The sequence below is a fragment of the Carcharhinus amblyrhynchos genome, chromosome 1 (assembly GCF_965287045.1).
Source record: "Carcharhinus amblyrhynchos chromosome 1, sCarAmb.v2.hapA, whole genome shotgun sequence".
In the NCBI taxonomy this organism is placed as follows: Eukaryota; Metazoa; Chordata; class Chondrichthyes; order Carcharhiniformes; family Carcharhinidae; genus Carcharhinus; species Carcharhinus amblyrhynchos.
Window position 1 is genome coordinate 107542353 of NC_137324.1, and position 119964 is coordinate 107662316.

The 119964-nt window shown below is 41.6% G+C and overlaps 1 protein-coding gene across 9 annotated transcripts; it reads right to left on the bottom strand.

Moving 5' to 3' along the window:
- Positions 1-2879: 2879 nt before the first annotated feature.
- sec31a (SEC31 homolog A, COPII coat complex component) lies at positions 2880-109652 on the bottom strand. 9 transcript variants are annotated; one of them, XM_080190381.1, is made up of 29 exons: positions 109534-109652; positions 96536-96619; positions 84111-84234; positions 83387-83585; positions 80003-80098; positions 70056-70196; positions 68231-68373; positions 66742-66841; positions 64698-64859; positions 61328-61480; positions 60287-60517; positions 56159-56233; positions 55887-55940; positions 50022-50096; positions 49131-49236; positions 46378-46556; positions 46174-46300; positions 45113-45258; positions 42000-42173; positions 40090-40263; positions 28233-28319; positions 25216-25348; positions 23065-23403; positions 16415-16453; positions 13781-13842; positions 11366-11632; positions 10238-10357; positions 9518-9589; positions 2880-3631 (listed from the first exon to the last, which is right to left on the bottom strand). In XM_080190381.1, exons 2-29 carry the CDS (start codon positions 96612-96614, stop codon positions 3452-3454), a joined length of 3837 nt encoding a protein of 1278 aa, XP_080046507.1. In that variant the 5' UTR covers positions 96615-96619; positions 109534-109652; the 3' UTR covers positions 2880-3451. The 9 variants fall into 9 exon arrangements, with proteins under 9 accessions (XP_080046507.1, XP_080046517.1, XP_080046534.1 ...); XM_080190391.1 differs by lacking the exon at positions 109534-109652 and adding an exon at positions 108122-108140 and having other exon boundaries at positions 64707-64859; XM_080190408.1 differs by lacking the exon at positions 109534-109652 and adding an exon at positions 108122-108140 and having other exon boundaries at positions 23110-23403.
- Between the last annotated feature and the right edge of the window lie 10312 nt (positions 109653-119964).

The window sequence follows — 119964 nt, forward strand, 5'->3', positions numbered from 1 at the left end:
TCAAATTTGATGTAACCCTGCTCAGCCTCTGATGTTGCCTCTTTTTCCTTTCTAGAATATATTTGACTGGTACTATTTTTATCCCCTATTGAAATATTTCTGATTCATGTTTTTATTTGTCAATCTTTCCTTCTAATTAATTTGGACAAATTCTTTACTTAAAAAAAACCTCATTGCTGTTTCCAGTCAGATGCCCCGTTCTATCATTTCTATTCTTAAACCAAACTCTAATAATTACATTAATTAATATAACTTAAAATGAGGATACTCATGATGCTGCCTAAGTATAACAAATAGAAACAAATAACTTCTTTGTGTCTCTTTCATTGGAATTATGTAGGTCATGTTGCAATATGATGTGATTGAAGAGTTTAAAATTGCATAAGGGACAAGATAGGTAGAAGCAAATGGCTTCCAATAATTATGAGAGGACATAATATAATCTTCTATCTAAGACTTAGTACCTAACGGGCAGGAAGAATCACAAAATTGCTGAAGTCAGTCCCAGTGTTAGTGGCTGAGGCAGAAACTATTTTAACATTCAGTGTTCTAGCTAGATGGATGAAAGAAAAGGAAATAAAGAGATATAGGAACAGAATGGATAAATGTGATTACAACTGCTTTCTCAAATGGAAGGTAAATGCTGGCATGAATTAGTTAGACTGAATAATCCTTTTTGTATCATATTCCACGTTTTTCTACCACTTCATGAAGATGATGGATTCTTCATTTGCATGTAACGTGTGAAAAAGTATTTATTAATGTTTGGAAATTACATGCTGTTTAACTCAAGTCTTTGCGGGCTATGAGATTCCAATGTGAAATTAATTTGGGCAATCTCAATCCAGTTCTTAACAAATCACTCCAACTTGTTACAAAGCTGGCAATGATCTTTGTTGTAGAGAAGCAACATTTAATATTGCTAAGGAATAATTGGCTTTCTAAAGCAGGATTTCAGGTCATCATGTATCATACATTATTTGTAAAAGTTTTTTATAAATTTACTGCAAGTAACAAAGTAACCTTCAGCAATGATTGGAACAGAGTGGGAAGGAAGTACAAAAACTGAAATTGCTGGAAATATTCAGTGGGTTGGCAACATCTGTGGAGGGAACCTTTCAGTTCAAGGATCTTTCATTAGAACTGAAAAATTAGATGTTTGGTTATGATGCAGTTCAACATCAGCATTTATTTATTAGTCACAAGTAGGCTTACATTAACACTGCAATGAAGTTACTGTGAAAATCCCCTAGTCACCACACTCCGGTGCCTGTTCGGGTACACTGAGGGAGAATTTAACATGGCTAATGTACCTAACCAGCATGTTTTTCAAACTGTGGGAGGAAACTGGAACACCCGGAGGAAACCCATGCAGACATGGGGAGAACGCGCAAACTCTGCACAGACCAAGCTGGGAATTGAACCCGGTTTCTGGCACTGTGAGGTAGCAGTGCCAACCACTGTGCTACCATGCCAACCTGGTGGCAGGGTTCAATTTCAAATTTATGGAATCTTTCATTTTGATCAGAAAATGACTAAATAATATACATGATTACATCTTGAACAAACTGAAGCCTTACATACTCAAACGTGAAATGTAAAGGCACTGTCTTTGGTTTTGTTTCTCTCGAACATAAGCAAACTAGTTTGTACTCTTTAAAGTCTCCAGTTTACCCTGAAAGAACTGACTTGGTGAAGTAGTTGCCTTCATTAGCCATAGATTCAGAATTCTGTAAATTTTGGACAGCCAGTGATTATCCTCATTGGAGGATGAGGAGATGAGAGAGGTGGAAAACACAGCTTCTTACAGGAATTTTGATTTGTTCTCTACTTAAGAGAGGAAAATTAGATTAGTTTCTCTGATGCTTCAGGATGATTGGAATAAGATAGCTTCCCATTGATTTTGTTAGTATATGGTAAGTGGATTGTATTACATGGGAAACAATCAAGTATTCCAGTAAGACAGGAGTATGAGTGGAAGTACATCTGTCTTCCATCTTTCAGCAAGACATTTGTTTTTCACTTTAACTACTCAACAGAAAGATCAAGAAAGAACACAAAACAGAATTATCCCCAGTTGTAGTAGACTCCTGAATCCACCGTTAACATTGATAATTTCACAGGAGCAGATTTAGCCCATTTGATTGTGGCCGATGTGCTCCTCATCCCCATTTTCCTGCCTTCTCCCATAACCTTTCAACCCATTACCAATTAAAAATCTAACTTCTCCTTAAATTTGCTCACGGTTCTAGTATCTACCACACTTTGGGGTAGCGAATTCCAGATTTGCACACCTTTGGGAGAGGTAGTTTCTCCTCACCTCTATTTTTAATTTGCTACCCCTTATCCTAAGACGATGACCTCTTGTGTTAGAGTGCCCCACCGGTAGAAGCATCCACTTTATTCATTCCTTTTATCATCTTCAGGTGGCATGGTGGCACAGTGGTTAGCACTGCTGCCTCACAGCTCCAGTTTGGGTCACTGTCTGTGTGGACTCTGCACACTCTCCTTGTGTCTGAGTGGGTTTCTTCCCACGTTCCAAAGAACCGGCCATGGTAAATTGTCCATTAGCGTCCCAGGATGTGTACGTTACAAGGATTAGCGGGGTAAATGTGTAGGATTGTGGGGATAGGGCCTAGGGTGGGATTGTTGTCGGTGCAGACTCGATGGGCGAACAGCCTCCTCCTGCACTGTAGAGTTTCTATGATGTTGAATACCTCAATTTGATCTCCCCTCATTCTTCTAAATTCCAGAGAGTATAGGCTTAAACTGTTCAATCCTGTTCAACGTTGTATGAAACTAGTTGTCCAATGTAAATCCTAACATTCAGCTGTCTTGACTACTATGACCAATTCAACAGAAAAGAAAAGGCAAATGAATGTAAATAAATTAACGTTTATTTAAAAGATGAATTGTAGGTGTGCTTCTGAATCATAAAATTGAAGATCGGAAAAGACGAGCTGCTGTTTCAACAGTTTACTGGAGACTCAGCCATAAGTCAAGTATCGTTTTCCAGTCAAAGCCCTATACTTCTTTTTATTAAAGTATACAGTGCCACTAAATAAATCAGTGGCGCATAAACCTGTATTTCAGTTTGATCAGTAATGCATGCATCTAGATTATTACAATACTGTACGGATTCCATTTGTCCTATGTAGGTCACATAATTTAATGGCTTTCTTTTAAAAAACAGGCAATATTGAGCGATTTAAAAGATCAGGGTGCATTACCACTGGATTCATATACATCTGATTATATATTGGAATGTTTTATATGAAGGTGCTGTGGTTAGACACCCAACAAATGCAATATGGAATGAAACTTACGTCCATTAATCATGGGTATCGAAATTGTCTTTGCTCAGATTTTCATTTCAATCTAAACCAACATAGGTTTGGCCAAATTGCTTTTTAAAGTATGTAGCTTACTTTTCTCAGATAAGGCTTTTATATCAAACACCTAGTTTATTCGCCTGGGTGAGAACCACTTTCAGGACTGGCATGAATGCAGAGATTTCACTGAAGTTACTGGTGCTCACTATGTGCGTGTGGATGCTTAATCCCTCACTGTAGTTCCGAGTTTCAATGCTTCTTGCTATGTTGTGTAAACCGCCAACTATGGCTGGTGAGAGCTGCAAGAAATGAAGAAAAGTGTTAATATCAAGAACATAATTCCTCGACTGCAGCATTAATCTTGTCACTAACACACTAGTAATGGGGAATTTTGGTAGCATTCACACTATTGTTAATGGTACTGAGGGATTTCTAGAGGAATTATTTTCAAGAGATCACCTCAAAAAGTTGTCAACTATGGAAACTACTGAGAGATTTACGATCAGAAAATTGAAAATAATCAGACACAGTTCAACAAATGAAGGTATGTTTATTGTTAAGGGTCATGAATGCTGAACTTTATAAGATGGTTATGATTTAAAATGTCCCCTTTAACTTGAGATAAGACAAAACATGCTGAAAGGGGGGATTGCTGTGGAAAGGGAGAGGCTGGTTTTTTAAATTTAAAATTCTATTTTGGAGCTCAAATGTGACAGTTTCAAACAACGTGGAATTAAATTGCACCCCCTGCCAAAAGAAGTTTTTTTATAACGAGATTCCTAATTAATCCTGCCTTATTACATAAAACTAGATCAAAAATAACTGTGTAGCTATGTGGTTCCACATAATTCCACAATGTATTCAGGAAACATATGAAAACATTGTAATACCCAACTTCCAATCTATCTTTATCAATTTGATTTGTCCAGTCAATATAAATATTGAAGTCCCCCAAAATTATTACATTGCTTTTGTTTCAAGTTCCAATGATTTATTTCTTAATATTTTGTCCAGCAGTGTAACTAATGTTAGGGAGCTATTAATTACTTCCACAAGCATGTTCTTGTTATTTCTAATCTGCACCCATACTTATACAATCTCCTGATCCTCTTGAGCCACAATCCTTCCTTACTATTGTTCTTGTAGGGAGGTCTTGCTGCAGCTGTATAGGGCATTGGTGAGGCCGCAGCTGGAGTACTGTGTGCAGTTTTGGGCGCCGCACCTGCGCAAAGATATTTTGGCCTTGGAGGGAGTGCAGAGGAGGTTTACTAGGCTGATACCGGAGTTGAGGGGGTTGAGCTATGAGGAGAGGCTGAATAAACTAGGCTTGTACTCGTTAGAGTTTAGAAGAATGAGGGGAGATCTCATTGAGACGTATAAGATGATGAATGGGATGGATAGGATAGAGGTGGAGAGACTCTTCCCGCTCAAAAAAGACAGTAGGACTAGGGGGCACAGCCTCAAGATAAAGGGGGGGCGGTTTAGAACGGAGTTGAGGAGGAACTTCTTCACTCAAAGGGTGGTGAATCTCTGGAATTCTCTGCCCGTTGAAGTGGTGGAGGCTGCCTCGCTAAATATTTTTAAGACGCGGGTTGATGGGTTTTTGATAAGAGAGGGGATTAAGGGTTATGGGGAGAGGGCGGGAAAGTGGAACTGAGCCACGACAGATCAGCCATGATCTTACTGAATGGCGGGGCAGGCTCGAAGGGCTAGATGGCCTACTCCTGCTCCTATTTCTTATGTTCTTATGTTCTTTATTACCAATTCTACTCCTTTTTCATTCTGTCTATTTTTTGAAATATTAAGTTCACCGAAGCATTTATTTCCCAAACTCGGTCATTTGCAACCATGTCTCTATAATGACAGTTAGATCAAACTCATTTACAGGTCAAATATTCTTTATCTGAAACTACTGGGGCCTACTGTATTTTGGATTTCAGATTATTTTGGTTTCCTGGAACTGCATGTTGTTGTTCGTCCATCGTCATCGATGAGGACCTCGACACCATTGGTCACTTTGAAGCTGGTTGCGGTGTGTCCGAAGACGACTGATAAGGCCAATTCGGGCACTGAATGATGATGACGGTGTCAAAACTATCGCTTGATTTGGATTAAAGTGAGTTAAAGTGGATTAAAATGGTACTGCATATAAACCTGCATAATAGCCTAAGCTAGCTACAGTCTAAAGCAGGCTTATGCAACCTTTATGCTCTGGGGGCTACATTTGCATATTTTTCTTATTAAAGGGCTGCTGGAAGATAAGAAAATTTCAGAAAGTTAAGGTTTGACAAAATAAAAAACTGAATTCACAATGTAAAGCAATGTTGTAGCACTAAAAAAGAGTAAGTAATACAAGTTATCAGAACGTTGGAGGGTCATTGTACATGGGTGGGAGTGTGCATGCGTATGCATTGGTGTGTGACACAGAGTGAGTGAGAAAATTGAGATTAGGAGTAAGACCAACCCACTGGCAAACTGCTCACCCACCAAGCCCTCCCATCCACCCATTTGAGTACCATATCCTCACTGGGCCTGCAACAAAACAGTTCTCCCCGACCTTACTGCAAAAAGGACTTTGTTGGGACAGTCACAAAAAGTCTTTCCCGGGGCTATAACAATTGGATCCTTCCCCTCAACTTCAACTTCTTCTGCAGCAGCAAGGAGATGTCTTTAATCTTGGCCGTGAGCAGACAACACAACCTTTACAACTCCCAGTCACAGCTACATAGAACACTATCTATCCCCATGATTCTACTGTCCTTTATCACTAACACATTCCTTTTTGCTCCCCCCACATAAGTGGCTTTCTTCCATCTGCAGTCCTTGTGATTAGCACTGCCACATCACAGTGCTAAGGACCCAGGTTCGATTCTCAGCTTGAATCACTGTCTGTGTGCAATTTGCATGTTCTCCCCGTGTCTGCATGGGTTTCCTCCAGGTGCTCCAGTTTCTACCACAGTCCAAAGACATGTGGGTTAGGTGGATTAGCGATGCTAAATTGTCCCTTGGTGCCAGGGGGATTTGCTAGAGTAAATGCATGAGATTATGGGGATTGGGCCTGGGTTGGACTGTGGTCTGTGCAGACTCGATGGGCCAAATGGCCTCCTTCTGCACTGTAGATTCTATGATTCTAAGTACCTTGTACCTGTTGATCAAAGTCAAGAGCCAAGGATCCTAGATCAAAATGCCAAGGAGTGTAACTGCCTGCTGGAACAAACTGTTGAAGTAATTTTGCCCAACAATGTCTGCAGCTTGAACTCCAGCTCACTAATTTGAGCCAAATATGGTTATCTAGGCTTACAGTATTCTGCACAAAGGGCAGCACAATGGCACAGTGGTTAGCGTAGCTGCCTCACAACTCTGGGGACCTGGGTTCAATTCCCAGCTTGGGTCACTTCATAGAGGTTTACAACATGGAAATAGGCCCTTCAGCCCAACTTGTCCATGCCACTCTTCTTTTTTAAAAAAACCCTAAACTAATCCCAATTGCTTGCATTTGGCCCATATTCCCCTATACTCATCATACCCATGTAACTATCAAAATGCTTTTTAAAAGACAAAATTGTACCCGCCTCTACCAGTACCTCTGGCAGTTTGTTCCAGACACTCACCACCCTCTGTGTAGAAAAACTGTCCTTCTGGACACTTTCGTATTTCTCCCCTCTCACCTTAAACCCATGCCCTCTAGTTTTAGACTCCCCTACCTTTGGGAAAAGATATTTGACTATTTAGCTGATCTGTGTCCATCATCATTTTATAGACTTCTATAAAATCACCCGTCAGCCTCCTACACTCCAGAGAAAAAAAGTCCCAGTCTTTCCAGCCTCTCCTTATAACTCAATCCATCAAGTCCCAGTAGCAACCTGGCAAATCTTTTCTGCACTCTTTCTAGTTTAATAATATGCTTTCTATAATAGGATGATCAGAACTGCACACAGTATTCCAAGTGTGGCCTTACCAGTGTCTTGTACAACTTCACCAAGACATCCTAACTCCTGTATTCAGTGTTCTGACCGATGAAGCCAAGCACGACAAATGCCTTCTTCATCACTCTGGCCACCTGTGACTCTACTTTCAGGGAGCTATGAACATGTACCCCTGGTTCTCTGTTCTGTAACTCTCCCCAATGCCCTAACATTAACTGAGTAAGTCCTGCCCTGGTTCAAATCTACCAAAATGCATCACCTTGCATTTGTCTAAATTAAACTGGACAAGTTGGCCTGAAGGGCCTGTTTCCATACTGTAAATCTCTATGACTCTATGACAGTGACCCAAGCCATTCGTCAGCCCACTGGTCCAACTGATCAAGATCCTGTTGCAAGTGGAGATAACTTTCTTCACTATCCACTATGCCGTCAATCTTGGTGTCATCTGCAAACTTGCTAACCATGCCCCCTATATATTCTCATCCAAATTATTAAATGACAAATAACAGTGGACCCAGCACTGATCCCTGAGGCACACCGCTGGTCATAGGCCTCCAGTTTGAAAAACAACTCTCAGCTACCACCTTCTGTCAAGAAGCCAATTTTGTATCCATTTAGATACCTCGCCCTGGATCCCGTGAGATTTAACTTTATGCAACAACCTACCATGCGGTACCTTGTCAAAGGCCTTACTAAAGTCCATGTAGACAACATCAACTGCACTGCCCTCATCTACCTTCTTGGTTACCCCTTCAAAAAACACAATCAAATTTGTGAGACATGATTTTCTACTCACAAAGCCATGCTGACTGTCCCTAATCAGTCCTTGCATCTCTAAATGCCTATTGATCCTGTCTCTCAAACTACCTTCCAACAATTTACCCACCACAGCTGTGAGGCTCACTGGTCTGTAGTTCCCAGGCTTTTCCTTGCAGCCCTTTTTAAACAAAGACACAACATTTGCCACTCTCCAATCTTCAGGCACTTTACCTGTGACTATCAATGATTTAAATATCTCAGCTAGGGGACCCACAATTTTCTCCCTAGCCTCCCACAATGTGCTGGGATACACTTCATCTCGGGGATTTATCTATCTTGATGCACTTTAAGGTTGCCAGCACCTCCTTCTCTGTAATATGTACACTCCTCAAGACATTACTATTTATTTCCCCAAGTTCCCTTACATCCATGCTTTTCTCAACAGTAAATACTGATGAGAAATATTCATTTAGGATCTCACCTATCTCTTGTGGATCCGCACATAGATGATCTTGTTGATCCTTAAGCGGCCCTATTCTCTCCCTTGTTACTCTTTTGCCTTTTATGTATTTGTAGAATGTCTGAGTGGAGTTTGCACATTGTCTGAGTGGCTTTCCTCTGGTGCTCCGGTTTCTTCCCACAGTCCAAAGATGTGTGGGTTAGGTGCATTGGCCATGATAAATTTCCCCATAGTGTTCCAGGATGCATAGCTTAGAGGAATTAGTGGGGTAAATATGCAGGTTTTCAGGGATAGGGCCTTGGTGGGACTGTTGATGGGCTGAATGGCCTTCTTCTGCATTGTAGGGATATTAAGTAGTAATTTCTAAGTAGCAAACCCCACAATATACATCACCTACGCTTCAACGTCTGCCTAATCTAATTTACTTATTTGCTACTGATTTGGTAACGTAAAAGAAAGGTCCAGTTCCTGGCTAAGTAACAGGTACAGGAGGTAAAACAAGCAGTATCTTCTTTCTCTCTCCACTAAATTCCCAAGTTTAGCATTCAGTTCTCAGATTAGTGTGCTCTATCTTTACTTCCTAGGTTTATAATAGATGCCTGAGGATCTGCTCCATTTGGCCAAGATTCTTGTCCATTGGCATCACGTATCAGCAATCCAGACGTGGACTGTGTACAATTTTGAGATCTTTTCTGTGGAAACGTGGACTTAGAAAATTATCTCAATGAGGAAATTAATTAGCAGAGATGGCTGTGACCCATGGAGCTGTATTCATACATGGCACTATTTGCAGAAGATGGGGGAATAAAGCTGGGAAGTGGATGGTGGAGAAGTACGATTGACATGGAAATCAGGAAATATATTCTTAACTCTTCAGATAACTTATTTGTTTCTGCTGGGTGACAGAGAAAAAAAGTTAAAAAACCTGTCTCTCTTCTGGGGTTATGCCAGCTGTGCGAGTCCCATGCTGCAGGAAATAAGAGGCTGAGTTTGTGGTAAATGCAATATAAAAGGCAAGTGGTTCATGTTATATTACTCACCACCTGGTCCCGTAGCTTATCATACAGAGATTCCAGTCGCTTGTTTGCATCATCCAGCTTTCTCTTGGTTTGCTGAAGAAAGAAAATTTTATGATTTAGTTAGCAATTGAACAACAATAGAAATATCTTAAAATAGTGTACAATAATGTTCCCTCAGCCACAATTGTACTTTTCTTGCTTACTAATTTCAAGTTTCCATCTGCTTACTCTGAAAGGGTTATGTTTAAGATTCGTAGCACCCTTTATGCACCTCTCTTAAGTTTCAATTTTAGTTAACCACGTTTGGCATTGTAACAAAGTCCAAGCTTAACATTTACATAGTCGCACTTTGCAATGGAGAGGCGATTACTGGAATCCCAGCCAGAGATAACAACTGAAGTATAAATATCACATTCAAGTTGAAATCAACAAACTCAACTCACAGCAGGAATCAAACCCCAAATTAAATCACAATGTATTTGACACCTTGGCTGCCAGAAGGTCACCTTCACGATGCAGTATAACATAAAGATTCATGTACTTTCAAAAAGGCTACAGCCTTGTACTGGAGTTGTTCTGCATGTTAGTGAACAACTCATAAGAAATGTCAATCAAGTAGTCTCAAAGGGCAATCAGCCTCGGAATAGGTGATACAGTTAAGTCATAGCACAAGATCAATAATGCAACCTATTATCTATCCACACAAATGTAAATTAAATCAACTGTATATATAACACGTACAGGATCAGTAGCTGCAGTCATGCATCGCTGAATCAATCCTTCAAATGTGATCTTCAGAATGGCATGTTCCTCTGGGATGGGTTTCTTGGCAATTTTCTCAGTGGTTACTGGTTGTACTGGCTGAGCAAATAAAGTAATAGAGTCAGAGTTATTATGGCACAGGAGGCTATTTGGCCTATTAACTCCATGCTGGCTCTCTTAGAGCAATCCAGTCAGTTGCATTCTCCCCGCACTATCCTCATGTCCTAGCACATTTATTTTATTTCAAGTGCCTATGCAGTTTAGTCCTGAAATCGTTCATCGTATCTGTTTCCAGCACCCTTGTAGGCATTGAGTGCCAGGTCGATACAACGTTAAAAAAGTTCTTCCCCTCATCCCAACTGTATCTCTTGTCCAAAGCCTTAAATCTATGTTCTTTAAGCTATGCATCATCAGTTAATGGGAAGAGCTGTCCTTTATCTACCCATTCATACTCTCATACAGCTCTGTCAGATCTCCTCTCAACCTGCTTTGTTCCAAGGGGAACAAGCCCAGCTTCTCCAAGCTAGCTAAAATTTTCTCATCTCTGGACCATTCTGGTAAGTCTCCTCTCCAGGGCCCTCATATCATTCCTGAAGTTACATGACCAAGAACAGGATGCAAGACTTCTGTTGTGACCTAACCAAACCTTTATAAAAAGGTTCAGCTTTAATTTCCTACTTTCATATCAATGTTATGAAGCCCCAGATCCCATGTTTTACAAACGATTCTCTTATTCAATATAGCTTATCACTTGCAAAAATCTATATACAAAAACCTGTGTCCCTCTGCCCACTATTTAGAAATCTGCCATTAAGTATATATTCCTCCCCTTATCCCTTCTACTAAAATGCTCATTGAATACATGCACCACCAACTGTGGTTTTACCAATATACATCTCAAAAGTTACATTTAGAGGAGTAACCCTTGTGGATCAAAAATCTATTTCCACCTCAGCCTTAGATAAATTGAATGAACAAGCCTCTGCTGCTTTCTAGGGAAGAGAATTCCACAGACTAACGAACTACTTGAGATTAAAAAAACCTCATCTCAATCTTTTCCTTGTATGTGATACATAAACAGTTTAAAACGCAAAGAAAATCTTGTACCTGCATTATGTCACCAGTCGGAGCACCGGGAGCTTCCTCTGTGCTATGTTTTGGCATCATTGTTTGTAGTGTGGGCTGCATTCCAGGTTGCAATATGCCCTGATAGGGACTTTGAACTCCTGGCTGACTTGAAAGTTGCTGAGGAGTCTGGAATGAACTCTGTAGTGGAGGGGGAGATTGCTGATGCTGCATTGGAGCCTGAGGATCTGCAATTGGGTTCATGATTGGAGCTGTGATGGGTGCAGGAGGAGTAAAGTTGCCTGGAACCTAAAAAAATGTGGTAAATTAAAACAGCAAATGGATAGTTATTAAACCAAAAATTAACAGCTTAGATTGTTTGATAAGTCAAAAAACTGCTAAGGCCTTGTAGCAACTATTGGAAATTCACAACTTTTAGAGGTGCTAATTTAACACTGCCGCAAAAGTTCTAAGGAATCTAAAAATTACATTCACCTATAAATAATCAGCATTAAGTGATGAATTCATAAAGCCTTATAAATTAAAATAGAAAGTAGCAGGAATACACAGCAAGCTCATCACCATTCGAACATGGAAAATATTTATCTCGAAGATAGCACCTCCATTCCTTCCCACCTCTTTGAAAACATTTGGTCTGCCCACACCAATTGTATCAAGCAACATGTTATAGTTTAATTGGTTTGTTAAACAAGTTCAATTGACTCTTATTTATTTACAAATGGTGGTCTGCCTGCCAATTTCAGTAGCTGTTCACTCACCATGTTGTGGGGCTGGGAAGGAGGTGGGGCTCTATTTAATGCGCTTCCCTGCCAAAAGCATGCCTAACTGGGGCATGTAAAATTGGGCCCTTTGGAGTACAGAAAAAGCACTACTGAAGTGTGGGATTGGTTCATTTTCTGCATTACTTAGTCTTTGAGCCAAAGGCAGCCTATGGTTGTAACTTCTGGAGTGGCAAGTGATGCACCATTGGAAACACAGGCACATGTCCCTATTATTTAGATTTCCGTGTGTCAGGATTTGGTACACGGTTGTGGTTGGATCGAAAGAGTGAATAGAATTTTCATTCCTACCCAATGGAATTTCCACTCTGTTGTCTATTTCTAGTGTTCAGATTTTTTTCTATATCTTTAAATAGTAATTTATTTTAAACCCATCGTTAAATATAAAGAATCTTACGACATTGTATATTTCCTGACAACTATGTTGGTTGTAATTTCCTATGTTCCCATTTTAATGCAATTTGTCAACAAATTTATCGATAAAAGGTAAAATATTGTGGATGCTGGAATCTGAAAGAAAAACAAAACACTGGAGAAACTCAGGAGGTCTGACAATAACTGTGGAGAGAGGGTGATCCAGACTCGAAACGCTGGCTTTATTCTCTCTCCACAGATGCTGTCAGACTTGCTGAGTTTCTCCAGAATTTTCTGTTTTTGTTTAAGTATCTTATCAACTGTAGCTTCAGTCTAATTACCTCCCACTAACTCTGCTCAATCTGAAGACTATATACTTAATCATCGTGCTATGTGCAATGGCAGAATTTTTAAATTATTATTTAGTCATTCAGCATTAATTAACCATCACTAATTGATCTTGAGAAAGTGTTGGTGAGTTGCCTTCATGAACTGCTGCAGTCCATATGTTGTAGATACATACACCAGTGGTGCTGTTAGGAAGGCAGTTCCAGAATTTTGACCCAGCGATAGTGAAGCAACAGTGATACAATTCCAAGTCAGGATAGTGTGATGTTTGGAGGGGGAGCCTGCGGGTGGTGATGTTCCCTTGCAACTGCTGCCCTTGTCTTCTAGATGGTATTGTGGGTTTGGAAGGTGTTGTCAAGGAACCTTGCTGAGTTGCTGCAGTGCATCTTGTACGTGGTACAAACCGCTGCCACTGTTTGTTGATGATGGAATTGTAAATATTGAAGGTGGCGGATGGGGTGCCAATTAAATGGGTTGCTTTTTTTCTGGATGATTTTGAGCTTCTTGAGGGTTGTTGGAGCTGTACTTACTCAGGGAAGTGGAAAGTATTTCATCGCACTCCTGACTTATGCCTTGTAGATAGTGGACAGGCTTTGGGGAATCAGGAGGAAAGTTACTCACTGCAGGATTTCCAACCTTTAATCTGCTGTTGTAGTCACAGTATTTATATGGCTAACCCAGTTCAGTTTCAGGTCAATGGTAACCTCCAGCATGTTGATAGTGGGGAATTCAGTGATGGTAGTGCCATTAAATGTCATGTGGAGATGATTGGATTCTCTTTTGTTGGGAGATGGGCATTACCTGGCACTTGTGATTCGTGAATATTATTTGTCACTTACCAGCCCAAGCCTGAACCTTGATCACATGTTGCTGCAGGTGGACACGGACTCCTTCAGTATCTGAATATTGGTTCAGAATTACTAGTTTTTTTAAAAAGCTAAACATTTTTAATTACCATAGTCTTTTTCTTTGGCATCCTACTGAGAGCTGGTGGGTCATTCCAACCATTTTGAGGTCCTGTGAAAAACAGATTTATTTTTTACTGATCTACTTCAGCACTGTAATGCCCAATTACATTAATTCTTTCACCTTTGAAAACAACAAGCATCAGCTTTACCGTCTAAGATCTGTAAGCAACCTTTTATCTAGTTTAAATAATTATTAAGGGCTGGAAGAAAATAACTAAACAATAACACTGAGGAGACTGAGCTGTTAACTTGAGGGCCTTTAGCTGTTTCTTCCTCAGGTACAATGGTGGTGATAGTCTGACTTCTAATAATTTTTCAGTATTCCACAAAAGGCTGGCAACAATTTTTCCACCAACAGCTTAAACATTAAGGCAAAAGAAGCAAACCTAGATACAACGTGATCATCCACCTGAATCAGCACATGTTGACAAGAATATCACAGTTCTACCTTAGAGTGGAAAACATCTGCTATTTAATAGCATTGCAAGTTATGCAAAAACAAACCAGGCACTGTAACTGCTAAATACATTGAACTGACTTCTGATAAAGATCTGAGGAATTTACCACGTAATTGGAATTCTTACATGATGCAATGATAATGTGCACTGAAATCCTTGTTGAGCTGGATTTTCACAAATTGATAAAGTAAAAGCTTTTCACTTCTAAATTTTGTTTTCATAGAGTCACAGAGTAAATTCCAACACAGAAGGAGGCTTTTCCTAAGCATCAAATGTATCATCCTAAACACACAATGTTCTTTTCACATCCTCACGGTGTAAAAGATTAAAACTCAGTCTTCTGTTCAACTCTTATCTAAGGATCTCAAAGCTATGGAACTCATCTTCTCTCAATTTTTCTCTCGTCTCAAACTTTGAAAAGCCGAGCTTGCAATCACTAACTATTTCTCCATCTTCGTGTTACTTCTCTTTCGTTAATTGGGCTACAGATTTTGGCCCTGCCCATGACAGAAATTGTAAATGTCACTTCTGGACAAAATGCAGAGATGCCCATTTGTCCAACTCTTACACTCTTGACATGAGCTTATCTGTAGATTTCCTGCCCTACAATTTGCCAGGCAAAGATTTTAACTGAGGCAACTACTCAAATTTTAAAAGCTATAGAATTGAACAACTAGCTTTGGAATACTGAATATTAAAGTAACTTCAGCTCCATATGTACATGTTAACCTGACCAAATGATAATGATAAATTTCAATTAAAACCTTCTCTCCCTCCCCAGTGGACTCAACAAATAAAATTCATGTTGACCGAATTTTAGCTTGCTGAACATTTCTGCCTGTAAACATTGCAATTAACTCACTAGAAACTGCTCGCAAAGATAAAAATATTACCATAGTTACAGGTCATGTGCCTGTGTCAATACAAAGGGCAAGAGTAGCAATCCAGAATGTTGTTCCTGAACCTCACTGGATCAAAACCTTTATATTGGTGTGAAATACTTCTCCTCCAAAGGAGGAAAGTCGTTACTTCACAAAACTAACTGGTGAAAGTATCTATCTTAATATTTTGTAATAAGAAATTATTTTGTTATACAGAGATCAAACCATACGGTTAACAAGTATTACAGGATTCTTTTACTTGGATTTAATTTTTTCTCAGGGGCTCCAGAAAGCACATCTTCACAATCATCAACGGAGTTCTCGTAATTAAATACTTATGAGCATTTCATTTGAGAAAATTTTAAATTGTAATGATATTTCATTAGCTCCCAATAACCCCTGATTAGACACAATTCTTCCAATAATTCAAAAATCCCATAGCTAGGAAGCATCAATTCAAGAGAGGGAATAATCTTGTATTCATTTTAATACAAGTGCAGATGCCTGCGGAAAGCTTAAGCTAATCACACAGCATGAGTTAAAATTTAATTTGGAGTGAGGCAGGGAAGAGATAATGACTTGGAAGCAAGTACCAGGATTTTGATACCTGGTAACTGTTTTTTTTTATATACTGTGAAATTATATGTTTCTTCCTGCCAAACAGTATATTATTATTTTTGTCACAAGTAGGTTTACAGTGACACTGCAATGAAGTTACTGTGAAAATCTCCTAATCGCCACACTCCAGTGCCTGTTCAGGTACACTAAGAGGCAATTTAACATGGCCAATGCACCTAACCAGTGGATCTTCTGGAGCACCTGGAGGAGACCCACGCAAACATGGAGAGAATGTGTAAACTCCACACAGACAGTGACCAAGCTGAGAATTGAACCCAGGTCCTAGGCACTGTGCCATCCTTTAATTATGTTCGTTCATTAGTGATTTTTGGTAACTATTAGTCAGAGCCAGAAGCTAGAAAAACAGAGTGGAGGTCCACAGCATTTGTAGGCTGAATTGGCTCTCAGTATCTTTACAATAATGGAAAAAAAACACAATGGAAACATTTCATATGTGAAAAGCATTCTTTGGTGTCCTTCTATAACTTACAATCAAACCCGCTGAGGAGCATTAGGCATCAGAGTATTAATTGAGTATTATAAATAATCTGCTTCATTGATTTAATTAAAATTCAGTATAATTAGAATTCCATTAGAATTTTTAAAAAATTATTCCCAAATCAACCAAGGTTTTCAGAGTAATATTTCAGTCTCTCTAGTTCACCTTCTAAGCAAGTAGTTTGGTCCTGAGAATATGTGTCTCCTGTAGACAGAAGCAAAGCAAATTCAGAAAAAGAGATGCATGACGTAGGTAAGTTCTAAATTGTTTTTGTAATTTGGTATATGCTAATGTTTAGGGATAAACAGATAGGAGGATGACTCAGTAACTTGCATTAATAAAGTAATCAAATCCTTGCGAGATCAAAAGCACATCTCCCTTTTCAGTATTTCTTCTCGGGTTGTCTTCTTAAACCTTTTATAAGAACTAGTAGGAGACTCCAGTTAACAGTTTAACAAATTTCTATGTTAATTCTATATCCTTTACATTGGCAATTCTTCTGTCACATGAAGTACATTCGTATCCATGTTGAGAGCATGCAGCATATGGCTTCCGATAACTCACCGGTTTGTATTTTGGTGCTGTTTACATACTAAATTCAGGCTGCAAGGTGACTGTGGCAGTGTTTACACTGAAAAAGCAATTGCCTGGTCAGTTGGAGCTCCAGCCTAACCTCTCCGGTTCTTACTTGGGCCCATTAAGATTATTTATGAAGTAGAGATACAGCTAAAATTTAACAGTCTGAATCTCAAACCTTAATAGAGTTTATTAAAAATCATGAACAACTCAGAATAAAAACTAAAATCAAGGCAAAATGCTGCGCATACTGGAATCTGAAACAAAAGCAGAAAATGCAGGAAAAACTCAGCAGGCCTGACAACATCTGTGAGGAGATGAACAAAGCCAATGTTTCAAGTCAGGATGACCCTTCATCAGTGCTGTAAACAAAGAAAATCAGACAAAATTTATACTATGAGGGGTGATACTATGAGGGGTCATCACCATTTGCATTCCCTTTGTCCATGCCACTCCCATCAATTACAGCACCCCCCCCCCCATAGTAGAGATCTTGTCCAATTTTCTTTGTCTTCAACTCTAACGAAGTGTCATCAGATTCAAAACATTGGCTCTATTCACTCTTCACACATGCTTCAAACCCGTTGAGTTTTCCAGCATTTTCTGTTTCTATAAAACTGCTTGTGGTAAGTAAACCCTCTCAATTTTATCCAATAAGAAGTCTGACAACACCAGGTTTATGTCCAATCGATTTATTTGATAGTAAACTCACAAGCTTTCGAGGTTACCCTCTTCGTCAGGTGAATGGAGAGTTCTGGCCTCAGACAGTACATATAACAGCACAGACAGTTTACAGATTACTGATTAGAATGCGAATCTTTACACCTAACCTGCTGTTCAAGTCTTAAAGTGGCCAACAATGTGAGTGGAAGGAGCACTGAGCACAGGTTAAAGAGATGTGTATCGTCTCCACGGGCATTCAGCCTCCGATCTTCAGGTAAGCATTCTCCAAGGTGGCCTTGACGGCACATGACAGTGCAGAGTCGCTGAGCAGAAACTGATAGCCAAGTTCCGCACACGAGGACAATCTCAACAGGGATCTTGGGTTCATGTCACACTATCTGTAACCCCCATGACTTGCCTGTGTTTGCAAAACCTCACTTACTGTACTGTCTGGAGACAATACAATGAGCTGCACTCATCCAGGCAAGTGAACAGTATTTCATAGCACTCTTGACTTGTGGCTTGTAGATGGTGGACAAGCTTTGGGGAATCAGGCAGTGAATTACTTACTGCAGAATTTCCAGCCTCTAACCAGCACTTGTGATCGCAGTACTTATTTGGCTAGACCAGTTCAGTTTCTGATCAACGGCAAGACCCAACACTTTGGTAAGGGGGGATTCAACGATGGTAATGGCAATGAATGTCAGTGGCAGATGGTTAGATTTCTCTCCTTTGAGGATGGTTATTGCCTAGCACTTGTATGGAATAAATGTTACTTACCACCAATCATCTCAAGCCTGAATATTGTCCAGGTCTTGCTACATTTGGTCATGGACCACTTCTGTATCTGAAGAGTCACAAATGCCACTGAACATTGTGCAATCATCAGTGAACATCCACACTTCTGACCTTATGATGGAAGGTAGGTCATTGATGAAGCAGTTGATGAGTGTTGGGCCCAGGAAATTACCTTGAAGAACTACTGCTGTGATGTCCTGGAGCTGAGATTGACTTCCAACCACCATAGCCATCTTCTTTTGTACCAGGTGTGACTCCAAATAGGGGAGATTTTTCTCCTTGATTCCCATCGACTCCAGTTTTGCCAGGGCTCCTTGATGCCATATTCAGTCTAATGCTGACTTGATGTCAAGGGCAGTCACTCTCACCTCACCTCTGAAGTTCAGTCAGCTCTTTTGTCCACATCTGAACTAAGGCTGTAATGAGCTCAGGAACTGAGTGTCCTTGGCAGAACCCAAACTGAGCATTCGTGAGCAGATTATTGCTGAGAAAGTGCTGCTTGATTGTGCTATTGATGACCTCTTGCATCATTTTACTGATGATCGAGAATAGATTGATGGGGCGGTGATTGGTCAGAGTGGATTTGTCCTGTTGCTTGTGTACAGGAAGTACATGGGCAATTTTCCACATTGCCAGGTAGATGTCAGTGTTGTAGCTGTACTGGAACAGCTGGCTAGGGGTGTGGCAAGTTCTGGAGCACAAGTTTTCAGGACTATTACCGGAATATTGTCAGGGCCAATAGCCTTGCAATATCTTGATTCCATGTGAACTGAGTCGAATTGGCTAAAGACTGACATCCACGATGCTGGGGACCTCCAGAGGAGGTGAGATGCATCATCCAGTTGGCAATAGAAAGAAGGATATTCAAATTTCCAAGTGACATTAAGCAAGGAGATAGATTTTATAAATTTGTACTCCCATATTTAAGAGGCCAATATTCTTTGTATCTGATTTCACCAACAACTTTAACATAATAAAACAATGCAAGATGTTTTACTGGAACACGATAAAACAAGCTACAACACCTAACCATGTAAGAAGATATTAAGCAAAATACTGTAGATGCTGGAATCTGAAACAAGAACTGAGGACGCTGGAAAAACAGCAGGTCTGGAAGCATCTATAGCAAGAGAAAACAGGGTTAACGTTTCAAGTCTGTTTGATTCTTCATCAGGAGTAAAGAAAGGGAGAAATGTATTAGACATTAAACTGTAGCCGTGGGACACTGTAACAAGATGTAATAATCTTAAGAACATGAGACAGGTGGTTTGGTGCCAAGGACATGTGATGGTGTTCAAATTCAGGCAACAAATGCATGGGACCCTAAAATAAGGGTTCAAGATGAAGGAGGCAGACCCAATTTCAAGTCCCGAGGGCTGCAAAGCACCTAATCGGAAGATGAGATGCCATTCCTCCAGCCTCCACTGGAGTCCCAGTGCACTGCAGCAAGCCAAGGATGGATATGCGGATATGAGAGCAAGGCACCAAGTCAAAACGACAAGCAACGGAAGGCCTGGGCAATGTCCGCACGCTGAGCGAAGGTGCTCTGCAAAGCGGTCATGCACTCTATGTCCTGTCTCCCCAATGCAGAAGAAACCACACCAACAGCAGTGAACACAAGAGACAAAACACAAAATACTACCCACCCAAACAGTGTGCCCAGAACCCCAGATGGTGAAAAGGGAGGAGACAAAGGGAAAGGCACTGCACGCTCCTCAACTGGAAGGAAAGGTGCCATGGAAAGAGGGCAGGGAGCAGAGTGTGACGGATGAATAGGCCAGGGTCAATGGGGGTTGGAGGACGATGCACGCCATGGCAGCACCACACTGGAAATGAGGGGTGGAAAGCGAGAACAAGGGGACGCAACCATGGGCTTCGGAGGGAAGGCAAGGAATGAGGGCAGGTCAGAAGATCCACCTTCTAAGACAGCATCACTAGAATAGATGCAACAAGAGGCGGAGAAACCAGGAGAATGGAACAGAGCTCCCACAGGAAGCAGGGTGCAAAGGAACTGTAGTTGAGGTAGCTGTGGGAGTCAGTGGGCCTGCAATGAACCGTCCACTGAAATGAAGACAGAGAAGCCGAGGAAGGGAAGTGTCAGAGATGAACCATGCAAAAGTAAGAGACAGGTGGAAACTGGATGCAAAAATCGACAAATCCCTTCAGGTCCAGACGAGAGCATGAAGCGGCACCAACATAATCACCAATGCAATGGAAAGAGAGCAGTGGGGGTGGGCCTAAGCAGGACAGGAACAAGCAGCACTGCACACAACCCACAAAACCACTGGCACAATTGTGGCCCATGTTGGGAGCCAGAGCCACACCCTTTATTTGCAGAAAGTGAGACAAGTTAAAAGGAGAAACTACCAAGTGACAGAACAAATTCAGCCAGGCAGAGTGGGGGCATTCGGTCCTCCAGTCACAGAAAAAGTAGAGAGACCCTCCCCGGTGGGTGATGGAGGCACAGAGGGACTGGACATCAACAGGGAAGAGGAGGCATCCAAAATGTTAATTCTGTTTTTCCGCTCTACAGATACTGCCTGACCTGCTGAGTTTTTCCAGCATTCTCCGTTCTTGAAGGAGGTATTCATATCAAAAGCAAGAAATAGGGTTTATAAATGTCTTAAAGGAGGAAAGCAAGCTAGAGAGGCAGAAAGATTTATGGAGGGAATTCCCGCAGTTAGAGCTCAGATAGGTGAAGGTACGGCTAACAACAGTGCAGCGCTTGAAAACCGGGATGCTAAGTGGTCAGAATTAGAGGAGCGCATGAATTTATAATGCATCCCAAACACTGTGCAAATTTATAAAACAAACTTAGAAAACGACATAAATTGAATAAACCAGCAGTGGACTGTTATAATCTCTATCTGAGATGGTATATTCCTAAATATAAGATTGACATAAAGCAGTGCACTGTAGGAAAGCACTATAGATGAACCAAATAATTAAGTGTTCGAGCTACATAAGGAATTAAAATTTAGCTCACACTTGCAAAATGTGACCAAATAGGGTAATGGGGTTCCTGACTTCTTCACAAGAGGTTAAGAATATACCTCTTAGAATAACTCTAGAGAACCGGTCTGATCTAATTTGGAAAAGTGCCTTCTGAAAGTTTTGGGCTCGAGGAAAGTTCAACAATGATAACTGACCTGAAAATATTCAGTTATGATGAGAGATTGAGGAAACACGGAAACATTGAAAATAGGAGCAGGAGTAGCTATTTGGCCTGTTTCGAGCCTGTTTCTCCCTTCATTATGATCATGGCTGATCTTCCAATTCATCAGTCCAATCCTGCCTTCCTCTCCATATACTTTGATTCCCCTCACCCCAAGAGCTATATCTAACTCCTTGAAAACATACAAATTTACATAGAATGTAGAATACAACGTTTTGGCCTCAACAGGATTAAAAGATTCAAGAAAACAACTTGCATTTTTTTTTGGAACCTTTCACAATCTCACGTTGTCGGAAAAACTCTTTACAGCCAATTAGGCACTTGAGTTCCTGTTGTAATTCAGCAGAAATGCTGAAGCTAATTTGCATATCATCAGGTTGCATAAACAGCAGTCAGATACATGATCAGTAATCTGTTTGTGATGTTGCTTGAAAGATTAATATTGGCCAGAAGACAAGAATTTCCCTGCTCTTCAAATATTACCATGAGATCTTCTGCATCCACCCAAGAGGACAGATGGGGCCTAGGTTTGACAAAGCAGCTGAAAGCTCACATTTCCTGCAGTGTAACTCACCCTCAGTATGGCAATAGAGTGTCTACTTAGATTCAAGCTTCAGGATTGGGGCTTGAAAACATGACTTCCTGACTCAGAGAGCTACCACTAAGCCAAAGTGACCTGACGGTTTAAAATAATGAAGTAACAACACTCCTCTTCAGTAGGGTTACAATGAGGCACCTTGAGTTTTGAGCATAAACTGTTAAAATAAAATCCAGGAAAGCATTTTCACACAAAGGGTTGTGAAAGTGCAGAATGCACTGGCTAGAAGGCCATGGGTGGTACATCAATTGTAGCAGTTACAATGCAGGTGGATATGTACTTGGAAAGTAAAAGTCTTCAGAATATGGAAAAAAGTGCAGAATCAAGATTAAAAAAGTTGAACTATCATACTGTACAAAAGTGAACGGACAGATTTGAAGAGTCAAGTATTCTTCTCTTGTTCCAAATTGGTGAAGGTTTGATGAGGAAGTTTACGCTTATATTATTGAGGTGATATACTAATGCTCAGATGGATAGGGTTCAGTTGATGGTGTTATAACTTAAATCCCCCTTCTTGGGGCAGTGAGGAAAACTAGAAGAACTGGAAGTCTATATTAGTTAACTGAAGACAAAGTGCAGAAGAGACATGCAACATTTCAATGTTAACATTCGACACATAGCTCGCCTTCATGCACACTGCATGTGAACTTAGTTTACTATCTTCATGAAAACTCAGTCGTCTCCCTATGGAAGATTTTGACTAAAAAAAGCATGCATTATTTTTGTTAAGTACACATCATGCAAGGGTGCATTTTGATGTAATGCATTTCTGTTTGTGAATAAACATATTGGGTTAGCCAAATACTTTTCATGAAGGTGCAGCCTTTTAAAACATCTTTAAAGTCAAGGACAATGTGCAGAAAGATGCTTATGAAAGACATGCTTTCTCCTCCTGCACATTAACTAAGATGAGGCAGAAACCTAAACTGCCGCCAGTCATACAATGTTAAATGCAAAATGCATTCCACACAAGAAAATAAAAACATCATGCCAACAACAACAGACCTGTTCTTTGTGAGGCAGGCAGCTCATTACTTGCAGGTAGTGTACCTGTTGATCCAGTTGATGGTGGATAGCCCACAGAAGATGCTGGAGCTCCAGGTCCGCCATGCTGGTAGGATGCTCCAGAGAGAGGAAGAAAAGCAGAAGCAGGGCCAGATGATGGAGAGGATGTTTGTAGCTGTCCTGGATATGGAGGAGCCACAGAAGGAGGCAAAGCGTGAGAGGGAACAGAAGGCAAATATACAGACGGGTAGGAAGATGGTGGTGGGGGTGCAGTAGGTTGATGAGGTTGATAATAAGTTGGTCCTCCTGCTCCTTGGGGGAGCTGCTGTGGTTGGTAAGCTATGGAACAGAATTTCAATGTTAGTAAACAAGTAAGAATGATTAAAGAAACATTTATTATGGGTTATAACTCAGCAAAATATTGGGCAAAACACAAAAACTGTGATAAGTTCCTGCAACTTTCTCTTCTCTCAGAATAACGCATGTTTCTCTAAACTATTCATATTCTCATATACCATTTCTGCACATTTTCCTCCAGCCTTCCGAAAGTGCATTGTCCAAAATTGCACACAATATTTCAGTGGAGGCTGAATCAGTGTTTTATAAAAGTTTATCACAGCATCCTTGTTTTTGTATGCTATTTATAAAGCTCAGGATCCCATATGCCTTTATAACCCCTTTCTTAACCCAACCCATCACCTTCAACAACTTGTGCACAGAAATCCACATCTCTCTGCTCCTTCATTCTCTTTAGGATTGCACCCTTTATCTTTTGATGCCTTCCTTTGTTCTTCTGACCAAAATGCACCTCTTTACATTTCTCTGTATTAAATGTCACGTATCTGCCCATTCCACCAACTTGTACATCCTCTTGAAGTCTATCATTTTCCTCCTCACAGTTCATGAGTCATCTGAAAATTTTGAAATTGTGCTATGCACATCCAAATCTAGGTCATTAATATAAATCAAGAAAAGTAGCAGTCCTTGTCCCTACCCTACTGTATAATGTCCCCTATTCATTACAACTTTGTTGTCCACTGCCACTGTCACCTTTATTCCACGGACTTTAAAATTCATGCGCAAGCATATTATGTGACACTTTATCAAAGGCCTTGTGGAAGTCCAAGTGGACCACATCAACCACAATGTTCTCACCAACCTATTGCCTCATTAAAAAAATTCAAATCAAGTTAGTTAAACACGATTTACCTTTAAGAAATGTATACTGGCTTTCCTCAACTAATTCACACTTATTCAAGTGACTGTTAATTTTGTCCAGGATTATAATTTCTAAAAGTTTTTCCATCACCAAAGTTAAGATGACTGATCTGTTGTTGCTAAGTTTATCCATGCACACTCTTTTTGGACAAGGGTGTAACATTTGCAGTTCTTCAGTCCTCTGGCACTAGCACTGTATCCAAAGAGGACTGGAAGATTACAGCCTGTGCCTGTTCAATTCCCACCATTACTTCCCTCAGTATCCTTAGATACATTCTATCTGGCCTTGTGACTTAGATGCAGGCAGCCTTTCTAAATCCTCCTCTTCTATCAACTTTTAGCCCATCTGTGACACAACTACTTCTCTTTCACTAAGAACTGTGTAGCATCTTCTTCCAAGGTAAAGAGTGAGACAAAATAGTAATTTAGAACCTCAGCCATGTCCTCTATCTCCAGGCACAGGTCTCATATATGTCTTGAATTGTCCTAAACATTCCTTTCATTATCCTTTTCTTATTTATTTGCCTTAGAAGACTAGATGGGATTGTTGTCGGCGCAGGCTCAATGGGCTGAATGGCCTCCTTTTGCACTGTGGGGATTATATGAACATTAAATTGTTGTATAATGAGATGGAGTTCTCACTTCAGAACTTCAATTGTCCATATTTGTTGCCATTTGGTGACCACCAGAAATCTAAGCCAACAAGAAAAAGTAGAATTACTATCATCTCAACTATGTCTGGGATAGTTAGGACAGCTAAATGGACACATATCCTGCAGATTAAAAAAAGACAATTAATGCATCAAGCACTTGCTGGATATTTTCTGAAACTGCGGTCAGACAATAGTGACAGAACGAATGACATTGAACTTATAAATAATTTCCATGATAGTTGGAGTCAGAGCAAAGAGAGACATTATCAATTCCACTTACTTTGAGGAAATGTCTGACGGGACCCTACTTGGGAATACATGTTATAAACAGTTGTCGTTGAGGTTGGTGACTGAGCCTGTCCACTGGGATTTGGAATGCCCTGCAGTACGAAGCCTGGTGGTGGGGCTTCACCCTGGGGAAAGAGTAAACCAGAGCATGAAGCTGTAGAATTGTATTCAAAATGAGACTTCCAAAAGTAAAATATACCAGATATACTCAAGTATTAATCGATCTTGTGTACACGGCAGCCCCCATCTTCTGGCTCAAAAAAATTCCTAACTCTTTCTCCTTGCCACCCGATCATCACCTCTCCCACAGGTCAACTTTCTCTCATTCACCAAGTCTCTCAGTCACTGCTCTCCTGCATCTAAACTCTCTCCCCTCAACTTGCTCACCACTTCACCCATGGGCCAACTATCTCCCTCTCCTGACCTTTCTGTTCACTACTTCCTCTCCCGAACCCTTGCTGTGAGCGAGAGCTCAGGAGAGGGGCAGCAAAAGGAAGGAAATGACTGAAAAGCACTGCAAGTGGGAGAGAGTTTCAGGGAGTGGAATAGGCCAAAATGGCACTGACTCCATCACACATGGTCCATCAGTGCAACGAAACAATGGTAAAGTGAAAGCCCCGAAGTGTGTCCTCATACCCACAAGCTTACATGGATTTCAACCCTTGTGAAATATTACTCACGTGTGGGTCAACCCCATACCTTTTGCCTATAAATTTGGGTTCAAAAGTCGACTTTTACCGGAGAACATTTAGGGTCTGGCCAATGGGGGATTAAAAGACAATGTGAACATTTAGAAAACTGCAACACATTTGAATGGTTCCTATGGTATACTTGAATGATAAGGACTAACATTGGGAAGAATTTTTTCATTCAAAACCTTTAAGAATGCAATTTTTTTGGAAGACAGCACAAATTTTAAAATAACCCACATTTATACACGTGCAAACATGTCTCATTTTGCGAGGCATGGTCACCAGCACCAAGCAAAAAGAGGAGGACTTGGGGAAAGGGGAGGCGGTGAAAGGTAACTACAGAAATATGATTTTGTTTTAAAAACAAATCATTTGAAAGCATGATAGAAGGTAGCAAAGCAAGGGACTGTGGGGAAGTAAATTCCTGAACACAGGGTGGCACAGTGGTTAGCGCTGCTGCCTCACAGAGGCAGGGACCTGGGTTTGATTCCCGGCTTGGGTCTGTGTGGAGTCTGCACGTTCTCCCCGCATCTGCACGGATTTTCTCCTGGTTAGCTGCTGCTGGTTAGGTGCACTGGCCATGCTAAATTCTCCCTCAGTGTATCCCAACAGGTGCCGGAGTATGGTGACTAGGGGATTTTCACAGTAACTTCGTTGCAATGTTAATGGAAGCCTACTTGTGACTTCAGTAAACAAACTTTAAACTTATGAAGTTATATCATATTAAATTTATTTTAGAAGAGGATACATTCAAAACATTCTTGATGCTTTCTCCCATTTTGTTCACACTATCCTTTTAACTAGAGTTAGTTTTTCATATATAGCTCAACATTAAACGAAAGACAGAAATGGTCTCTTGATTTAAAGCATTATAGTTTTCAGGTAAGTTACAGAAGAAACTGCTTCTTGGACAGATATTTTTCATACTATAACAAGAGTTTATAGATGTTAATTCAGTTAAAAAGCTCAGATAGTAGCAGTCCATAATTTCTAATACTTCACTATCTCCAAGCTAATTGTAAAACAACTAAGACACAATGCAACTTGGTACATTAACATTTTAATGCATCAATTTTAAAATTTGTTTTGAAAACACAGCGAATTTCAATTATTCATTCAGTCTTGATATTCTAATGTCTAATATCACACTGAGAAGTCAAATGATTTCCTTCTTACTCGCCCTTGTTAAAGGTAGCAGCACACACTGCTGACTGAGTGCAGCAGGCATAGTTTTGCTTCACACCTTTGCATAGGATATTGCCTCCAAGAAAGAACGTTTTTTATCTACAAATTAGGGTTATCAAAAATCTGAGCGGAAACAATTATTTTTGGACAGTAGCCATCATCCAAAATTGGATGAAAAAGCAACAGTGGCTTTCACACAAAACATTAGAAATTGGATCTCTTCCCAATATAGTAGCTTGTGGTTCAGAATGTTTGATGGAGGGGATTAATGTAATTTTACATCATATCCCTGGCACTGAGCTCCCTTTTATTTTATCTTTGTATCCAACAAAAGAATGCAGGTGAACAGCCCTATCAACATAAATACTTCATCACTATCTTTTTTGGATGCTTAAACAAAATCGTCTGTAACGTGACCAGTCATATCTTCAACAACACTAAACCTTTCCAAGCAATCGAGTCTAACAATGCAGTGATAAAAGCTGTGAATGAGGCTTGCACAAAGCAACAGAAGCAGAATCTCTCAAGTGCTGCAACTAGTATGTACAAATCCCCATACTCCAGCATTCCTATAAGCATCCTGGAGTGAACACTGCTGCACTGTCACAATACATCATGTTTCATTTGGGACATGTGCATGTGCGCATGTTCTTCATCAAGGTTGTGCACATTAAATCTACCTTCACACCCCCAATCCCATTGCTAAAAGAAAATATATTCAATTATAGTGAACTTATAAATAAGAGTCACAAAAGTGGGGAAAATGACTGATGTTTGAAGTTTTTAATTTTTTCCCATCACGTTCAATATGCTCCATAAGGAGATTTCATGGATACCCAGTTGGAAGGAATCACTTTACAGATATGGATCCCTTTATTCAACATTTCTAAGCAACATTAAATAGGCAAGAGAATCAGTTAATGTTTGAACTGATATCTAAGTAAATTAAAAATCAGGACTCTGAATTCTTTCCAAAATTTAAACAAAAATATTCAGGAAGGACAGCAATAAACTATACACAGACAGCAAGTGAAGTGGATAGAGTGTTGCTCTCGATTGCCAGTGCAATTTTTTTAAAATGTGAAAATAGGCTGCTAATTTGGGAAAGAGTAATAGATTAACACTATTGTACCTGTGCTGATGCAGAAGCTGATGGGAAGCTGGGAAGGGCAGTGGAAGTTTGGTTACTCCATGATGTAACAGTAGGGGCAGGTCTAACCTGAATCAAACAGAGACAGACACCAATAATGGAAATAAAATAAGGAACCACAGAACACCCATCTATATTTTATACCAAAGAAAGTAAAAGGTGACATGATAGCTTTCCACAAAAACATGCACACAAACAATAACAAACGAAGACCAGTGCAATATAAAGACACTTGACATCAAAGACAAGGAAAGTAACCTTACTCCTCAAATTTTAGCAAGCACGTGTTCTATTGAGATTAACAGTGGTTATGTCATTAAGACATACAATCAATGAAGGCATTATGCACTATGCCATGTCACAAAGCAGAGGCCCAGGTCTGAGTCCAATTTCTGCAAGCACATAGAATGGATTTTTTGATAATTGTTGGTGTCACATATAGTCAATAGGAGAAATCAATGGAAGATGCCTGTTGGTAGATAGGCGGAAACAATAAACCCTTCCAGTGACGAAGAAATAGCCTTAGTGCTGAAGGGTGCGGGAAGAAACTTTTCTTGATGTAGACAACAAATGGTTCCCTTTTGTCAAGTCAGCCACAGAATCCAGCACAGAAGTGAGCCAAGTGGCAGCCAATATCACGTCCCATTGATTTAAAATTTTTAATTCAAATCCAGATTCCCAAAATATAGCAGGCAAAGAAAAGATAGTGAGGAAGACTCTATCCAGTTTTGTGTGCGTTTTACAAAATTTGCCATTCACAGGACATGGGCCAAGCATTATCAGCCACCCCGAGGTGGAGATGATGATCCACCTTCTGATATAGGTATACCAACAGTGCTGTTAGAAAGGGAGTTTCAGAATTTTGGCCCAATGATGGTTAAGGAACAGCAATATATTTCCAAGTCAGGCTAAGGTGGAACTTGCAGGGGAACTTGCAAGTAGTGATGCTCCCATCCATCTGCTGCCCTTGTCCTTCTAAATGGTAACGGTCACAGGTTTGGAAAATGCTGTTGAAGGAGGTTTGGCGAATGGCTGCAATGCAACTGCAGGAACTGGGAGCTGACTACTGTAGTTTTTGTCCATCTAGGAACAAAATGTAGGGAGAATATGGCTGGGGTGATGCATTAAAAAAAATTCCCTTAAAAATAAACAGATGAAAATTACCATGGGTGGCAAATTCCGTCAAACTATAGCAAAAGAATGTAAACCCAACAATTAGAAATACTTATCATTTTGCCTAACCCATATTGATGATTCTTCCTCCATCTATAAGCTTAAACAATCTGTGTGCACTAACCCTATTCCCTGGACCTTAAAGCTCGATTGGATCATTTATTTGGCACGTTGGCTTTCACTCTCAACATAAGTGGTATAGAACTGGTGCTGACATAAACAGCACGTAAATCATGGCTCCTGTTGGCCAAGCAGGAATTGGAATTGACAATGGTCACAGAATGGTGCACACCCCTAAGCACTCCAATTGCATCAGCTACATTACTATTCCAGCTATGGGATTTGAAAGGAGAGAGATTTGAGCTGGGAGAACCTGGCAGACAAAATAAATGGAAACACAGAAAATGCAGGAAACACAAAGGTGAGACACGCTGCAGAATAACTTTAGGCGAATGTAATAATACTGAATGGTAGGGGTTAATCAGGATAGCAACAAAGATCCTGTAAGCTGAGCTGATAGATTCAATCCTCAAAAGAATCTGATAGCTTAATACTGCTATTTGCTTTTTATTTGATATTGAATATATTGAAGCAATAAAAATTGTAACTTTTCAACTTAAAGTCTCAAGTCTCAATATTTTGAAATAGCTAACCAATAACCAGTTAGAAAATTAAACAAACAAGATATGCCAAAAATGCCCAGCTAAGTAAATATTGATGTTGGATGGGTAAAAGGACTCTGAAGATCGTTCAACCGCAGGATTTGCGGATTTCAGAAAGGGAAGGAGGGGTGTGGTCACGGTGGTCCCTTTGTCAGAGGCAACTGGTACCCGAATGCAGGTCATGCACCGGGAAGGTGGGGTGGGTGCTGAAAGCTAAAATTCTGCCCTCACTTCCAGCACCCCCTGGCCTACCTGCAAACCCTCATCCCACACACTGACCTGAGTCAGGGATCTGAAAACAATCCCTGCAGAAGACTCTGGAGAACTATCAGCAGCAGCCCAGTTCCTGACGGCTCAGTCAGCAATGGAGAATTACTGGCCTCTGATTAGCCAGCTGCCCTTGGGGTCAAACCTCCTGCCCCAGGGTCCTAACTCCCAGGGAAGGCCCAACACTGGCCTGACAGGCACTTCATTTGATAGGGTCTCCCCTTTGGAAGCGATGTGGGTTTCCCACTAGGGCCATATCAGTTCACTAAATTCCACCCCGGTCGCTGTTGTAATTAAGGGAATGCAGTCAATTTGCGCATAGTAAACTCCCACAGTCAGCAATGAAATAATGACCAGATTATCTGTTTTTGTGGTTGATTGAGGGATTAATGTTGGCCAGAACACCCAGGATCACTCTACATCATCTCTTCTCCAAAACAGTGTAATGGGATCTTTCACCCCCAGCCATGAGGACAGACAGGGCCTTGGCTTTAGTATCTCAACCAAAAGACAGCGGGCAGAACTTTCGGATCCCGTCTGCTACCCCTGCACAAAATCAGCAGTTTTGCTAGTCAGTCAAATTTTCATGCCATCCCATGATGATTTCTGCAGCAGACAGGACAGGAAAATTTAGGCCAATATCTCCAACATTGCAGCACCACCTCAGTACTGCATTGCAGTGTGTCAGCCTTGATTTTTGTGCTCAGGTTCTGGAGTGAGACCTGAATCCACAGCCTTCTGAGTCAAGAGACGAGAATGCAACTAACTGAGTCATGAAGGCCTCAAAAACCAGGGCTGGCATGGTTCCTAGAAAAATGACACTGAATTTGTCCTATTTGTTTCATTGTTTCATAGTGAAATGTACTCCTCTATTAAGAAATGCCAGTGCTTAGCTGAATGCTTGTCACAAATTATATTGATATAAAAAAACGTATTCTGTGGACATATCTGATTCAACAAGCCTAAACTTAAATGATCTCATTGCCAGTTAATATCTGTGGAGTGAATAGACTGCCCTTAGGAATGATAAATAGACTACATTTGAGATCTTAGTATTATTGATGCAGGTTATTTACACACAATTCTTGTATTGGTAACATACCAGGGTGGGGAAAGAAACAAAGCAGTTGTGATAATATATCTTAACAAAATGTCTCAGTGCTTATTTGGAGTGTAGCAATAGTTGTTTAGTTCAGAGGGGAAATCAAAGGTCTAAGGCCACAGGAGAACAAATGTTGAGTCCTTTCAAACTACTATAGATCCCATTTTATAATAGCCACTTCCAGCTAATGTGGTTTGAAAGTTAAAGTAATAAATGCACAAATTCAGTTGGACAACACTCATACTTTAAAACACTCATACTAGATTTGAAAAATTAAACTATTTTATGTAAGACATTACAAGGTCAAGATTATGCAAACAATTTCAAACTGTTAATGTTTTCCTTTAAATCGTATGGCACTCTGTTTAATGAGGTCAAATAAGTTGCAATTGAAACTAGGCCATGAAGTAAACAGAACGTACATGCTGTTATGAACATAATCAGAGTGGGCAACACAACACTATAATAGGGCATAAACATTTCTAACCAGTCTTTACACATACTTAGACATCTAGTGTATAGCAACCTGCAAAAACAATTGCATCCAACTACCAATTACCCAGCAAATTCCCAATAAAACCATCAAAAATAAAGAAAACATCTATTTTAATATAGAAGTGTATAAGCTTCAGTGACTCCCTCATGGCGTCAACAATGACACTAAAAAGGCAACAAAAGAAAAATCAAGCATATCAAAAATGGGGAAACAGGTAATAACTGACAGCAATTTTTCCCTTCAAAGGACTCCCTCATCACTTGCAGCATCCCTCTATTAAGAGCTGTCACCCTCAGGAAACCATAAAGACACCACCATCAGCCATAAGGAAAAGTTCCCAAGCAAGAGGATTGCTGTGGACAAAAGACCAACAGTACAGCTATCATACAAAGACCACTCTGAATTGGTCCTGGTTCAGAACTCCGTTTCCTACCCTTAGCAATCGTCAGAGGCTAAACCAGACTGTCCGCAGCCTTGATGTCACGTTTGACTCTGGAATGAGCTTCTGACCTCATATTCTACCTCATTATTAAGACCAGCTATTTCCATCTTCATAACATCATATGATTCCACCTCTTCCACAGTGCATCTGCTGAAACCCCCATCCATTTCTGTGTTACCTCTAGACTTGACTGTTCCAGCCCACTCCTGGCTCACAGCCCACATTTTGCTCTCTCGTAACTTGACAGCATCCAAAAGTCTAATGCTGGTGGGCTTACTCACACCATGTCCCGCTGATGTTTCAGCCTGGTGCCCGCTGAACTGGATCAATTCTTGGTTAAACAAGTCCTTGATTTTAAAATTTTAATTAATGTTTAAATTGCTCCATGACCTTCCACACAATCCAATTTTGGCCTCATGAGAATCCCCAATTTTAATCAACGTATTATTTGTGGCCATATCTTCAGCCATCAAGTCCCAGAGTTCTAGAATTCCCTCCTTAAACTTTTGGCTCAATTTTCACCTTTATGAACCTGCTTAAAGTAATTATGTTTCAAAAATGCATACGAGGAGCAGGAGTAAGTCAATCAGCCCCCCAAGTCTGCACCACCAGTTGATGGCTGATCTGATTTTAACCTCAACTCCACATTCCTGCCCATCTCCAATAACCTTTCAGCCCCTTGCTTATCAATAATCTATCTACTTCTTTCATCAAGGTATTCAAAGATTCTCCTCCCACTGCCTTTGAGGAAGAGTTACAAACACCCACAACCCTATATTTTCCCTCATCTCCATCCTAAATGCACAACTCATTTTTTAAGTGACCCCTCATTCATGACGCTCCCAAAACATTGACTTCACAAGGGGGGAGTGGACAGGGGGCAAAGCCTGCACAACCAATTCATGGCGGGAAAGTAGCCCAAGGGATATAACAACAGGACCCGGGAGGCAAAGTCACTTTGGGCCCAGTAAAGTTGAGGTTTTGTCATTTTGGTGGGACTGGGATGAAGGCGGTGTCTGAGAGGATATGTGTGTGAGAGTGACTGTGTAACAAAGTGGGTGAGGGCATAGGAGTGAGTGGCCGGCGAAATGGAGAGTGGGACTGAGTGACTGAGTGAAAGGTGGGCGTGAGTCTGTCTTATGCCTAGTCTCAGTTTTCTCACTCAGTCACACATGTACTCACATACACTGAACCTCCAATTTTACAGTAATTTCCTTTACTTATTCTTTTTTAACTCAACAAATTATCGCTGCAACATTGATGTACGTTTGTTCAGCACTTATTTATTTGCCTGAAAACTCAACGTTTCCTTAAATTCAATTTACTGTCTTGCCAAATCTTTCCTGAAATTTTCTCAATGATGCTATCATAAATACCAAGGACTGAATTTTAATGAAAGGAAATGGGTGGATTAGGATCAGGAGTGGGGTTGAAGTGTCAGAAATATGTTTGGCAAACTAAAGCTTCTCATTTTTGGCTTTAACTGAAGACAGAAGGTGGGCAGATGACTAACCTATCCACTCCAGTTCCCACAAAACCTCTGGCCTGTTTCCTCCAATTTTACCTGGTAGATAAGAGAATTTTTCAATTCATCACATGCTACGCAGCAGGCCACCAACTATTTGGAGACCTGCAAAGGCAGCTTTAAAAAATGTGACAGAAAAATGTTGACACATGGGGCTCTATTTTACCATTGCGTTGTGCCCATTTTCAGGCATGAAAACATGGTAAAGTTGGGTGTGAGGCCATTAACGTGATCTGCACCCGCGTCTGTGCAGATGGCTACTACCGAAACCCAGGAATGGCAGTGATTCAATTCACATCCAAAACGGGGGCAATGACGATTTAAATGCATTTGCACATATTTAAATTGAATTAATGAACTGCCCGCCCAACTTTATCAGCATTTTCCCCTTTACCACCGCATTCGCCAATCGGGAACCACGCCGTAATGAACAATAAACGTCTGAATCGGGTGCTCCAGCTGCTGAAGAGGTGAATTCAGAGCTTCTTATGGCTCTCTGACTCAGATCAGTGATGGGGAGGGGAAGGGGAGTGATGCCAGATCGTTGTCTGGTGGGGGGGAAGAAGAAGAAGGCGGGTCAGATGTATCTCTGGTAGTGGGGGAAGACTGATCGTTGTCTGGTGATAAGGGAGAGGGAGGCGGGTCAGATGTTTCTCGGTAGGGGGGGCGGAGGAGGCAAGATGTATCCCAGGCGGGATTCTCCGGCCCGGGGGGGGGGGGGGGGGGGGGGGGGGGGGTGCGGAATCTGACCCTGGCACGCTTTCTCAGATTTTGTTCTAACTGCGCACGCGTAGTTCAGAGCACTGATCGTTTTGGCCGCACTAAGCCCCACCCACAGCACAAATAGGACCAGAGATGTTTTTTTCAGGCTGAGTGGTATGGGGGCGCCTGAAAGCAGATTTCTAAATTGAATCTGCATTACGCTCAGATTTAGCACTTAGAACGAAAATTGTAAAATCGGGCCCAGGATTTTTCCATTGTAATGGCAACATAAAAAGCATAACTAAAAAATTATGGCAGAGGAAATAGTGTTAATTTAGGCAGAAAGTAAATGTTATATGCAAGGATTTTCTTCATTTATATACATAAAGTAGAATTGTGTCTGCCTTGTCTGTTCAGTCATGTAGGGGTCTTCTAATTAGTTCAGCACAAGTCAATGCCTGGTCCTTTTGACATTCCAACATTTTCCATTGTGTATCTATAATATCTATAGTGTCATTTGTGATTGGCTGAGTCACTCAAATCCATGATATTCCCTTCATCCAACCTGCTAGCAGGCTAGAACAGCATTTTCAACACCTAATTTTAGTACTGTTGAAAGAAATCTCATTTTTATGTTATATTCCCAGTTCAAATAACATGCTCTATACACTGTTGCACTTTGCTGTCTCATTCTATGGTTCAACCACAAGCCAGAGAAGCGGTCATTTAGTCCACAATGCATATGATAGCTCTTTGAAAGAGCTCTCTAATTGATACCACTCCACCAGTCAGACCCCACAGACCTGTAATGTTTTCCCCTTCAAGGTTTTAGAAACATAGAGGTGAATTCCACACATTCATCACTCTCTGGGTGAAGAAATTTCTCCTCAGCTCAGCCCTAAAAGGTTTACCCCTTATCCTCAAATGATGACCCATGGTTCAGGACTCCCCTACTATTGGGAACATTCTCTCTGAAGCCACCCTGTCTAATACTGTTAGAATTTTATAAGTTGCTATGAGATTCCCTCTCATTCTTATAAATTCCAATTAATATGATCCTAACTGATTTGTTTCTCCTATGACAGACCTGCCATCCTAGGAATCAGTCTACTAACTCTTTGCTGCATTCCCTCCAAAGCAAGGACATCCTTCCTCAGTTAAGGACACCAAAAGTGCACACAATACTCCAGGCGTGGCCTCATTCCCTTTTGAAAGCTATTATTGAATCTATTTCCATCATCTTTGATGGCTATATTGAGGCATTTCCAAAGAGTTAATGTAAAAGGCCCCACATTAAATTTATGTATGTGCTGCTGGACTTGAGTTGTAAAATCCAAAGTTGATGGTGAATAGCTATTAAGGTCCCAAGCTATTTATCAGCATTGGATACATTCAGTACCAATCAGAGCCTGGATGGCAAAATAAACAGAAGACAAATGGTCATATCAAGCAGTTAGGGTAATGATAAAGAATAGAGACAGACCCCAGCAATGGTGAGAAGCACAACTGAAAACACTGCAACTAGCAACCGTGCAAAATGAGAGAAAAAGAATCACCCAACCCTCAAAATAGGAATTTATAGAGGTGAGGTTAGAGCACACAACCCAAATCCCACCCCCCAACAATATACACCTATAATTTCACAATTCTCTTTGATAGCCAGTCTATTCAATTAGAGTTGGTTTAATTAACATGCACCAATTCCTCTATCACTTCAGTGAATAATACATTTTTGTAAGTGTGGAACTGCTAATGAACAAAGAACAACAAATCACCCTCAGAAACTATTAGATATCAGCTTTGGAAGGAGGACTTTGAGGAAAATGAGACAGTTTGGCACTCCAAGTGAAGGGAGTTGTATGGTGGGAATGCACATTGCAATTTTTGTATCTGGAGGTCAGTCCAATTTCAGGTCCACATTGATTTCCACCCATCTAAATCAATGAGTAGAAAAGATGAGCAGAAACAGGTTTCACAGCTGTCTGTGTCTGACACCTACTACACTTTCCCATCATCATTTCTCAGCTCGGGAACACAAATTATTTTCTTTGGAGAAATGAAAATCTTTGCATGAAACAAAAATGGAAAATGTTTGAAATGGTACACTGTAGGGCAGGCAGTTAACTAAAATCACCACTGAATGCATCCTTTCTAGGTGTATCACAGCCTCATATGGCTCCTGCTCTGACCAAGACCACAAGAAACTGCAAAGGGTTGTGAACGTAGCCCAGTCCATCATGCAAACCACCCTCTCATCCACTGACTCTGTCTACACTTCCCGCTGCCTTGAAAAAGCAGCCAGCATAATCAAGTACCCCACGCACTTCAGATATATTCTCTTCCGCCTTCTTCCATCGGGAAAATAACACATATGTCTGAAAACACATACCAACTGACTCAAAAAACAGCTTCTTCCCTGCTGCCACCAAACTTTTGAAGGGGTCTACCTTGTATTAAGTCGATCTTTCTCTACACCCTATCTGTAACTGCAACACTACATTCTGCACTCTATCCTCTTCATCTCCCCTATGCACTCTATGAATGGTGTGCTTTGTCTATATAGCATGCAAGAAACAATATTTTTCACTGTATACTAATGCATGTCACAATAATAAATCAAATCAAAAAGAACGGACAGGTTAATGTTCTAATTGGGCTCCTTCACCCAAAACATTCTGCAATCTTACTTAACTTTTTCATATTGACTAGCTCTGTATTGCAAGCATTGCTTTTCTGATTCCTTTATGGTTACTGAAGGGAATCAGATTCAGCAACCTCGGGTAGCACTCAACTGCCAGCTTCTGCAGACTTCCTTCCAGAAAACCGTACACTGCAATCTCATTTCATTCTGAGTCTATTCATCATTTGCTGCCAAAACTCACATTTTATGAGTTTTCACTGCAGCGGACAACATGCAAAAAATTAAAGAAATGGCAAATCCAGGTCGAATAAAATGGTAATATTCACCTTCTTCTTAATACCATCTGCCACTTAACACATTAAACTTTTACAATACAACAGCACATTTTTCCCCATCTAATTAAGAACCCTTCATAATCTTGTACAGCTCCATAGATTTTCTATTATACTTATTATAATATTTCACTAGATTATTTTGTCTGCCCTGCGACTGATGGTCAATGTTGGCTCCCTATACCCTAATACCTTACGTTATTAAGTTATTAATACACATCCTCATGTTTAAATCCTTTAATAGTTTTAGGTCGTGCTATCTCCCAGTACAGAGACTTGAGCATAAGATTCAGGCTGACACTTCAGTGCAGTGCTGAAGGAGTAGCGCAGTCTTTTGGATGAGATGTTAAATTGTGGTCCCATTTGCCCTCTTGGGTGGATGTAAAAAGTTCCCTCGTTCTATTTCAAAGAACAGCAAGGCAGTTCTGGCCAACATCTACCCTTCAGCCAACGTATTCAATGGATGCATAAAATGCTGGAAAATTACAGAGGGTCTGACAGCATTTGTGGAGACAGAATAGAGCTAACGTTTTGAGTCTGAATGAGGATCATCCAGACTCAAAATATTAACTCTATTCCCTTTCCACAGATACTGTCAGATCTGCTGAGAGTTTCCACATTTTCTGCTTTTGGTTCAGATTCCAGCATCCACAGTATTTTGCTTTTACCTTAAATAGATGATCTGGTCATTACCACATTGTTATTTGTAAGTTGGTTGCTGAGCTTCCTATAATTACAACAGTGACAATATTTCAAAATTGACTGTAAAGCAAATTAGGTTACCTTAAAGTCACTTCATAAATGAAAGCTTTTTCTTATTTCTAATCTGTCAATACCTTGAGATATTTTCTGTATTATATGTACCAGAGAATGCAAGTTGCGGTTGAACTGTGTTAGTAAAATTCTAAAACACACTCTCCATGTTCTTGGCATCATTTTCCAAGAAGGACGTCTAAAAGCGGCTGCAGTATTCAAATTGCAACTGCATGGATGATTCACAAAGGCCTAAGATTACCTCTGTATTGTATAAAATCCAGCATCCCAAATGCATTTCTTAAAATAAAATGATAACTCATGCTCCAATCTTTAATTATTTGTATATCTAACTCTTAATTCTTTCCACTTTTAAAATTTTACTGTTTACTCTTATTCTTCAATCCAATGTATCAACTTACTTTTCTCCATATTAAATTTCCTTTGTCTGTCCAATTTATTAACGTGTCAATATGCGCAATCTTCCACTTGGAGCTGGCAGTTAGCAGTGTCGATAATAACCAACACCACCATCTCCATATCAATTTACTAACTGCGGCATAATTTGATTGAGGCTTAGTGGCACCTTACAAAAATGCATATACATAGCAATTATTGCATTTGCATTATCAGTACAATTTCACATAACCACAGAATCCCTACAGTGCAAAAGGAGGCCGTTTGGCCCATCAAGTCTGCACCGACTCTCTGAGTATCTTACCCAGGCACACTACCTTGTCCTATCCCCATAATTCCATACATTTACCATAGCTAATCCACCTAACCCTAACATCTTGGCACACTAACAGGCAATTTAGCATTGCCGATTCACCTAACCTGCACATCTCTGGACTGTGGGAAGAAATTGGAGCACCCAGCAGAAACGCACGTAGATATGGGGAGAATGTGTGTTAACTCCACACAGACAGTCACCCAAGGCTGGAATTGAACATGGGTCCCTGGCGCTGAGTCAGCAATGCTAACCATTGTGACACCCTTGTTTATTCAAGAACTACCAAATCTGTTAAAAAACATGCTTTTTACAACCTTGTACTGTCTTTCATTAATTCATGTCTTTCCAAGCAAATATGAGTTTTACTATAAATTAAGACCCTCAGAAGCTGACTGCTCTTTGGTTACTTGGTTTATCTTTTTCAGTTTTTTGGAACAAAAGGTGTTACGTGAACAACCATCTAGCCTTCTGGTACCAATTGTAAATCCAATAATGTTTGAAAGATTACAACTGAAGTCTCTCTGTTCCTTCTGCATTCTAGGACACATGCCAGAAGTTACAGAAGTGACTTTCCACTTTGGAGTCACACCAGTTTTTCTTTTAAGTTCTATTTCACTATCTATAGCCATTGTAATTAAATGCATCCTTCTATCGTTATTACCATACCTTCTATGAAAACTGTGAAAATCAAGTCTATCTTCTTAAAGACTGGAACAGTGGATACAACGGCATAAACAAAAGACAAGACCTAACTTACATCAGAAGTTGTTACAAGCCTAGGTTATGTCATCATGCAGTTAAATACTGGGCAGTACAAGCACATCGCTTGGTCTATACTGCTAATGAGTTTATTGAATCAACTACCTGATCAGTATAGGAACTAAATTTAGTAAACTGAAATCTTACCTGAAAGCCAAGGCGTTATGAATTTACATTTCAAAAATATAATGCACAATATGAAAAATATATGCATGCCTAATCTTAGCTTAAAGTATGTAGAAGCAGCCTCACCTGTGCATAGTATTGCTGTGTAGGTGCTTGTTGCTGCAGCTGCTCTGGAGCATGTGAATGGCTGGCATTGACTCTACTTTTTGGAACTTGCTGTGGGAATGGAGCCAATTCCTGCCCACTTGCCTGTTCACCCTGGGCACGGAACAGTCTGTCTCGCAAATGCAGGATCGTCAACTGGTTGAAAGATGAAGGAATTAATTAAAATGAGGTGGGGGAGAGGATAGATTTACGAGTTTCCTCAAAGCTAGAGTGTTTCATTTTAAGGGGAGCTGTCATCAAAGCAACTGGCTTCACTTTACTTCCTTTGTGGAAGCTGATGTGATTATGTCACAGTGACAAACTCATCACGTTTTCCAATAATTTGTGTTTTTTAAAGTTGTGAAACTAAGCATGTTTATTCTGCATCATCAAGAATATTTTTCTCTGGTCATTTAATTTTGGTAAATGCAAGTAACATTGAATCTGACCTTTTGCTCACTATTACTGCAACTCTCTCAACAGCTTCCACCTTACTACAGTGGGCAAGAGGAAATAAGCACAAAAAACGCTTATTAATGGCATAAGCTGTGAAACATTGCACGAGGGAGTGGGAAAGCAAAATGAAAAGTGAGAACTGAAGTCAAAATCAGAGCAACAGTCATGTAGGAGGGGGTTCCAAATTGGGGCAGCACAGTGGCTGGCACTGATGCCTCACAGCGCCAGAGACCCGGGTTCAATTCCAGCCTTGGGTCACGGTCTGTGTGGAGTTTACACATTTGCCCTGTGTCTTCGTGGGTTTCGTCCGGGTGCTCTGGATTCCTCCCGCAATCCAAAGTTGCGCAGGTTAGGTTGATTGGCAATGATAAATTGTCCCTTAGTGGCAGGGAAATTAGTAGGGTAAATATGTGGGTTGCAGGGATAGGGCCTGGGTGGGATTGTTGTTGGTGCAAATTCAAAGGGTTAAATGATCTCCTTCCGCGCCGTAAGATTTCTATGATTCTAATAGATTGTGGTGATGTAATTTATATTAGATGAAATGTGATAAATTTTAATGCTATTTTATTGTTTACTTATTATATATTGGAGACCATTTTAATGCAAATTATAACTTCTAGTCCCACTTAATGTCACTTTTGGTAACCTTTAAGATCTACAGCTTTTATGGGGTCTGTATTTTAATAAATTTCAAGTCATTTCATACGATCAGAGTCAGTTCACAGTATTGAGCTACATGAAAGGTGTTAGCTGCAAGATAAAATAAACAAACAATGCACTAAAAATAATTAGGATAGATCAATTATTTCAGTTTTGGATTAATTTGAATTTTTCTACATGTAGAATTTTGAGAAGAAAATGGGACTTTGTTCTCCTTGATCAGCATATTCTTGTATTTTTGAGTAGTCCACATCAATATTACAGAAATTGTACCATTTATACATTCCATATGAGCCTCATTAACATCTCAGTAATTAGAACATTATTGCAGATGCATCACCATAGTAAGGTTTTCGTTGCCTGCTTGTAGTCTTGTTACAGCACAAAATTACCCGAAGGAAAACTCACTCAGCCATCATTTTGATTGGCAATTGATAAAAATCAACAACACTAATTAACTATATTTTACGAGAAAGGGAAAGAATTGCCTGTGATATTCACACTGAAGACAATTGTAAAAAAAACTACCCAAAACTTTATTTGCTTTAATATTTATAAAGCTGACAAAAATCTAGAAAACAACATGTCACATGTGGCAATTCTGTGTCTCCACAACCTGAATTGTAAGGGGTATTGTAAAAATATGAATCTTATCCTTGATTAAAAGCTGTCACTGATGTGACCCATGAAGACATCTATGCGCTCAAACTGCTTGTTTCTTCTAACATCAAGGATGATGTGGCTAGAAAGTTGAGACAAATCTAAAACACTGTTACCTGATTGGTATCAGTAGGAAGATAAGACAAAGCAGCAGCCAAACTTCCTTGGGCAGCTAACAGACCAGCATATTGACTCATCTTCTCTGCTAGAATAGCACCCACTCCATTATTGGTTGTCCCTTGGCTAAGTTCAATGGCCTTACGGAGAACCACTACTTTCTCGATCAGATCCTGAAAACAGAGGACACACAAATATAGAAGAAAATATTATCAATCTTATTGCTAGAGAAGTTTTCTCTTGAAATTAGGTCGCAACTGGAGTTAGCCACAGCAAAGCCTTGCAAACTTGGTGGTGGGAGTTACCAAGGGCAAAAAAAAGACTTGAATCATTTTAGATTTATACAGGGTCACTGGGTCCCAGTGCACAGGGTCATTCCACAATTCATGCAGCCAATGGCACAAGGTAATCATACTATAGTGATTTAAGGCTGACAGATAGGAAAACCTGGGGGAAGCTTCCCCATCAAGTGGGGAGTGGTACTAACCAGCTGCATGCAGGGGTTTTTGACCACATTTCAATGGTATGGCTACTGTGAAGCTGGGACGCTGCCCAGACAAACTGTTCAGCAGTTACTCAATAACTGTGGAAGCTGCAAATCTAAAGAGCTTAGTTCAGGTTTGCAAATGGAGTCGTGATGAAAGGGTTCTGCAAGATACTTTGAACATGCTACAGCTCCCTCTATGTAAGCAGCACAGAGCTGCACACTAAACTATTCGTAAGTTGGTGCAGGAATAAGGGGATCCTTCAATGACAACAACTTATATTTATACTGCGCCTTTAATGTAATTAAACATCCCAAGGCATCTTACAGGAGCATTATCAAACAACCCCAGCAAGGAGATATTAGAACAAATGATGACAGAGTTAGAAAGAAAGGTATTGAAAGCTTGGCTGATAAAATGGATTTTCAGCAAGTTTTTTAATAAGGTAGAAAGAAAAACGGAGAGGTTAAGAGATGGCGAACCAGACAGCAAAGCTAGATTTAAACTTTGCCACCAGTGGAACAAAAGGTAGATAGAGGGGGAAGGATGAAGAGGTGTTGGTGGATTTTTGCAAAAGCAATATCAAGAGATTATATAAGTGGAGTGAGACAAGGCCAAGTCAGCATTTCAAGGAGAGGGTTGGAGGAGGAGGAGGAGGAGAAGAAAGGAAGGCTGACAAAGATGAGGTTGGAGAATCAGATTTCTAAAGGCATGAATAGTCTGGAGGTGGAAGAAAGCCGTCTGATGATGCATAGGGGCTTGAAGCTCAGCTTGAGACTGAACAGGAAATTAATATTTCAAACTATCTGGTTTAGACATCTGCAATAGCCAGAGGTCACGGCTAATAGAATATGCAATTTATATTCATATCAACTCTTCCCTTCACAGCAGCAACCATCTGATCAAAATACATCTCACTGTTGTGCCAGTTACACCTTGTGTTTCTGCCTTTTTTTTCTACCATTGCTGTACTATTACCAGTTTTCAATACAACTGGATTATTGTTATTCAATGAAGCTGAATCTTGTTTCACAACTTCATACACTGAACCTATAACACAGGCACCCAATTAACACAGTGTCTGTGGGGGAATAGGAAATACTCAAACTGATACCTTCTTGATATTCAAACCCAATTCCTGGGCCCATTACATAGTCTAGGTTGACATTCAGCCCAACTCACTTCTGACAAAGAGCCAAATGCCCTTGAAACATTGACTCTGCTTTCTCTGCTTGCAGATGCTGCCAGACCCACAGAGATTTTCCAGCATCCTCTGTTCTCATATCAAAGCGTTCAAGATGTTATTGCATTGTTCAAAACTGGAATTACCTCAGTATTGTGATACTCATTACCGTATCACAGATCACAGGTGTAGGTTGAGAGGCAGTAGATTTAAAACGGAGATGAGGAGGAACTACTATTTGCAGAGGGTGAATTTGTGGAACTCACTGTCCACAGCGCAGTGGAGTCTGAATTGTTGACTGGTTTCAAGAGGGAGAGAGACATACTTCTAATAAAAAAGGGAAAGAAGGATATGGGAAATAGGTGGGGAGTTGGATTTGAGACCAGAGAGGGATCAGCCATGATCTGATTGAATGGCAGAGCACACTCAAAGGGCTGAACTTGCCTACTTCTGCTCCTATTTGCTATGTTCCTACCAATCATTCAACACCATCAAAACCAACTAATTGGCCATTCACTGCAATGCTGTTAGTGGACCTCGTTGTGTACAAAATTGCAGCTATGTTTGTTCACAAAACAGGAACAAACACAATTTTATTGACTGCATATGAAGAAATTGGGGTTGTTATAATTAGACAGTCTACTAACACAGGTTCTGCCCTTTAGCAAGATAGAAGTCACTTACAGTGCCATGGATTGGATGGACACGTCACCACATTCTCAACTCTAAATGTACAGCTAGGGTAAAGCATTGAAAAGCCAGGCAACGCTTATAGGTCTGGTGGAAATACTTGAAGGTGTTGACAAGTGGGGCCTGAATGTCTCAAGTGGTTACAGCTTTCCAGCCAATTTAATATAATTGAAATAAAACAGAAAATGCAGGAAAAACTCAACAGTCTGACTGTATCTGTGGAGAATAGAGCCAACACTGAGTCAGAATCATCCTGACTTGAAGCATTGGCTCTGTACTTTCTCCACAGATGTTGTCAGACTGCTGACCTTTTCCAGCATTTTCTGTTGTTGGTTCAGATTCAAGCATCTGCAGTATTTTGCCTTTATCTTAATATAGATGAAAATGTTTTCCAATCTATCTCAAGAGTAGACACCTAGGATAAAGAAAACATGTTACCAGCAAAGTCAGAGTTGGGAGACAGAAGGATTTCATGCCTTTTAAATAAATAATCTTCTAGTGTCAATTGACAGTGGTAGCAAACCAGCTTGGAAGGCTGTTACTGAATCTGGTAATTTCAAATGAGATAGGGGCTGAAATCTATAAAGTGCTGGTAGTAATCATTAAGGGGGTGGAGCGGGTGCGTGGCTTGGATAAAATCAGAAGAGGTTTGATAGGATTGTAAACAAGCCACAAGAATTCTTTCAAATATCACCATTGTTTGTTATTCCAAAAAGCACAATTGCGTTGCATCAAAGATCTCACTGACACTAACCTGAAGAGCAAGAGGTGAGTTTCCATTCTGAGCTCTATCCCAACAGGATACTAGTTTTTCCACATTACCAGCACAGATATAGCACAGGCAGGCTTGGGCTTGAAGGCTGTTGTCCCCCTCGTTCTCTAATCGGGTGCCCAAAAAATCTAGGATGGAAACAAGCAAAAGCACACCATTTTAAAAAATCTTTTTACTCATGCAATTTACTTCCCAGTCCATTTCTCTATTGTTGTGAGAATGGAGATGTGTTACATTGCCAATTGGTACAAATCACGCACATGTCACATCCTGGTCCAGATTCCCTCCTGCCGGATCCCCAATTGGTACAGTTCAGATGTGAAAGTGGGGATTTGAACCTGTTTTTTTTTCTCACTCCATGGCACTGAACTTTTGAATTCCAACTCAGTACAATTAATATCGCAGCGGGAGCCTGTAAAATGTTACAGCAGTAGAAAATTTGGAATGATATATTTTAGGGCAAGTTGTTCTGTCTCCGTCCCTTACCTCAGATATGCTGTTCCTGTCCAGCTGTAGAATCCCTGTAATTTTCTGAACCTAATCACTTGTACCCATCCATTAGCATGATCAAGGGTTAATAGAAAGGGCAGAGAAACGAGGCACAGTTGCACACCTCTTGGACCTTGGACAAAATAACTTATATGTAGAGAAAAATTTAATGGCTATTTTATTCTTTATTAAAATAAAGGACACATAAATTAAACTCCATTAATTGCAATCTCTTTCCATTTATTACACCAATGGTATCGGATCCCCTTCAGGTACATCAGTACTGCAGAAATATTTCTAATACAAGAATGGCATTTCTGTTTAATGCGTTCAATCAGTTTTGTGGTACCAACATACTGTGACTCTGGTCACTTTTACTTCATTTTTGGGGTTATGTCCACTAATATTTTGATGGAAAGGTCATGCCTCGCTAACAAAAACAGCCTGCCACAAACAATCAACAAACTTTAATGATGAATTTCGCATTTGCAACAAAGCAATCAGAGGTAGGACGGCAAATATTTCAGAATGCATGATAAAGCAACATTACTCACCACAAAGTGCAGCAAATTCATCAGGCCTGGCATATGTCAACAAGGCAGCCAAAGCTTCCTTCCAGTTCTGAAGATTGCATGACTGTAAAATCTCTTTCCAATCTCGGGTAACCACAGCATCTATCAACTAAACATTTTAATCAAAACGTCAGGACAAAGTAGACAAGTATTCAGATTCAAAACATGGTCAGAATGGGACCTTACCCTGGTAATCTTGCTCTTTGTTTTGGCAAAGTACTTTTTTTGTGTTTTAGCCAGAAGTTCCTGTCCTCCAGCTATTGCTAATATGATAGCATCTGCCATTCGATTATCGAACAAGCAAAGGTCGACAGCTCCTTCGAAGTTGCCAGTCAGCAAAGCTTGAGTAATCAGGCCATCGACGTCTGTGGTACGGAAAGGAATTTGTAAAAATGTTTCATCTTGGCAAAATATCTTAATGTAATAAATTCTGCAATGCAGCACTGAGAGATTTCTGTATTATCAGAATTGCCGTCTTTCAGAGGAGACATTAAACCATCTTCTCAAGTGGATGTAAAACAGTTCTGCTGCTGCCCTGCCTGATATCCCTTCCTCCATCTTTACCATTCAAAATGGACTAACTGGCAATTCATTGATCCACAGTTTGAGACACCATCTGCACAAACCTGTAGTTCTAATTACTTACGCTGAGGTAACAACACCTTACAAAACAAGCGATGCATCATAAAGCTCCTGAAACATCATGAGGACATGAAAACAGGACATTAAATTCAAATTCATTCTTTTCCTTTGCCTGACCCAAGACTAGCACACAATTCCAATTATGCGCTCGCTTCAGGGCTTGAAGCTAAAGTAGACATGTGATTTTCTTTCTTTATTCATTCTTGGGACACAGGCGTCACTGGCTGGCCAGCATTTATTGCCCATCCCTATCTGCCCTCAAGAAGGTGATGGTGAGCTGCCTTCTTGAGTTACTGCAGTCTACATACTGTGGATTGACCCACAAAGCCATTAGGAGAGGGAATTCCAGGATTTTGACCCAGCGACCATGAAGGAAGAGTGATATATTTCAAGGTCTGGATGGAGAGTGGCTTGGACAGGAACTTGCAGAAGGTGTTCCTACATATCTGCTGCCTCTGTTCTTCTAGATGGAAGCGGTCATGGGTTTGGAAGGTGCTGTCCAGGAATCTTTAGTGAATTTCTGCAGTGCATCTTGTAGATAGTACACTGCTACTGAGCATTGGTGGTGGAGGGAGTGGATGTTTGTAGATGTGGTGCCAATCAAATGAGCTGCTTTGTCCTGAATGGCGTCAAGCTTCTTGAGTGTTGTTGGAGTTGCATCATGCAGGCAAGTAGAGAGTATTCCATCACACTCCTGACTTCTGCCTTGGTGGATAGGCTTTAGGGAATCAGGAGGTGAATTGCTCGCCGCAGTATTCCTAGCCTCTGACCTGCTCTTGTAGCCAATGTGATGAATCCAGTTGGGTTTCTGGTCAATGGTAACCCCAAGGATGTTGACAATGGGGGATTCGGTGATAGATGGCCTGTTCGTTGCTTTTCAGCACAACAGAAGTGTTGAGAGGAGCAGTATGTTACCAGTAAGTACCCCACCTCTGATACTGTTTGTGGAAACAAGGACTTGAGTAACTTGGGTTTTCCCCCTAGCTTCCAATACTCCCTCTGATTTCACATTTCTCTTGGCTGCTGAAATCTCAGATACATTCTTCCATCAGCCACCTCACAAAACAGTGGTGTTGAAGCTGTGGAGATGCTGCTGTCAGCAGTTAAACTCTGGCTTTGTACACAGCACATCTTCCCTCATCAGGACAGCAGCAGAAGCCACCATTTGTAAAGGCTGAAAGGTGCATTTGTACAGGTGAGGGCAAATGGACGAATTCAGATAGCAGCTGCCAGACATACTTATTCGCATTTTTTATTTTGTGGTTGCAAAAGGGTCGGTCAGATTGATTGACACTTAAAAACTGATGAAAGGTTCAATGAATTTCCACGCATAGATGTCTGGGTTTAGAAGTTATATTGTTTTGGAGAATGCCAAGGAATTGGGGCTGTGGGGGCAGAGGAGTTAGAAAATTTAGATCTGAGGCAGGAGCAAGTTTCACAGCTTTATTTTAAATATTTTGTTACATGGGAAAGATGCAACCACAAACGCTGCTCTCATTTGCTCAGTTATAGGTTGGGATTTTCCAGCTGTTCATGCCAGTGGGACTTCTAGTCCCACAGAAGGGTCCACCAACCCCAACGCCACATTGAGGTCAGAAAATCTCCCCCCATAGAGTGCACACCCTTATCTTAAATTGTTGACAACTATTTTATATTTTCCCTGCAGAACATGTTGCTTACTTGTTCTGCTTTGCAGTCTGAATAGTGTCTGCAAACCCTGCCACTGTAAATAACATTCTGAAAATATTTTGTGGAACAGGTATCAACTATACACTCTAGCAAGGACTAACTGAGACATGGTGAGTCAAATGAATTTCCTCTGTGTTATAAACTTCTATGATTTGATTTGACACCTCGCAGTCTTTAAGTAAATGCAATCAGTTTTGGGAAAGAATTTGTTTTAGGTTGATTAACTTTAGCAAAGGGTCACGTGAACAAAAGGATGATTTTAGTTTTGTACTTCTGCTGACTCCTTCAAGAAGTTTGCTGGCAGAAACTACAGCGCCAGAGACCTGGGTTCAATTCTGGCCTTGGGGGACTGTCAGTGTGGAGTCTGCACATTCTCCGAGTCTGCATGGGTTTCTACAGGGTGCACCGGTTTCCTCCCACAGTCCAAAGATGTGCAGGTTAGGTGGATTGGCCATGCTAAATTATCACTTGGTGTCAGGGGGATTAGCATGTGGGGTAAATATGTGGGGTTACAGGGATAGAGTGGGATTGTTGTCAGTGCAGGCTCAATGGGATTATTCTGCACTATGGGATTCTAGAATTTTATGATGAAATCACAAATTACTGACCTCCACTGACAGAAATGTTGAATTTGGTTTCATCCTTAACTTGCTTCTCGGGTGTGGATTCACTGAGGTCCAAATCTCCTTCATCTTCTTCATGCTCACTTTCTGCCTACACGACAGAAAAAAAGATAATGATATTCCATGTACAAAACACTTGCAAACATAGGCACCACAATCATCTGTTTGTATTTTAAGATACAAGTCTATCTTGTTCAGTGTGCTAAGTGTTGTATTACTTTGAAGAATATAGTCACAAACAAATGTAACATGTGAATAAATTCTGTGACTGTCAGCAACATTTTCAGGTACCGTAGAATCACAAGAAAGATTTTGAGGCACAGTCTAAATACAGATTTATATAGTATATAATCCTAGAAAGGGTTATGTTTTTCCCTCAAAGTTCAGCCAGTTTATCCAGCAGCTGAGTACTAGGCCAGTAAAGTTGCAGGAATGATTCATGGCATGTGTTCCTTTAACTGATCCAACCACAGAGCAGTAGATGCATTACAACTGGCATCAGTACCGCTCTGTGTTATAGGTGGGATATCAACTGCAGCTCCCATTCCTGATAACTGTCCATCATCCATTCCTGGAAAAGTGTGCAACGACACCAGGAGAGGATGGATCAGCAATCAGCTGCCAATATTCACAGAGACTTTTTACATATGGTAAGGTAGGATGATTATACCCCAGCAAGGAGATTGCACCCTCAGACAAGCAAAGAAAATCCATTCATATAAAAAATTATGTATGATTTTTAAGCAATTCAACACTGGTCATTTACAAACTAAGAAATCTGAAACATGAAAAACACTGGTTTTGAAGTGTGTAGACATATTAGCAGCACAAAGTGTTGCCTGCACGCACACATATAAAATAGGATTGATCTAATACCTCCCCCAGCAACTGATCTTCTATAGCAGGGCTGTCTTCAGCACTTTCTGCTGCATGCATAAAGTCATCAGGAGCCTTAAAGTGGAAGGGTTAAATGACAACACCATAAGGAACATTAGAAAGCACAAGCAAAGACAAAAGACAGCAACGTCAAGTAGGACAATGGGGTAAGCAGATTATTCCACAAGTGATTTGAATCAAAGGTCCACATGCAAGGTCAGCAAAATACTATGCTCTTTACAAACTCTTTCTGGATCAGTGGGTAATTGTGGCAAGATACATTCCATTCACCATCACCAATACTTTCAAAGATTTTAAAGAAAAATAAAAGTGATACTCAGTGAATTAGCAGATCAGGATAAGCCAATGGGATCATGTCAGCTTTAGAATTATAGAAACCCTACAGTGCAGAAAGGGGTCATTTGGCCCATTGAGTTGCACCGACCCACAATCCCACCCAGGCCCTACCCCCCACCCCCCCCCCATCCCTACATATTTACCCGCTAATCCCTCTAACATACCCATCCTGGGGCACTAAGGGGCAATTTTAGCATGGCCAATCAACCTAACCCACACATCTTTGGACTGTGGGAGGAAACCGGAGCATCTGGAGGAAACCCATGCAGACACGAGGAGAATGTGCAAACTCCACACAGGCAGCGACCCAAGCCGGGAATTGAACCCAAGTCCCTGGAGCTCTGAAGCAGCAGTGCTAAACACTGTGCTACACAAAATTGGTTTTAGTCTTAACCTTATTCCAGGAGGGACGCTAGTGAGAATGGAAGAAGCTTTATTCAGCAAGTCACATGTATTACCCATCCTCAGATTATCTGGTGTTGATATCACGTTTGAAAATATTGCATTCTTCAATAATAACACCTTGAGTATCAAACAAAGTTATCCAAAAAAGATACAAGGTTTATTTAAAAACAAAAGAACTGCAATTTTGAATTATATCAGGTAGGTAAAATGGACTCCAGGCTAATAGCATTTTTGGGTGCAAGTAATCTAAATCATAAGGACCCCTTTCATAATGTGAAATATCATAAAATATTATGTTAGCATCCTTGTATTTTTCTCCATTCATTTTGTATTTTTAAAATTTTAGTTAGTCAGTGATGACATTTTCAACCACAAAGAAGCCTAACTAGCATTAATACAGATATAATAGTGAACCATGCAGACATTCACCGTCAGCTGCATATAATAATGTGCCACCTTACATAATTAAGCTCTACATACCCATACTTCGCATATTGCGGTCATTATCACTAGTGAGGCATTCTTATGTGCTTTTTATTGATATCACATTGAAAAATATTGGCAAAATCTGGACTAAAACAAATAAGCCACCTAAAACCTAATAGAAAACAACTGAAGCACATTTTTATTCTAATGGTATACAGCAACAGTTAATATAACATAAGCTTTGCTGCATTTCTTTACCATACATGTGGATCAGGATTGCAATCCCAATCCCAATAGTCCTTTAAGACTTAGATTTCTTCAGTTAGATGCCAATCCCATTCAATCCACAGACACAGGACTGAGGATAGGCTATGTGCCAATCCCACAAGACCAATTTAACCTAATAACATCAAGGTTACAAACTGGTCCTCATTATCAGGAACAGAAGCACACTGGTTACAAAACAACCCTGGTTTGTTACTTGGGTTTAAAAAGCACACACATTATGTACAAATTTGGTTGCCTTGATTAGTCAGTTATTACCTTCTGAAGTAACTACAATGTAACTTGCCATGAATGAAAATGAATGCATTGCACTGTCCTTCTATTTGCGCTTTTTCCTGTTTAATATAAGATCACAAGAACTAAAGCAGGAGTAGGCCATCTGGCCCCTCGAGCCTGCTCCGCCATTCAATAAGATCATGGCTGATCTTTTCATGGACTCGGCTCCATTCACCAGCCCACATAATTCCTTTACTGTTCAAAAATGTATCTATCCTTGCCTTAAAAACATTCAATGAGGTAGCCTCAACTGCTTCACTGTGCAGGGAATTCCATAGAGTCACAACCCTTTTGTGTGAAGAAGTTCCCCCTCAACTCAGTCCTAAATCTGCTCCCCCTTATTTTGAGGCCATATCCCCTAGTTCTAGTTTCACCCACCAGTGGAAACAACTCTCCTGCCTCTATCTTATCTATTCCCTTCATAATCTTATATGCTTCAACAAGATCTCCCTCATTCTTCTGAATATAGCCCCAGTCTACTCAGTCTCTCCTCATAAGCCAACCCTCTCAACTCCGGAATCAACTTAGTGAATCTCCTCTGCACCCCCTTAGTGCCAGTATATCCTTCCTCAAAAAAGGGGACCAAAACTGTACACAGTACTCCAGGTATGGCCTCACCAGCACCTGATACAGCTGCAACATTATCTCACTTTTTAAACTTCATCCCTCTAGCAATGGAGGACAAAATTCCATTTGCCTTCTTAATTACCTGCTGCACCTACAAGCCAACTCCTTATGATTCTTGCACAAGGATACCCAGGTCCGTCTGCACAGCAGCATGCTTCAATTTTTTACCATTTAAATAATAGTCCATTTTGCTATCATTCCTACCAAAATGGATGACCTCACATTTACCATTGTACTCCATCTGCCAGACCCTTGCCCACTCACTTAGACTATCTATATCCCTTTGCAGACTTTCAGTGTCCTCTGCACACTTTGCTCTGCCACTCATCTTAGTGTCATCTGCGAATTTTGACACATTACACTTGGTCTCCAACTCCAAATCATCTATGTAAATCATAAACAATTGCGGTCCCAATACTGATCCCTGAAGCACATCACTAGCCACTGATCGCCAACCAGAAAAACACCCATTTACCCCCACTCTTTGCTTTCTGTTAGTTAACCAATCCTCTATCCATGCTAATACATTACCCGTAACACTGTACACCTTTATCTTATGTAGCAGTCTTTGGTGCGGCACTTTGTCAAATGCCTTCTGGAAATCCAGATACACCACATCCACAGGTTCCCCATTGTCCACTGCACATGTAATGTTCTCAAAGAATTCCACCAAATTAGTCAAACATGACCTGCCCTTCATGAACTCATGCTGCATCTTATCAATGGGACAATTTATATCCAGATATCTTGTCATTTCTTCCTTGATGATAGATTCAAGCACTTTCTCTACTACAGAAGTTAAGCTAACTGGCCTATAATTACCCGCCTTTTGTCTACCTCCCTTTTTGAGACAGTTGGTGCCACATTTGCTATTTTCCAATCTGCGGGAACCACCCCAGAGTCCAGCAAATTTTGGTAAATTACTACTAATGCATTTGCCATTTCCCCCGCCATCTCTTTTAGTATCCTGGGATGCATTCCATCAGGTCCAGGAGACTTGTCTACCTTTAGCCCCATTAATTTGCCCAACACTACCTCTTTCATGATAATGATAGTTTCTAGGTCCTCACTTGCCATAGCCTTCCTGTCATCAATTTTTGTGTCTTCCACTGTGAAGACCAACACAAAATACTCGTTCAGTGCCTCAGCCATTTTCTCATTTCCAGTTATTACATCCCCCTTCTCATCCTCTAAAAGGACCAATGTTTACTTTAGCCACTCTTTTTCATTTTATATATTTGTAGAAACTTTTGCTATCTGTTCTTATATTCTGAGCTAGTTTACTCTCATAACCCATCTTACTTTTCTTTATAGCTTTTTTCATGGCTTTCTGTTAACCTTTAAATATTTCCCAATCCTCTAGTTTCCCATGAATCTTTGCCACTTTTCTATCAATTTGACACCCTCCTTTATTTCCTTAGATATCTGTGGCTGATTATCTCTTTTTCTACAGTCCTTTCTTATTTTGTTTCTTCTGGCTATGTTGACAGTCAGCTATTTCAAAATATGTGGTTCAACAGGCTTTTTTTCACTAGCTGATTGTATCAAGTCATCTCTTCAGTTGTTCACAACAGGCAACATAAAGATTGGGGTGGCACAGTGGCAGTGATTAGCACTGCTGCCTCATAGCGCCAGGGACCAGGGTTCGACTCCCGGCTTGGGTCACTGTCTGTGTGGAGTTTGCATGTTTTTTCCTTGTCTGCATGGGATTGCTCCAAGTGCTCCGGGTTCCTCCCACGGTCCAAAGATGTGCTGGGTTAGATGGATTAGCCATGCTAAATTCTTCGTCTGTGTACCTGAATAGGTGCTGGAATGTGGCGACTAGGGGCTTTTCATGGTACCTTCATTGCAGTGTTAATGTAAGCCTACTTTGATTAATAAACAAACTTTTTACTTTTGTTTTTGGTAGTGAGTGCAGGCAAGTTACACAACAAAAGATGTGCTGGTTAGGCGCATTGACCATTCTAAATTCTCCTCACTGTACCGGAGTGTGGAGACTAGGGAATTTTCACAGTAATTTCACCATAGTGTTAATGCAAACCTGCTTGTGACACTAGTAAATAAACTTTAAACTTAAACTTAAACAGGCAAGAAGGGGACATAAACAATGGTTTACTGTCCAAATTCAAATCTAGTTTGTCTTCAGTGTGAAGACTTGAAAAAGGCTCTGAAAATGTCCAAAGTTGTCCTTCAAACTTAACAAGAATCTACCATGCAGTACATAAAATAATTACTTTTTTTTACTGCAAATACAAAGAAGGTAAGTACTAGAGACTGGAACATTTCAATTTTGGCTGGTGCTATTCTACATCTGGTACTCCTGCTTTCAATACAGCAGAATAAAACTCTCTCTGCTTTGGACTTCAATCCAACCTCCCCAATAATATCCCCCAACTTACTGTGACCATTTTCCATTTTGTACACCACCCACGAGTGATCTCTTGGAATGAGCCAGTCAATTAGTGACAAATAAAGGACTGCCTCATGCTATAAACTGTGTTTATTTGGAATTGAATTCAGATTATCTAAACTAATTTCACATAAAAACTTTACAGCCAACCAGAGTAACAGACTTCTACCCGTAGAAACAGGAGTCTCTCGTGTGTATTCCAACTGGAGCGTGGCTGATCCGTACCCAAATTCCATTTAGTCCAGTTTAAACTTAAGCTCCTGATACAAAGTGAAAAAGTCAGCATCTAACACAAAATTAGCCTTTAAGATAGAAACTTGAGAGTTTGAAGATGAACTTCGTTTTCATTTTTCTACCTTGTGGAATAAAATTTACCCCAGGATTTGTACAATCACAGTAGCATTAAATAAAAATTAACAAGTCAGAATCAATCACATTTTCAGGTTAAATAATGATTAGGTTAAGTAGTAAATACAATCAAATACTTCAACAAATACAAGTTACAATCCAGAGAGAAAAGAAAGCAGAGATTGGAGCAAATGGGGCAGGAAAGTTAAGAGAAATGTGATAGAGGTGTTTAAAATGATTTGGGATTTTAAAAAAGATAAATTCATTATTTTGTTCAATTAGTTGGTAACTTGAGGATATACGTTTAAGATGGGTAGAAGAATAAAGGGAGAAGTTGGAAGAAATACAGTGGAATGGCCTACCAACAACAGTGGTGGAAACAGAATCCACAATAGCTCTTAAGAGGGGAAATGGATAAAGATCTGAAAAAGAAGAATTTAAAGGAAGCAGGAAAACTGTAATGGAGCTGGATAATGTGCTTTTTGGGGAAACAGGGCAGAGCGGTCAAATTTGATTTCTTCTTGCAAATAGTTGGCATAGACACAGTGAGCTAAATGATCTTCCTTTGTACTGTAAATGCAAATTGCAAAAAGAAAATGGGAATAGCATTCTATTAATAATTCTTTACATAAAAAAATGTGTGCATTATATTACAGGATAACTTTTCCAATTTCACAACCTAATATGACAGGAATCTGTGCTACAATTTGCTTATTTTGTATTGTCAGTACCTGAGATGCTGGAAGTCCAATCTTGTCTGCTCCACTTTGTAGTGCTGCTGCAATCTAAAGCAGAAAGGTACAAATATTGAGGGTAGCTGCGCTGGCCCGAATAAAGTATCCTTTCAGTTACATTCTATATTGCTTACATCCTCCTCCTTCCTAAGTGTGATGTTATCAAGTCACTGTTTCTCAAACAGATCTAACAGATAATAGGAATAAATTGCAGTTTATTTCTTTTTACCACTCAGATGTGGTTTATCACCAGAAAATCTCCTACCCACCTTCTCAGCAAGCTCTTCTTGCTTGTATCCTAGAAGCTCCAAGTATTTATTGCAATGATCCTTCTCAAAGTTCACCTGTGAAAATAAAATGGAATAATCAGTAAAATGGGACCGAGGGATACACTGACTGAATGGACTGGGGAATATCACTGCTTAATTATACCTTCCATAAGCCCAGAAAAATCTAATAATGGAAATGCATTCAAAATAGAAAATGTTGGAAATGCATAGGTCAGTCTGCTAAGCAGTGACAGCGAAAGAGTGCCAGAAAACCAAACTTTCCTTATGCCGATGCAGTGAGAAGGAGTAACAAAGAACAGTAATGCCGGCTCATACGGAAACACAGAATCGTTACACTGCAGGAGGCAGCCATTTAGCCTACCTTGTCTGCACCAAATGAGCAATTCACTTACTGCCATTCCCCAGTCTTGTTTTGTTCAAGGCTTAATCCACGCCGCTGTTCTAATATCATAATTATAATCATTTACATAGAATTACATAAAATGCATAGTACAAAAATAGGCCTTCAGCTTCAGTGGTCCATGCTGGTGATTATGCCTCATTTTCTTTTACAATTGTTCTGGGGAGATGAACATTTCTGGCAAGGCCAGCACTTCTTGTCCATCACTAATTTGCTCTGGTGCTGGATACAAACCACGTTTCCAGTAGGCCATAGTGAGTAGAGGAACAGAAGATTGAAATAGTTCTATCTTATCTTGATACGAGAGCATCAGTATGACATAACACATTTCCAGGCTTATTGCTGTGTTTATGAATGAAATTTGTCCCTATTGCAACTGGCTGTCCTGAGTAGCTAGGTGCATAAACCAAAGGGCATATTAGTTGTTTTGGCAATTTAAAACCATTTCAGATCAGTTTTCATATTTATACTCCTGGCGTATAAGCCTTGTGCCGATGGTTTTTTTTTGTCTGCAGTAGCGTTATTGCCATCAATGGGTTTCCCAGTGGAAATCTCCCTCTGAGATGGCTACCGGCAAGCTGAGATGTTCATGGGATGCTCAGTGCCTATCTGCTGTCACTGGTCACCACAGATATTTGCGCATGGCTTAATTAAACTGCTTCTTATAAGGCATTCCAATTGCAGCGCAACTCGGTTTTTCACTGGTATTAAGCTTGATCAAAGACTCGGATTTTATTATATTGCTTATCAGTTATCGCTAAACTAAATAACACACCAGCGAATATAAATGGATCCAACCAGCACACATCGAAAGATCCTCATTCGTTCAGCCAGTCAATAAATGGCAACACCTGGGAGATTACTGGTTCAATTCCTGATTCTCCGAGATAGCTGTTGCATTGTTGCAATTACTCCCATGTTAACGGATGGTTACTTTGCCAGAGTTTCTGCCCTCAGTTGTTAAAGAGTAATGGGTGGAGCAGTTGAACAGCCTGCTGACACAATCTCTAGGCTCCAACATGAAGAGTGAAGAGATAGAGGAGGATACCTTGTGACAGTCCAGTGAAAGGTAAATGCATCCTGACAAAGAGAGTGGGAAATAATGGGAGAGAGGAAAATGACACCGGTACTCAATGATATTTTAGTAAAACCATCCAGGTGTGGTCACTAGACTTCCAACCAGGTTTACATCAACAAAGATGACAGAAGAACACAAGATCATTAAGGTGTGAAGAGTCAGGTTAAGAAAACAAATGTTATGGCTACTTTTAAAAGGATTTTTGAGGCGACACTAAATCACATGTGAAAGTAAGCGGTGGTACAAGGCCTCTTGAAGCTTTACAGGCAATCTGAAAGTGTCAGAGAAGATTTTATCAAGATGACTCTTGAAATGGCAAAACATTTTTTGTTTAAATCAAAGGTTACTCCAGAAGTTACAGGTAAACAAAAGATTGTTTTACATTTCTCTGAGGCAAAGGAAATATAAAGAGGGTAAAAACAAATGTGGCTGTGAAAACTAAAGCTTACTTCCTGCAGCCTGAAGCCAAAATACCAAATTAGGAACACTGGAGAAGAGGAAGGCCATTTGGCCCGTTAAGCCTGCTCTGTCATTCAAGCAGATCATGGGTGATCACAATTTTCCCTCAATATCCTCTGATGCCATTACAATCCAAAAATCTATCCATTCCTGTCTTGAATATACTCAATGACTGGGCTTCCACAGTCCTCTGGGGTACAGAATTCCAAAGATTCGTCACCCTCTGAGTGACAAACTGCTCCTTTTCATCTCAGTCTTAAATGACTGGCCCTTTATTCTGAGACTGTGGCCCCTGGTTCTAGATTCACCAGCCAGAGGAAACATCCTAAACACATGCACCCTGCAATAATTTTCTAAGTTTCAGTGAGATCAACTCATTCTTCAAGACCATTTTCCTCAATCTATCCTCATAAGGCAATCCCTGCCATCCCAGGGATTAGTTTTGTGAACCTCCATTCCAATTCTTCCATGACAAGTATATCTTTCCTTTGATAAGGAGATCAAAACTTTACACAACACTCCAGGTGAGGTTCACCGAGGCTATAAACAAATGCAGCAACACATCTTTACTCCTGGATGCATATACCCTTGTGATGAAGGCCAATGTACCATATGTCTTCCTAATTGCTTGCCAACTTTTAGTGACTCATGAACAATAACACCAAGGTCCCTTTGGACATCAACACTTCCCAACCTTTTACCATTTAAGAAATATTCTGCCTGTCTGTTTTTCTACCAAAATGGATATCCTTGCAATTATTCACACAATATTCCATTTGCCACGTTCCTGCTCATTCACTTAGCCTGCCCAAATCCCACCTGAAGCTTCCTTGAATCCGCCTCACAACTTAGATTCCCACCTAGTTTTGTGTTATAAACAAATTTGGAAGTATTATAATTGGTTTTGAATGTGTAGCTCTAGCACTGATCCTTGTGCTACCCAGCTAGTAAATTGCCTGCCACGCTGAGAATGCCTTTTATTCCTATTCTCTGTTTTTTGCCTGTTCACCTCAGCAATTCTCATTCCATACCAGTATGTTATTCCCCTCCCATATGCTCTAATTCTGTTCCTGTGTGTGGTCTTATCAAAAGCCTTCTGAAAATCAAAATATACCACATCCACTAGTTTTCCTTTATCTATGCTAGAACCAACATCCTCAAAAAGCTCCAACAAGATTGTCAAACATGATTTCCCTTTCATAAATCCATGCTGACTCTACTCAGTCATATTCTGCCTTGCTTCTATCAGACTGTTGAATTAAATTAAATTGATCTTTCTCTACACCCTAGCAATGACTGTAACACTACATTCTGAATCCTCTCCTTCCCTTCTATACTTTATAAATGGTATGTTTTGTTTGTACAGCATGCAAGAAACAATTTTCACTGGAAAACAATAGATGTGAGAATAATAAATCAAATTAATTATCACATCTTTTAAAGGAGCAGCTTGGCGGCACAGCGGTTAGCACTGCTGCCTCACAGCACCAGGGACCTGGGTTTGATTCCCAGCTTGGGTCACAGTCTGTGCGGAGTCTGCACATTCTCCTTGTGTCTGCATGGATTTTCTGCACGCGCTCCAGTTTCCTCCCACAGTCCAAAAGAATGCTGGTGAGATACACTGGCCATGCTAAATTCTTGCTCAGTCTACCCAAATAGGTGCTAGAGTGTGGCGACCAAGGGATTTTCATGGTAACTTCATTGCAGTGTTAATATAAGCCTACTTGTGACACTAATAAATAAACTTTAACTTACAATAAAGTCTAACATTCTCCTTACTACTAATGTCAAAAAGATCTGTAGTTCTCAATTCTCCCTCTTCCTCTCTTCTTAAAATAGTGGGGTTACATCTGCTACTTTCCAGTCCACAGGAATCTTTCCAGAATCTATAGAATTTTTTTAAGATAGCGCATCCACTATCTCCAAGACATTTTTTACACAATGAGCAATTAGGAGCTGGAAAGCAACGCTTTAGATAACGTGGAGATGGATTCAACTGAGGTCTTCAAAAGGGAATTGGATAATTACCTGAAAAGTTCAGGGCTACGGGGAAAAGACAAGGAAGTAGGACTAGGTGAATTGCACTTGCAGAGAGCTGGCATGGACGTGACAGGCTGAATGGCCTGCTTTTGTGCTATAACTATTCTATGTTATCAGCGTTTCCACTCACCTTTAAAAACCCCCAAACGTTCCTCTCAAAGTCTGTCTGGGCAGCATTAATTTTCAATTGACAGTACTCCACAAAGCCTCCTGTATGTATTGTTGACTGCAGCTCATTGGAACGGTTCAGGAGTTCTGATTCTGTGACAACCTGACTGACGAATACTTGAAAAGGAACTTCCGGCTGCTGCTGCTGAGGTTGGGGCTTCACATTCTGAAACGTGACCAGCTTTCCTCCAAACTTGCCATGAAATTTAGCAAAAGGTAACACACAAAACAAATAAGCAATAGAGAAAGAGGAGAAAGAAGAAAAATCGTTCAGCCGTTAAATTCAAATTACAGCAATGGCGAGTATAACTACTTATTTCCCATCAATTAATCAATTTAAACTAAAGACTAAAATTGCAGCAATTTAAAAAACGTGGATAAAAAACCTCAGTCGTGCCACTAAAGGGGAGGCAGGTACTTCCTTATCACAAGGATATGGGAGACAAATAATTAAAATGGAAACAATGGATTTACTGTACCCTTGGCACAATATTGCACACAAAGGGAAAATGCAATATATTTACTTCATTGTTGCTGAATACGTTATTGGAAATGGCACTTGGCTACACACAGCAAGAGCTTCAAGCAGTGACCTGCAATCAGTTGATGTCAATAGGGAGGGTAGTGAAAGCTCCACAAACGACCTCAGTCCTCCTGGACTGGGTATACAAATTTAGCTCAGAATCTTGTTCTTCAGCGCTATCTGGTTATTCCTGTATCAAGTGTGCATGAGAGAATGTTAGTTGAAGACAAGAGCAGCCTTGCTGTGACGGCTCCTGCAATCAAATACCCTGTCAGCACTCGCTGTCTCAGTTTCCCCACAAGATAATCAGTCTTTGGGTAAGGCACAAAGATGGTGCTGTCAGGTGTAGATTCATACTCTAGTATGAATGATCATCTTCCGAAGAGGAGAGAAAGGGGCACATGCATATGTGGGGAAAAAAAACTTTGTGATTTTCTAAGTTTTTTTTTTACTCTAGATCACAAAGATTTCAAAACTCACAGCAAACGTAGCTCCTACAGGGCGGCGAATCCACTTGGGTGGTTTTTTAAGGGGCAGCACAGCACTCGGCTGTGTTGCAGAATGAGGGAGCTGCAATGGAGGAAGGCTTTGTCCAGTACCGAATGGATCCAAGTTCCCAAAGGAGGATGAAATCTGCCAAAAGCAAAACAGCAGTATTTGTACATCAATGGTGATACAGCCTAGAAATGTGGCACAGTGGTATTGTCACTGGACCCAGGCCCAGACCTAGACCAAGATCTGGGGACCTGGGTTCAAATCCCACCATGGCAAATGGTGAAATCTGAATTCAATAAAAATCTGGAATTAAAAATTTACTGATGAAGGATGGAAATCTGCTAGCTTTACCTGGTCTGGCTTCTCATGTATCCTCTGAAATTAAGACAGTTAAGGATGGGAAACAAATGCTGGCCCAACCAATGAAGTTAAAAAAATAAAAACACACCAAGAGACAAGGAGGCATCACCTCAGAATTCAGGTGTACGCTCACACTAAGACCAAGGCTAAAAATGGCAAATACTTGATTTGTCACATTTGTTGCTTTCAGAGCAATTCTAACAGAAACTCAAGAGCAAGTTAATCACAGGCACTGATCCTGGGAACAACTTTATCCTTGTCCCCATATCCCCCTAAGAATGTTTGACGCATCCTTGAAAAGCACGCCCAAATTAATCGACACTCACTGACCCATTCAGCACAACTAAATCCCCAGCATTGTCTCAACTCCACTTCTCTCATCCTTTCCCACATTTCTTGGAGCGCTCATACAATCGGTCTCCACTTGATTTGTGAATTTTGCATTTATTTTCTTGAAAATAAACCAGACAAATTGCAAACGTGGTGCCATATTTGTCCACAAGATGAGTTCACAGAATCATTGAATCCCTACAGTGCAGAAGGAGGCCTTTTGGTCCATCGATTCTGTACTAACCACAATCCCACCCAGACCCTACCTCTGTAACTCCACATGTTTTACCTGCCAATCCTCCTGAAATTAGCACGATTAGCAAAAATTATCCTGGCCAATCAACCTAATCAGCACATCTTTCGACTGTGGAAGGAAACCAGAGCACCCAGTGGAAACCCATGCAGACACAGAGAGAACATGCAAACTTCACATGACGGTGACTCCAGGCCGTTATTGAACCCAGATTCCTGTTGCAAGGCAGCAGTGCTAACCACTGAGCCACCATGCTGCCCAATCGCCAACCACATGTTCATGCCATCACTAAATACATTTATTTCCATGTCCATGACATCATTCAACGTCTCCCTTGCCTCAGCTCTGCCTTCATTACCACCAGACTTGACTGTTCCACTTCTGGCCAAGCTCCGAGTTTCTACCCTCCATTATTTTGAGTTAATCTAAAATTCTCCGCTAATGCCCTCACTCTCACTGTCCTGTTCACCTCTCATTTTTCTGCTTGCTGACTAACATGGAGTCCCTCTCAAGCAATGTCTTCATCCTAAAGTTCTCAACCTTGCTTTCAAGTTCTTTCTTGGCCGTGTCCCACCCTACCTCTTAAAACTACTCCTGCCCACAAGCCTCCAAGGTTTCAACACTCATCCAATTCTGGCACCTTGAGCATCCTGAATTTTAATCACGCCACCCTTCAGGGTTGTGCCTTCTGTTGCCAAGTTCCTAAGCTCTGGACTCCCCTTGTTGCACCTGCTAGGCTTTCTACCTTACTTTCCTCCTCTCAGACACTCCTGAACCCTTCCTCGTTGATCAGCTTTGGGTCATCTGACCTGTTGTTCATCCATTGTCAATGATGAGGACCTTGACACCATTAGTCATTTTAAGGCTGAATGCGGTGTGTCCGAAGATGACTGATCAGGCCAATTTGGGCACAGAATGTCCTGGCACATATTGGACAGACTTGTGTAGATGCTGTAGTTGTTGCACTGGTGGCTCTGGACTTGTGCAGCTCGCACTTAAGTTGTGCTTCAGCAATACACCTTGCTTTGTGAGCTTGACAGCCTTTGTGGATGAGGTAGTGCCAGGTAGGGCGGTTTTGTGACAGTGTTTCCCAGGTGGTTGTGTCTATGTCAAGTGACTTCAGGGAGGCCTTGAGTGTGTCTTTGAAATGTTTCTTCTGCCCCCCACTTGAGCATCTTCCAGCAGAGAGTTCCCCAAAAAGGAGCTGCTTGGGTATGCGCTCGTCTGCCATACGGATGACATGACCTGCCCACCGGGTCTGCGCTCTCACCAGCAGTGTGTGGACTGATGATAGACTTGCTCCAGAGAGAACTTCAGTGTCTGGTACTTTGTCTTGCCAACGGATGTGTAATATCCTGCGAAGACAAGTCATGTGGAAACGATTGAGCTGTCTTGCACGCCTTTGATACACAGTCCACGTTTCACAGGCACACAGAAGGGTAGTGAGTACCGCAGCACTGTAGACCTTCAGTTTTGTTGCTGGGCTGATTCCTCGACGTTCCCATACAGTGGAGCACAGTCTACCGAAAGCAGAACTTGCATTTGCTATTCTGCAGTTAACTTCTGTAGCAATAGTCACTGCTTGGGAGAGGGTGCTGCCAAGATAAGTGAACTGGTCCACTGTCTGTAGTTTCTGCTCTTTGATTGTAATTATGGATTCTGTGTACGGTGCATGAGGAGCAGGCTGGTGCATGACTTTGGTCTTTTTAATGTTGATGGTGAGTCCAAAGTTGTCACAAGCTGTGGAAAATTTGTCCATACTGACTTGCAAGTCAGCATGGAGATGCAAGTCATTTGACCTAATATTTCTTTACACCACGAGATACCATATTTTGTTCTGTAACATCCCAGTGAAGCTCCTCAGGACTTTTTTTGGATGTGGACGTGGGGGTTGATGACTAGGCCAGCATTTTCTGCGCTTGAACTGAGTTGATTCCTAGGCCATTTCAGAGGCCATTTAAGCAGCAATCAGTGGATCTGGAGTCACATGTAGGCCAGGCCAGGAAAGGATGGCAAAATTGCTTCCCTAAAAGGACATTAGTGAACCAGATAGGTTTTTATGACCTCTCCCCTTTTTATTACATTGAAAGCACTACTATGAATTGTTTTCATCTGATTGCATGACCCATTTATAAGTGTCCAATTTATATAACAGTGTCCAACGAAAGGTCTACTGATTTGTTCAGCATTAAGTGGTGAGCATGTGTAATAGTTCAATATCACAGTCTAGACTTCGGTGCTGTAACTTTTTCCATTTAAGTACTGGCTTTCCTTATGAACCTGTTGGCACTTATGTTGAAATTATGTAAAGGCATTGCTTATTAGGTACAGTGAAGGAACCACAGCAGCAACAATAGTGACAAAACATGAAAAAAGATAAATTACCACCACCTTCATAAAAGATTGATTTACATTGTCAACCTGTCGCTGCCTTTGTGCATCAAGATTGCCACCCATGAGGGAGTAGATGCTGATGTGGCCATCAAATGCAGCTGCAGAGAGGATGGCAGGATTTCTTGGGCACCACTGAATGTCAAAGCACCATTGTGTGGCTGTAGGTAGCTCATAAACCACCTGTTAAAAAAAACAATTTTGAATTAAGACATGTATATATAAAAAGTTTAATACTGAATTTAACCATTCAAATGCGAAAACACAAAACTCTGTGCCTTTTGGCCCCTTGAGTTTGCACCAAATCTCTTTCAGAGCCTATCCCCGTAACCCCCACATATTTACCCCACTAATTCCCCTAACCTATACATCCTGGTACACCAAGGGTCATTTAGCATGGCCAGTCAACCTAACCTGTACATCTTAGGACTGTTCCCAGAGATCTATCCTTCCCCTTTCTCATTTCTCTTATGCAAACTGCCCCCTGTCCACATCAACCAAAAACATAGCATCAGTTTCCACATGTTTGCCCATGACATGTAGCCGCATCGATGGTTCAGTGGTAGAATTCCATGTGGGAGGCCCGGGTTCGATTCCCGGCCAATGCACGAGCAGTAGTTAATTTGTCTGTGCTTTTCTTGTTGTGTATGTTAGCAGCATTGAATTTGCTGCTGCAAATCATCAACCTTTCATTGCATGTGAAAGCACTGGTTCAAAGAAATGAACAGTTTCCCCTGCTCTGTGCATGGGGTGGCACGGTAGCACAGTGGTTAGCACTGCTGCTTCACAGCTCCAGGGACCTGGGTTCCATTCCCAGCTTGGGTCACTGTCTGTGCACATTCTCCTTGTGTCTGCATGGGTTTCCTCTGGGTGCTCTGGTTTCCTCCCACAGTCCAAAGATGTGCAGGTTAGGTTGATTGGCCATGCTAAAAATTGCCCTTAGTATCCTGAGATGCATAGGTTAGTGGGTAAATATGTTGGGAAATGGGGGTAGGGCCTCGGTGGGATTGTGGTCAGACTCGATGGGCTGAATGGCCTCATTCTGTACTGTAGGGATTCTATGATCTATGATTCTATGAAAAGCATTATCAATTCTTTCAATCCGTCCCTCATCTCTAAATTATACAGCTGCTTATCCAACATTCAGTATTAGATGAACAGGAAAAGTGGGAAGGCCATTTTTTTGTTGCCCCAGCCAGAAACTCTGTTCCCTAGCCATCAATTCCATCCCTCTTCATGGCAACCGTCTGAAGTTGAGCTAGACCGTTAGTAACTTCAAGGTCATATTTGACCGAGATGAACTTCTGACCACATATCCACGCCATCTTTAAGACCATCTATTTCCATGTCCATAACATCAGCTGACGCTGCCCTGCCTCAGCTCATCTGTCAATGAAGCTCTTAACTGGGCCTTCTAACCTGTAGATCTGACTATTCCAAAACATCCCCTATCCTCCATTAGCTTGAACTCATCCACAGCTCTGCCACTTGTGTCCCAGCTCACTCAAGTCCCATTCAACTATCACCCCTGTGCTCACTCATGTACACTGTCAGCTATACTTTCATTTTAAATTTTTCATTCTGGTTTTAAGTCCCTCCATTATCTTGCCCTTCCCTGTCGCTGTAATCTACTCTAGATATCTTCAAGTTATCAGCTCTATTCGAGTCCTGGCATCAAGCATTCTAACTTAAATTGCATTGCCTTCAGCTCCCAAGACTCCTTGCTCTAGAATTCCCTCCCTAAACCTTCTTTCCTCCCTAAGGAGGCAACTTTGGTTAAGCTTTTGGTCATCTACCCTAATACTGTCAAACCAAGGTTCAATTTCAAAGTTTCATGTCTAATATTCCAGCAGAGCTCCTTGGAAAATATAATGTCAAAGTTGTTTTACAAGCGTATGTTGTTACTAGAAAAATTGGGATACTCAAAGGACGTGCATGAATTTTAATGTTCAGCTCATTTGTGTGAAAATACTTGACTGAAGTTTTTGATCCACGCAGAGTGACATGCACCTCTAAAACCAGTCCGATGCAAAGCTTAGTGTGATTGTTTCAATATTCAGCTTACTTCTGCAGTGTTGGGGTTCCAGCAAAGCATACGATTGTCCTTCCCACAACTCAGAAGTAGCTCTGGATCTGCCAGGCTCCAGGCAATGGCTAAAATTCCTCTGAAAAACATATTCAATTTATGATATTAGGAAGAATGAAATGCAGCTCAAGCATCAGGATTTTATTTTGTTAAAAATTTATTCCTCCCCCACAATTCTATTCCCATTTTTCTTAAGATCCTGCCCCTTGTCAAGTTTTGCTTGTTGCGGTACCAGCAACCTCCTCAGACCTCACTATCACCAGCATTAATGTATCAATTGAACTACCCTACTTAAACCAATGTCGTATTGCAGCCAAATCCAATCAGATGTTGAAAGTGAAGAATCTTCAACCGTATTAGAGTTAATATCCTTTTATCAGGTTTATGCAGTGAGTTGAAATGACCTGAAGGAATTGGAGGAGAATTGCAAATGAGTCAAAAGCAAATGCTGTTATGTCAGCAAATGCAACAGCCATACAGTGCACAGCAAGATCTCACCAAGAGCAATGAGATGGATAATCAGTTCATCAGTTTTCTGTTGGATGAGGGGAATTCCATTTTTCTTCAACCAGCGCCACAGAATCTTTTACATTTAGCTTACCCAGCAGAAAAAGATTCAGTTCAGTATTTCGTCCAAAAAGTAGTAATATAGACAATCAATGTGCTCTCAACACTGCACTGAAATACTAGCCTGCGCTAAATGGTCAAGTCCAAGAGTGAGGCTTGAACACTTGGCATTCTGACTCAGAGATAAGAGAATGTTGCCAAGTGATCCAAAGTGACACTTTGAAAATCTGTCAATGATTGACTGAGGAGGAAATGAGAACCTGACAACCCTTGAGGATAGAGAAGAAACATTGTAAATGGCCATTCTATGATGATGCATGGAGAATGACTACTGGACATTTTATTGACATAAGCAAGTCAGTACGATAAACCTGGCAAAAGCGGCATGCTGAAAGGGAGGAAGAGGGTGAGAACAAATGAAGAAAAAAGGCTACAGAAGAACCTCACCAAGGCTCCTTGAACAGCACCTTCCAAACCCTCTACCCACCAAAAAGGACAAGGGCAGTAGATGCATGGGAGCATCACCACCAGCATGGAAGCATCATCACCGGCAAGCCACACACCATACTGACCAGGAACCATTCACCATTTTGAATCCAAATCCAAACAATACTGACTGTATGTACTTATACCACATGGACTGCAACAGTTCAAGGTGGCAGCTCATCACCAGCATCTCAAGGGCAATTAAGGATGGGTAATAAATGCTGGGCTCACCAAGGACCCCAATAACCATGAACAAATACATTCTAAATCTAATGAGCTAATTTCATCACTGCCCTATTAACTATCAGTGTCAGAGAATGTTTAATGAATTATAAATATTAAGAAAAAGAATTAATATCTCACTAAATCAATATTTAAAAAGCAATTTAATGCCTTTCTCTGGGATTGACTCTACCTCGTGTGGTTTTCCAACACTCGCAGAGGAGATGTTGCAAACCGAAGGTCCCACATCTGAATCACAGGCATTCGATCGTCCTCGGAGGAAACAGCCATCTGTGTGGCAACATCAGGATGCCAGGCCAGTCCAGAACAGTGCATCTGTCAGCAGTAACAAAACACTTTATTAACAGTATATATAGTGATGCACTGTCTATGGTACAGTTTGCAGGTAAAACAAAACAGCTGGGGCGGGGGTGTACAGAATAGAGAGCCAGTGAGAAAAGGGAGACTAGTGGATTATAAGACAAAAGGGGAAAAAGTGCTGTTTTGATTCCTTCATTAAAGTTGAGTTTTAAAAGCTTATAAACATTTTTTTGAAAAGAACAAAAAAGGAACATATGATTCGGGAGGGTAAAACTGATCAATGGTGCTTCTGGACACTTCACAGCTACTAGTGGCAAGGTTGAGGATTGGGAGAAGTGCGGGGAGTGGGAGGCGGATGGAGAGCGCCAGGGGAGGCAGAAAACAACGTGCAGCCACCGAAATACTAACAAATGTTTGTATCAGGATTGATGGGCTTTTCCAGTCCTGTATATCAGGAAACTGCAGGTACAACATGATTTTAAACCAATGGACACCAATTTAAAATGAATGGGAAAAGACGACAGGGGAAACATGAGGACATTTTTAAAAAAAATACAGGTGAGTGTTTAAGATCTGGGATATACAGCTTGGGATTGGGCAGGAGGTAAATTCAACTGCGGCTTTCAAAAGGGAATTGATAAGCAACCAAAGAGAAAAAGTTTAGAATACGACTACTAAATTGTTCTTGCAGAAAGCCAGCGCAGATACAACAGGACATATGGCCTCCCTTAGTGCTTCAACCACACTGTAATAATATGGGTGAATTTTCCAGATGTGCATGGTTGTGAGACTCCATACTAGGAATACAAATCTGAAAATTATAGGACGATTGCAGCTCATTAGAAACTGAAAATGGTCCAGAAGAAAGCAGCCCACTGGATCAGCACCCCACCCATCACCTTAAACATTCACGCCCTTGATCATCGATAACTGCGCACCATCCACAAGATGCACTACAGCGAAGCACCAATGCTCCTTCAACCGTACCTTTCAAACCTGCAACCTCTACCATCCAGAAGGACAAGAGCAGCAGATGCACGGGAACACCATCACCTACACGATGGTGTTTCAAATCACACACCTTCTTAACTTGAAACCAAGTTACTGTTCCTTCACTGTCGCTGGGTCAAAATCCTAAATCTCTCTTCCGAACAGCACTTCTTACCTACAACAGATCTAGTGCATCTGTTGAAAGAGCTGGCTTAACAGCACCTGCTCAAGGGCAAGAAGAGATGGACAATAAATGCTGGCCTTGCTCATGGTGCTTATGTCCCAGAAGTTATTGAAAAAAAAAACTCTGATCCTACATCTATTGAAAATGATCACACATTGTACAGGATACTTACTGCCTGCTGATGCATGAAAAGATTGTAAAATCCTATCAGGGCGTGCAGCTCTTTTCTACCAGGTCTTTTCCCAAAATGTGATACTGGATTAAATGCAGAAATCTACCAATTCAATCTGTCTGTTGGTTTAACTGTGCATATTGGTGTAGTGACCTTACGTGCAGTGACCATGACAGAGGAGGAATAGCCAGCAGAGGTGTACTGAGGCACTGGTGGAGAGGGAGTGCCCTTGGGTTAGGTCACAACTCTGGCTGGATAGCAACATTCCAGTTCATATTAAAATTCTTTATCATGACTTAAGAATGCAGCATGCTGCCCCAAACATCACCCACTTCGCAGAAACCTACTTACTCGGTTGGTGTGGTCACTGACTTTCAGTATTGGTTCATTCTTCCGCAGGTCCCAGACAACAGCACGACCACTCGGATTAGCTGAAGCCAGAATATGCTGCACTTGCCTGTTCCAAGCTACACAACTAATGTCCTCAGGAGGCTAGGATATAAAATAAAATATTTAGCAGGGAATCAAAAAAATGTGATATGGCCACTCTTAACTTCAGCTTCTATTTAATTAAGAATTATGGGATTGCGTAATCTGATTAATCTGGAACAGAATATCAGTTAATAACTCAGTATACGAGAACTTCCAGATGCACAAAAAAGCAAGTGGAAAGTTGGAGGTTGTAACAATTAGTTAGAATGAATATGCTAATAAATGCTATGGTCTACGGTTTTGTGACTACATTGGCAGAACAACTACCCATCAACAGAACCATCTAGTTTTGAAAAACATTATAGAATCCCTGCAGTGCGGAAGGAGGTCATCGAATCTACACCGATGACAATCCCACCCAGGCCCTATTCACATAACTCCATGCATTTACCCTACCTAGTCCCCCTGACACTAAGGAACAATTTAGCATGGCCAAGCAACCTAATCCACACATCGGGCCTGATTTTATCAATCGGAGGCTAAGGGCGTAAAACAGGTCTCAGCCCAGAATCCTAGTTCCAGCGCGCCCATCCACTTCTTGCTGGCTCCGATCCGGTCCGCACTGTAGGTGGGGCTTAGCGCTGCTGGAACGATTAGAACTCTGAACTGCACACGCGCAGTTCAAAAAAAAAATCTGAAACAGCGTGCCCAGGCGCAAAAGACAAAAAACAACAGAGAGAGCGGGGTGGTGGTGGTTTTGGGGGGGTGGAATGAGCCGTGATTGGACCCCCTGGGAGGCAGCCTCCCCAGCAGATGGTACAGATTCTCCCAAGTCCAACCTCCTCCACCACCCCACCCCACCCCCCAACCAGAGGTCCACCTGAACCCGCTCCCCTCCTCTGGCAAACGCCAGCAGAAGGCCAGGAAGGTGCTGCAGGCTCTCCAACGACTGCAGGTCAGAAGGATGGTGGAGGGAGAGCAGCGATCGAGGTAAGTTGGGGGTGTGCTCTGCCGAGGGGGCCTGCCTCCCAGGGGGGCGTCCACCGGCCTCCCGGGGGAGTCCAATCTGGGGGGTCTGCGAACAGTGTCCAAGGAGGATGGGCTTCAGAGGTTTCCCTGCAGAATAGGAATTGGCTTCGGATTTTTATTCTGCAGGTTGATAACAGTGCAGATCCAGAATGGATCCGAAGGCAGTAAAGTGGGATTTGGCGGTACAGTTGGGCGCACAGTTCATTAAATCAATTTAAATGCATGCTAATGATTTTAATCATCGGGCCGCCCGATTGGCATGCAGACCGGATTTGCGCCCAAATCGGGTGTCTGTAAAAGGCGCAATCTGCTCAGATTCAGGTGCAGATCGCGTTACAGACCTGACACCCAAATTTACCATGATTTCATGCCTGAAAACGGGCACGAGTTTTTGGTAAAATCAGGCCCATCTTTGGATCATGGGAGCACCTGGGAGAAAATTTTACCAGGATGTTGCCTGGCATGGAGGGGCTGGGTTACGAGGAAAGGTTGGAGAAACTGGGACTGTTCTCCTTGGAAAGACGGAGATTGAGGGGGAACATGATAGAGGTATATAAGATACTGAAGGGAATAGACAGTGAGATAGATAGTGAGAGACTGCTCCCTAGATTGGTTACAAATACAAGAGGACATGATTTAAGGGTGAGGGGGGAGAGGTATAATTTGGATATGAGAGGAAGGTTCTTTACGCAGAGAGTTGTGGGGGTATAGAATGCGCTACCGAGTAGGGTGGTGGAGGCGGGAACGTTGGACTCGTTTAAGGTTCAGTTAGATAGGCACATGAGTGAAACGAGGATGGAGGGTTACGGTAGGGGTTATTAAATAAGGGTTAGAACCTCGGGAGACACCGGAAAGGCAGGCTTGTGATTAACGTTTTTGTCTTTTATTCCGCAGGTGGAGGTCCACCTCGTTGTCAAACGAGGGGCATGCACACGGTGGGTCGTGCGTGGGCTACTCTTGGAGGTTCCGGGAGTGGCCTAGTACTTCGTGTCGGTGTGTGTGCTTGATCCTGGACCGGTAGACGGGCGCCGCAACAGCTCGGTGACTAGCACTGCTAGCTGTGCAGATACATGGATTTGGGCCTGTGTCTGTGGGAGTTTGTGCATTCTCCCTGTGGTTGCGTGGGTTTCCTCCGGGCGCTCCGGTTTCCTCCCACACCCCAAAGATGTGCTCTTAGGCTGATTGGTTTTACCAAATTGACACTATTCTCCCCTGAATCTGGCTAAGTCAGGGATTCTATTCGTAGACACGCAGGGTAGAATAGGTGTAGGGTGATGCGGCGGCGCAGGCTCGTTGGGCCGAAGGGCCTGTTTCCCGTGCTGGGTTGTTCTTTGTTCTTTAAAATCTCTGCAGACGTGGAGAGAACGTGCAAACTCCTGTGAGCCGAGGCCAGAATTGAACCTGGGTCTCTGGCGCTGTGAGGCAGCAGTGCTAGCCGCTGTGCCACAATGCTGCTCACAGCATATCAGGCACAGTGATACAAATCATTTCAGTAGAGTGAACATCTGGCATAAGATAAAAATAAGTGTGACATACTTTCTGAACACTTCAAACTGGCAAACGTCCAAGATTTCTAACAAAGATTACGATCCCCATCCCCACCCCCGCAAACGAGCATCATCCTGAACTTCTGGTTAGAATAGAGGTAGCTGAACATCTGCTGTGTCAAATCTCCCAGATAGAAAAGACCCTGCACAGGTGTCTAATCTCACCATATAACAAAACAGCGTTTATACAGCATTTTGAAGTAAGGAGCTGATGTCAAACCTTCAGCAGCGAGTTTCAGCAGTGATTGAAAGCTTGAACGACGAGCGTATTTTTGGAAGAAAGCTTTTTAAAGTTTAGGTAGCACTTCCACACACAAAAACCAAAAGGTTCCTCCCTCTGAATGGGCAGTTTAAGATTTCCCAACTTTCAATGGGGAATATCTCCATTCCACAAGCCCCAGTACACAGGGAAAAATGCATCTTCAAAATGTTGGAAACATTTCAACTTCCTTCTCTGAAGTTATTAATAAATGATCTGATTTAAGCAGGAATTTCTATTTAAAATATGCAGAATATGCTATGCATTCTCTTGGATCCAGCTAAACCCCACAAGCCACAATCCAAAGTTCTGCATGGCTGTAAGCTACAATCACTCTAAGGCCATGCACAGTCAATGTCAGTAATTTGCTGTATAACAAAAATAAATAGATGACTGTTGTTTCACAAAAGCCCACAAAGAAAAAAAACGCTGAAATGAGAATTACTTTGCACAGCACGTTGATAGAATTCCACAGATAGCACAGAAGTGTAAACAGATTTATTCTCAAGATTGTTGAATTTTCAAACCCAGAATTTAAAAAAACTTAATTACACTCAGTCATAAAAAATAAAACAACAGATACAGGATGGAGTGAGCCATTCAGCTCCTTGATACCCTATGCTAACAGAGATAAAATAGTCATTGTTGAAAGTTCTAACTGCTCTACTATCCACAGTCTTTCGAGGGAGGGGGGAGTTCCATATTTCAATCACATGATGTGGAAGAGTGCTTCCTGCTTTCATAAGAACAGAAGAATATAAGAAATAGGAGCAGGAGTAGGCCATCTAGCCCTTCGAGCCTGCCCCGCCATTCAATAAGATCATGGCTGATCTGTCGTGGCTCAGTTCCACATTCCCGCCCTCTCCCCATAACCCTTAATCCCCTCTCTTATCAAAAACCCATCAACCCGCGTCTTAAAAATATTTAGCGAGGTAGCCTCCACCACTTCAACGGGCAGAGAATTCCAGAGATTCACCACCCTTTGAGTGAAGAAGTTCTTCCTCAACTCCGTTCTAAACTGTCCCCCCTTTATCTTGAGGCTGTGCCCCTTAGTCCTACTGTCCTTTCTGAGCGGGAAGAGTCTCTCCACCTCTATCCTATCCATCCCATTCATCATCTTATACGTCTCAATGAGATCTCCCCTCATTCTTCTAAACTCTAACGAGTACAAGCCTAGTTTATTCAGCCTCTCCTCATAGCTCAACCCCCTCAACTCCGGTATCAGCCTAGTAAACCTCCTCTGCACTCCCTCCAAGGCCAAAATATCCTTGCGTAAGTGCAGCGACCAAAACTGCACACAGTACTCCAGCTGCGGCCTCACCAATGCCCTATACAGCTGCAGCAAGACCTCCCTACTTTTATATTCAATCCCCCTCGCTATGAAGGCCAGCATCCCATTAGCCTTCCTGACCACCTACTGCACCTGCAGGCTGGGTTTTTGTGACTCATGCACAAGGACCCCGAGGTCCCTCTGCACCGTCGCCTGCTGCAGTTTTTCGCCACGTAAGTAATAGTCCTTCCTACCATTATTCCTACCAAAGTGGACCACCTCGCACTTGCCAACATTAAATTCCATTTGCCAGTTCCTGGCCCATTCGCCCAGCCTATCTAGATCCTTCTGCAGACTCTCCACACCCTCCGCGCAATTTCTCCCTGAATGGTTAATTTTATTGTATTTCTACATTTCCGATTTCACTAGTGGAAGCAGTTTGCTCTCAATCTACATTTGCAAATTCTTTCACCATTTTAAACAACTCTATCAACCCAATAGGTGTCGGCAACCTGACTTCATAACTTACTTTAAGCTTTGTTATTCTCCTGGTGAATTTCCTCTCACCCCTCCAGTGTCAACATATTCTTCCTGAGATGCAGTGCCCAAAACTGGGCAGTAGAGTGGATACAGTCAGACCAAAACTCTATACAAGTGAAGCAATACACACTCCTACTCCTGATTCTACACTGTTGGACATTCATCCATCTTTAATGGATTGTAACAAACAAAAATCAGCATAGGTCAAACCTTAACTGGCATGATGATGGACACAGTGACAGTGAGATGTAGCCACACTTCACCAGCTAATCAAAGACACATTGATATGTTTAAAGACGATCTGTTTTAAAATAAAACACAAGTGAAGACACTGATCAAAAGATGGCTGTCACAAGTCACAGGTAATTACAGGCCGGTGAGTCTTATGTCAGTGGTAGGGAAATTATTGGAGAGAATTCTTCGAGAAAGGATTTACTCCCACTTGGAAATAATTGGACATATTAGTGAGAGGCAACATGGTTTTGTGAGGTGAGGTCATGTCTCACTAATTTGATCAAGTTTTTCGAGCAAGTGTCAAAGATGATTGATGAGGATAGGGGAGTGGATGTTGTCTACATGGACTTCAGAAGGCCTTTGACACGATCCCTCATGACAGACTGATGCACAAGGTGAAGTCGCTTGGGATCAGAGGTGAGCTGGCAAGATGGATACAGAACTGGCCCAGTCATGAGACACAGAGGATAGCAGTGAAAATGTACGTTTCTGAATGGAGGGCTGTGACAAGGGGTGTTCCTCAGGGATCAATGCTGGGACCTTTGCTGTTTGTAATATATATATAAATGATTTGGAAGAAAATGCAACTGGATTGATTAGTAAGTTTGCGGACGACACAAAAGTTGGTGGATTTGCGGATAGCCGTCAGAGGAGATCCACCAGCGGATATAGATCAGTTGGAGACTTGAGCGGAGAGATGGCAGATGGAGTTTAATCTGGACAAATGGGAGGTAATGCGTTTTGGAAGGTCTAATACAGATAGGAAATATACAGCAAATGGCAGAACCCTTAAGAGTATTCATAGAGGGATCTGGGTGTACAGGTACACAGGTCACTGAAAGTGGTGGTCAAGTAGGCACACAGCATGCTTGCCTTCACCAGCCGGGGCATTAAGTTTAAAACTTGGCAAGTTATGTTGCAGCTTTATAGAACCTTAGTTAGACTGCACTTGGAATATAGTGTTCAATTCTGTTGCCATACTGCCAGAAGGATGTGGAGGCTTTGGAGAGGGTATAGAAAAGATATACCAGGATGTTGCCTGGTATGGAGAGTACTAGCTATGAGGAAAGGTGGAAAAAAACTTGGTTTGTTCTCACTGGAACGACGGAGGTTGAGGGGCGACCTGATAGAAGTCAACAAGATTATATGGGGAATGGACAGAGTGGATAGTCAGAAGCTTTTTCCCAGGGTGGAAAAGTCAATTAGTAGGGGGCATAGGTGTAAGGTGCGAGGAGCAAAGCTTAAAGGAAATATACAAGGCAAGTTTTTTCTTTACACAGAGGGTGGTGAGTGCCTGGAACTCACTGCCAGGGGAGATAGTGGAAGCAGATACGATAGTGAATTTTAAGGGGCGAATGGACAAATGCATGAATAGGATGGGAATAGAGGGGTATGGTCCCCGGAAGGGTAGGGGGTTTTAGTTTATTCAGGCAACATGGTCGGTGCAGACTTGGGAGGGCTGAGGGGCCTGTTCCTGTGGTGTAATTTTCTTTGTTCATTGTCACCTGATAGCTGAAAAGGTGACCACTTGTGTGTAAAGTCTTAACAAATAACATTCCAGCTCTTCTGTATGGAATTTCACACCTGGAAAGGAGTAGGGATTGTCAAGGTTCATTTTAAACAGAGGTCCTTGAGAGGATGGCATCAAAAATACAAAGTACTAAACCCTTAATCCACTGTAATTCTGTGAAGACAATGGGACTTGCTACCCAGCCAGTTACACCCCACCGGACACTCAACCCCATCTCAAAAATATGTCAATATGTTTCGGAGATGCAAGATCAAAAAACTGGGATTACTAAAGAGGGTTGCAAGACCTGCTAATTCCCTTCCTATGATTTTATAGAAAATAAGTTAAATCTGGTTCTGAAAATCAGAGGGGAAAAACATGCAGGAGGAAAAGCAACAAATCTGTCATCTGAAAAGACTGTTGGGAGTAAGATGTTTCTCTTCCTGGAAGCAAAAAGTGTGCTTTCAACAGAATGCAAACCTGAACTAAACCAACTCCAGAATTCTACCAGAAATTACCAAACTTCAACGGCCACAATGTTTCACAACATGTGCCTTATAGTCACACAAAGGAGGTACTCATAGTCTTTTAACTTCTCCCTGAGCTCGATTTTCTTCTGATCTGTGCACGTTGTCACATTGTTTCTTTTTCTCAGGTTTTAGTAACCAATAAACTTATTCTTTCTGACTCAAGGAAATGTGGTTTGATTAGCTCATTAGAAAGCAAATAGCTTCAACTGGAAAAAAGGGGAAAGTATTTTAATTTTTTTTATGTTGTGACACACCAAGGGGGCTGAATAAAAAGGGAGTCAGCTAAATACTCCTTACCCCATTATAGCAGAATTAACAGGTAACTGATAGACCAAGAAGGTATATTTCACATTAACTAACTAATATAACTGAAATATGCCTTACAAAATGCTTTTCCTTTATGACATGCTTGAAGACAATATGTTACATTAAAGGGTCAGTCTCAAATTCACTCCTAGTTCTTCAGCAGAGAACCTGCCAAGATCAAAACTTCTAGTCTCCTTCAACAATAGTTTCATACCATCTATATGGATATGATTATCATCAGCCAGAATACTTTTTGACAACCCCCCCATTTCCCTAAATCTTCAAGAGCTCCAATTGTTCTCTTTCCTTTCTTTCAGAAACTCTACCCTTAACAGCATCATTAGTTTTCCCTGCACTTGTGAGCTCTTTTGAAAGGTGCCAAAATCTGCCACAACATCGTAAAAGAGTTTCTCATAGAGTCACAGAGGTTTACAGCCTGGAAACAGGCCCTTCGGTCCAACTTGTTCACGTTGCCCTTTTTTTTTAAAACCCTTAAACTAATCCTAATTGCCTACAATTGGCTCATATCCCTCTATACCCATCATACCCATGTAACTATCTAAATGCTTTTTAAAAGATAAAATTGTACCTGCCTCTACTACTACTGCTGGGAGCTTGTTCCAGACACTCATCAACTTCTGTGAAAAAACTGTACGTCTGGACACTTTTATATCTCTCCCCTCTTACCCCTTATCTCTCTGGAGTGTAGAATTCCAAACACTAACCGCTCTCTAAGGAATAAACCCAACATGTGGGAATTTACTCTGCTTTGATTTACTTTACACCTTACGTAGTTTTAAAATATGGCACTTAATTAATCCATGGCACAACACTAAGAAATTCTACACCCTCGCTTTTTTAATTTAGCAACCTGTGCCTCGGAAATCTCTATTTAAATAACTATGGGATACGAATGTGTGTGGATGGATTATGATTATACTATTAACACGATCACAGATTTAATTTTTCTTTCAGACTTTGCTTTAAGACAGCCAGAGCCAAGGTGAAGAATAAAAGAAAAGGCAATGCAACAATTAAATACATATGTGGTGTACTGCATTGGTTTGAGGGGGTCTCCCTAGTTCTGGTCCTATTGAGTTGGTTGGAACACTCTGATCTCCTGAAACAAATCAAAAATTCTATTTGAATTTCTCTCCCCTTAGCAACCTGACATAATCTGGAAACATCTCAGAACTGAGGTATTTTCCAGGAATTGTAATTACACCCTTTCGCTCTTCTCTTTCACTTTGCAATTGAAGGGACATTTCAAAACATAAGCATTGTGTAAAGTTCAATGTTCATGACAATGAGTAGACCAAAGGAGGAAAGTATGCTGTGATGTTCTTCAAATAAAAATCTCATAGTAAGACAATGTCAACATCTCATCAGCAACGGACTGAAGAACAAAGAGAAAACAATGTTCCTGACCAATAAACAGAAGTGGAAATTAAACTACTAGTTCCAATCTGCAGTTAAAGACCATGAAACTGCGGCAGAGACTGATGGCACCTCAATAATTTCAATGCAGAAACTATAGAGTCCCAAATAAAACAATCCATCACATTCAGAGTCAGGGAAAATGTATGTACTCTGATTAAGCAAAATCATAGGCAGGATATGAAGAAACTTTCTTCCAATAATCCTTTCTTGATAAAAGATAGTCAATAACTTAATTTAATATTCTACTTTTAACTAGTTCCATGGGTGAACAGACACAGTGCTGTTATGCTGAACATTGCAGACTAGGAAAGATGCCGGTTATATCCCTTATCTGCACTAAGTGATCACAGTCAGGGTAACTAATAAATGGCCTCAGCATCTCTGAGTTAGGAAGAAAGATTAGGAGTGCAGACAGGTTAGGGGAAACAGTGAGATTGGAAAATGACCTATTGCCAATCCAGGGACTTTCTGTTAGAAAGCGGGCTGCTGGTGATGACTGGACTCTATTGTGATGACCTGAATTGTTTGACAGTCTGTCAGCCATCAAATGTTTGGCAGATATTCAACTGAACACCAATACATTTTCTATGATACAAGTATTTGATATTGAAGATCCAGGGATAAAGTGCTAACAAGTCACAGCATGCTCCTTTTCAATGCCACTCTAAGATGAGAAGTAATAGTTTGTCGAGGGTTTTTTAAAAAAAAGTGAATTACAATGGCCTATTGCTTCTTGAAAGCAAACAAACAGGACACATATGCAGCTGAGTAGGTCAGTTTGTCAAAAAAGTCTCAATTTCAACTCAGTTTGATTAAGATCCTGCAAGCTGTTCATTCAGTTAGTACTGGCCACACAACACTGTGACCTAGATTCACACATAGAGCTGTCAAAGTAGTACCACCAATACTGAGACCAACTGAAAGCAGCAGGTTGATCAAGCTAATATATAATTCTTCTGATGAGTAAAACATAACTGCAATAATAATTCTTAATCAAGATAAAATCAAACAGGTGGATATTTTTGGGGTGCATTCTAATTTAAATGATATTTTCTGCTGCTTTGAAAAACACTGATTAACACTGCTGGATGGTTTTCATATTCTAAAAGAAAGCAGGAAATGCTCTTTGCACCAACTTCACAACACTATGAGGAATGAAGCATTGATTAAATACAAGGAAACATTAATGGAATAAACGTACCTGAGATTTTGCTCCGGGTGTCATTGGAGTATCAAAATTATTCAGATCCCAGATATAGATTTCAGACTCATTGGCTCCTGAAGCTACAAGGTTACTCTGGACAAAAGAATCAATTAGCATCTTATTAGATGTTCAAGAAACATTATCTCAAAGGTTTTCAGAAAGGCATAGAAACATGCATAGAAAATAGAAGCAGGAGTAGGCCATTTGGTCCTTCGAGCCTGTTTCACCATTCATTATGATCATGGCTGATCATTAAATTCAATATCCTGATCCAACCTTCCCCCGCCATATCCCTCGATCCATTTAGACCCAAGAGTGATATCTAATTTCTTCTTGAAATCACACAACATTTTGGCCTGAATTACTTTCTGTGGAGTGAATTTGCAGATTCACCACTCTCTGGGTGAAGAAATTTATTCTCACCTTAGTGCTGAAAGGTTTACCCTTATCCTCAAACTATGATCCCTAGTTGTGGACTTCCCCAATATCGGGGGCATTTTTTCTGAATCCACCTTTCTAACCCTGTTTGAAGTTTCTATGAGATCCCCTCTCACTTTTCTAAACTTCAATGAATATAATCCTAGCCATCTGGTCTCACCTCACACGACAGTCCTGCCATCCCAGGAATCAGCCCAGTAAACTTTCATGTACTCCTTCTACAGCAAGAATATCCTTTCTCAGATAACAGCATCAAAACTGCACACACTACTCCATATGTGGTCTCACCAACACTCCATACAATTTCAGTAAAGCATCCCTATTTCCATACTCAAATCCTCACACTACGAAGGCCAACATACCATTTGCCTTTTTTTCTGCCTGCTCTACCTGTGTGCTTACATTAAGTGACTGATGCACAAGGACACCATGCTCTCGCTAAGTACCCCTCAATTTACACACATTCAAATAATAATCTGCCTTACTTTGTTTGCTAAAGGATAACCTCACATTTATCCACATTATACTGCATCTCCTGTGCATATGCCCACTCAATCAGCCTGTCCAAATCATGGTGAAGCATCTCTGCATCCTCCTCAAAGCTCAGCCTCCCACACACTGTATCATCTGCAAATTTGGAGATAACACATTTAGTTCCCTCATCCAAATAATTAATGTATAATGTGAACAGTTGGGGTCCTAGCACAGAACCCTGCCGAACCCACTAGTCACTGACTGCCAATCAGAAAAAGACCCATTTATTCCAACTCTTTGCTTCCTGTCTGCTAACCAGCTTTCTATCCATTTTAGATACCACCCATGCTTTAACTTTACATAATAGTTATGCAAGACCTTGTTGACAGCCTTCTGAATGTCTAAACCATATCCACTGGTTCTCCCCAGTCAACTCTAGTAGTTACATCTTCAGAGAATTCCAGTAGATTTGTCAAGCATGATTTCCCCTTTGTAAATCCATGCTGTCTATCTGATTATATCACTGCCTTCTAAATGCTGTGCAATGAAATCCTTGATAATGGACCCTAGCAACTTCCCCAGTACTGACATTAGGCTCACTGACCTATAATTCCCTGTTTTCTCTCTATCTACCTTTTTGAATAGCAGGCTTACATTAGCCACCCTCCAATCTGTAGGATTTGAAGAAGTTTGGAAAGTGATCACCAATGGATCTACTATTTCTAGGGCCACTTCCTTAAGTAATCCGGATGGAGATTTATCCATCTTCAATCCATTAATTTCCCCAAAACCACTTCCCTACTAACACTGATTTCCCTCAGCTCCTCACTAAAACTTGTGTTTCTCAGAACTCCTGGTATATTATTCACATTTTCCTTTGTGAAGACTGAAGCAAAATATGAATTTAGTCCTCAACCATTAATTTGTTCCCAGTTATAAATTCTCCCATGTTTAACTGTAAGGGGCCTACATTCATTTTTCTCAATCTTTTTCTCTTTACGTATCTATTGAAACTTTTAGTCAGTTTTTATGTTCCCCCAGCTTGCTTTCATACTCTTTTTCCCATATTAAAGAATCCCTTGATCTACTTTTGCTGAATTTTAAACTGCTCCCAATCCTTGTGTTGACTGCTTTTTCTCGCCTATTTGTATGCTTCTTCTTTGAATCTAATAGTACCTCTAATTTCCCTTGTAAGCCATGGTTTGTCTACAGTTCCCTTTCCATTCTTGCGCTAAATAAAAATAAAAAACTTTTGGAGTTCACCTATTCATTCTTTAAAAGCCTGCCATCGCCTGCCCACTGTTCTTTCTTTTAGTAATGTTTCCCAGTCCATCACAGCCAACACATGCCTCATATTATCATCATTGCCTTTATTGAGAATCAGGACCCTGGTCTCAGAATCAACTACCTCACTATCCACCTTGATAAAGAATTCTATAGTATTATAGTCAAGCATCCTCATGGGCTCTCTCACAACTAGACTGCCAACTAATTATTTCTCACTGCACAATACCCAGTCCAAGATGATCTGTTTCCTTAATAGTTCCTCAATGTATTGATCCAGAAAACCATCCTGTACACACTCCAGAAGTTCCTCTATTGTACTGTGACTCATTTGACTCACCCAATCTATATGCAGATCAAATCAGCCATTATCACAAATGTTACAATATCTCATTAATCCTTTCAGATAAAACAGGATTGAAATCAAGTGCTCTAACCAGACCAGCGCAAGCGTCCTCACCCAAAGTGCCCTTGCTGCCCATCCATCACAATCAGGCCTGCCTACAACAACACGGTGGCAAGCACCGTAAATGTGCCCTCAAGGCTCACCAGGATACAAACCCCTACCAGACTTTCTTGGGCCGCTGCCTTTCCAGTTTGAAATGTGAATTTGAATCTCTCCCAGATTGCTAAGATAAGTGTTCCTCTTTGCTGGCAATAAGATCTCATTGTAAAATGAAACTGATCCCTTGAAACCAAATTCCTTTTAGGCATAGATCTATAGCACCAGCCCCCTAATTTTGCAATATTAGTTAGAGAGATCACAAATCATGGCCTGTGCCACAGAGAAGGTCTATAAGGTTATAAAGTTAAGCAGTATATTTGGGTGCAGCACAGTCACTGCTGCACATCAATTGGGAGTATTTCATGTGGACACTGCATTAGATGCTAGATGAAAATATACAAAGAATGGACTAGCTTGCTTTCCATCATCCTGGGAGTTGCGTAATACAACATTAACAGAGCTGTTGATTAATCATGGCAATCAAGCTCTATCAATCACTCTCAAACAAACCAATTCACGAGCTGAGAAAAATCCAATTGTGGAAGCCTTTGGAACTGAAGAATTATTTTCCCCAATAATGTCACTGCTCACCTTAATAAAGGAAATAAATCACTTTTTCGTGAAAAGGTTTTTATTGAAATTTGTAATGAGCAGGTATTTTGAGCATTTGGCTAACTTACCTGAAAAGGATTGAAATCAAGTGCTCTAACTGGACCAGTGTGAGTGTCATTCTGGCCAATCACAACATCCTCTCCTCCTGCTATAATTTTAGATGGATTGTACAGAATGATATTCCCGTTTTCACCACCAGCAACCAGGACGCCGGAAGACAGACCATCAGATGTGATTTCATGAGCACCCCAAATAAGTTTATGGTATCTAGAGAATAAATTAGAATATTAGAATTAGATCACACTAAGCCATACAGACTAAATACATTGCAGATTGGCTATTGATTTGAGTTGAAAAGGTCATTACAACCATCCATTGCTTCAGGTCTACAGCACAGAAACAGGCCATTTTGCCTAACAGATCAATGTTTGCACAGATGCCTCCTCCAATCACTCTTTACTCAACCCTGCTGGTATTACTTTCTATCCTTTTCTCCCATATCTTAAATCTATTAATGCAGAAAGGTCCGAAGGGAACAGTGGGAGGGAGTCAACAGCAGTCAGCTCTCCAGTCATAACCCTCAGAAATGTCGGGCAGACAGTCACAAGTCTCAGACCCTGGCAGAATGAAGGAGCATCCTTCCATCATCCCTCAGCCTGCTGTCACAAGCTAGCAGCATCCAGCTCAACAGCACAGAAGAACACCCCTGTTAACAACAGCGCACAGTGTTGGGAGCAACACTGATGCAGCAAAAAACTGTTCGAGCAGGATTACAAAGTAGTTTGGTTTTACCTGTGTGGGGAAGAAAAGGTGCCACATGATTTCATATCCAGAGTATATTCAGCCAGGTCCAGCTCAAAGATCTCCAGGGAAGCATTTGTGCTAAAGGTGGCATCTAGCTGCTGAGCTGAGGTGCCTGCATTAAAAGTTGAAGAGAATGGAAAAAATTGCGCAATTAACTGATTTTTCTCAACAAGCAAAGTCATTGTGAGCACTTTACCAAGATAAATATTGTCTTTGTGCTGTTGGGTATGAACCAAATGTGCCTTTGCCAATGCTGGTTATTGGCTGCTAATGTCAGTTTTGCACACAAGCTACACAATCTTTCGAGCAATACAAACTATTTCCTAATAAGTCTGCGTAATGTTGTTACAGTTCAGGCGCTCTCTCCAAACTCTATTCAGCAAGATGCAGTTTCTACTAAATGATGGCAGCCCCTATAATTGGAAAATGATTAATCCTTTGCGCATCATAAATATCAGAGATTTCACAAGATTTATAATTGTGGTTTTTAATCAAGAGACGTCACACTATTTATTGCCAATGTTTTGCACCCGTCTTGCTGACCTCTCCAATCTGCAGAAAATACCATGGTGCAAGACATAAAAAACAGAAAATACTCAGCAGCTCAGGTTGGATGTTTGGTGTAGGCCTCACCCACTGCTGATTAAATCCCAGCAAAAGTGGGACAAGGCCCTTAAGTGGTCATTAATTGACTACTTAAAAGCTTCAACTGGCCCACAGGCAAGCAGGCCTCCTGAAGCCTCCCTACCACTAGTGAAAGGTCAGTGGGAATAAGGACAGTTGGGTAGCAGTGGGCTCAGCAATCATGGCACCCAATTTTATGGAATGGCGGGGCAGGCTTGAATGGCTAGATGGTCTACTCCTGCTCCTATTTCTTCGGGTTGATAGGTTTTTGATAGGCAAGGGGATTAAGGGTTATGGGGAGAGGGCAGGAATGTGGAACTGAGCCACGACAGATCAGCCATGATCTTATTGAATGGCGGGGCAGGCTCGAGGGGCTAGATGGCCTACTCCTGCTCCTATTTCTTATGTTCTTATGTTCAATCCACACATTTGTGACCATGAAATCCATGGAGTTTCAGGTGATATACAATCATGTTCACAGTCAGCAATAAAGCAGTGCACTCCAAATATGAGGGATGTCAGCAGGGTTTAGACAGTACAGTTTAGCCATGACAGGCTACTGCTCATGCACAAACCACATGAACAGGGACTGCATTTCCCGAGCAATCAGCCACTCCATTAGATTCCTGCTGAAAGTGAAAGAGTTGGGATCCCTACCTGCTGCAGAGGTCTGGAGCCTGCTGTGTACTGAGAGGTTAAACGGCAACATGGAGACAGAAGAATCTACTAAGAGAGTTTGACCATATTCTCTGATTTACCTTGTACAATTCCAAGGAAATTGACTGATTATAAAAATTTATGCTTTGCGCACACTGTTTGCCACACTTTTACTATCACATTTTCCTGATTTGCTTCTGTTTTACTTTGAGCCGATTGGAATTGAAGAAAAAGGTTTCATAAAAATCAAAATGGCTCGCATTTGGAAAATTGTGAAATTAATAAGATCTTCTTCACCTATCATTTGTATGCTTTGATGTCAGCCTGTTAACTGATCACAATTTAACCCTTCAAGTAACCAGGCCAAGTCACAGAGTTCTCTTAAACAGTTGTTTTAATCAAATTATAACTCGGTCCCTGGAAAGTCACAGGTCAGTGCCAGAAGCTTATTTTCAAATTTGATTGCAAGTGATTAGCATATACCAATCAAGGTATAGGAATTATCTCTATCCACTCACTGTTATTGATTAAGGTTACATCATTCAAACGGTACAGATATTAAAACTGATCACAATCACCTTACACTTGCTTAATATCCAATCAGCATGAAGAATTAATCTGACCTAATCCATCATTGTTACAAATTATCACTGTCTCAGTTTGTGTCTGGGTCTGTGGATATCACTCCCTTTTTCCGGTTCCTGATGTCTGATTTGATGAATTCTCTCGGACTAAAGGCCCTGGTGCTTACCTGTGAAGACTTTTATGAAGACCATTTTTCCTCATTGCAGCTTAATGTGATTTTTAAACTTGTGTGATTAATAGTCCTTTCAGACCCAAGCTAAAGGTTAGCAAATTCCATGAATCATTAGAGCAGAACTGTGAGGTCTTTCTCTTCATATCTGAAATAATTTCTTAATGGCAGAAACTAACAGCTGTACAGGAGTCTTGAGGTTAGGTGTCGACAGAGTTAAAGAATAACATTTTAATAGGAGTAGGCCATTCATCCATCAAGACTGCACTGGGTCTTTCAAACAGCAATCCAGTTAGACCCATTCCCCATTTTGTTCCCAAGTTTCCTTCAAATATTTATCCAATTCCCTTTTGAAAGCCACTATTGAAAACACTTTAAATATGTGCCCTATCGATCTTTCAGGATTTGGAAATTGTTTCTCAATTTATTTTACTTAAAACCTTAATGATCTTGGAACACTGCTATCAAATCTTGTCTATTCAAACAACGTAAAAAGTCTGACAACACCAGGTTTTAGTCCAACCTATTTATTTGATAATATACTCACAAGCTTTCGAGGGGACTGCCTCTTCGTCAGGTGAATGGAGAGTTCTGGCCTCAGACAGAGCATATAAAGCACAGACAGTTTAGAGATTACTGATTAAAATGCGAATCCTTACACCTAACCTGCTGTTCAAGACCTGAAGTGGCTGATAATGTGAGTGGAAGGAGCACTGATCACAGTTTAAAGAGATGTGTATTGTCTCCAGACAGTACAGTAAGTGAGGTTTTGCAAACCCAGGCAAGTCACGGGGGTTACAGATAGTGCGACATGAACCCAAGATCCCTGTTGAGACCGTCCTCATGTGTGCGGAACTTGGCTATCAGTCTCTGTTCAGCGACTCTGCGCTGTCGTGTGTCGTGAAGGCCGCCTTGGAGAATGCTTACCCGAAGGTCAGAGGCTGAATGCCCGTGACCACTGAAGTGTTCGCCAACAGGAAGGGAACAGTCTTGCCTGGTGACTGTCGAGCGATGTTCATTCATCCGTTGTCATAGCGTCTGCATGGTCTCCCCAATGTACCATGCTTCGGGACATCCTTTCTTGCAACGTATCAGGTAGACAATGTTGGCCGAGTTGCAAGAGTATTTACCGTGTATCTGGTGGACGGTATTCTCACGTGTGATGATGGTATCCATGTCGATGATCCGGCATGTCTTGCAGAGGTTGCTGTGGCAGGGTTGTGTGGTATTGTGGTCACTGTTCTCCTGAAGGCTGGGTAGTTTGCTGCGAACAATGGTCTGTTTGAGGTTGTGTGGTTGTCTGAAAGCAAGAAGTGGGGGTGTGGGGATAGCCCTGGCGAGATGTTCGTCTTCATCAATGATATGTTGAAGACTCCGGAGAAGATGTCGTAACGCCGGCATACCCACATCATATTCAAACAACCCCAGCATCCCCAGTCCATTCACATAAGTATAATCTCCCATCCTTGGAACTGTCCCAGTAACTCTCTTCAGTACTCTCCATGAAATCTCACGTCCTTCCTAAAACGTGATCATTTAATGGAGTAAAACAGAGCTACATGCCAGCACCAATCCTTTTCAACATGTTTTTCCTCCACATTGCTCTCTAATGCCTTCCAGATGGTAATCCTGGCATCAAAGTCAAAGACTGTATGGATGGGAAATAGTTCATTCTGAGATGATGCCATGCAAAGGCTATCGTCTCTAAGGACATACTTCACGATTTCCTCATTGCTGTGCACTGGCTGTTGGTTCAGAGCTGGACATGCAACATAGCATGGACTTGTTCTCCAATACATACAGCAACTTTAGCCTTACAATAAGCACAGGAAAACTGAAGTAATGAACAAGCCTGCTCCAGGAAGTCCCATTACAAGTCTAAGATTTCAGTTCATGATGAGAACCTGTCAGCAATGGCTAAGTTCACTTATCGCAGCAGCACACTTTCTCAAGCTGTCCACATTGATAATGAGGCACAGTAAGAATTACCAAAACAAGTGTGTCTTTCCGCAGGCTTTGAACATCAGTCTCAGAATAAAGAGGAATAAGTATGCCAACGAACTGAAAATCTATTGAGCAATCATTTTGCTCTATGCAGCTTAATGGATATTTATAAAGACACCAGCAAAGCCTAATTGTTAAAAGGGCTAACTGTACCAGGTTAAGGACTGTGGGAAGAGCAAAGAACAAGATGCACAGCAATGGAACAAATACAAGAATCAATTGGGCAGCAGCTGTTTCTATGCCTTAAATGGCCAGTGATTGAACACAGATCCCCGTGTGTTGTTTTCCTGAGAAAATTACGACCCCTGACAGAGGCATGACTCTCAGTATTCATGACCAAAATGACAGTGACTGATTAGTGCCTGCCCTTGGAATATGTGACTGGAAGTATGATCAGTGGCAGCAAGAACACCATAATAAGCAGAGACAAAGAGACATTGGTATCAGTAACCCAGGATCAACACTGTAGAAGCAAGATGCAAGTCTGGAACTCAGAGACATTGGAACAAAACCTACCAGCAGGGAATCTGATCAATTCACCTCACTGGGGTAATATCTCTAAGTTTAACGTCATGAATTTGAATATTTTGTGAAGTTTCGATACCTTGTGAATACTTGTCTATATAATGGAATAGGTCAAAAGTTAGTTACTTTGTGTTTGGTTTGATTTTATTTATTATTGTCACATGTATTAATATACAGTGAAAAGTATTGTTTCTTGCGCTATCTAGAACAAGCATAGAGAAGGAAAGGAGAGAGTGCAGAATGTAGTATTACAGTCATAGCTAGGGTGTAGAGAAAGATCAACTTAATATGAGGTAGGTCCATTCTAAAGTCTGATGGCAGCAGGGAATAAGCTGTTCTTGAGTGGGTTAATACATTGGTAAAGACAGAGATTAAATACTTTGTGTAACAAAGTTTGACGCCTGGTGTAATTTTGTGGTAACTTGGGAAGGAGATGTGTTGTACAATAATTCAAGAGTTTGAGTGCCTTTGTCCATAGCATTAGGTGACCCGAGTTTAAGGCCAAGATCTGTGTATGTAAGACTTGGACCAATGTCCTGCTCTGAAGCTCAACCACTTTCACTGGAGCTGCCTTCTGAAGATCAGATAGCAAGACAAAGTACTGGACACAGGTATTTTACACCCTAACTGGAATGCCACGCCATACTGAGACAGTCACAATGGAGTAAACTCATTCTGTAGCCAGAATTCCTGACGCACACTTACCAAAGCTAATCATGGTGTTTAAAGGAAATTCTACATGGAAACTGATGGCTTTGCTGAGGAGTTTTGATATTGACTTGGAGACTTGGGGGAAGCTCACCCAGGATCACTCCACCTGGTGCAGCCAAATAAAAAATGGTGCAGCCTTGTTTGAAAGCAAGGGGCAGACAGAAAGCACGAGGTGGGGGAGGTAGAATCCCAGGCCAGAAACTCATCCAAAATTCAATCATCTTTCCTATTTTCAGCAGAATCTTCCGGGTGCAGATCCGCTTTAACAGTCACCTACACACCAACCAGAACCTGACTAAACACTCACAGGTGAAGATCATGGGCATCTTTGCCCAGCCAGAACTAGACTTAGCGCTCCAGTTGAGACCAAACTGGCTTTTTTCTGAATATACAGATTCAATGCAACTTCCTGGCTTTTGTACTTAATGCCCTTACTGATAAAGTCCAGATTCCAATATGCGTAATTAATTGCTTTGTTACCTGTGTTGATAGTTTAAAAGGTTTGTGGACAAGCATCCATAATTTGTGCGCTTGCTTTTTGTAATCAAGTCGCAATCGGAACGTTAGCCTTTTACCTTTCCAGGCTACGCACTGATGCTTTAGTTGTCGCGTCTTAGCCAAGCCCCATCTGGAGTACTGTGATCAATCCCAGGAACCAGATCCCAGGAAGGATGTATACCGTTCAAATTCAATAGACCAATACAATTTATGTAGTTGACGGATGGTCTCATACGAATTTGATAGCTTCCCCCCATGCACCCTTTTCCCTCTCCTGGAGAAATCCAGAACAAAAGGAGAGATAGCCCATTTAGAAGTGAAATCAGAAAGCACTTTTTCATATATAACGTAACCCAAATTTGGAAATCACATCCCAGAAGTCTATGAATGATGACCAAAAGAATATCACTGGATATGGAGCAGAGATGAATAGATGTCACTGTGGTACAGATCAACCACAATCTAACTAGTTGACAGTGCAAGCTCAGGGTGTTGAGTGCCCTGCTTCCAAACATCTCTATGGCCTCTACCCTAGCTTTGCTAATCTACAGAATCTCCCCAACACTGTGAAACCCACAACTTTCCCGCTTTCCTTTCTAAACGCCACATACTTACCTCAAATCTGATATGTGATGCCAACTATCATCCCATGTATCCTAAGCTTTTAAAATGCCAAGAGATAGAATTGAGGCGGCACAGTGGTTAGCACCACTGCATCACTGTGCCAGGGACCCAGGTTCGATTCCCAGCTTGGGTTGCTGTCTGTGTGGAGTTTGCATGTTCTCTCTGTGTCTGTGTAGGTTTCCTCCGGGTGCTCCAGTTTTCTCCCACAGTCCAAAAATGTGCAGGTTAGGTTGATAGGTCATGCTAAATTGCTCCTTAGTGTTCCGAATTAGGGGGATTAGCAGGGTAAATACATGGGGTTACAGGGTTAGGGTATGTGTGGGGTGCTCTGTTGGAAAGTCAGTGCAGGCTCGATGGGCCAAATGACCTGCTTCTACATTGTAGGGATTCTATGAATATACAGCAATAATCAAGGATATTGATTAATGCTGACACTGAAAAGTTGACTAAGAATTGTAGAGTATAATCCATGTAATTTAAACATAATGTGATATATTCAACTTTTGCTGTGATTTTACAGTAAAAGCAGTTTGCCATTTGGTACAACTATACATAGGATTAATGTCAAATATCAAAGTGGAATCACTGTTTCTTTAACACACCTTAAACTGTATTGAGATGTATTTTGTTTGTATGCATTAGGACTCAAAAGCAACTGTTCACAGAAACAGCTCACAAGCTGTGGAAAATCTGATCAAGTTTGACAGGATATCTAAACAAAATTCTTGATTTATCAAGACACTGAATTTCCATAGATATTGTCCCAGGGTAACTTTGGTGAGAAAGTGACAGAATAGTGCAAATATTTAGCCGTTCACATAATTTCATTGGGGATTCCACCATCTGGTGTCAAAGTTATGGCAGGAGGTTGGAGGAGCCACCAAGGGAAATCAGGGCTAAAGATGCTTCATTATTAGGTTTTATTTACATACACAAAATACTTCGTTAGTGATATTTGGTACCTGAGGAAATATGGAGGAGGAAAGGCTAAAATTTTAAATATTTTGTTGGCCTTCTCTATAATAAGTCACACCCTAATATGTGGACAGTTTATTCCTATTTTGCATGTCCCGATTTATTAATGTAAAAGTACTGTCTATTTCATGGTCAATCTCCTGTATAATTTTATGCAGGGGCATGCAAGGGTGTAGTCTTCATGTGAAAAGTGGCATTAGACGATATGTGGCAACTGGTTCAAGGCAAGCAGATGGATTTCAGTTTTCACTAAACATTAAGTATCAATATGAAAATGTGTGAAACAGCAGATTTATTAAGAAACAGGAAAGTAGAATTAGCTGATGCAAAGGACTTACTATGCAGCACAGCAACCCCAAGAGGCAAAACAGTGGCTCAAGATGCCACTATTGGTGGGAGAATGTAATTCTAAGAGAAACATTTCCGTACATAGTTTCCAGTATAAATATAATTGAAAAAGTTGAGAAAATTTGACAACAGGAATTTTTGTATACTACGTAGATGGGTAAAGAGCTTAACGTTTTTAAAATGTATTTATTAGTGTCACAACACTGCAATGAAGTTACTGTGAAAATCCCCTAATTGCCACACTCTGGCGCCTGTTGGGGTACGTTGAGGGAGAATTTAGCATAGCCAATGCACCTCACCAGCACGTCTTTCGGACTGTGGGAGGAAGCTGGAGCATCCAGAGGTAACCCACAAAGACACGGGGAGAACATGCAAACTCTGCACGGACAATGACCCAATGCTGGAAATTGAACCCGTGTCCCTGGTGCTGTGAGGCAGCAGTGTTAAACATTGTGCCGCACTACTGCCACCCTCCCTGCAGAAAGAATCAAAAAACACTTAGTCCACTGCGCGTAGAAGAATTTCTTTCAAACTCTTCATTTCCTTTTACAGATGTTCACACTCTCCAAATTCCTTCCCTCAGCACCCACTATACAGTAGTGTAACAATTCGCACACCACAGTCAGCAATGCCAGGAGCAGATATTTAGATTTTTTTATTTTTTTAAACTTAAAGCTATGCATCTATCACATCATTCAATTTTTAACACTGAATTCACACTTTGCTGTATTGTGTGTGTTACGCCCTTCAATTGCTGGACAATTTTCAACAATTGGGGTAAAAATTGTGAATGTTAGAATTGGCCTTTACTGCAGGGATATTCAGCAGAACTCTATAACCATGTAGGCAGGTGGTGCAAATTCCATTTAATTTGTCCAACTATTTTCACTGAGTAAAAGGTAAATCATTATTTACCACTCTTAATGCCTGAGTAACTTCTACAACTAAGGTCAAAGTTATTAATTAGCATCATTTATTAATGAACAGCCAATATGAGAAATCTCTCTCCAGGGTGTGTTCAACCAGAGTGAAAAGAAAAAAGAACAAGGAAAGTTACAGCACAGGAACAGGCCCTTTGGCCCTCCAAGCCTGCACCAGCCATGCTGCCCGACTTAACTAAAATTCCTACCCTTCCAGGGATCATATCCCATCCTATTCATGTATTTGTCAAGACACTCCTTAAAAGTCACTACCTTATCTGCTTCCACTACCCCCACCCCCAGCAACGAGTTCCAGGCACCCACTATTCTCTGTGTAAAAAATCTGCCTCATACACCTCCTTTAAACTTTGCCCCTCGCACCTTAAACCTGTGCCTCCTAATAATTGACTCTTCCACCTTGGGAAAAAGCTTCTGGCTATCTATTCTGTCCATGCCTCTCATAATTGTGTAGACTTCTATCAGGTCACCCCTCAACCTCCGTCGTTCCAGTGAGAACAAACCAATTTTCTCCAACTTTTCCTCATAGCTAATGCCCTCCATACTGGGCAACATCCTGGTAAATCTTTTCTGTACCCTCTCCAAAGCCTCCACATCCTTCTGGTAGTGTGGCGACCAGAATTGAACACTATATTCCAAGTGCGGCCTAATTAAGGTCCTATAAGGCTGCAACATGACTTGCCAATTTTTAAACTCAATGCCTCAGCCGGTGAAGGCAAGCATGCCATTTGGCTTTTTGACTACCTTCTCCATCTGTACTGCCACTTTCAGTGGCCTGTGTATCTGTACATCCAGGTCCCTTTGCCTATCAATACTCTCAAGGCTTCTGCCATTTACTGTATATTTCCTATTTGTATTAGACCTTCCAAAATGCGTTACCTCATATTTGGATTAAACTCCATCTGCCATCTCTCTGTCCAAGTCTCCAACTGATCGATATCCTGCTCTATCCTCTAATGGTCATCATCGCTATCCGCAAATCCACCAACCTTTGTGTCATCCGCAAACTTACTAATCAAACCAGTTACATTTTCCTCCAAATCATTTATATATATTACAGACAGCAAAGGTCCCAACACTGATCCCTGAAGAACGCCACTAGTCACAGCCCTCCATTCAGAAATGCATCCTTCCACTGCTACCCTCAGTCTTCTTTGAGAGAGCCAGTTTAGTATCCACCTTGCCAGCTCACCTCTGATCCCATGCGACTCACCTTCTGCACTTAAATGGAACTTGGGTCAACTCACTCAGTCAGTTGGGTAAATAGAGATTTTCAGTTAAGAGCAGAGGAAAATTCTCCAGCCATTCACACTGGCAGAAATCTCTGGTCCCACTGGCAGCACACCCCCTCCAGCAGGTTTCGTGGTGATGTGGGCATTCCCATCAATAGCAATGGGACCAGAGAATCCCACTGCCAGTGAACAACTGCGAGGTGGTCCACTTTGGTAGGAATAATGGTAGGAAGGATTATTACTTACGTGGAGAAAAACTGCAGCAGGCGACGGTGCAGAGGGACCTCGGGGTCCTTGTGCATGAGTCGCAAAAACCCAGCTTGCAGGTGCAGCAGGTGGTCAGGAAGGCGAATGGGATGCTGGCCTTCATAGCGAGGGGGATTGAATATAAAAGTAGGGAGGTCTTGCTGCGGCTGTATAGGGCATTGGTGAGGCCGCAGCTGGAGTACTGTGTGCAGTTTTGGGCGCCGTACTTACGCAAGGATATTTTGGCCTTGGAGGGAGTGCAGAGGAGGTTTACTAGGCTGATGCCGGAGTTGAGGGGGTTGAGCTATGAGGAGAGGCTGAATAAACTAGGCTTGTACTCGTTAGAGTTTAGAAGAATGAGGGGAGATCTCATTGAGACGTATAAGATGATGAACGGGATGGATAGGATAGAGGTGGAGAGACTCTTCCCGCTCAGAAAGGACAGTAGGACTAGGGGGCACAGCCTCAAGATAAAGGGGGGGCAGTTTAGAACGGAGTTGAGGAGGAACTTCTTCACTCAAAGGGTGGTGAATCTCTGGAATTCTCTGCCCGTTGAAGTGGTGGAGGCTACCTCGCTAAATATTTTTAAGACGCGGGTTGATGGGTTTTTGATAAGAGAGGGGATTAAGGGTTATGGGGAGAGGGCGGGAATGTGGAACTGAGCCAAGACAGATCAGCCATGATCTTATTGAATGGCGGGGCAGGCTCGAAGGGCTAGATGGCCTACTCCTGCTCCTATTTCTTATGTTCTTATGTTATGTTCTGAGAAACACACAGCCAGGAGGCCGGAGAATTCCCCCTTTAGGTTTCTAATTCAGGACCTGTGAAAGAAGCCATGTTCTAGCAAAAAAGACACCAAGTAAAACTGCTCCTACCAGTGACAAAATTCAACTCTTTGTTCTCCAGTAATTTAAAGTTAGTTTATTTAGTCACAAGTACGCTTACATTAACACTGCAATGAAGTTACTGTGAAAATCCCCTAGCCGCCCCACTCCTGCGCCTGTTCGGGTACACTGAGGGAGAATTTAGCATGAGCAGTGCATCTAATAAATATGTCTTTCGGACTGTGGAAGGAAACCGAAGCACCCGGAGGAAAACCACACAGACCTGGGGACAACGTGCAAACTCTGCACAGACAGTGACCCAAGCCAAGAATCAAACCCAGGTCCTGGGCGCTTTGCAGCAGCAGTGCTAACCAGTGTACTGTCCTAACCTTACTTGTGTTGGACAATGGTTACAGCGTTCCTGTACTTCACCTGGATGATCATTCTTTATTCGTGAACACAAACTTTAACGGCCAGGTGAACATTTTTATGTCTATTCCAGCTCTTGTCCTCACTCAAAATCCACACTTCCCAGCAAAATCACTGGATACTGAATAGAAACCTCAATGTTATCCCAATCTCAGACATCCCATGGTCAATAATAATGGGAGCAGTAATACAGCAGTTATGATAGTGGACTAACAATATAGCAGCCATGAGTTCAAATCTCACTGCAGTTGGCTGTAAAATAGAATTCAATAAACATGGTAAATTACGGCCAGAAAAATAACAATGGAAATTGCTTCACAAATGATCTTCAGTAAAACAAACTACTCCTCAAATCACCATAGGATGTCTAGTCACATTACACAGCTGACCTTTAATGCCCTTCAAAGTGGGCAATCCATTCAATATTCAAAGGACTATCCTTTATTCTCAAATATAGTCCTTTGAATATTGAATGCCATTGACAAGACCACATTTATTGTCCATGTTGCTCACCGGTTACACAGTGGTTAGCACTGCTGTCTCACAGTGCTAGGGACCAGGGATCGATTCCCAGCTTGGGTCACTGTCAGTGTGGAGTCTCACATTCTCCCCATGTCTGCATGCGTTTCCACCGGGTACTCCAGTTTCCTCCCACAGTCCGAAAAACGTGCTGGTTAGGTGCATTGGCCATGCTAAATTCTCCCTCAGTGTACCCGCACAGGTGTCGGAGTGTGGCAGCTAGGGGATTTTCACAGTAACTTCACTGCAGTGTTAATGTAAGCCCTACTTGTGACACTAATAAGTAAACTTTAAAAACTGGCAATGACAATTTTAAAAAAATATATTTGTCTCTTTTGCAATTTTCCTTTCCACTGCAGCTCTGTCTAAGCCATATTTACTTGGATTCATATGTGTTTGGTCATTTTACACAAAACAGCTATACTCTTTTTGTAAGATGCACTGACGATTTTTGTGAACTGTTTAAATTTTTCAAGCTGTTATTCTACTGCATCAGTTTTCTTACCTGCAGCCAGGTAAATTGGGTGTTGACGAGCTGGACTCCATGCCTGGATAGCAGTCCGATTGATTTCTTTAAGCTTCATTCTCACTGGTTGAGATGAGAAAGAAAGAAAATAGCAATAGCTCAGCGCCATTAAAAACAAAATACGAACAGCAGTTTATTACAAAGTTGCTCAACAATTGAAATATAATTCTGAAACATCAAAAACACTGAAGCAGCTGTAAAAGTCATTTATTTTTAAACTGAAGCCTAAGACCCAGCAGGTCCACACCAAAGTCGGTGGTGGTCTCGCCAAGAAAGTATGTGTGATGATGAGTTAAACAGTGTAGTCATGTAGAGTGACAATTGTTAGCATTGCTGCCTCACAGCACCAGGGACCCAGGTTCGATCCCAGCCTTGGGTCACTGTCTGTGGAGTTTGGACATTTTCATCGTGTATGCATGGGTTTCCTACAGGTGCTCCAGTTTCCTCCCACAGTCCAAAGATGTGCAGGTTAGATGGATTGGCCATGCTCAGTTGCCCCTTACTGTGTAAAGATGTGTAGATGAGGGGGATTAGCTGAGTAAACAAGCAGGGTTAAAGGACTGGGGCAGGCGTGGGCCTGGATAAGCTGCTCTGACAGAGAATCAGCGCAGACACGATGGGTCGAATGATCTCTTTCTGCACTTTAAGGATTTTATGATTGAGTGTTCCCCTTGGTTTTTAAAAGTTCATCACCAATGCAAAAGAATGAATACATTTGGGAAAGAAAGAAGTTGACCAAGGTTCTAGGGGTTCTGCAGTCTTCCCCTTTCTTTGTTCGTGAGAGCCCAAATAAGGATGTTCAGCAAACTATCTGATGAAGGAAGGGGACATCAAAGTTAAACCTGGTCCTTTCCTCATCCAACATCCATAAACACACACTTTCCAACAAGTGTTATTGAATAGCACTAAGGATTAGAAATATGGCTAACCCTCCCACATCCCAGATAGACCAAGATGAATCATACAGAATCCTACAGTACAGGAGGAGGCCATTTGGCCCATTGAGTCTGCACCAACAACAATCACACCCAAGCCCTATCCCCACAACTCCATGCATTTACTCTAGCTAGTCCCCCCGACAATAAGGGGCAATTTAGCATAGCCAACGCACTAACCTGCACATCTTTGGACTGTGTGAGGAAACCAGAGCACCCGGAGGAAATGTGTACAGACACGGGGAGAATGTGCAAATTCCACACAGACAATGACCCAAGCCAGGAATTGAACCCAGGTCCCTGGCGCTGTGAGGCAGCAGTGCTAACCACTATGCCGCTGTGCCACCCATATTTGGTGTGGTAATTTGGTGGCTACACTGGACAAGCGATACAGAGGTCTTGAGTTACCAAACCATCCTTGTGACACTAAGTAATGTGTTTAAAAATTGTCTATGACAAGGTGGCACATTGGTTAACACTGCTGCCTCACAGCGCCGGTGACCTGGATTTGATTCCTGACTTGGGTCACAGTCCGTGCAGAGTCTGCAATTTCTCCCTGTGTCTGTGTGGATTTCCTCTGGGTGTTACGGTTTCCTTCCACAATCCAAAAGATGTGCTAGTTAGGTGCATTGGCCATGTTAAATTCTCCCTCAGTGTATCCAAACAGGCACTGGAATGTAGTGACGAGAGGATTTTCATAGTAACTTCATTGCAGTGTTAATGTCTTGTGATACTGATAAATAAACCAAAACTATGAAACTCCACAAGCTATCAACCGCTGAGTGCATTAGATAGCTATGTCCAACTGCACAAAACTCCTTTTACCAGGAAGCAAGAATTCAGGATAGCCTATAACTTTCACAAAAAATGAAAAAATATATTTTACAAAGTAAGTAAAACGCTCAGTAGTGGCAGCTCTTAATAACATTGTTCAGGGAAGAGAGAGAACAGAACAAGTTCAACCCAGGTTAGCTGAGCTCATTTGATGGTTGTTTATGAAATATAATTAATACTAGGACAGGATGCCAATTGATTTCCTCAGGTCAGAAATAGCAGAAAATAACATCACAAAATGGGAGAGAGGAATTTAATTCTTTAAAAAAATAAACAGTACTATAAAGAATTAATAGCTTGAAGACGAATGTGACCGAAATACTTTGGCCATGCTAAATTGCTCCTTAGTGTCAGGGGGACTCGCGAGGGTAAATGCATGAGGTTGTGAGGATAGGGCCTGGGTGGGATTGTGATCGGTGCAGTCTTGATGGGCCAAAAGGCCTCCTTCTGCACTGCAGGATTCTGTGATTCTACGAAACAGGGATACTGATTACTGGCAAGCAAAATATTTCTAAAATATTGTTTTTGTATTATATGCTGGGAACGTATCATAAGAACATAAGAAATAGGAGCAGGAGTAGGCCATCTAGCCCTTCAAGCCTGCCCCGCCATTCAATAAGATCATGGCTGATCTGAAGTGGATCAGTTCCACTTTCCCGCCTTCTCCCCATAACCCTTAATCCCCTTGTCTATCAGAAATCTATCTACCTGTGACTTAAATATATTCTACAAGGTAGCCTCCACCACTTCAATGGGCAGAGAATTCCACAGATTCACCATCCTCTGAGTGAAGAAGTTCCTCCACAACTCTGTTCTAAACTGCCGCCCCCTTATTTTGAGGCTGTGCCCTCTAGTTCTGGTTATCAAAGTACATCTGAATAAAAACAGATGTTCATCAGCATCTCAGGGCTTCACTGCCAGCCAAATACCAAGATGACCGGCTATTTAAATTATACATCTTAAAAATCATTCAGAAACATGAGTCATTTCGACCACATCACTATCAGTAACTGGTGTGGGAGAATGTATTCCTACAGAGAACAGTGTAGGAAATCAGCAGAGTTTCAGTGCACAACCCAACAAAACATGTTGACAAATTTCTGTGGAAACACTCAAAGAATGCCTTTAATTTTTAAAAATCACAATGGGAACTGAGGACAAGGAATGCTCAACTGTTAGCAATCCACTTTTTTAAATAAAGGGATAGGGTTGGACAGGTGCAAATTATGAACCAAAGAAATATTAAATTGAAATTCAAGAGATTGCATGTTAAATGCTGACATGATATGAAACTAGAAATAAAACACTGCTTCTCATGCACCAAGTATAATTTCTCCTGGAGTTGATTCTTTTATTCCACTTTTTAAAAATCTGAATTTATTTCATTCCCAATACAAGCTTTGGTTTCAATTGGTGCTGATTTTAGTTGAGTCAGCAGTAGAAGATTCCAATTGGCTTGAACAAACCAGGTGATGGCGTACTGCAACATCTCTGGATTTACAATCCAGAGGTCCAGGCTAATTTCCTGGGGGAAATGGGCTCAAATCCCACCATGGCAGCAAGTGGAATCTAAATTAAATTAAGAAGTCTGGAACATAAAGAAAGTGAGGTGCTCAATACTACTGTCACTTGTCATCAAACCCACCTGATTCACTGATATCCTCGAGGGAAGGAAACCTGCCATTCTTACCTGATCTAGCCTATATGTGACTGCAGAGCCACAGCAATGTGGTTGTCTTAACCGCCCTCAGTTGAAGGGCAATCAGGGATGGACAAGAAATGTTTTTGTCAGCGATCCCATGAAAGTGTAAAGAAAAAAGGCCTATCCAGGAATAAATGCTAGCAGGGCTCATGTTCAGGAAACAAGTGCAGGGGTGTGGTGGGAAGAAAACAAAGAATAAGGAAATACAGAACAAGTAATAACAGAAGTCAGCAGGAAAGTGATTTCTTCCTCAAACCAAGTGCTCAATAATCTCCTGGATTTCAAGGTTAGCTTCTCAATTCATTTCTTTTTCAAAAAAGTCATTTATGTGGCATGGGTGTCACTGGCTGCCCAGCATTTATTGCCCATTCCTTGTTGCCCAAGGGCAGTTGAGAGTCAACCACATTGCAGTGGCTCTGGAGTCACATGTAGGTCAGACCAGATAAGAATGGCACATTTCCTTCCCTAAAAGGACATTAGTTACCAGATGAGTTTTTCTGACAATCGACAATGGTTTCATGATCATCAGTAGATTCTTAATTCCAGGTATTTTAATTCAAATTCCACCATCTGCTGTGGTGGGATTTGAACCCAGGTTCCCAAAACATTAGTTGAGTTTCTGGATTGTCTAGCAATAATACCACTAGGCCATCACCTCCCCAGGGATTTGTTCAAATTTGACCAGCAATAGTTTGCTTGCCTATGCATCTTATTAAGAGTTTTAATGCAAAATGCCATTTCTCTATCCCATCGACAGTTAAGTTGTCTGTCTCATTGGGCCTGATTTTAACCAACTCAAAACCCAACTTTTTGCACCTTGGGCAGCACAGTGGCACAGTCGTTAGCACTGTTGCCTCACAGCGCCAGGAATCCGCGTTCGATTCCTGGCCTTAGTCGCTGTCTGTGTGGAGTTTGCACATTCTCCTTGTGTCTGCATGGGCTTCCTCTGGGTACTCCGGTTTCCTTCCACAGTCTAAAGATATGTAGGTTCGGTTGATTGGCCATGCTAAATTGCCCCTTAGTTTATGAAGGACTAGCAGAGTAAATACTTGGGGCTACGGGATAGGGGCTGGGTAGGGTTGTTGTCGATGCAGACTCAATGGGCCAAATGGCTTCCTTCTGCACTGTAGGCATTCCAGTGATTCCATGAAGAGTTAAAATTGGGCCCATTGTGTCTGCAAAGTATAATTGCCTTGAATGGGATGCTAATGTTGTCTAAAATTGTTACAACTTTCCTTGAATGGTTTGCCAATGTTGTCTAAAATTGTTACAATTTTCCTTAACGGCCTAGAACATAGAACATAGAACACTACAGCACAAACAGGCCCTTCGGCCCACGAGTTGCACCGATCACATCAACACCTACCAACCTACAGACCTATCTATAACCCTCAATTTCATTAAACCCCATATACTCATCCAGAAGTCTTTTAAAAGACCCCAGCGAGTTCGCCTCCACCACCACTGACGGCAGCCGATTCCATTCACTCACCACCCTCTGAGTGAAAAACTTACCCCTAACATCACTTCTGTACTTGCCTCCCCGCACCTTAAATCTGTGTCCTCTCGTAGCGACCATTTCAACCCGGGGAAATAGCCTCTGAGAGTCCACCCTATCTATTCCTCTCAACATTTTGTAAACTTCTATCAGGTCGCCTCTCAACCTTTGTCTCTCCAGGGAAAAGAGTCCCAGCTCCCTCAACCTAACTTCATAAGGCATGCCTCCCAGTCCAGGCAACATCCCTGTAAATCTCCTCTGTACCCTCTCAATAGCTTCTACATCTTTCCTATAGTGAGGCGACCAGAACTGCACACAATACTCTAAATGAGGCCTGACAAGGGTCTTATAAAGTTGCAGCATTACCTCCCGACTCCTAAACTCAAACCCTCGATTAATGAAGGCCAGTACACCATACGCCTTCTTGACCACCTCCTCCACCTGCGAGGCCGATTTAAGAGTCCTGTGGACCCGGACCCCTAGATTCTTCTGCTCTTCAACACTACTCAGACTTCTGCCCTTGATAGTGTACTTGTTCATCCCGTTGGTTCTGCCAAAATGGACGACTACACATTTATCCGCGTTGAAGTCCATCTGCCACTTCTCCGCCCAGTCCTGCATCCTATCTATGTCCTGCTGCAACTTTTGCCATCCTTCCACACCATCCACAACACCACCGACCTTAGTGTCATCAGCGAACTTACTTACCCATCCCTCCACTTCCTCATCCAGGTCATTTATGAAAATGACAAACAACAAGGGTCCCAGAACAGATCCTTGAGGCACTCCGCTGGTGACTGACCTCCATTCAGAAAAAGCCCCATCCACAACCACTCTCTGCCTTCTGCAGGCAAGCCAATTCTGGATCCACAAGGCCAAAGGCCCTTGGATCCCATGCCCTCTCACCTTCTCAAGATGGCCTACTCGTTCATTTCTTGACATTAGTCCTTTTGTATTTTCTGTTGATTTTTAGGTGTGTTAATCTCATTACACAATTCCCTCACCATCCAGTAATATGAAGTGAAAGCTCCCACTGTTGCCCCTTCTAAGCATCTGTATGTGGAATGGAGGCAGAAGGGGAACTTTACTGATGTGGCCAGCATTCGTTGCCCATCCCTAATTGCTCTCAGTTCAAGTGCAATCAAGAGTCAACATTATCACTACGCCATGATATGATGTGTCAAAACCAACTGTAGCGTTCTGACTGCTGAGTCAGCAGAAATCAGCACAAATCAAGATCAAAGTTTGTACTGGGAACTAAATAAATTGGGATTAAAAGAAGGGGATAAACAATCAAATATGGGGGAAATCGTACATGGCCCACTAGAGATACTATTTTTTGTTTCAGATCATGCCAACATTCAACACATAGCCTGTAGTAGGAGACTATGCAAATTTAACTTACTACCTGCTCCACTATATATGCACTAAACACTGGTTTACCATGCAGAAGCCATTCTCATCTCCTTCCCAAAAAAATGGATTTGCATCTAGGCCTCTGCCAATACTGTGTTTGGTCACTGAGGTTACGTTGCAAAAATGGTATGGTATTAATTTTCCTGGAGAAATGTCTGCCTGACACTCATGTAATAGACTAACTTAACCATCACCTTCCTCAGTGTTAATGCACATTATATAAATAAGGAGTGAATGCCCATATAGCAAAATTTTATGGTTGGATCAGATCTATAAAACTTAAAGTTAAGTCAAGGTATACATTTTTATACATCAATCTTTCTATTTAACTCAATTTTTCAAAAAGAATTCCTGACAAACTGATTAAACTGCAGTGACTCTGGGACGTGAAATGTGGAATTGTAAAGCACATGCAGTGTGGTTAGATACGAGTCACACTTGGAGCCAACTTATAGACAAACAGAAAACAACTGCACTCAGCTACTACTATGGTCATCTAAACAAGCTTGAGCATGGTAACCATTGCAAATTAAGCAACGATTTTATACTTGAATCAGAAATTCAGCACAGCCACAGAAAATGGAAGTGCGGTACATCAGAATTCTTCATTTCTAGATACTAAATTTCTAATCTGTATGTGTTTTTTTTCCCCTCCCTGAACTAATTGTAATTGGGGCTCACAGCATTGTGAAAGCAAAATCTCTAGGCTCCCTTGAACCAGTGATCACACAATATAAGCACAGTACTAGCACGGTTCAAAAGCTACAGCTTTGAAGTTCCACAAGGTTCTTCTTCTACTTCTGCAGACATGACACTCCTGTGGCATGCAATAGAGCTGCTGAACAACCATGCTTTAAAAAATGGATTGCAAATTAATCAAAACTGCAAAATCTCCATCATATACAACATTCAGGACACACTCATCAGTGCACTTTTAGCTGAAAGCTGTAGCTGATGGAGCAATTGTGTCAAAGGTTTTCGGGAGGTCACCAATAAACAACTCCATTAAGCTGTCAAAAAAGGCACACTTATACTGCATTTTCAAGGGGCAGGTACACAAAGGGAAGAGGCAAAATGATTTTGTGTTTTTACTCGTGTCTCCCCAACAGGTCCCCCTATGAGTGTGCATTTCTGCATTTAGCCATTTGCAGCATCCTGTGCGAACTCTGTTTCCAGTTCCAGACTACCAAGAGCATGTCCTCCCCAGCCAATCCCAGGAGGTCACAACATAAGCAATTTCATAAATTAACTCTGCACACATGACACTCCTGTGGCATGCTACAGTGCTGCTGAACAACCATGCTTTAAAAAATGGATTGCAGATTAATCAAAACTGCAAAATCTCCATCATATACAACAGCACAGGAACTGAATCTTTACAAGGCCCTTCTCTAAAACTTCCCCCTAGAAGATTTACAACAATGGCCCCAAGCAAATCCAACTGATTACTTGAGGATATTCAGTGCCAATTTTGCTCACTAAAATGTAAAATTGTTATTGCTGATAACAATATTAAGATGTCAAGCAGTGTAAATGGAAATATAAAATTACAAAGAAATTTTGAAAGATTAGGCGAATGGGCGAAACTATGGCAAATGGATTTCAATGTAGGCAAATGTGAAAGCGCTCACTTCAAAAGTAAAAAAATGCATAGAGCAGGATATTTTCAAAATGGTAAAAAGCTTGTACACTGTGGTACAAAGAGACCTTGGGGACCAAGCGCACAGATTATTAAAATGTCATGAACAGAAAAGAAAATAAGAATAAGGGCCAGCACGGTGGCACTGCTGACTCACAGTGCCATGGACCTGGGTTCAATTCTGACATCAGGTCACTGTCTGTGTGGAACTTGCATGTTCTCCCTGTCTGTATGGGGTTCCTCTGGGTACTCCAGTTTCCTGCCACAGTCCAAATATTAGGTTGAGTGGCCATGGTAAATTAACCCTTAGTGTCAGGGGATTAGTGGGGTAAATATGTGGGGTTATGGGAATAGGGTCTGGGTGGGATTGTGGTTGGTGCAGGCTAGATGGCCTTAATGGCATCCTTCTGCATTGTAGGGATTCTATTCTAAGAATAATGAAATGCTGGGCTTAATATAGAGTGGACTAGAACACAACGTGGGGTAGACATTATGTTTCAACTGCACAAAATCCCTGTTAGAGAACACCTGGAGTACTTGAGCAGTTCTGGGCACCACACATTAGTGAGGATATTGGACTTGGGAGGGATTGCAGAGTAGATTTAACAGAATAATAATTTAACTCTTGGGAGTCAAGGTAAGAGGAGATTACACAAGTTTGGGGTTGTATTCCCTGGAATTTACAAAGTTATGGGGTGTTTTATGAAGTCTGAAATAATAAGGGAAATGGACGAGGAGATCGAGAGAAATTATTTCTGCTAGTTGGGGAGTCTTAAGAATGAAGGTATAGCCTAATAATTAGAGTCAGACAGTTCAGAATTGAAATGTGGAAACACTCGTGCACGCACATGTTAAGGCAATGGAAGATTGGCACTCTCTTCCATATATGGCAATTGATTCTATTTAAATAGCTTAAATTTTAAATTGGAGATTTATAGATTTTCATTAAACATGAGTATTAAGAACATGGGCAAAAGTGGGTATATGAGGTTAGGTCACAGATCAGCCATAATCTCAGTGAATGGTGAAAAAAGCACAAAGGGTTAAATGGCTTAGTCCTGTTCCCATATCCCCATATTCTCTATGGTACTGAACAGATTAATTATGGAAGAACCCATTTTTACTTAGGAAAAAGCACACTCTTACTTCCTTTTAAGAACAACTGCCTGTCCTCTCAAATATATTTTGGCAAGTAAATGAACTGTAAAAAAAAGCATATGCATATTTAAAGGGGTAAATCATGTGCTCAATTCTTGAAGTGAAACTCAAACACACAATCTCTGATTCAAGAGGTAAGAACACAAGATCACAAGAAATAGAAGCAGGCATAGTCCACCAGACCTTTCAAGCCTGCCCCACGATTCAATACAATCATGAATGATCTAGGCTGGCCTCAACTCCCTTTGTGTGTCATCTCTCCATTGCCCTCCATTTTGCAATCTATCAAATATTTATCCACATCCACTTTAAATACTCCTAATAATCCAGCCTCCACCACCCTTAGAGGCAGAGAATTCCAGAGATTCACCACCCTCTGCAAGAAGAAATTTTGACGCACCTCGGTTTTAAATGATTGGCCCTTTGTCTTGTAGCTATGTCCCCTGGTTCAAGACTCTCCCACTAATGAAAACATCTCACCATCTACCTTGTCAAACCCCCTCAGGATCTTATATGTTTGAATAGGGTCATAAGAACATAAGAACATAAGAAATAGGAGCAGGAGTAGGCCATCCAGCCCTTCGAGCCTGCCCCGCCATTCAATAAGATCATGGCTGATCTGTTGTGGCTCAGTTCCACTTTCCCGCCCTCTCCCCATAACCCTTAATCCCCTCTCTTATCAAGAACCCATCAACCCGCTTCTTAAAAATATTTAGCGAGGCAGCCTCCACCACTTCAACGGGCAGAGAATTCCAGAGATTCACCACCCTTTGAGTGAAGAAGTTCCTCCTCAACTCCGTTCTAAACCGCCTCCCCTTTATCTTGAGGCTGTGCCCCCTAGTCCTACTGTCTTTTTTGAGCGGGAAGAGTCTCTCCACCTCTATCCTATCCATCCCATTCATCATCTTATACGTCTCAATGAGATCTCCCCTCATTCTTCTAAACTCTAACGAGTACAAGCCTAGTTTATTCAGCCTCTCCTCATAGCTCAATCCCCTCAACTCCGGTATCAGCCTAGTAAACCTCCTCTGCACTCCCTCCAGGGCCAAAATATCCTTGCGCAGGTGCGGCGCCCAAAACTGCACACAGTACTCCAGCTGCGGCCTCACCAATGCCCTATACAGCTGCCATCTCACATTCTTCTAAATTCCAAGGAACACAGACTCACACCATTTAATCTCTCTTGATAGGACAGCCCACTCATCCCAGGAATTAGCCTGGTGAAACTCCTTTGGACCACGTTACTTTTTTTTAGCTAAGAGGACCAAAACTGGGCAGCACGGTGACACAGTGGTTAGCACTGCTGCCTCACAGCGTCAGGGACCTGGATCTGATTCCCGGCTTGGATCATTGTCTGTGTGGAGTTTGCATGTTCTCCCCCTATCTACATGGGTTTCCTCCGGATTCTCCGATTTCTTCCCACATTCTGAAAGACGTGCTGGTTAGGTGCATTGACCCAAACAGGTGCCGGAGTGCGGCGATTAGGGAAATTTCACAGTAACTTCATTCCAACTGTGATGTACCCAAATGCACCAGTGGTTCACAGATAAAGAATGCTTGATTTATTATTGTCACATGTATTGGTATACAGTGAAAATTGATGTTTTTTGTGTGTATACAGACAAAGCATACTGAACATAGAGAAGGAAAGGAGTGAGTGCAGGATGTAGTGTTAACAAGAGTAAAGAATAGAATTAGAGGGTGTGTTGGGCACAGCTTGCAAGAAGTTGTTTCGCTCCGACGCCATTTTGGATGCTTGAATGTATGACACTGAAGGTAGTAAAAGTTGACATGAAGCGATCAAAAGAAAACAATTGCAATTATATAGCACCTTTAATGGCTTCAGAGTGTCTAAAGCGCTTGACATCAGGTGATACTTTTATTGTGTAGACGCTGTTGTAATATTAAAAATGCAGCTGTTTTCAAACAGTAGTCCCACAAGTAGCAAAACCAACAAATAGTTTTTTTAATGATGCTTATGTTTTTTGAAGGATAAATATTGGGCAGGAATCAAAGGCAAAATCTCTTAAATAGCACCATAGGACCCTACATGGCCACCTCAGAACTCAGTTGAACATCTAATCTGAAAGACAGCACCTGTAACAGTGTAGCACTCTTTTAGCACTACATTGGTGTATCAATCTAAATTATGTGTGGACTTCTTTAGAATGGAACTTGAACCTACACCCAGTTGACTCAGAGGAAAATGTTATCACTGAGCCAGACTTGACACCTAGAGAGATACAGACATTACACAGTGATCTACTGTACTGGGTTCAGTATCAAGATTCACTGTTTCCCTCCCTTCTTCGTTGGGCAAACAAAAGGATTCTAATCTTTAAAAGATTGTTGAAAGCAACTTTCATTGTACTGCAACACTCACTTTGCCCTCCATCCCTAGAAATTCATCTGCTCCATTGGCCAGTCAAATCATTATTTGCCTTGACAGCAAGAGAGAGAAAAACAGAAAATATGTTGTGCTTGGTAGGTGCAGACACAATGGGCCAAATGGCCTCCTTCTGCACCGTAGCAATTCTGTGATTAATAGCACCTTTCATGACAGGGCGGCACTGTGACATAGTGGTTAACACTTCTGCCTCACAGCTCCAGGGACCTGGTTCAATTCTGGCCTTGGGTGACAATGTGGAGTTTGCATGTTCTCCTTGTATCTGCACGGGTTTCCTCCCACACTCCAAAGGTGTGAAGATGAGGTGGATCGGCCATGCTAAACCGTCTCTTAAGTGTCCAAAAATGTGCAGATTAGGGGGATTAGCAAGGTAAATACATAGGGTTACAGGAAAGAGCCTGGGTGGGATCCTATGTTGGCGAGACGGCGCAGACTCGATGGGCAAACTGCCCTCTTTCTATGCTGTGGGGATTCTATGACCATAGGACTTTACAGACAATTAAGTATTGCTTTTGAAGCAGAGTCACTGCTGTGATGCAGAAAATGCAGCAACCAATTTCTGCACAGCAAGCCCCCATGAACAGCAATGTGATAATGACCAGATAATATATTTTGGAAATGTTGACTGCGGGATAAACATTGGCAAAGACACACCCATGCTTTTCTATGAAATAGTGCCAGGGGATATTTTAGGTCCACCTGAGGGAGCAGACAGAGCTTGGTCTAATGTCTCATTTGGAAGACAGTACATCTGACAATGCGGGCTCCAGAGTGGCACAACCTGCAGACCCAAATCCTGCCAGTTGAACCATGGCTGGTTAATGTTAATGTAAAGCCCACACCAGAGTCTGAGTACAGCAGTACTGCATAGTTAAAAGTGTCATCTGTTTTTGGAGGAAGGATTATAATCCCCACCTGCCTGCTCACAGCCTGACATAAACAGAATTATGTGGAGAACAGGAGTGATCAGGTCAATATCCAGGGAAATGACTCAGAATGGTGTCCACACAAAGATTAGATACAGACAGGCCAGAGACAGGAGAGAGTCCCAGTAATGGTGACATGTTGTATACAATGAATAAACCCACTGACAATATACAACGAGTACATCAATGTAAAAGAACAGATACATTGAAACGACTGGGGGAAAGAGGAACAGAGATTATTACCCATGGAAAGTTGGATCCGTCACTAAGCGGAGAAATGAGTTAAGTTTTAAACCCCAATAAAATCAAACCAAAACCCCCATTCCGTCCAGAGGAGTGGGCCCGCCTGCTGCTTTCCTGCACTTCCCCCTTTCCCCAGCCGGCAGGGATTTAACCGGGTACCGAAGCCCAAGCTGAGGAGGCAGCTTTCCATAGAGCAGCCCCGGGACCCCCTCCGCTTACCTCCGGCTCCGCTCTGTGTGTGTCGGCTCCGCTCCCCGGCCGCCGCCGCCGCTGCCGGTGCCACAAGTCCACGTCTCCACCAACGTGGCAGCCAAAGCAGATTGGACCAACACAACAACACTTCCGCTTCCTCAGATTGCAGAGTCCGCCCAGCATCCCTGCAGCACACACTGAGTAAGGAAGGAATACTGCAGCACAGCTGCCAGCACACCCAGCCTACACTGGGCACAGAGAGGTGCAACCCGGCCATGCACTGGGCACAGAGAGGTGCAACCCGGCCATGCACTGGGCACAGAGAGGTGCAACCCGGCCATGCACTGGACACAGAGAGGTGCAACCCGGCCATGCACTGGGCACAGAGAGGTGCAACCCGGCCATGCACTGGGCACAGAGAGGTGCAACCCAGCTACGCACTGGACACAGAGAGGTGCAACCCAGCCATGCACTGGACACAGAGAGGTGCAACCCAGCCATTCACTGGGCACACAGAGGTGCAACCCAGTTACACACTGGACACAGAGGTGCAACCCAGCTACACACTGGGCACAAAGAGGTGCAACCCAGCCAGGCACTGGGCACAGAGATGCACCCAGCCATGCAGTGGGCACAGAGGGGTGCAACCCATCCATGCACTGGACACAGAGAGGTGCAACCCATCCATGCACTGGGCACACAGAGGTGCAACCCAGCTATGCACTGGGCACACAGAGGTGCAACCCAGCCATTCACTGGGCACACAGAGGTGCAACCCAGTTACGCACTGGACACAGAAGTGCAGCCCAGCCATGCACTGGGCACAGAGAGGTGCAACCCAGCTACACACTGGGCACAAAGAGGTGCAACCCAGCCATTCACTGGGCACAGAGAGGTGCAACCCAGCTACGGACTGGGCACAGAGAGGTACAACCTGGCTATGCACTGGGCACAGAGAGGTGCAACCTGGCCATGCACTGGGCACAGAGAGGTGCAACCCAGCCATGCACTGGGCACAGAGACGTGCAGCCCAGTCAGAGAGCAATCGCACACAGGAACCCAACAATGCAATGGGTATATTTACCTGTGTCACAGGAGCAGAGCAATCACAAACAGGAACAAACCTCTGTATACCCAGCAATGCAAATATCTACCTCTATCACAGTAACAGAGCAATCACACACAGGAACCCAGCAATGTAATGGGTATCACAGTAAAAAAGCAAACATACTGCATAATGCATATAAGGGATGCAGCACTAAGAAAAATATATCCTTAACGACTTGGAAGGTTTTCTGATACAAGGTCATCAATCTGAAACATTAATTCTGTTTTTCCCTCCATGGATGCCATCTGACCAACTGGGTTTGGTTTTTGTAAGGTTTTCTTTTCCTTACTTTTGCAGGTTCACATTGATGTTTTGCACCTGTTTTCTGTGAAATATTGAAATAACCCAGGGAAAGCTCCCATGCCTCTGCCACAAACAACGTTCTGTCTTTAACTGCTGAAACTCATCCCATGCTGCTAAAAGACCAAAGGCCCAGACCACATTTGTTGTTGTTGGGAAGAGTTGGTATTTTCACTGGAGTAGATAATTCTCGACCAGTCCATACAAAGGCACATAAAAATAGAGGTCTCAATTCATACAACATTTGGGTTTACCTGCATCAATGAACACTTAAATTAATGGATGGTTTAACAGCCTTGCCATGGCTCATTTGTGATAGCTTCTGAGGATACTCCTGGTAATTCTAGGTGCATATTGCGGTGGGTGAGTTTTCCTGATTAGTCACAACACCAGAGGCCCCGCCTGGCACAAAGCAGTCCCATAAAGTGAAACTTACAGTTAGTTGTACATTAACCACAATGATAAGGAGAGAAGATAGAGATCAGGAGTACATTTTCATTGCTAACGTCAGCCCATTATAAAGCATTACCCAGGCACAATATAAGAGACTATGGCCAAGGAAGATTGTGCAACAGCTACAGAAGCTGCCTAATTTTTTTTCAATTACTTTAAAAGGAAGAAACAATATGTGGTTTCTGTTACAAATGTATGATCCTCCTATCTTGATCTTACACTCATATGCAATAGCTGTTCTTAACAACCTAGACTTTACAAGATGATGATATATCCCTTTAGGATAGACAGACCTAAAGCTGTGAGAAGAATCATAGAATTATGCAGCAATTTCCTTTCAATAGTGACTACTGAATCAGCTCCCATCTCACTTTTAGGAAGTGCAAGCCAGATTAATATAACTCACTATGTAAAAAAGATCTCCAAATCACTGTTCTCCGATTATCAGCTCGCATGTCAGTGGAAACAGTTTCTCCTTTCAGTCAAATCTCCGATCTTCTCCACTCTAAAAAGATCAATGGCAGCTTCTCCAGTCACGTTGAATGATTGAAAATTCAATGCCAGATTGTACCAATGATTACCTTTCTCAAAATAATTTTGCAGAGGATTATGAATTAAGTCTGTTGTTCTAATGCCAGTTCCCACATTCAAAGGATTTTCACAGTAACTTCATCACAGTGTGAATGTAAGCCTACTTGTGACTAATAAATAAACTTTAACAGTTAAAAAAGATCTCCTGAGTGAAATTACTTGATGTACAGCCAGCAATTCGATACTCAATTCTCTGTTTCTGTTGTGCTTTTCTCAATCAGGAAAGCAATTTGGGGACTATAATTGACTTCAGTGCCCCAAGGCCAATAAGAGAAAAATCAGCCAGGATGCTCTTAACAGCTATCCAGTGACCACCATGCACAGGGAAGCTAGATTTTCTCAGTTCTGAGCCTCTCCGCTGTTTGCGAGACTGCTGATACTAAGGGGTTGCATTTCCATGATGGTTGTGCTGACAATCAATTCCATCGCACAAGTGTTCTCCCTGGCATTCCCACACAGAGTGCAGAAGTGAAATGGAACATACTTCGAGACATCATTTACAATGCAGCACTCTCAACAAATGGGAAGCAAGAATGAGAAAAAAAAGGTTAACTGGTTTGAGGCTAACATCGCTGTATTGGAACTTGCTATTGAAACCAAGCAACCCACTCTCATTAATTACAAGAGCAATTCAGATGAAAAGACTGACTGCACGAAGGGCTGTTTGAAGTAAAGTCCAACAGACTGCTAGGCCATTGATTACAACTTTGCCAGAATATCCAGATGTCCTTCAATGTGGAACTTGGAACCAAAAAAAAAACAGGTCCAGTGACAAAAACAACCAATTGAAACAATGGCAGGGTAAGATATCATTGACTACAATAAACAAATGGGTGGAACACTACCTTGAGTTGCATTCCAACAACGTTCATACAACTTCACCAGCACATTATAAACTAAAGCACGACAGTGCATCACATTACGAGATATTAGGTCAGTCAGGTAACTAAAAGTTTAGTCAAAGAGATAGGTTTTAAGGAATGTCTTAAAGGAGGGAGAAACAGAGGGTGTAAGGAGTGTATTCTGGAGCTTGGGGCTCAGGCAACTGAAGGCAGAAACACCAATGATAGATCAATTACAATTTTAAATATATAAGTGGCCAGAATTGGAGGAAAACAGACATCTCGGAGGTTGAGAGGCTGGAGGAGATTACAGAGATAGGGAGTGGGTCAATCATTGAGGAATTTGACAGCGAGGATGAGAACATGAGAGTTAAGATATTGTTTGGCTAGGAGCCAATATAAGTTAGCAAGCACAGAAGTGATAGAATGGGACTTGCTACATGCTAAGACACAGGCAGCTGATGCTTTCAAGTTTACGAAGAGCAGAATGTGGGGGACCAGCCAGGAGTGCAATGGAATAGCCAAGTCTAGAGGTAGGAAGACATGGATGAAGGTTTCAGCAGTAGATGAGCTGAGACGGGTAAAGTTGGACAATGTTGAGGGGAGACAGTGGTGTTGTGTTAATGTCACTGCACAAGTAATCTAGAGGCCCAGGTGAATGCTCTGAGGACAGGGGTTCAAATCACACTACAGCAGCTGATAAAAGTTGAATTCAATTAAGAAATCTGAAATACTAAGCTAGTCTCAGTAATGTTAACCATGACAGCTATATCAATTGTTGTGAGATTGTTATAATTCAGGTCAGAAATGCTGAAATGTTTTATGAAGCCCACCTGGTTTGTAAATTTTGCATTTTGAATTTGACTAGGGCGAGAATGAGATATTTCACTTCAGGTATGATTCAACTGACCCACTAGGGAGCTTTTATCAAGCAAAGTTTATTTAAGTTAACGTATATAGAAAAAAAGTGAAGTTTATTTATTAGTCACAAGTAAGGCTTACATTAACACTGCAATGAAGCCACTGTGAAACTCCCTAGTCACACACTCCAGCACCTGTTCGGGTCAATGTACCTAACCATCAGACTGTGAGAGGAAACTGGAGCACCCAGAGGAAACTCATATAGACACAGACAGAATGTGTAAACTCCACATAGACAGTGATCCAAGCCAGGAATTGAACCCGGGTCCCTGGCGTTGTGAGGCAGTAGTGCTAACCACTGTGCCACTGAAGAAAATTAGCAATAACTTTTACCAATTACAAATAAAACAACCATGATATTATATAACCTTGAACAAATATATCTAAAATCTTCCAGTCAAATGTCCCATAGACACTTACTCTGTTTACCATGGGTTCAGCACAGAAAATACAAATGTTCATGTGATGCTGGAACTTAGCCCTTTGGTTGAATGCTGAGGTTCTCTTAGTGCATATATTGACAAGCTTGGAGTCAGAACAGCTTTCCCAAGCACCAGGAAGCAACTCTAGGCCCAATCACCAACAGCAGAGTTTCCACTCCAGGAAGGCCAGGAACCTTGCTTCCAGCTAACAGCAGAATTTATAAAACCAGGGAGATACAGAATCACTGATGGTCACCCTCTTCTAAACTAAAACTGCTGCTAGCAATCAAATTAAAAGTGAAATCTTGAATTCACTATGAAGAAAATAAAACTCTCCAAAACACATGACCTGCCAACCAATCTTCCCCCTAACAATATTGGGTGATAAAACAACTCCCAGAAAGTACCTGAGGCCATAGTAAAAACAAACAAAACCCCTTTTAAGCCATTGAAGTAGCAATAAAAAGACTTCTAGCAGACGGCTCAGCAACAATGAAAAAAGTCCAAAAAGGCATGCCTACCACTGTAGAGAAGATGATTTTAAAAAATTTCTTAAAGGTGCACTAATGTCACAGATCCCATCTGGTTCATTAGTGCCTCATTTAGAGAAGGAAATCAGCTGTCCTTTCCCAGCTTGGCCTACACATGACTCTAGATCTACAGCAATGGGTTAACAAGCCAGATATTCAAGAACAATTAGGGACGGCCAACAATGCATGTTTTGCCAACATCCCAAAATTAAAAAGGTAGGAATAAGTGGGTATGAATGTGAAGCTGACAGCTCACCTTGGGATCAAATATGACACTAAGGCTGTGAAGAGACTGACTTAATCTCTGACTGTTTCTGAAGAGAACAATGGAGTCGGAATCTCAGGAAAGTTTGCAGCAGAGACTGATAACAATGGCTTCAGTCTTCCCAGTATTTCACTGGAGAAAATATCTATTCATCCAGAGCTGAACATCAGAAAAATAGCAGAATAAATTTACCTACTGTGAATATACCGTCACCAGTGAATCTCTAGACAGCAGAAAGAGTTTGCCTGTCATGGAGGAGCTAGATGTTGAAGTTAAAGTTAAAAATCCCCAGTGGAGAAGCTTAGCTAAGTTATTGAATCGGTTCCCATTGGCAAAACTTCAAGTGATAATGCTATACTGCATGAATTCACCAATCTTGGGAAATGGGAACTCCATCAGCACCTGCAAGAAGCTCTCTGTCTCTACTGGACAGAGGGGGGCAGAGCTTCTGGATGCAGCATGATGCAAATATCGAGGTCAAAATTTTCCGGCCATCCTTGATGGTGGGATCTTCCGGTCCTGCCTACAGCAAACCCTATTGGTTTTCAGGCAGCAGTGGGTGCTTAAGACAGGAAACCCAATTGGCAGAGGTGTGATCTCCTGATCCTGCTGCTGGCCAATGGCAGGATTCCGCCATCCAGAAACATGCCATGGAAAATCCCACCCTGTGACCTGTATAAAAACAAGGGCACCACAGCAATCACAACTATTGAGTTATAGCTCCGCTGATCATTGTGGGGAATGTATTTGCTTGTGCTGCCATTATCAGAGTGCAGATCATGACTAATGCTTCTAGCCCAAGTCCCAGTGTGCTTTCAGAACTGGAAGTCTTACAATTAACATAATCCTCTAAATCTGGCAGCTACAAGAGAAAAGCCATAATGTATCTTATATATTGCCTTCACTGATCGCACCAAGGCACTTGGTTATATTTTTTATTCATTGAAGGAATGTGGCCAGGCCAGCATTTATTGCTCATTCCTAACTGCCCTTGAAAGGCAGGGGTGAGCTGCCTTCTTCAACTGCTGCAGTCTATATAATGTTGATGCACCCACGATGCTGTTAGGGAGGGGATTCCAGGATTTTGACAGTGAAGGAATGGGGATATATTTCCAAGTCAGGATGATAAGTGACTTGGAGGGGACTTCTAGGTGATGATGTTCCCAAGTATCTATTGCACTTGTCCTTCTGTCATAGGAGCCTTGGTAAATTCCTGCAGTGCATCTGACCAAGGTTCCTTATGTGAGCAGAAATGGTCTATTTAAGCTGTTGAAGAAAATTGACTGCCCAGTGAAGCTGCTCAATGTGATCTCTTTCCATGACAGCACAGAGCTAGCATGCATGCAACATCAGAACTCTTCAAGATCCACAGTGGAACAAAACAGGATTGCATTCTGGCACTGACGCTCAGGCTTATTCTCTTTGCTGCTATCTAATATCTTTCAGGTAATCTAGAGGGTGACTACTTTCATTCCAGAACCAACAGAAAGCTGTTCAGACTTGCTCCCTTGAGGTCCAAGACAAAGATGCACCAAGTTCTCATCAGAGAATCACTTTGTGCTGATGATGCATTCAGGCATTCCATACCAAACAACACCTTCACTGGCAAAGGGACAGATTCTCTCACGCCTAGAGTTTTATTTGACCATCAGTATAGGAAGATAAACATAAATGCACAGAACATCACTAATGCTGATTTATGGCAACATGGCAATGTGATGCTGGACTTTGTTGCTAGCTTCACATATCTAGTCTCCACGATGGCCAATAATCTATCATTAATTCTAGAGTCAACACACCGCAAACGCCACAGCTGTTATGTCCAAGCTGAATAAGGAAGTGTGGAATAACAGCAACCTGACTGACAATATCAAACACCAAGCCTACGTCTTTAAGAGTGAGTTTCCACTGTTTCTGTCCAAGATTCATCCACGGTAGCTCTTGGTTGGTCAAGAACACAAACTCTGAGCTAATTTCATCAGCATGCACTCATCACCATGCCATCAAAAACTTTGCTGGCTCAGCCACATTCATCAGTGGAATGATGGGTTTACACAAAGACCTCCAGTATGGTGAACTAGACACTGGGTCATGACCTGCTGGGAACATCCATAACTCTGCCACAAGGACACCTACAAGTGAAATTTAAAGACAGCTGACATTGATCATTTACACAGACATCCAACCATGACTCTGAGGAAGCATTGTCATAATTAAGGCTAAACGGAAAGCAGGCCTCAGAGGAAATGGAGGTGAGTGAATCTTGCACATTGTCACACAACTGCCTTCATCTGCTACAAGTGTGGCAGAAATTGCCGTGCTAGAGTGGGGCTCCTGAATCACACCAGGGATTGTTTAACAGAGATGGCCACCAAGGTGGCAACCATTGTCTGAGGATGTAAAAGACTGCTAGAAGTTCAGAATCTAGAAAAGGAGATAAAAAGATAATAAAGAGAGAGAAAATAAACTACGAGGGCAAACTAGCGAGGAATATAAAAACTGACAAGATTTTCTTTAAATATATAAAATAGAAGTGAGAGATCGAAGTGAACATAGGTCCTTAGAAAATTAATCTGAGGAGATAGTTATGGGGAACAAGGAAATGGCAGAGGAGTTAAACAGAAATCATGCAGAAGTCTTTATGGTGAAACATATTTTGAACATCCCATTAATACTAAAGGATATGGGGAGGAATTAAGTACCATCACCATCACTAGAGAAGCAGTATTAGACTAACTAATGGGGCTAAAGGCAGATAAATCCCCTGGCCACGATAGCTTGCATCCTTGGATGGTAAAAGAATGGGCTGGAGAGATAATGGATCCATTGGTTGCAATTTTCCAAAAATTGTTGGACTTTGGAGAAATACGTTAAGAAGTCTCACAACACCAGGTTAAAGTCCAACAGGTATATTTGGTAGCACAAGCCATGAGGTTTCGGAATGCTGTCCTCCTTCAGGCGAGTGGTATTCCAGTTCACAAACAGGGCATTCTGGAGAAATACCAGAGGATTGGAAAACTGCCAATGTGACATCTCTGTTCAAAAAGGGGTGAAGGCAAAAAGCAGATAATTATGAGCCGATTAGCCAAACATCCATTGTTGAGAAATGTTGGAATTAATTGGTAATAATGGCACATTTGGAAAATCATAATCCAAACTGTGTCAGGATGGCTTTGTGAATGGAAAAGGTAAGTTGTGTCTGACTGATTTATTCAAGTTTTTTGAGGAAGTCTCAACCACAGTGGAGTAGGGGGGAACCAGTAGATGTGTTGTATTTGGATTTCCAAAAGGCATTCGACAAGGTACCTCACAAAAGGTTAAGTTATAAGAGCATATGGTCTTGGAGGTAGCATATTGACATGGATAGAGAATTGGCTAATGGGCAAGAAACAGCGAGTGGGAATAAGGGGTTCTTTTTCAGGTTGGTGACCTGTAACCAAGGGGTTCCCCGGGGATCAATGCTGGGACTGCAACTGTTTACAATATATATTAATAGCCTGGAGAACAAAGCAAATGTACCATAAATAAATTTGCAGACAACATAAAAATAGGTGGAAAAGTAAGTTATGAGATAGATACAAACGGTTTACAAAGAGATATTGTAAGTGGGCAAAAAGTTGGCAAATGGAGAACAATGTGGGAAAATGTGACGTTGTTCATTTTGTCAGGGAGAACAAAAGAACAGTATTATTTAAGTGGAGAAAATCTACAGAAAGCTGCAACTCGAAGGGACTTGGAAGTACTATTGCACGGAACACAGAAAGCTAGCACATAGGTGCAGCAGGCAATCAGGAAGGCTAATGGAATGTTGATCCTTATTTCTGTAAGAGTAGGGAAGTCCTGCTGCAACTGTACAAGGTATTGGTGAAACAACAACTGGAATACTGTGAGCAATTTTAGTCCTGTTATGACCCAGACCCAAAAATTCCAAGGTACGTCTATGAAGATAGCCTAGGTCCTGCATTTTTACCTTTGAATTTGGCACGGGTGAGCACAAAGTGTTTCACTCCAGGTATGATTCAAGTGACCCACCAGGAAGCTATTATCAAACAAAGTTTATTTAAGAACACATTTAAAATATAATAAAAAGAATTAGCATAACTTACCAATTGCAAGAATCAGACATGACATAGTATAAATCTATATCCATTATACAGTATCTATAATGTTCCAAGTACAAACATACACCCCTTTCTCGGCTTGTCACAAAAAGCAAATATGCTCATGAGATGCTGGATTGGATTCGAACTCTGAGGCTTCCCAGTCCTGGAGCTTTCAGCATACCTCTGGAGAGATAGAGAGACATAGCCACTGCCTCTAACCTCTGGATAACAACTCACAGACAGCAGAATTTTCAACTCCAGAGACAGGAGAAAAGAAGAGCCACTACTTTCTGTCTCACATCGAAACAGCATCTGAGCAAAATGAAACTAAAACCATGGATTTTTCTGTGCAAAATACTGTCCCCAGGCAGCACCTGACCTGTCAATCATACTCAACCCAGCACTTACAAAAGCCTCATAACACCCCAGGGCTACATTAGTCCAGATTAAAAATAATAAAAATGCCAAATACATTGCTTCAATAATGATTAGAGGACACCGGTTACAGACAAAATGGTGCCAATAAAAACTTGCAAAGAAACATGATTAAAATACATCTCTTAAAGACACAGTATCATCACAGATCTCTTATTTAAGGAAAGATATTATTTCATTGGAGGCAATTCAGAGAAGGTTCACTGGGATGAACCCAATATGGAGGAATTGTCTCATGAGGAAAGGTTAAACGGATTAGGACTCCACTCATTGGAATTTAGAAGAATGAGAGGGGATCTCATTGAAACATATAGGATCCTTAATGGGCTTGACAGGGTAAATGCCAGGATATTTCCCGTCATGAGAGAGTCTAGGACCAGATGGCATAGTCTCAGAAAAAAGAGGTGACAATTTAAGACTGAACTGAGGAGGAATTTCATCTCTCAGAGGGTTGTGAGTCTTTGAAATTTCTTTGCTACAGAGAGCTG

Coding starts and splice junctions, on each gene's coding strand:
- sec31a (XM_080190372.1), bottom strand. Junction 25,349..28,232: donor CAGCTTCTGCATCAGCACAG/GTACAATAGTGT, acceptor CTCTTTCCCCAG/GGTGAAGCCCCACCACCAGG. Junction 9,590..10,237: donor TGACTGCAGCTACTGATCCT/GTACGTGTTATA, acceptor TTCTTTCTTCAG/CAAACCAAGAGAAAGCTGGA.